The sequence below is a fragment of the Martes martes genome (genome assembly GCF_963455335.1).
Source record: "Martes martes genome assembly, chromosome: 13".
NCBI classification, from domain to species: Eukaryota; Metazoa; Chordata; class Mammalia; order Carnivora; family Mustelidae; genus Martes; species Martes martes.
This window is the reverse complement of record NC_137901.1, coordinates 83,970,059-84,078,655: the sequence shown is the minus strand read 5'-3', so window position 1 is coordinate 84,078,655 and position 108,597 is coordinate 83,970,059. Positions and strand designations below refer to the sequence as shown.

General features: G+C 42.5%; 4 protein-coding genes across 6 annotated transcripts; all 4 read left to right on the top strand.

Moving 5' to 3' along the window:
- The first annotated feature begins 19,120 nt into the window (after window positions 1-19,120).
- Window positions 19,121-56,892, top strand: MAPKAPK5 (MAPK activated protein kinase 5). 3 transcript variants are annotated; one of them, XM_080822288.1, is made up of 14 exons: window positions 19,121-19,847; window positions 33,421-33,494; window positions 34,199-34,274; window positions 34,834-34,931; window positions 36,453-36,561; window positions 38,154-38,243; window positions 39,001-39,096; window positions 46,011-46,091; window positions 48,070-48,257; window positions 50,320-50,440; window positions 53,744-53,874; window positions 54,156-54,271; window positions 55,272-55,376; window positions 55,717-56,175. In XM_080822288.1, the coding sequence occupies exons 1-14, from the start codon at window positions 19,812-19,814 to the stop codon at window positions 55,809-55,811; spliced, it is 1,416 nt and encodes a 471-aa protein (XP_080678414.1). In that variant the 5' UTR covers window positions 19,121-19,811; the 3' UTR covers window positions 55,812-56,175. The 3 variants fall into 3 exon arrangements, with proteins under 3 accessions (XP_080678414.1, XP_080678413.1, XP_080678415.1); XM_080822287.1 differs by having other exon boundaries at window positions 19,276-19,847; window positions 54,156-54,277; window positions 55,717-56,892; XM_080822289.1 differs by lacking the exon at window positions 34,834-34,931 and having other exon boundaries at window positions 19,685-19,847; window positions 38,158-38,243; window positions 54,156-54,277; window positions 55,717-56,892.
- A 4,157-nt stretch (window positions 56,893-61,049) lies between these two features.
- LOC308354308 (disintegrin and metalloproteinase domain-containing protein 1a-like) lies at window positions 61,050-63,770 on the top strand (the record flags this gene model as incomplete). The annotated part of the gene is made up of 1 exon (XM_080821637.1): window positions 61,050-63,770. The coding sequence occupies one exon, from the start codon at window positions 61,050-61,052 to the stop codon at window positions 63,768-63,770; it is 2,721 nt and encodes a 906-aa protein (XP_080677763.1).
- Window positions 63,771-77,307: 13,537 nt separating this feature from the next.
- LOC308354307 (disintegrin and metalloproteinase domain-containing protein 1a-like) lies at window positions 77,308-79,437 on the top strand (the record flags this gene model as incomplete). Its single annotated transcript, XM_080821636.1, has 1 exon — window positions 77,308-79,437. One exon carries the CDS (start codon window positions 77,308-77,310, stop codon window positions 79,435-79,437), a length of 2,130 nt encoding a protein of 709 aa, XP_080677762.1.
- Window positions 79,438-87,361: 7,924 nt separating this feature from the next.
- On the top strand, window positions 87,362-102,630 carry LOC308354306 (disintegrin and metalloproteinase domain-containing protein 1a-like; the record flags this gene model as incomplete). The annotated part of the gene is made up of 3 exons (XM_080821635.1): window positions 87,362-87,531; window positions 89,249-89,373; window positions 100,139-102,630. 3 exons carry the CDS (start codon window positions 87,362-87,364, stop codon window positions 102,628-102,630), a joined length of 2,787 nt encoding a protein of 928 aa, XP_080677761.1.
- Window positions 102,631-108,597: the final 5,967 nt, after the last annotated feature.

Here is a 108,597-nt window from a genome sequence, read left to right as displayed (position 1 = left end):
ATCAAGGCAATGCCTTCTTTTCAATATTCTCTAAGCTAAAGAAAATTCCTTTTTAGAGTGATACCTCCTGGTACCTAACCTTACCACCAACTTACTCCCAATCTCATGGTGTAGGGTAAGATTACTTCTGGGAAGGTTTTTCTATACAGTGTACCATTTAACAATATTTTAGCCGCCAGTGTCAGAAAACCAAATTCCAACTAGTGTAAAAAATATTCAAAAATCCTGGAATTATGGCTTTGCCATGGCTTGATTTAGAAGTTTTAAAAGTTTCCACCTCTTGGGCTCCACCTCTGCTACGTGGGCTTCATTTTCAGACCATTTACCCATTTTAGTTCTGGTGGGTCTGGACCCTTAGAAGAGCCAAGTGCCCTCAAGAACTCCAGCCTCACACCCTGCCAGCTCAAATTCAATGGCTAGGAGAAAGCCCGATTGTGCTAGCTCCTGCAGGGACCCGAGGTTCATGCTGATTGGTTCCCTTGATGTGATATCCCATGTCCCCCCTGACCAATCACTATGGCCAGGGGGATGCGATGTGGTGATTCACTTAGACCTGAGTCATAATAGTCCACCCTTGTAGCCAAGAGTGTCCAACTCCAGCGCAACCTGCCTAAGAATGAGAGGGGGGAGATCCCCAAAAGAACACAGAGACTGGAACGTTCCCTTCCGAGTTATCATTAAACTTTTAGTACTCCAAACAATTTTGCCAAGAACCCCTTTAGGAATGTGTTGGAAAAAAAGAGAACTGTAAAGTTTCTTGCCCCTGGGGTCCTGTGAATCAAATTTACTGTAAATTTGAGAACATCCACTCTTTAAACCAATGAAAAACACGGAAATGCTAGCTAGGAAGACGTCTATAACGAAGAGGGAGCAAAAGGCAAGCTGAGGAAAAAACATGAGCTAAAATCCCATAACCGTCTCCCCCACTTTGGGTGGGACATGAGTTGACATTTCTTAGGCAATCCTGGCTGTCCTAAAGCTAAGGGAAGGAAAAACAAAGGGTTAATTTATAGAGATTATAGTCCTGTAAGACACAAATCTCCCTCGGTTTACAAGATCTTAGTGATTTACAAGAAAAAAGCCTTCTTGGGGCGCCTGGGTTGGCTCAGTGGGTTGAGCCTCTGTCTTCAGCTCCGGTCATGGTCTTGGGGTCCTGGAATAGTGTAAAGGCCTATTTAGCCAGAGCGGCCCCACCTCGGTTGGACAGCCATTTTGTTGTTTATGCAGTAAAACTTACATTGACACTGCCCCCCCCCACCAGGGGAACTTATTTAAAAGCAAGTCCGGGAAACCAGTCCCCGGTAAAAAAGCCCAAACACAAGGGTAGGTCAGGTCAGGTAGAGCTAACAGCCCGAATGCAGGGATGAGTCCGGTCAGGTGGAGACATCCAATCAGTAAAGCGTGCATACTGTCTCCGTAGCTACCAAGGAGTATGGGCCCTGCCCTTGGGGTGCCTTTTTGACTAAGGTGATAGGCTAATTCAAATAGCTACTATGGGGTGAACTGTAGTACAATTCAAGAATTCAAGTAGACCCGTGAATTGTAGTACAATTCAAGTAGACCCGTGTGTGACCCAGCATGACTGTGCAGCTTTCTCTGTGTGCTGCAATCTCATTGGCCACCTGCGTGTGGTCAGGCTCAACCACATGGCCTTTGCTCTATAAAAAAGTTAGTCTCTGAAGCAGGGAGGGGTAGCGCTCTCTGTAAGAGGCATGGCCCTGGCCTGCAGATTTGATTCTCTATGCTTGGCGTGAAATAAAGCTTTGCTTGACCTTCGCTTTGTATCAGTCTCGCTCCTTTAATCATGGACCCATTATTGGGGGACCCAACATAGGGGACCCAACAATAGAGCCAAGCGTGGGGCTCTCCGCTCTGCGGGGAGCCTGCTTCCCCCTCCCCCTCTGCCTGCCTCTCTGCCTACTTGTGATGTCTCTCTGTCAAATAAATAAAAAAAAGTTAAAAAAAAGAAAAAAGCCTTCTTATCAATAACTTAACTTCCAGAAGGAAATGTAGGTAAGATTAAATGCCTTTGGGGCACCTGGGTAGCTCAGTCAGTTAAGGGTCTGCCTTGGGCTCAGGTCATGATCCCAGGGTCCTGGGATTGAGCTCTGTGCTTGGTGGGGAGCCTGCTTCTCCCTCTTCTGCCGCTCTCCCTGCTTGTCCATGCTCTCTTGGTGACAATAAATAAAATCTTTTAAAAAGTAAATGCCCTTATAATCTGCAGTCCATTGACAAATCCTTGAGGGAGGCAGAGTATAATATTCCTCCAGGAAGCTCACAACTGTCTTAATGTTAATGCCTTGCTGGAGGGAAAAACAACCTTAACTTGACAATGGTGAGGCCTCCAGTGTCTTGTAAATCCTCTTAAGCACATGCAAGTTCTTTTGAAAATCTCCCTTTTCCTTACCTCCCTCAACTCCCAAGTACAGAATCAGTCACTCCTCAAAATCCTTGGGCAGCAGCTCTTTCCGTCCAGGGGGTCCTGTCCCGGTGCTTTAAGAAAACCTCATTTTTGCTTCAAAGAATTCTTTCTTGATTGTCGTCTCTGGACCTCACTCTGTCAAATCTTACCTAGATTCCAAAACTAAATCATATAATGTTGACTTAGACATCCTAGACAGTTACTAATCTCCTCGTGTTTTCAGGGACAGGAACCAATTAGATCCCCTAAGTAGCTGTCTGACGAAAAACAAAGTTCTCAGGTTATGAACAACCTAATCTCTCTGGGTATTTCTATATGGGTCAGTCACAGGAGTATTGGGTGTAAAGCTGCTGTTTCTGCCTTTGGTCTTGCTGAGTATCCAAGAGGAAACGCTTGGCTTCTGGTTGAATAAAGGACACAAAGAACTTTCCTGGTAGCCTGGAGAACTGGCTTGGCCAGGCAGGTTTTTAAAAATTTGTTTTGTTTTAAGTGTCAGCGCCACCTCGTGGGCAATAGGTACAACTACAGCGCCATCTTCTCCAAGAGCTGACAGAGCGACTTGGTGGGGTCTTTCAAAGACCGTGTTAGGACACAGTGTGCGCTAGTTATGTCTGGCAGGCAATGCAATGAGGTAATCAAGAAGCCAGGGTCACATACCCCAAATAACTGAACAGAGAGACTCCAGCAAAAACTTATACATGAATGTTCACAGCAGTACTACTGGCAGTAGCCAAAGGGTGGAAAACAATCCAAATGTCCATCACCAGATAAAGGGATAAACAGAATGTGGTCTATTCACATAATGGAATATATTCAACCATGAAAAGGAGTGGAAGCACTGACACATGATGCAACATGGACGAACCGCAAAGATATGAGGCTTAGAGAAAGAAGCCAGACACAGAAGGCCACATAGTGTAGGATTCCATGTATATGAAAAGTCCAGAATAGACAAGTCCATAGAGATGGAGAGTAGCTGGTGGTTACAGAGGCTGGAGGTTGGGGAGTGACTACTTAATGGGTGTGGGTTTCCTTTTGGGATGATGAAAATGTTTTGGAACTGTAATGTTTAAAAACCTAGTTGCATATCACTGTGAATGTAACAAATGACAAAGAATTGTTTACCTTAAATGGCCAATGTTATGTTATGAATTTCCCCTCAAATAAAAAAAATAAAGCAGCCAGAGTCACAGAGCTGTCTGGGGTAACTCTGGCAAGCTGCGTAACCCCTATGGTCACTTCCAGCTCTCATTCAGCAATTTTGTGAAGGATAAAAGGGGACTGATATTTATTGATATTTATTGATTCATACTGATTTTATTAACCTTTTTTCTTTTTTTAATTTTTTATTTTATTTTTTTTTTAAGATTTTATTTATTTATTTGACAGACAGAGATCACAAGTAGGCAGAGGAGCAGGCAGAGAGAGAGGAGGAAGCAGGCTCCCCGCTGAGCAGAGAGCCCGATGCGGAGCTCGATCCCAGGACCCTGGGATCATGACCTGAGCCGAAGGCAGAGGCTTTAACCCACTGAGCCCCCCAGGCGCCCCCTATTAACCTTTTTTCAAAAGTAAATACACATGGTAAGAAAAAAATCAGTGAAATATAAATCTGGCTCCCAATCTTGTGGCCCCAAGAAATATTTAAGGTGTACCTACTAAGTGCCAGGTGATGCTGCTACCGCTGGTCTGGGGGCCGCACTCAATAAAAGAGGGACCAGAACTTCCTTCAGAAAGATTGGTGTTTGCTTCCTTTTTTCTTTTTTCCTTACTTTCTTTCCTTTTCTTTTTCTTTCCTTTTTTTTTTTTAAAAGATTTTACTTATTTATTTTCTAGAGAAAGAGGGAGAGAACAAGCAGGGGGAGAAGCAGAGGGAGAGGGAGAGGGAGAAGACTCCTCTCTTTAATCCCATTGCCAGGGTGGCGGAAAGGATGTCACTTCTGTACATTATCCGGTGATGGTAGATGATGATGATGATGATGGTGGTGGTGTAAAAATGGAGAGTCTGACAGTTTATTTTTAAGCTACATCGAAGTGTCATATGCCTGTATATTTGAGTAACCTCTGTGTCTTGTTTCTCAGCTGGAAAGTGGAAATCACGACTGTCAAGTGAGGTATTACAATTCTTTAGTAAGTGTGCCTTTTCCAAATCCACTTTTCCATTTGGGCTTCAAGAGGCTACCAAGTGGGGGCACCTGGGTGGCTCAGTGGGTTAAGCCACTGCCTTCAGCTCAGGTCAGGATCCCAGGGTCCTGGGATCGAGCCCCACATCGGGCTTTCTGCTCAGCAGGAAGTCTGCTTTCCTTCCTCTCTCTGCCTGCCTCTCTGCCTACTTGTGATCTCTGTCTGTCAAATAAATAAATAAAAAAAAATCTTAAAAAAAAAAAAAAAAAGAGGCTACCAAGTGAAGCTGTTGTTTAATAAGTACAGAGTTGCAGTTTTGTGGGATGAGAAAGCTGTGGAGACTGATTGTACACCAATGCGAATATACTTAGATCCCCTCAACTATACACTTAGAAATGGTTATGATGGCAAATTTTACCTTATATGTTTTTGTTTTTGTTTTTTATCACAATGCTACCAAGTGAGACATATGAAAAGCTGACCCAGGAGAGCGATGGTGTTTCTGTGGCTCCCAAAGGAGAGACCTGGGCCATTGGCAAACAGTGGGGGAAGCCAGCGGCAGAAAAGACTGTGTGTGAGATGGTTCAGACCGGGTCAAGGGAAGTGTTCCAAAGCAGGGATGCTGAGGAAATGCAGGACGGGATTGCTAGGGTTCCTTCCAACTCTGAGAAGCTGAAGGACTGGAGCCAAGTCAAGTTCAGCAAATGCTTAAATTTTCCACTCACAGACTGTAAGATCTTATTATGGTATATTTGAAGAACAGAAGTTTAGGTGAAAAAACAAACACCACCACCACCAGCGTGTGCTCTCCTGCTATGGGAGAATATAACCTAGTACGACCTTTCCACTTTCCACTTTCACACTGGACAAGTGTGAAAAGCATGTCACTGCTATTTCTACTAGCAGAAAAATCAAACAACTTAAATGCCCATTAAAAAAAAAAACAGTGGCCATTTGATGGCATTTGGAGGGACGAGGTGCCACTCTAAGCAAAAGGGAGATGTTTGGAGAAGGCTGTGGGACAGGAAGTGCAGTGAGCCGGGAATACTGTTCCTTTCTGCTTCTCTCCACAGCCTTCTCCTTTCTCCGCAGAAGAGCTTTCACCACTTTAATATTCATGGGACAGACAATGACTGCCTCAGCCTGGACACCATGACCTCTGACTGGCTTAACGTTTAAGTCTCAATTCCCAGGAGCTTCCTATGGGCCCGGCTTGGGTCAGATGCCCATTCCTGAGCCAGTCAGCTGTGGCTGGAGGATGGGATCATACATCTAGGCAGGGGCTGTTGAGTGACGGGCACTGTGGAGGGGTCTACACTAGCTCACCAGAGCCACCTAGGACCACGTGGAAGCAACTGCATCACCAGGCAGCTTGGAAGCAATGCAGAACCCCAGGTTCCACCCCCATACCTAGGAATCATTTTAACAAGGTCCTCAGTGGTTGGTATGTCTATTAAAGTTTGACAGACACTGGTTTATCACAAGAAAGGAAGGTTGGCTCCCCTTTGTTTCCTTCCTTCCTCCCATCTTTCCTTCCCTCCCTTCCTCCATCCCTTACTTGAACAATTTTATTGCTGTATATCATACATACCATACAATTCAACTATTTAAAGCACATCATTCAAATTTTTAGTACGTTCACATCATCACAGCCAATTGTAGAACATTTTCATCATCCAAAAAAGAAACCCATACTCCTTGGCTTTCATCTCCCAACTGCCCCCTTTCCCATTCCCCCAATTACCCTCCTCCCTGGCAATCAATAATTTACTTTGTGTCTAGAGATCTGCCTGTCGTGGACATTTCATATAAGTAGAGTCATACAGTATATGGCCTCTTCTGTCTGCCTTCTTTCACTTAGTGGAATGTTTTCAAGATTCATGCACAGTGTAGCCTGCATCAGCACTTCTTGCCTTTGAATGGCCCAATACTATTTCAGCATAGGGACAGGTCACATTTTGTCTGTCCATTCACCTTCTGTTTTCACTTTTTGGCTATTATGAATCATGCTGCTAGGGACATTCACGCACAAGTGTTTGGGTGGACATATTTTCATTTCTCTTGGGTTAGACTTCCATTTTTGCAGGGGAAAAAAAAATCACATAACAAACTCAGATGTGACTGGGCCCTGCTGGGCAGCTTCTGGTATCACCCAGTGCTAATCTTGAAACAGGACTCAGAACTGTGTAGATCTGCTCCAAAGCAAAAATATGCCTGAAAGTAAAACTTACTGAAGCTTTTTGGAGGAACAAGGGGAAGTGACACATCACACGGGGTTCGAACTATCAGTCCAGTCCTTTCCTACCCCAACACGCATCCTCTCCCTTCCCCCTAGCCCAGGGGTTTCCTTTTTTCTTGTTCTTCACTCTCTATGGCCCCTCCTCTTCCTCTCTCCCAGCATTCCCCTGACTCATCCTTTTCCACCACACAGCAAACCAGCTAGGCACACTCTGCTCCCCTTCACTCACCTCCAAACTTGTTCAGCAAATCAACTGATTTATCAGTTACCACTATTCTCCTTTCCTGGAGAATAGTGGTAACTGATAAATCAACCACCTGCCACAAATAATTGTACTTCCTGCTGGTCTGCACATGCCTGACTATCTCACGACAAACACATATTTACAAGTGCATATAAAAACATCTGAAGTACAGAAAACTGTGTGTGTGTCAATACCAAACCTTTGTGTGTGTGTCAATAATAAACCTTTTATACAATCCTTCATTATTCTTATGAGAAGCATTGCCTTTATCTCGAACGCTTAGTATCTTACTGCTTTTCGCTTTTTCTACTATGAACATCTTTCATTTCGGTGCATATAATAGGCCTCTTGTCCAATGGCTACCCTGTTACTTAATGCGTAAGTGTTTATAAGCTATCGAACGAGCCCCTACTAATGAATATTCAGGTAATATTACTTTTATAACCAGCAAACACAATAGGGAGAATTTAATTTAGAAAAATCACAGTTAAAAAAAGGAAGACACCACCACAACAGAAAACCAGTGTTCCAGTCGGTTTCTCCTGTTGATTTCCAGTTTTTTACTGGAACTTTCATGTCACTTGGAGAAAGAGCCCCCCTGGGGTGTGATGATTAGTGTGCCTCTGGGCACAGTATTTCTGTAAAATTGAGCAAAGCATTTCTGTTCTGATGATCAGCTGTTCACCAGGCTCTAACTGCTCGGAAGGATTGTACGACTTGTCCAAGCTGGAACAGAATTTGACTGCACTGGAGCACCAACTATCCTTGGATCTGATAACCCCACAACTCTTGAGCACTGAGTCCTGGAGCTTCTCATTCATTAGACTTGCCCTGGCAAACATGCTGCTGGTCCCTTCACTCTCACTACAATGTCTTAAATCATCAGTGCCAGTCCCCACCCCATGTCTTCTCTGGAATGGTACTCAACTCACTTCCTTCAGGACCTGGTATTTCCTCCAGCCCCAAGCGCACTTTGTACTTAGCCCAGACTTCCACGTGTTGCCTCTATTATCTTTTACTTGATCTGTTTCCTTCATTATTTTTTTTAAAGACTTTATCTATTTATTTGACACAGAGAGAGAGAGCACAAGTAGGCAGAGAGGCAGGCAGAGGGAGAGGGAGAAGCAGGCTTCCCGCCAAGCAGGGAGCCTGATGTGGGGCTCCGTCCCAGGACCCGGGGATCATGACCTGAGCAGAAGGCAGCCACTTAACAGACTAAGCCACCCAGGCGCTGCCTCCTGTTTCCTTCTTTAGACCCTGAATTCTCTGATGGTAGAGACCAACTTGTATCCCTAGAGTAGGTGCTCAGTGAATGTGTGTTACAATGCCTGAAGTGATATATTACAAAACTGAACTGGGGTGCCACTCAAGGACTGCATTATTCTGAACTCAGGAACATGGGCCTGGGACATGGAGGCATGGAAAATGGCCTCTCAAGGTTGAAGATGGTGGCTAAGGGAGCACTGGAACCCTGCTAGGTGAAGAATGGGTCATAAATTAGCAGCATTGACATCACCTGGGTACTTGTGAGAAATACAGACTCTCAGGCCCCAGTTCAGGCAGAGTGAACCCAAGCATGCGTACATTTGAGTAAGATCCCCGTGGGATGTGTCTGCACCTTAAGGTTTTGGAAGTCCTGTGCTAGAAGAGGTGTTGCTAGGCCTTCAGACCAACTAATTTATTCTTGTCTTGAGTAGGTGGGAAGACTTCTGGGCAAGGTGCAGTAAGGAGCACACTGCAGTAACCCTTGCCTCAGCTACATTGATGGTGCTTGGGTTGGAAAATGGGGCTATGGCACCAGAGTCAGGTCTGTTCTCGGTTCCAGGATGAGCTGCCACCTAACAGCTGGGTGATCCAGTTCATTGCTGGACACACAGTAGGTTGTCAATAAACATTTTTGGATCAATTACTGAAGATTGGTTAAGCCTAGTTAACCTTGATTAGTCTTATTTCTTCATCTATAAAACAGGGATGACAACAGTCATCTGTCTGTCTGCACCCACCTCCCAGGGCTGCTAGGAGGTTAAATGAGATAAGGTAGGTGAAGATTATCTTAGAGGTATTAGTTCCTACCACAGAATAAAGCTTGGGTTTCTGCAGAGTTTCTGGAAAGGAGGTAAGCTGTGTTTCCACAAAAGCCAGCTGCCATTACAGGTGTTATGCTAGGGGCAGGTAAGTGCAAACCTGGTTTCAGAGAAGGGCAGCAGGAAAGAGTTAACAAAGGCTGCCTCTGGTAGTGAGTTCATAGATTTCCACTGTTTGAATTAACTGCTATACTGTTCAACTCTTTTTTTTTTTTAAGATTTTATTTATTTATTTGACAGAGAGAGCACAAGCAGATGGAGCTGCAGAGAGAGAAAGAGAGAGAGGGAGAAGCAGGCTCCCTGCAGCCGAACATGGGGCTTGAGCCCAGGACCCTGGGATCACGACCTGAGCTGAAGGCAGATATTTAACCAGCTGAGCCTCCCAGGCGTCCCTATACTTAATCAGCTCTTAAAAACTGATGACATACACAATGCTTCTGAAATTGGAAAAGAAACTCCAACTAGAGGGAAAACATAGGGGGAAAGGGAGAAAGGCTATATGGTTTTCAACTGCTTCCTTATCTCAAATCTTCAAAGGCCCCACTTGGAATGAGAGCTATACCAAGCCACCAAAGGAAAAGAAAGTGAACATACTTCCCTGGCAATTACTCAAGCAGATTATCCAGTAAGTGACTGACTAAACACGTCAGACTCACAAGTTCACCACCCTTGTTCCAAGCACTTAGAAAATTCACCTAGTAGCCTGGGTCTGTTAATACTTTAACTGGCATTTTAACTCTGTTATGAAATAATTCAGTTTAAAAAGTAAAGATCCTTTTGAGAATAATGGGGCTAATTGTCATATTGGTTTTTTAAATTAAGGTCAAATTCACAGGACATAAAATTGACCACTATTTTAAACTGTACAATTCAGTGGCACTCAGCACATTCTCAATGCTGTACAACCACCACCTCTATCTAATTTCCAAAAAAAATTTTCATCACCCTAAAAGGGAATTCTCTATCAATGAAACGGTTACTCCCAATTCCCTTCTTCACCCAGGCCTTGGCAACCACTGGTCTGGTTTTTGTCTCTATGGGTTTGCCTGTTCTGGAAATGTCATATGAACGAAATCATACAATATGTAACCTTTTGTTCTGGCTTCTCTTGTTCTGCATCATGTCTTTGAGGTTTAGTAGCAGGAATCAGGGCTTCTTTCCTTTTTATGACTGAATAATATTCCATCATGTGGATATACTACACTTTGTTAATCTGCTCATGTGTTGAAAGACATCTGGGATGTTTCCATCTCCAGCCGTTGTGAATGGTGCTGCTATGAACATTTGTTTACAAGTATTTGCTTGAATACCTATTTTTGGTTCTTTGGGGTATATATCTAGGATAGAATTGCTGAAACACATGGGAATTCTATGGTTAGCTTTCAGAGGAGCTGCCAAACTGTTTTCCACAGCTGTAAATCATCTTATACACTAACCAGTATAAAACGTGTGAGAGTTTATGAGGGTTCCAGGTTCCTCATATCCTCACCAACCCTTGCCAAGCAGGGTCACTCTTCTGAAACTGATGAAGGGCACTTGTGCATCAGAGAAAATGACATGTGGTGTCATTTGGCTGCAGGTTCTCATCCACCCACCCTTACATTTCACTCATTGAGCCCCTACAAGTACTTCTTTACCCCCAGCAAGTTTGCTCTTAGGAAGTCACCCCTACCCACTGGGAGCTTGTGCCCTGGGATAACCTAGGCATGACCCTTGCCACTGCCTTCCCCTGCATCCTCCACATCCAGTACATTACCAGCTCCTGCCAAATCCATGCACAAAATACATCTCAGATCTGTTCACTTCTCCCTGAGGTCTGCTGCTATCATCTCAGTCCAGGTCACTGTGACCTCTCACCTGCATGCCTCTTCTTCTTTTTAACCACTTGTATCAGTTATCTATTGCTATGGAACAGATGACTACAAATGTGGCAGCTTAAAACCCACAATGCTTTTTTCTTTAGTAATCTCTACACCCAGCATGGGGCTTGGACTCATAACCTCACAACGATCAAGGTGTTGGCTGGGGCTGCAGTCATCCTATGGCTCAAATGGTGGAGGATCCACTTCCCAGCTCACTTACATGGCTCTTGGTGGGGCTCAGGGCCCAGGATCCACTTCCCAGCTCACTTACATGGCTCTTGGTTGGGCTCAGGGCCTTGCCATGTGCACTCCTCTATAAGGCAGCCCACAACATGGCAGCTGACTTCCTTCAGAGCTAATGAGCAAAAAAGTGAGAAGGAGCCCAAGACAGACATCACAGTGTGTTTGTAAACTAATACTAGAAGAGATATTCCATCACTTTGCTATATTCTGTTAATTAAAAGCAAATCACCGAGTTCAGGCCACCTTCAAGTGGGGGGGCGGTTACTACACAAAGGTATCACCAGGCACCATCCTAGAGGCTACCCTCTCTAAAACCTGCCTGGTAGCCAGTGATTCATGTCTTTTGCATATGGAAAAATATGAAAAATCTCCCTCTGAAGGGCCTCAAAAGCCTCATCCCACTATAGCATCAGCAGGAAGTCCAGAATCTCAAAAATAAATCAAGTCTCGGTGTAAATTAATCCCTTAAGTATAGTTCCTTAAGTACATTTCCTCAACATATAGATTTTTTCAATCTGTAGACTTATGAAAATAAGGAGGCAAATTATTTGTCTCCCCAGCATACTACAGTGGGACCAGCCTAGGACAACAGTGATGGACATTCTTCTGAGAGGCACGAAGGAGTCACTGGCCCACAGTAAGTCTGAAATCCAGCTGGGCAAATGTTGGCAACTCCCTCAGGAGTTCTCAGAGCCTGAGAATGATTATCCATGGCTCTTGGCTCCACTCTGAGTCATCCTATTTCATAAAGAGTAGCACATATGTGCAGCTGAGCAGCTCAGTTGGCTTTCTGCCAGAATCCTGGAGGTCTGAGGGCCTCTTTTCAGTCTGTGCTGTCCCTTTCTCCTTCAATCCAAGAGTCCAAATATGACTCTTTCAAGAACTCCTGGGCTTCCTGGAACCTTAATGGGTGTTCACACCATTAAACTAAAGCCACACCCACAAATCTCCCTGAACAAAGTCCTCCTCTACCTTCAGTTTCTGCTGTGACTGCTGCAGAACAATGACCTCAAGCATCCTAGAGGCCTTATGTTTGACAGGATCTGGGAGAAGCACCCCGAGTGTCTCTAGAGGACCTTTTCCATGACTGAACAGGCTTCTGAGGTACCATTTTTGATTGTCTGAAGTCTTTACAAACTATTATATAGTCACACCTTCTACTTTACCTTTAGGCCACATTATGGTCCCCACCAAATTCATATGTTGAGGCTCCAACCCCTACTGTGATGTTATTTGGAGGTAGGGCCTTTGGGTCGTCATCACGTTTGGAGGAGGTCATGAGGATGATGGGATTAGTGTCCTTACAAGAAAAGGAAGAGACTCGAGGTGGCTTTCTCTCCACCATGTGAGGTACACATCAAGAAGGTGGTCATCCGCAAGCCAGGAATAGGATCTTGCCAGGAGTCAAATCTGCCCACACCTTCATCTTGGACTTCCCAGCCTCCAGAACTGTAAGGAATAAATGCCTATTTTTAAGATGCTCGGTCTATGGTATTTTGTTATAGTAGCCCAAGCTGACGAAGACAGATTTTGGTACTGAGAAGTGAGGGTGCTGCTGTGACAAATACCTAAAAATGTGGAAGTGACTTTAGAACTGGGTAATGGGGAGAGGCTGGAAGAGTCAAGAGGTGCGTGCTAGAAATGTGGATGGGAAAGTCCATTTTGGTGAGGCCTTAGAGGAAAATGGGGAGCATGTTGTTGGACAATGGAGAAAGGGTAATCCTTATTGCAAAATGGAAAAGAACTTGGTTGAACTGTGTCCTAGTGCTTTTGAAGGCAGAACTTGAGAGCAATGAAACTGGATACTTAACAGAGATTTCTTTTTTTTTTTTTTAGAGAAAGTTCTTTTTTTTTTTTTTTTGTTAAAGATTTTATTTATTTATCCGACAGACAGATCACAAGTAGGCAGAGAGGCAGGCAGAGAGAGAAGGGAGAGAGAGAAGGGAGGAAGCAGGCTCCCCGCTGAGCAGAGAGCCCGATGCAGGGCTCAATCCCAGGACGCTGGGATCATGACCTGAGCCGAAGGCAGTGGCCTTAACCCACTGACCACCCAGGCGCCCCTTAACAGAGATTTCTAAGACATGTTTGAAGGCAGCTTGATTCCTCCTCCTCCTAATAAAACATGAAAGGAAAGAGATGAGCCTAAGAAAGAATTGTTAAACCAAACGGAACTAGAACCTAAAGATTTAGAAAATCCTCAGCCTGTCCATATTCCAAAAAATTAGAAATTGTGTTTGAAAGAGAACACCGGAGGATGTGGTTGGACCATCACATGATAGACATTATCATGAGTAGAGATTATACATTATACATCTAAACTTGTTAGTAGAGACTAACATGATAGAGATTATAAGAGCAGAAACAATGCTTGTTTGAACTGAAGGGAACCAAGACAGGAAGATATGAAGGAAGGCTTCTGGACTTCTTAGATTCTACAAAACAGGGCAACAAAGTTAAGTGGCTGTGAATGTGCACTATTCTTCATGAAAAGAGAAAGATGATCCCGAAGGCAATTCAGAATTATCAGGGCCAACGCCTTGGTTTTGACAGGCCAGAGAGGATTCATCTGAGGCCTGGGGGCAGGACCGGACCACCTAGCAGAGCCATGTGAGTGGGACCTCAGTCTAGCAAAGCTGTAGGGGTAGGACTGCAACCCCAAAGGGTCCAGAGGGCAGAGTCTCAAACTAGAGAGGATTATTCTCCAGCCTTAAAATAAAAATCTAATGGTATTTGCCTTACTAGGTTTTGGACTTGCTTGGCACCCATCACCCCTTTCCTTCTTCTGATTTCTCCCTTTTGGAATGGGAATGGCTAGCCTGCACAGGTCTTATCACTGTATTTTGGAAGCACGTAACTTATCTGATTTCACAGAGGAATTTCATTTCAAGATGAATTATACCTACAGTGTCACCCACATGTGATTTAGATGATATTTAGGTTCTTTGGACATTGGAGCTGAGGTAGGAGAGTTAATTTTTGAGGCTGTTGAAATGGAATGAATGTATTTTGGATGCAAAGCCATGAATTTTGGGGCCAGGTATTTTCTAACAACAGACCTAAGACAGACACATTTCCTTGCAGTAATCTCGTTTTAATCCTTGCTTGAAAGTCACTGCTAAATTCTAGCACTGGCTGCCATCTAGAGAGACTAAAATCTCAAAACTGTCAAGTCCTGGTTCCTTCCTGTTTAATAAAAACCAGGCAGTACCTTTTACTTAGAAACTGCCTTATTAGATCACCCACTTCATTGGGAACATTCCCCCTTTCCACATAATAGCTGAAGACACTGTTTCTAAACCTTGTGTTACTTTATATCCAGGATCCCCTTTCCTCCAGTTTCCAGTAACACATTCCTTACTTCCTTTTGAGCCCTCACTGACAGTATCTTCAATGTCCAGATTTTTAAAAATTATTTTATTTGAGAGAGAGAGAGAGCACACGGGGTGAGGGGCAGAGGGAGAAGAAAGCTCTCCACTGAGCAGGGAGCTGGATGCAGGGCTCCATCCCAGGACTCTGGGATCAAGACCCAAGCCAAAGGCAGACACTTAACCAACTGAGCCACTCAGGTGCCCCCAAAGCCTTTATTTCTAATAAGTTTCTTCAAGATAGGCTTTCTCTAATGCACTCCTAAAAATCATTCCAGCCTCTGTTCACTGCCTGGTTTTTTCTTTTTTTAAAAGACTTTATTTATTTGAGAGAGAGAAAGAGAGATCACAAGTAGGCAGAGAGGCAGGCGGCAGGGGTGGGGAGCAGGTTCCCTGCTGAGCAGAGAGCCCGATGTGGGTATTGATCCCAGGACCCTGAGACCATGACCTGAGCCGAAGGCAGAGGCTTAACCCACTGAGCCACCCAGGCGCCCCATCACTGCTTGGTTCTAAGCCACTCCCACATTTTAGGTAGTTGTTATGGCAGCATTCCACTTCCAGGCACCAAAATCTGTATTAGTTTATCTATGCTGCATGAAAAATTACTTCCAAATTCAGTGTCCTAAAAGCATTTGTTATCTCAGTTTCTGTGGGTCAGGAATTTGGGCACAATTTAGCTGGGTGCTTCCTCTTGGCACAGAAGGCTGCAATCATCTCAAGGCTCAACTGGGGGAGGATCCATTCTAAGGCCATTTATGTGGCCTTTGGCAGGTCTCAGGTTCTCATTGACAGTTGACATTAGTTCCTTGACATGTGGGCCCCTCTACTAGGCAACTACAGTGGGCTGATTAGTATCTTCCCCTCCAAATTCATGTCCACATGGAACCTCAGAATGTGACCTTATTTAGAAACAGCATCTTTGCGGATGTAATTAAGACAAAATCATACTGGATTAGGGTGGGCCCTAAATGCAATGATAGTGTTTTCATAAGAGAAGAGGACACAGAGAAGAATGCCACGTGAAGACAAGAGACTGGAGTAATGCACTCCTTTTGCCCAAGGAATGCTGAGGACTGCTGCAAGCCACCAGAAGCTTAAAGAGGTAAGGAAGGATTCTCCCCTAGAGACTTCATAGGGAGCACAGCTCTGCTAACACATAGAATTCAGACTTTTGGCTTACAGAACAGTGAGAAAATAAAATTTCTGTTATTTTAAATCACCCAATTTATGGTAATTTATTATGGCAGCCCCCAGGAAACTAATAAAGAACCTCACATTTGAGCTGGCTTCTTTCAGAGCAAATGAGGAAGAGAGTAAAAGAGGGTGCCCAAGATGGAAGATAAAGTCTTTTTGTAATGTAATCTGAGACATGACATCTCATCATTAGAAGCAAATCCCCAGGGCGCCTGGGAGTCTCAGTTGGTTAAGTGACTGCCTTCGGCTTAGGTCGTGATTCTGGAGTGCTGGGATTGAGTCCCACATCCGGCTCCTGGGTCCTCGGGGAGTTTGCTTCTCCCTCTCACCTTCTCCCCTCTCATGCTCTCTTTCTTTAAAAAAACAAACGAACAAAAAAACTTAGGAAAAAAAAAGAGCAGTATGATCTCTTAAAAAAAAAAAGAAGAAGAAGAAGCAAGTCCCCAGATCAGCCCATAAGCAGGGTTAGGGGATTACACGAGATCGTGAATACCTAGAGATGGGCATCATTGATGGCTACATTAGAAGTTGCCTACCACAGCCACCTCCCCAGCAAAAAATGGAGGAAACTTCTTTTTCCTCTGGGCTCTGCCTTCTCCATTCACTGATTCCTTCAGCAAATATTTATTAAACACCTGCAGTGGGTTAAGTTTTTGAGGATGTGGTCAATAGTACAGGTAAGATTCTTTCTCTTGAGATCATTTACAGCCTAGTTGGGGAAAGAACACTAAAGAATAACAAACAAATAAACACATAAATAAAAACTGTGGTAAGTACAAGAAAGTAAGTTATGAGACAATAAGAAAATCTGACTTAGATTGGGGATAAGAATTAGACATGTCGGGGCGCCTGGGTGGCTCAGTGGGTTAAAGCCTCTGCCTTTGGCTCGGGTCATGATCTCATGGTCCTGGGATCGAGCCCCCCATCGGGCTCTCAGCTCAGCAGGGAGCCTGCATCCCCCCACCCCCCCGCCTGCCTCTCTGCCTACTTGTGGTCTCCGCCTGTCAAATAAATAAATAAAATCTTAAAAAAAAAAAAAAAGAATTAGACAGGTATTTCTGATAAAAAATTTTGTTTTTTTAGATTTTATTTTTATTTATTTGAGAGAGAGCGTGAACTAGATGGAGAGAGAATCTCAATCAGACTCTGTGCTGAGCCCAAAGCCTAACACGGGGTTCCATCCCATGACCCTAAGATCGTCACCTGAGCTGAAACCGACTGAGCCACCCTGGTGCTCCTAAAATGGTATTTGGAATGTGGTTGAAGAACACGTAGAGTAATAGTCAATGAGTTGAGTTGCCAGACTCAGTGTATGAGCTTTTCATCTCTGCATTTCTATATGTAACACAGTGCCTGACACAGCAAGGCACCTGATAAATTATTATGGAAGCAACAAATGAATAAATCCAAGCACTTTTTATTTCCTGTTATGGATAATGTCAATTCATCTAGAAATTTCCTCCCGAAGTTCGCTGCTGGACCACTGCTCTAATTTATATTAGATAGCACAGGCAAAGCTTCTATTACAAAAAGACTCAAATACATAAAAGCTCAAAACAATAAAGGTTTATTTTTTTCCCATATAACAGTCCTGGGTGGATATATAAGTCAATGGAGCAGAGGTTCTCCTCTACTCAGGAATCTTCCATCTTGAAGCCTTGCCTTCTCCAGAACCTTTTCATCATCGTCTAGCTGGCAGCGTAAGTAAGAGCACCTGTTGACAAATTTTCTGGACCCAGCCCGACAACGGTGCACATTTCTCCTATTCACTTTTCATTGGGGAGAGCATAACACTGTTTGCTACTTAAAAGGGGCTGAGAAATGCACTGCAGGCGTATGGCCAACAAAGAGGACAATGACATCCGCACCACAACATATATCCAATTACTTGAGTTATCCTCTGCTATATCACACAAAATCCTCAAATTATCCTCGACAGAAAAAGACTGTGGATTCCCCACCCTCACCAGCATCAAGTCCTTCTATCACTGAACAGCACCATCATCCCTCCAGTTGCTGAAGCCAGACTTAGGATAAGTTACTCTTGTTTCATTTCTTATTCTTACCTTTCATATTGAATCCTTCAGGAAATACTGTCAACTCTATCCCAAAATATACCATAAATCCAGCTACCCCATCTTTGCTGTCACTGTCTGAGTTCAAGCATCAAAATAATCTCTCATCTGGCTTATTCCAGTAGCCTCTTAATAGCTCTCCATGTCTCCACTCTTGCTTGCCCCTATTTCTCTATTTAGCAGAAAGATCTTTCAAAACATAACTAACTTTGACCACATCATTCTTTGGTTAAAAACCTTCCAGTGACATAGAATAAAATCTAAAGTCATTACCATGACCCTAGGGTGTATGATACAGCCCCTGCCCACCTCTCCAACCTCATTCTTTGTCATTTTCTCCTTCTACTTGCTCTGCTCCAGCTTCGATGAACATTCCGCTGCTCCTTGAACATATTCAGCTTATTTGCACTTTAAGATTTTTGCACCTACTGTTCCACCCGCCCAGAACTCTCCTCCTCAGATTTCCAACGGTCAGCTCCTTCTCGTTTCTCAGAGGTCTCAGCTTAAATGTTACCTCCTAGGAACCCTTCCCTGATCATCAACTAGGAAAAGTCCCCACATCCAGTTATCCTCTTACCTCAGCATCCTGTTACTTTCTTCTTAGTATCTACAAACTCTGTGTCTCCCTCTGTTTATTTGCTGCTTAGCTTTCCTGAAAGTAAGATTCACTGAGGAGGTACCTACTCTTGTTTCTGTTGTTTCCCAAGTGCTGGGTAGGGCTGGTACACGGTGGTGCTCAGTACGTAACTGAACGAATGAAGACCCACCAAGAGGCGATCTGCCAACAGCTCGTACAAGGTCCTGGGACAGGTAGTTGGTGTAGTGGAAGGGGCACAAACGTGGGTTCCAATTCTGACTTGACCACTTCTCAGCTACGTAAGCTGTAAACGCGGGGATAAGAACATACTTACCTCGCAGCACCAAATGCCTCCTTTGTAAAGCAGAAAGAACCTGGTGGGGGAAGAGAGCCTCACGTAAAATTAGCCCTCCGAACACATAACTACGACTGCTATTATTATACACAGTTCTGTTCTCTTACCGCTGGACCCGTCCAGGACCTCCGTTTCCTCTTCTTCATCCCGAGTTGAAATATCCCGCCCTGGCTCCTTCGCGAAGGCTGTTTCTGACGGAACGAACCTCTTTCTCCGCCGGGAAGAGGAAACAAGGAGCGCGAACGCCACTCCAGTCAGGCTGCGTTCTCCAGTGGCTCCGCCCCCGTCTTACGCCATCAACGCGACGCCAGCGCTGCGGAGGGCCCCGGGGCCTGTCTTGAGAATGGCGCAGCTTGAGGGGGCCCTGGCAGACGCCTGCAAATCAACCTCGTGATTTGGGGGCGCTCGGAAACCCCCGCGGACGGCGGCGAGGAGCGCGTGCAGCCGTGGGGGAAAGGAGTCGGGCGGCAGGAGGGGCGGCCCGTAGCTCAGGCGGGACACAGAGCCGGCAGGCGGGTGGCCGGCCGGCGGGGCTGCCCGGCGCGGGTGTCCCGGCGATGTGTGGCGCTGAAGCGGCATCGGGAGCAGCAGCGGCGGCGGCGGCCTCGGCTTCGGCTTCGCAGCGGTGCCGGCGGCGGAGACGGAGGCGCAGGTTCCTCATTAGGACCTGGCGAGCCCAGGCCTAATCGGCGGCCCCGCGAGGCCTCTGCATCGCGCCCCGGACGGGGGCCCTCCCCGCCTCGCCCTGCCCCGGGAGCTTGCCTCCCCGGCCGGGGATGAAGCCGGGAGGCGGCCGCGCGGGGCCCAGCACAAAGGCTTGTCCCCGGGGGCCGCCGCCGCCAGCCTAGAGCCGCCCACCGAAGCGGAACCGGCGCCGGGGCCCTCATCCCCGCCGGTCCCTGGGGGCGGCTGCTGCCGGTCTCCCCGAGGCCCAGGGGCCCGAACGCCGAGCCCCGTGCTTCCTCGGCTACGGTGGGACCGGGCAGCTGCGCAGTCTCCGCCGCTCCCGGCCGTAGAGGCCCCACGGAGCATGTCCGAGGAGAGCGACATGGAGAAAGCCATCAAGGTAAGGGGGAGATGCCCCCCTTCCTCCCCGCTTTGTCCCTGTGGCATTCCTCTCGGCTCAGCCTCAGAAAGCGGAGAGAACTTGGAGTGAGAGATGCCAGCGACTCCGGGTTTCTGTCTTTCCAGATTCCGTGGACTGCGTTTTACAGCCCTGGGGCGAATGGTTTGTGTATATATAGGGAGGGATGTCCGACTCCCTCTGACTTCCTGATTAAAGTAGGGATGTGATTTGTACTCATCTAAATCGCAAGGTGAGTGGAGTGGAGATACTTGATATGAGTGGGAAGGAGAGGGCCCTACTACTCCACTTTCGATCACTCTCCAAGTGCCGCCAGTATTTGTTTCCGGATGATCTACAACAGTATTTGGAGAGTTGGACTTTACCCATCGCTCTCCATTTGTTTGAAACCAGCCTCCTCAAAACCTGCAGTTTCAGAAGGGGTGGCTCGCCTTCTTACAAAAATCTGTCTTTTGGTACATACTGTTCTTACTTTTGCGTATGTTCCCTCACCTTTTCCTCTTTCCTCCTCTCCTCCTAGGGAGCATTTAATTTATTGAGGAAGAGCTCATGGTGTTCTGTGACTTACTGCTCTGTTAACAACCACAACAAAGCAAATATGTGTGTTCTAAAATGACCCAAATAAAGTGAAAAGTTTTTAAAAATGTGCTTTTTACTCTCTTTTTTAATAGGCAAACTTTGAGGTATTAATAGTCAGAAAGTCATCTAGCTGTAGCTAGGAAATTAGAATCTTTTGTAAATTGAGCCCGAAGTTCGATATGTATCATTTACTTATTTTGCAGTGTTAAATAAGTGTATTTAAGAATTTCATTTTCCCTTGAAGGACAGGCATCCATTGGCAACTTAGGGTTATTTTCCCCCTTCAATACACAGTTAAATAGTCACACTTGTAATATTTTTTTGTATAGCAAAGCTTACAGAAGTCATCTGTCTTTCCAAAGAAACTTCACCTTTTAAAGGAGGCATGGAAATATACACATACACATTAAGGAAGATCAAATCTTAAATAATAGAAATAAAGGTTCTAAAAGACTGCATTTTTTTCTTTTGGTTTGGATTTTATTGGTACAGGGTCATGAATTGATACCTAAAGTTATATGATTGGGTTGTGACTCAAAACATATATGGCGGATTTTTAAATTCAGGTTTTGTCTGTTTTTTGCCAAGTGCTGTCTTAGGCACTGGTGGTACAAAGCTACACTCCCAGATGGCCCTGCTCTCATGGAGCTTATATTCTAGATGGTGGAGTTAGGTAATAAACATTGTGAGGTGCTTATAATTATGAGAAGGGTGGGGGGTATTATTTTAGGAAGAGTAATCCTCTCTGAGGAGGTCACATTTGTGTAGAGGTCTGAAGGGAATGAGGAAGCAATCCTCCACTGTCTCAGAGAAGAGTATGACAGGCAGTAGGAACAGCAGATACAAAGGCTCTGAGGTAGGTATAAGTCTTGCGTGATCCAGGAACAGCAAAGTGAATGCAGTGGGTCAGTGCTTGTGTTTTAGGGAGGTGATAGAAAGCTAGAGCATATAGGGACTTGTAGACCATTGTAGGGACTTTGGCTTTGACCTTGAATACAGAGGAACACTAGGGAATTTTGAACAGAAGAGGGACACAATTGTAATGGATAAATATATAAATGGGGAGGCAGTGTTATATAGTGGTTACCACTGTTTCTCTAGGTAAACTCATGGGTTAAAATCTCAGCCTTGCCATTCATTAGCTGTGTCCTTGAGTAAGTCCCTTCACTTCTCTGTCCCTTAGTTTCCCCACTCATAGAAAGGAGATAAAACACTCCACAGCTCATAGGGTTTTTTGAGTATTTAATGAACAAATATATCTAAACGTGCTTACAATAATCCCTAACATTTAGTAGGAACTTAATGAATGTTAGCTCATAGCAACTAAAGAGTATTTTAAGAAAGTCTTAATTTCTTCCCTTGGTCACTATTGCCCAGTCTGACTTTCTTAAAGTTTTTTAGCTTTTCTTCATGTACTTGACAGTCATTGGTGAGTCTGCCTACTAGTTTGAGTGTGTCCAACCAATACAAGTAAGTGGAGTTGAAAATACCGGATCTGACAACCAGTACTGACTAGGATATACTCCCTTGCAAGCAAGCCAGCATCACATCAAATAAAACTTCTCTGTGGCATTATATTGTATTCATTGTTTTGCTTTCTTGAGAATGTCCCTCAGTGGTGAAGTCTAAGACCAGTGTAGTTAGCTGGAAAAGCTGTTTTCCTGGGCTCTAATCAGACCATTTAAACTTCTGCTTCCTGGAATACCTGGGTGGCTTGGTTGGTTAAGCATCTGCCTTTGGCTCCGGTCATGATCCCATGGTCCTGGGATGGGCTCCTTGCTCAGCAGGGAGCCTGCTTCTCCCTCTGCCTGTTGCTCCCTATGCTTGCTCAGTCTCTCTTTCTCTCTCTGACAAATAAATAAAATCTTAAAACAACAACAACAACAAAAACTGCTGCTGCCTGACTACCTAAGAGTAGTCTGATTAACATCTCATCCTATTACTCTTCAAAATAATTAGGATATGGCCAAGGCAACAACCTTAGGCTCTGTCTTCTCATTTCTGTCTCTTCTCCCCTAGCCCCATGACTTCACTATTCCTAAGGCACTTAGCTAAACCTGGAGAAAGCATTTTAGAATTAGGGATTGCTTACATATTTGCCTTCTCTGGTATATGGCTGAGTTATTTTTTTTTTTATTTTAAGATTTTATTTATTTATTTGACAGAGACACAGCAAGAGAGGGAACACAAGCAAGTTGAGTGGGAAAGGGAGAAGCAGGCTTCCGGCTGACCAGGGAGTCTGATGCCGGGCTGGATCCTAGGACCCTGGGGTCATGACCTGAGCCGAAGGCAGACGCTTAACCAACTGAGCTACCTAGGCACCCTGTATATGACAGAGTTACTAATACTTGATGAACTTAGTGAAAATTCATTTCCTTAGTTTTAGAAATATTTTCAAAATTGCAGTATAATTTATATACCATAAAATTCACTCAATGTAAGTGTGTAGTTGAAGACTTTTTAGTAAGTTTACAGAGTTTGCAACTATCATCACAACCATCACAATCCAGTTTTAGAATATTTCCATCCCAGGGCAACTGGCTGGTTCAGTGTGTTGGGTGTCTGACTTGGTTTTGGCTCAGGTTATGATCTTGCTTATGAGATCAAGCCCTGCGTTGGTCTCCGTGTGGTTGGTCTCTACACTCCGCTAGGTGTAGAGCCTGCTTGGGATTCTCTCCCTCTCTCTCTCTGCCCCACCCCTCCTCACCCCAAGCCCCTCCCCCCCCCCAACACTGCATTCTCTCTCTCAAATAAATGGATAAAATCTTTAAAAGAAATAAATAATATTTCCATCCCCCTAGAAAGTTCCTTTTGCCTCCTTGTAGTCAGCCTTAACTCCCACTCCCCACTGCAGACAATCACTGATCTACCTTCTGCCACTAGTTTTGTCTCTAGAAATTCCAAATTAATGGAATTGTAGAATATGTAGTCTTATGTATTTGGCTTCTTTTACTTACAATACTTTTTAGTGCATATATTAGGAGTTTATTTCTTTTTTATTGTTGAGTAATCTTTATTGTTTATTCATCTCCAGTTGATAGACATTTAGATTCTAGTTTCCAGGTTTAGCTAATATGAACAAAGGATAAATAAAACTTGCCCATACAAGTTTTTGTCTAAACATTTGTTTTAATTACTTTTTAAAAATATTTTATTTGATAGAGAGAGATCACAAGTAGGCAGAGAGGCAGGCGGGTGGGGGGCGAGGGGGGAAAGCAGGCTCCCTGCTGAGCAGAGAGCCTGATGCAGGGCTCAGTCCCAGGACCCTGAGATCATGACCTGAGCTGAAAGCAGAGGCTTAACCCACTGAGCCACCCAGGCGCCCCTTGTTTTAATTTCTTCTGGGTAAATACCTAGGTATGGAATTACTGGGTAGTACAGTAAGTTTATGCTTAACTTTTTAAGAAACTGCAAAACTTTTTTGGAGTAGCTTTACCATTATTCATTCCTACCAGTAGTGTTTGAGGGGCCTTTTTTGTTCTTTGTTTCTGTCTTTGTTTTTATTTTTGTTTCCCTCCTGACAAATATTTGGTATTGTTAGTCTTTCCATTTTAGCTATCCTAGTGGTTGTATAGTTGTTCTGATTGTGGTTTTAATGTGCATTTCACTAATGATTGTTTCCATAGTATAGTGGTTATCACGTTCGCCTGACACTAATGATAATATTGCTGGTCAGCTTTTCATGTGCTTATTTGCCATTTGTGTATCTTTTCTGGTGAAATGTCTATTCAAATCATTTGCCCATATTTAAATTGGGTTATTTGTCTGTCGTCTTATTGAGTTTTAAGAGTTCTTTACATACCCTGAGTAAAAACTAATTATAATGCTATTGAGCATCTTTTCATATGTTTGGCATTCACGTATTTTTTTCTTGGTATTTAACTGTATTAAAATCTTTTACTCATTTTTAAATTGAGTTGTTTTTCTTACTATTGAGTTAGAAGAGTTCTCTCTAAACTGAATAAAAGTGATTTATCAGACATATAATCTGCAAATATTTTTCTCAGTCTGTGGCTTATCTTTTCACTTTTAATGGTTTTAATTTTGATGAAGTCCAGTTTATCTTTTTTTCTTTTTCTTTTATGGATTGTGCTTATGGTGTCATAACTAAGAAATCTTTGCCTAGTCTCAGGTTACAAGACTTTTCAACTATATTTTCTTCTAGAAATTTTGCAGTTTTTAGTTGTTTATTTAGGCCTAATATCCACTTGGAATTAACTGTTGTGTGTGGTGTTACATAAAGGTCTAAGGTTTTGTTTGTTTGTCTTTAATATGGATATCCAGTTGTTCCAGGACAGTTTGTTCAAAACACTGTCTTTTGCCTATAGAATTACTGTGTGTTACCTTTTTCAAGAATCAGTTGGTCATAAGTGTATGAGTTTATTTCTGGATTCTCTGTTCTGTTCTCTTGATCGATATGACTATCCTTATGTTAGTAGCATACTTAATTTGATTACTGAAGCTTTATAGTAAATTTTTCAAAATTGGGTAGTCTGAGAACAAACTTGGTTTCTCTTTTTCAAAATTAAGTTGCCTCTTCAGGTTCTTTGTATTTCCAAACAAATTTTAGAATCAGCTTGTCTGTTTCTACAAAAAAGAGTGCTGGGATTTTGATGGGGGTTCCATTGAATCTGTAGGTCAGTTTGGGGACAGTTGCCATCTTAACATGTTCTAATCCATGAACATGGTATAGCTCTCCATTTCATTAGGGCTTTTCCTGTTTCTCTTAGCAATGTTTTTGTAGTTTTCAGTGTATGGATCTTACACTCTTTAATAAATTTATTCCCAATATTTTGTTCTTTATGATGCTATGAAGAATTGTTTAATTTCATTCGGATTGTATGTCACTAGTGTATAGAAATACAGTTCATTTCTGTATTTTGATAATGTGTTTTGCATCCTTTTCACATTTGCTAAGTTCTAGATTTTTTTGTTGTTTTGTAGGTTCTTTAGGATTTTCTGCATATAAAAATCATGTCTTCAGCGAATAAATACCATTTTACTTCTTCCTTTACAGGATGTATATGCTCTTAATTTTGTTTTCTTGCCTTATGCCATGGGTAGAACCTCAGGTACAATGTTGAATGAAAGTGGCAAAAGTGGACATCTTGCCTTGTTCCTGATCTCAGGGGGAAAGCATTAAAGACTTATCACTAAGTAAGTGGTTTTGTAGATGTCCTTTGTTCAGTTGAGGAGTTTCCTTCTGTTCTTGTTTGCTGAGAGTTTTTATCAGGAATAGGTATTGAATTTTTGTTAAATGCTTTTTCTTCACCTGTTGAGTTGATCATGCAGTTTTTGTTCTTTACTCTTAATGTGGTATATAGTAACATTGATTGATTTTCAGATATTAAACCAATCTTTCATTCTTTGTATAAACCATACTTAGTCTGACGTAAAATTCTTAAAAGTTTCTGTATTCAGTTTGTTAATAATTTTACTGAGGATTTTTGTATCTGTATTCATGAGAGATACAGGTTTCTAATTTTCTTGTGATGCCTTTGTCTAGCTTTGGTATGAGGGTAATACGTGCCACAGAATGAGTTGGGAAGTATACCCTTCTTTATTTTCTGGAAGAATTTTGTGGAGGTTTGGTATTATTTCATCAAATCAATAGTTCTCAATAGGGGGCAATTTTTGTCCCTCATAAGACATTTGGCAGTGTCTGGAGACATGATTATTCAGTGCAGGTGAGGGATGCTTTTGGTATCTAGCAGGTAGAGGCCAGGAATGCTCCTGAACATCTTAATAATGCACAGGACAATCTCACAACAAAGAAACATCTGTTTCAAAATGTCAGTGATGCTGAGATAAGAAACTGTACTTTAAATGATTTGGTAGAATTTACCACCAAAACTGTGGGTCAAGTCTTTGCTTTGTGGGAAGATTTTTGTTGTTGTTATTAATTCATTTTCTTGTTATAGATTTATTCAGATTTTCTATTTCTTCCTGAGTGAGTTTTAGTAACTTATGTCTTTCTAGAATTTGTCCATTTCATCTAGTGGTCTAATTTCTTGGCATAAAATTGTTAATGGTGATCCTTTATAATGCTTTGATTCCTGTAAAGTCAATTGTGATGCCCCCTCTTTCATTTCTAATATTAATAACTTGTGGTTTTGTTTTTTTTTTTCCAGTCTAGCTGAAGGTTTGTTAATTCTGTCATCTTGAAGAATCAACTTTTGGTTTTAAATTTTCAGTCTTCTGTTTTATTGATTTCTGCCCTAGTTTTTATTATTTGTTTGCTTTGAATGTATTAGGTAGAAGCTTAGGTTATTGATTTGTGATCTTTTTGTTTGTTTGTTTTAAAAGGTTTTATTTATTTATTTGACACAGGAAGAGAGATCACAAGTAGGCAGAGAGGCAGGCAGAGATAGAAGGGAAAGCAGGCTTCCTGCTGAGCAGAGAGCCCGATGCGGGGCTTGATCCCAGGACCCTGAGATCATGACCTGAGCCAAAGGCAGAGGCTTAACCCACTGAGCCACTCAGGCACCCCAGATTTGTGATCTTTTTAATGTAGGGATTTAGAGCTGTAAATTTACACTAAACACCACTTTACCTGCACATCATAAATTTTAGCATATAGTCCCCTTATAGCCGTGGTTTTGCTTTCCATGGTTTTGGTTACCTATGGTCAACCATGGTCTGGAAGCAGACAGTTCTCCTCCTGAGTCATCAGAAGGTCATTAGTAGTCTAGTGCCTTGTCACATACGTCATTCACCTCACTTCATCTCATCACATAGGCACTTTGTTATCTCACACCATCACAAGAAGAGAAAGGGTGAGTGTGGTACAAAAAGATATTTGTGTGTGAGAGAGAGATCACATTCACATAAATTTTATTACAGATTACTGTTATAGTTATTCTGTTTTATTATTAATTATTGTTAGCCTCTTACCATGCCTAATTTCTAAATTACATTTTATAATATTAAATTATATAAACTTTAAATTATTAAACTTTATCATAGATATGTATGATAGAAAAAACATAATATATATATGGGATTTGGCACCAGCTTTGATTTCAGGCATTCCCTGGGAGTCTTGGAATGAACCCCCCACAGACAAAGGTGGACTACTGTATTGTGTTTTTATTTTCATTCAGATCAAAATGGTTTTTTTTTTTAAAGATTTTATTTTTTTATTTGACAGAGAGAGACAACTAGAGAGGAAACACAAGCAGGAGGAGTGGGAGAGGGAGAAGCAGGCTCCTGGCAACATGGGGCTCCATCCCAGGGTCATGGGATCATGACCTGGGCTGAAGCCAGACGCTCAACGACTGAGCCGCCCAGGTGCCCCAAGATCAAAATATTTTCTAATTTCTCTGTTTCTTTTTTGACTCATTGATTATTTAGTAGTATTATATAATTTTAAAAATTTTGTTGATTTCTAGTTTAATTGATTTATAGCTTAATTCTATCATGGTTGAAGAACTTTATATATTTTAAGTTTGTAAAAATTTATTGAGACTATGGTCCAGTGTATGATTTATCCTGAAGATTCCATGTATACTTGGGAAGAATGTATATTCTCCTGTTGTTGGATGCAGTGTTCTATAGATGTCAAGTCAGAAGTCAGGACAGATGTCATCTTGCTGATTTTCTGTTTAGCTTTTCTATTATTGAAAGTGGTGGTATTGGAATCTCCAACAATTATTTTTGAATTGTCTATTTTCCTCCTATATTCTCTCAATTTTTGCTTGATATATTTTTGGACTCTGTTGTTAGGTGCTTGCATAAATGTTTATAATCGTCATATCTTCCTGTTGAATTGACCTTTTCGTCCTTATAAAAAGTGCCTATTAACATTTTTTGTTTTAAAGTCTATTTTGTTTATTGTCTGTATAGCTACTTCAGTTCTCTTATGGTTATTTATATCTTTTTCCATCCTTTTACTTTTTTCTCCATTAAAAAGTTGTAATAAAGGGGTGCCTGGCAGTCGGTTAAGCATCTGCCTTCGGCTCAGGTCATGATCCCAGGGTTCTGGGGTCGAGTCCCACATCGGGGTCCTTGCTCAGCGGGGAGCCTGCTTCTCCCTCTGCCTGCTGTTCCCCCTGCTTGTGCGTGCTCTCTCTCTGTCAAATAAATAAATAAAATCTTTTTAAAAAATTGTAATAAAATTACTCATAACATAAAATTTATCATCTTAACCATTTTTAAATGTACGCTTCACTAGTATTAAATATATTTATAATGTGCAACCATCACCACCATCCATCCATATAATTCTTTTGATCTTGTAAAGCTGAAACTCTGTACCTATTAAATAGTAACTCCTCTGCCTCCTTCCCCCAGTGTCTACCAACCACCATTCTACTTTCTTTTTTTTTTTTAATTTTTATTTTTTTTTTTTTTATTTTTTTTTTTTTTAAAGATTTTATTTATTTGTCAGAGAGAGAGAGAGAGAGAGAGAGAGAGCGAGCACAGGCAGACAGAGTGGCAGAGGGAGAAGCAGGCTCCCTGCGGAGCAAGGAGCCCGACGTGGGACTCGATCCCAGGACGCTGGGATCATGACCTGAGCCGAAGGCAGCCGCTTAACCAGCTGAGCCACCCAGGCGTCCCTTAATTTTTATTTTTTTAAAAATATTTTATTTATTTATTTGACAGAGATCACAAGCAGGCAGAGAGGCAGGCAGAGAGAGAGGAGGAAGCAGGCTCCCTGCGGAGCAGAGAGCCCGATGCGGGGCTCGATCCCAGGACTCTGGGATCATGACCTGAGCCGAAGGCAGAGGCTTTAACCCACTGAGCCACCCAGGCGCCCCCACCATTCTACTTTCTATCTCTATAATATTGACTACTCTAAGCACCTCAGAAAAGTGGAATCATACAGTATTTGTCTTTTTGTGACTGGCTTATTTCACTTAGCGTAATATTCTCATGGTACATCCATATTGTAGCATATTTGTGAATTTCCTTACTTTTTAAGGCCGAGTGATATTCCGTCATATGTATATGGACATTTAGGTCCTTTCCATGTTTTAGCTCTTATGAATAGTTGTTATGAACATGGATATACAGATATCTCTTGAAGACCCTTTTTTTAGTTCTTTGGGGTATATACCCAGAAGTGGAATTGTTGGATCACATGGTAATTAATTCTGTTTTTAATTTTTTGTGAGGAACTGTTGTTCTGTTTTTCATGACATTGGAAATGTACCATTGTACATTCCCACCAGCAGTGCACAAGGGTTCCAATTTCTCCATATCTTCACCAATACTTGTTATTTTCTGTTTGTTTTTTAAGTAGTCTCCACACTCACCATGGAGCTTGAACTCAAAACCCTGAGATTAAGACCTGAGCTGGGATCAGGAGTCTGACTCTTAGCCAACAGAGCCACTCAGGCACCTCTATTTCTTTGTTTTTTGATAGTAGCTATCCTAACGGGTGTGAGGTTGTAACTCACTGGAGTTTTTATTTGTATTTCTTCATGATTAGTGATGCTGAGCATCTTTTCCTGTGTTTATTGGCCACCTGTGTATCTTTGGGAAAATGTCTACTCAAGTTTTCAGCCCATTTTTTGAATCAGGTTTTTTTTTTTTTTTAAATATTTTATTTATTTATTTGACAGATAGAGACCACAAGTAGGCAGAGAGGCAGGCAGAGAGAGAGAGGGGGAAGCAGGCTCCCCGCAGAGCAGAGAGCCCGATGTGGGGCTCGATCCCAGGACCCCGGGATCATGACCCGAGCCGAAGGCAGAGGCTTTAATCCACTGAGCCACCCAGGCACCCCATGAATCAGGTTGTTTTTGAGTTTTAGGAATTCTTGTATATTCTGGATATTAATCCCTTATCAGATACTTGATCTTTAATATTTTCTTCCACTATGTGTGTTGCCTTTTTTACTCTGTTAATAGTGTTTAATGATGCATAAAATTTTTAAGTTTTCATGTTCATCTTGTCTAGTTTTCCTTTTGTTGCCTGTTCCTTTGGTGTCTTATCCAAGAAATCATTGCCAAATACAATGTTACAAAACTCGAGTCCTATGTTTTTTCTTAAGAATTTTATTGTTTTAGGTCTTATATTAAGGTCTTTGATCCATTTTGAGCTTTTGTGTATGGGGTTGTTTCCAACTTTGTTCTTTTGCTTGTATGTAGGTACTCAGTCTACTCAGCATAATCTTTTAAATCCTTTTATTTTTAACTTGTTTGCTTCTCTGATCCCAAAGTATATCTCTTATAGACAGCTATGGTTGGATCTTTTTTTTTAAATCCAGTAAATGTTAACTTTTTTACTATATCATTATTTTTATATCTGTCACAAATATATTTTGTTTCTTATTTACAAAAACAGACAATGGATAGATTTGCCTCTGGATTGTGGTTTCCTGACCCTTGGTCTAGAAGGATTCTGAAGAATTACTTCATTCTATGTATCTATATCCTTGTTAACTTAAGGAAATATATATATTTATAAATATAAATATAAATATATATATTTATTTATTTATTTTATTTATTGTTATTGATGCCTTTGAAGTAGTCCATAATTTACTTCAGTGAAGGGTTTTAATTGACCCATGCCTTCCTGTATTCTCCTTGTCATTAAAATATGTGAGAAAATAGGCCATCTACACATAGAAGAGTTGACAGATGAGAGAGTGTTGCTTCTCCTCCCTAGCCAGGCTTCTTGAGGGCTTAGACTGGTTAGTATTTATGGCACCGTCAACAGAGATGCAGGAACGAAACCTGCCAAAGAGGACAAGAGGTGTCAGGAAAACAGAGTTCAGAAATCAGGGCTGTAGAGAGGCCTGGTAGTGCCTTTCTTACCTTCTGTAATGTCAAGTGCTAAGCCTCCTGTCAGAGCCTCATCAGAGCCTCTACAAGTTGAACAGTTTTGCTGTGTATCAGGCAGAGTACCATCTGAATAAGCACCAGCACAGTGAAGAATTTGGTCTAATGTTATTTCTTAGCAACTGGGTGAATGAACAGTCCTTTGAACAGTATGATAATTCCATGGAACAAATCTCTTTTCCATGAATCTCCTCTGAGTGTATGTTTTCATTAGAGTTGAGGAAAAGGAGGGGTATAGCAAATGGTTTTATTCCACCATGAAGCTTAGACTATGCTCTCAACTCCCTCGTTCCCAATCCTGTATTCCTCCCTGTCTTCTCAAACACTTCTAAAGTCCATGCGGTGGAAACATGAAGGAGATAGGCAAGTTAAATGGGTAGGTTTGAATTCTGTTTAGGAGGTGGTGACTGGAAACAGAGCCTGGGACCTCCCTGATTGGGCAAGATCTGTCCCTAATCTTCAGTATAAGGCAGTTAACTTTGATAGCTGGAATGAAGCTAGGGAACAGGCCAAAGCCATAGATTCTAGTCTTATTCGTCCCTGTAACTCACTGTGTCACCTTGACAAGCTCCTTAACCCCAAAGTTTTTTAGAACGGAGGTTGTGTAATGATCTAACTGATCTTTCCCAAATCAGTATCCCTCTATCATCCAGCTTTAGTCTACCTTTTTAGTCTCATATTACACAGTTATTGAGCATTTACTATATGATGAGAACCTTTATCAAGAACTGGACAGCAGAAAAGTGGAGATGACTATTATAAGCTTATTTTTTTTTCAAGATTTTATTTATTTATTTGACAGAGAGAGATCACAAGCAGGCAGAGAGGCAGGCAAAGAGAGGGGGGAAGCAGGCTCCCCGCTGAGCAGAGAGCCCGATGCGGGGCTCGATCCCAGGACCCTGAGATCATGACCTGAGCGGAAGCAGAGCCTTAACCCACTGAGCCACCCAGGCGCCCTTGTAAGCTTATTTTGTAGACTTGCATATTAATTGGGCGGAAGCTCTGTTTTTCTGTCTCTGAACTTAGCCTCGTGTCTGGCACACACACCACCTGCTCAACGAGTGTGTGTTATATGGACAGATATCCTGTTCCCGTATACTGGGAATCGGGATTCTATTAGATTCTCATTGCAACAAAACAGTTTGAAAATCTTATGAGTTACAGCCTAATTTCTCAAGGTCTCCGTTGGTTTCCTTTTCTTCCTGTGGAACCCTGAAAAATGAATTTTAGCCTGCCATAACAAATATATGGCTTTCATGCCTGAAAGCCTATGGCAACGGAAGCTCAACATATAGTGATTAGACAGGAATTCCATAAAAACTGTCACTAAATCATAGAGGCTGTATTGGGAACTATTGAAAGCTATTAAAACTAAATAAAACAACTGAAAAAAGTAGTAGTAGTAGTAGAAAAAAGTAGTTACACAGTGAATATGACAATATTTTTGTACTCAAGATGATGCTTTTAAAAATTAGATAAACTTACTATTATAGTCACTACTACCTTATTTGAACTTTTAAAAGTCTCAATTTATTTAGTTATTTCAACAATTTGATCAACTTCTTCAAGGATATAGGCCTTCTATATCATAGAAGCCTGTATCAGAGCAGTCTTTCTGGAACTTCAGAAAATTCACTGACCATTTCATTTTAGCAATTGAATATTCAGCAGTGAAGCATTTTGAAAGAATATCTTCCTCTCACACTCCCCCAACCCCTGAAAAACATTGAGTATCTTGTGGGTGAGCTGAGGAATTTCTTCTTACCCAAAAGTGTTTGTTTTCTCTTTTGCTGGAAAACAGTGCCTGACTTAGTCATTTAGAAGAAATACTTAATTATAAAGCCAAAAGAATGCAAAGCACCGCTTATCAGTTTCTCTTAGAAAATGAGATACTGGGACGCCTGGGTGGCTCAGTGGGTTAAGCCTCTGCCTTTGGCTCAGGTCCTGATCTCAGGATCCTGGGATTAAGCCCCGCATCGGGCTCTCTGCTCAGTGGGGAGCCTGCTTCCTCCTCCCTCTCCACCTGCCTCTCTGCCTTCTTGTGATCTGTCAAATAAATAAATCCTTTAAAAAAAAAAAAGAAAGAAAATGAGATCCTGAGTGATAAGGTTCCCTGTTCCACCCTACTCAATTATGCAGCTTTTTAATTGGAGAATCATTGTCTGCCCCTCCCTTTTCTATTTTAATAGGAAACCTCCATTTTAGAGGAATACAGTATCAATTGGACTCAGAAGCTGGGAGCTGGAATTAGTGGTCCAGTTAGGTAAGAGACCCACGCGCTAACTATGGCAGAATTACTCTGCAAAGGGCCTTTTGACATTCATCACGCTTTAGAAGAAACAGGTGTGTCAGATTTGTGAACTAGCTTTAATTTAACAAGTGGAGGTATTTATGTAAGGCTTTTCCTCATCCGTTTAGAAATATATTTAAATGACTGATTCATATGATCTGTAACATAGAATCATTTATGGTATGAGACTGGGGCACCTGGGCGACTTAGTTGGTTAAGTGTTTGACTCTTGATTTTGGCTCAGGTCGTGATCTCAGGGTTGTGAGATCGAGCCCTGTGTTGGGGTCACCCTAGGTGTGGAGCCTGCTTAAGATTCTCTCCTTCTCCCTCTGCCCCAACCGCTCATTCTCTCTCTCTCTCTCTCTCTCAAAAAGAAAGAGAAGGATATTAAGACTATGGAGCTACCGTGAGAGTTTCCTTTAGCTGGCAGAGGCCATCCTTGGCCATTCCTTCCTTGGCCGTCCTCAGTTTGCTTCCACATGGCTCAGAAGCTGAGGCCTGTGCCAGGAGGGTGAAATGGCTTTTCTGCCTCTCCACCTGCTAGCCCTCAGGGCAAGTTTGGATGCACCCAGATATATTCTTAATTAGAAGTACAATTCTAAAAGAACAAACTTGTTAAATTAGTTTTCAGTGTAACATAGATGATTTCTGATTGGATTTTTTTCCTCCAAATCTAGAGTCTGTGTAAAGAAATCTACTCAAGAACGGTTTGCACTGAAAATTCTTTTTGATCGTCCAAAAGCTAGAAATGAGGTACGACCCTTTATTGCCTTGATTTGCTTAAATATTTGAAGTGCCTATGAAGTATTCTTTTTACAAGTAAGGCAGCTTCCTGGAGGGAATACAGAGATGCACAAAGAATTTTATATCCACATTTACCCCTTTTTCCTATTCCTGTTATCATTACAAAGTGGTCCCAAAGGCTGTCAGTCTTAGCTTCTTTGAACCACCTCTTGTTCTTTTTCAATTAATGTGGTTCTTATACCCTGAAGTATTCAGGTTTACCTCAGCTTGTACTTATTGGACAAAATCCTTGAAGAGTGGAGAATGGCGACTAGTGTCTTGTAAGTGTGCTGCAGGAGGGCTGTGAGGATGTGTTTCGAGTTCTAAAAAATACACATTTGTTTTAAGTCGTCTGGGTGTGGTGAAGGCATATTAGTAACATGTGCAGTGGAGGATGTATTCTTTTGCTTAGAGATACATGAATGATTTCTGAAACAAGTTATTTGCCAGATTTTTCATTTGCTAATGAATGGGGCAGCAGAAAGTAAATCTGTTGGTGAGGTGGTATGTTTCCTCTGTTCTCTTTAAGGTACGTCTGCACATGATGTGTGCCACACACCCAAATATAGTTCAAATTATTGAAGTGTTTGCTAACAGTGTACAGTTTCCTCATGAGTCCAGCCCCAGGTAAGACCGCATGGAGGTGATCACCACATGTTGTCCTCTTTACATGTAGGCCAAGGTGTAGTGGGGTTTTCTTCTCTTTTGTGCTGTTTTTTTCTGCCCTCCCCTTTCTCTCCATCCCTCCTTCCCTCCCTGCCTGCCTGCTTCCCTCCCTCTTTCTCTCTTCTCTTCTTTTTATTTTAGAAATCTTCAAACATTTGTGAAAGCAGACAGAATTATATAATGAATCCCCAGGTAGCCATCACCCAGCTTCAGCAGTTGCCAACTCACTGCCAGTCTTGTTTCATCTCTGCCCCATCCACTCTCTGGTACCCCCTGATTATTGTGATTACTTCCTCTTAAAAAAAAAAAAGTATGTAGTGTGGAATTAAAACAGATTCTATTTCAAATTAGTGAAAGGGGACCAGATAATACTAGGCACTGGCTTAGAGTTGCTATGGCAACAAGCCCTTATTGCTTAGTCTGACATTCCTTTTAAAGGAAGAAATCAACATTATTCTTTTAGCTGCCAAATGTTTGGCAAGCCCACTGGGTGGCATTCTAAATGTCTTCAGGGAATTCAAAGTTAAATAAGGTATGATTTCTACTGGGGACTGAGATGTAAACCTATCATCATAGCAATGTGATAGGCACCAAGAAGAGGCCTCCATAAGATATTTTGAGCTTATAAAGGAGAAGAGAGCTGCTGACCATAGGCTGGGGAGGTGAGGTGTCTCACAGAGTGCTTATGTCGTGGCTAGGACTTGAAGGGGGTGGGTAGGAGTCTTCCAGGTGGAGAAAGAAGATGGATTTTTAAAAAGAAATGGGAAATTATGACTATGTCTCACAACTGTGCTCTGTTGGTGAAAGCATTTGGATAGAAGCTGGAAGCATTTATATCAAAGAATGAATGGTAACCAGAGTTCCGATTTTTATTTATTTATTTATTTTTACAACATGAGAATTTTTGCTTTTCTTAGTACCTGTGTAACCCTGTCCAGCAGCTGTCTTGCTGGATATGCTGTGGGTCACATGGAAAACTAGCATAGTGGGGAGAAGGAGTGTAGAGAGACACACATAGACAGAGACACAGACACAGACACAGAATGAGAGTGAATAACCAGGGTAGCCCAACACCAGCCAAGTTGAAATTCATGTCCTACACAAAGTTGTATTCTATTTTCAATATACTTTCCATCTAGGTGCCCTAAATACGATATAAAAACATGTCACTTAAAGGATCACTCCCCCCTCCCCTTAATATCTAGTAATAACAAGTTAAGTACATTATCTTCAAAAGGATCATTGTCTTCAGAACTTAATGATTTTACTCTCATTTTAGCTTCTTAGAAAATTTTAGGTGAAGGATATTCCTTATCTGTAGTGTCTGGTTGATAGTGACAAGGGGTCCAACTCCAAGGGGCATGGTAGGGCTAGACTTAGAAAGTAGTTGCACACTTTGTAGATGAGGTATCTTTAGGTTAGCTATTTGATGTTTCAGTTTTTTTTTTTTTTAACTTAACAAAATCAAATGCTTTCAAACAGGGCTCGACTCTTAATTGTAATGGAGATGATGGAAGGGGGAGAGCTATTTCACAGAATCAGCCAGCACCGGCACTTTACAGAGAAGCAAGCCAGCCAAGTAACAAAGCAGGCAAGTTAACCCCGGGTACCAATCAAACTGCCAACAGCGTTGGTTAACAAGCACAATTTCATTGGGGGGCATAAAAGAAAGCTTGAAGAAAAGCTCTATTTGATCTCTCATTGCCTGCTTTGTTATGTAATCAGAAAAGATGCTTTGACAGGAGAAATGTGACCCCTTATATGCTTTGGTGGGGGGGGACTGTATTTTTAAGTGGTTGTCAATTGCTTGCCTATTATAAAACTTAAATAAACTCTGAAAGGAAGGTAATCTTTTAATTCCTGTGTAGACTGTATATATCTTTGAGTACATAGTGTCCAAGCACTGTTGGACTTTGAGATAAATTGCTACTGATAACACCTGAAAGATTGGGATAAAAATATCTTCTGGGACAACTGTATACAAGATTTTTTTTTGCTTATGAGTCACCTCATCAGATTTTAATAGAATTCTAAGGTCTTTGTAATTCTGGGTTATTCCTGATTATAGTCTATTTTGACATCACATTTTATTGCTAGAAAAATGACTTATGTCACAAATGGTACTAGGAATTTAACTGGAAATAACCCCTGGAGGAGGTGAAAAGCTACCTGCACAAGGGTTATCTTCAGGCTAAGCAAGCAAGGCAAAAAGAAGAAATCAGAGCTCAATTTATTCTAAATACAAAATTCTTCCAAATTTTCCATGAGCCTCAAGCATTTTTCTCTCCTTTAAAGCAAGAATTCCTATTAAAGTCTGCTCACTGGGCAGGAGCCCCTTGTGGTGTTAGTGGAGGACTTGCCCTTCAGGTAGCCCACTGGCTGTGAGCCCTGGCAGTGTGCAGGAGCCTCAGGCATTTTTTTGACAATTCCTTTCTGGTAGGAAGGAGCTGATACTTGGAATGCCAAGACAATTCCATACCATACTGAGAGTTGAAGAACAGGTAGAATTTGTTCTATTTAATTTTAACAGTTACATCTTGTATTTTTCAAAGTTTCAAGTATTAGGATGTACTCTGAGAATCTTGTATAAAACAAAAACCCTTCCAACCCACCTAAACAGGTGACATTTCATTTCAGCAAATGAGATGAGCAAACTGGACCATCAGGTGGGAAAATACGCAGTTAGCAGCTTTCCATTTTTCTTGAAGGCAGAGCCTGGAGTTGAGCCCCCCGGACAGTGCGGTTCTCTCCGGAGCCAGGTGTTAGTGCCCGCTGCCTCGCTGGGGGAGCCCAGGCCTGCTGAAGACTGCCCGGTACAGAGTTTACTCTGCCGTGCTGGTTGCATCTCAGAGGAGTGGAATTGGAAGCATTTCATCCTTCCCATTTCGTACAGGATTTAATCATCAGTTTACTTGGACAAAGAAGTGTTTTACTATTTTATTTATTTACTTATTTTGTTTAATGAAATACAGGTTGCAGCTAAACTAAGCTGAATTCATTTCTATTTCTTGGTACCCAAAGTCTTACTTAATTTCTGCTGTAAAATTGAAAACCAACCACAGTCTGAATGGACTTAATTAAGGATTTTTTTTTTTTTTTTTAAATATCCTGAGTTCTCTAAGCCAGGGGTATTAAAGAGCTATCTTTTCTAAGATACGGTTGCTCCATTATGTCCTTTTCCAGATAGCTTTGGCTCTACGGCACTGTCACTTGTTAAACATTGCTCACAGAGACCTCAAGCCTGAAAATCTGCTCTTCAAGGATAACTCGTTGGTGAGATGACTTATTTTTCTGCATTTTAGCGCTGCCACTCTCAACACAGTTCGGGAATGGGTGGGTAGGTGTAGATTCAGAGTTCTCTGAATCCATGGTGAAGAGGCTTTAAGCCAAAGTGCTTCCAGCAGCTTACTTTCCCCACTCGTTTCCTTGCTAGAGGCTCAGAGACATTCTGCTGTACCCCTGGCATTGATGATGTTGGATGGTAGTGATATGCATTTGTAAGACTTTAAGTTTTAGATATGATTTGGAGCTGCTTTGGAGAGGGGCAGGAGTCTGTAAGATGTTAAATATTACCTTGAAGTGTAACAGTTGTATTTGCTGTTTGTTAATGCTGATAAGGTGTTTTTTTCTCTCCAGTCTCACTCCCTGCCCCGTGTATCATGTTCCAACAAATAAGTTGCTCTGGCAGTCTTGAAGTTGATGCTAAAAGTGAAATCGCACCCTGGATGGGAGACGATGGGCCAGTAGATAGTCAGGGGACAGTTGGCTAAGATCTTGATTTTAGTACTGCATATACCAGTCATGAAAGAAGGCCAGCTGTGAGCGGGGAGAAATTCTTTACCTCTGTGATAGTAAGAAAAATTCCTCAGTATGAATCATTTCTTCAGCTGTGAGGACATGCTATTCATAGGCTTGAGTGTCAGCCAGAAACCTGTGAAAGAGAGCTCAAGGTAACCTGTCTTGCACCTGGATTTTCCGCTAGTGTTTACTGAGGACTCTGGAAAAATGACTCACATTTATTTTATTTCAGGATGCCCCAGTGAAGTTGTGTGACTTTGGATTTGCCAAAATTGACCAAGGTGACTTGATGACACCCCAATTCACCCCTTATTATGTTGCACCTCAGGTAAGCATTTGCTGTTTCTGCCACAGGATATATCACTGGGCTGTCTGTAGGCATGTTCTTCTCTTTGACAGCATGAGCGGGCATGTGTTACCAATGGGAAGGGGAGGGCTCAGTTTCAGAAACCAACAGTCTGCTTAATTAGGTGCAGGCATTTATTTTAAAATCAGCTTCTTTTAAAAACAAGGTAAAATTTGTGTACAATAAAATACTCCTACTTTAAGTGTAGTTTGGTAACTTTTTGACGAACAGATACTCTTGCATGGTCACCACCATGTTCAAGGTACGAAACATTTCCATCATGTTAGGAGCTCTTATGTATCTTTGTAGTCAGTCTGCCCCAGGTGACCACTGATCTACTTTCTGTCCTTATGGGTTAGTTTTGCCTATTGTAGAAATTGATATGAATGGAACTCATGTACCTATTGTATTTTGTTTTTTTTTTTTTTAGAGATTTTATTTATTTATTCGACAGAGAGAGAGAGATCACAAGCAGGCAGAGGCAGGCAGAGAGAGAGGGGAAAGCAGGCTCCGTGCTGAGCAGAGACTCAATCCCAGGACCCTGAGATCATGACCTGAGCCGAAGGCAGAGGCTTAACCCACTGAGCCACGCAGGCGCCCTTACCTATTGTGTTTTACTTCTTTTGCTCAACATGTGTTTGAAATTCATCCACGTTGCTGCATATATCACCAGTTCTTTTTTGTTGTTAAGTAGTGTTCTATTACAGAGGACTAAACCATGTTTGTTTATCCATTCATTGACTGATGGCCATTTTGGGTTTTCTGGTTTTGGCTGTTATGAATAAAGCTGCTAGGAACATTCATTTACAAGTTTTGGGGGACATCTTTTACAAAATGGTTGTACCATTTTACCTATTCCCCAGTAATATATAAGAGTTCCAGTTTCTTCATGTTCTTACCATCAACTCATGTTTGTTAGTATATATAATCTTAGTCCTTCTGGTAAGTCCATAGTATTATTTCATTATGGATTTAATTATAACGTTTTCTTAATGGTTACTGTTCTGTATTTTTTCATGTGTTTATTAGATATTCTACTGTGAAATATGGGTACAACATTTTCTACAACAACCCGTGAAGTACGGATATAAATCTTACATGCCCATTTTTGGTTTTATAATTGTGAGGTATAAGAAGTTATTATTTTCTAGATACAAGTTCTTTGTTGTGTTTATGTATTACTTTTTATTGCTATTGTGATGAATTGCCACAAACTTAGTGCCTTAAGGAACACATTTATTTCTTCACAGTTTCGGAGGTTAGAAGTCTGAAACGATTCAAGGTCTTGTCAGGACTGTGTTCTTCTGAAATCTCTGGGGGAGAATACATTCTCTTGCCTTTTCCAGCTTCAAGAGGCAGTTGCATTCTTTGGTTGGTGGCCTCCTTCTCCATTTCCTTATTTTCTTGGAAGATTTTATTTATTTATTTGTCAGGGAGAGAGCACAAACAGGGGGAGTGGCAGGCAGAGCGGCAAATCAAAATTGGATTTTGATCAAATCCAGTTCATCCTTTTTTTTTTTTTTGAGAGGGAGAGGGAGAGGGAGCCAAAGACAGATGCTTAACTGACGGCCATGCAGGTGTCCCATCTTTCTCCATTTTCAAAGACAGTTATATAGCATCTCCCGGTCTCTCTGACTCTGACCCTCTTGCTTCCCTTTCATAACTGTGTTTACATTAGATGCACCCAGATAATCCAGGATACTTCCCCATCTCAAGATCCTCCATTTAATAAAATCTGCAAAGTCCCTTTTGCTGTGTAGGGTAACATATTCATAGATTCCAGGGATTAGAACATGGACATCTTTAGGAAGCCATTATTCTGCTCACCACGTACATGTTATGAATATTTCTCTCAGACTGTGGCTTGCTTTGCAGAATAGCAGCAGTTTTTTAATTTTAAAATTTTAAATTTTTGTTAAAGTTTATTTATCTATTTAAGTAATCTCCACCCCCAGCATGGGGCTTGAACTCACAATCAGAGATCAAGAGTCTCATGCTCCACTGACAGAGGCAGCCAGGTACCCTGGTTTTTTATTTTGATCAAATCCAGTTCATCCTTTTTTTTTGAGAGGGATGGGGAGAGAGAGAGCGGGAAAGAGGAGAGGATGAGAGGGAGAGGGAGAATCCCAAGCAGGCTCCGTGTCCAGCATGGAGCTTGACATAGGGCTTGATCTCACAACCCTGAAATCATGACCTGAGCTGAAAATAAGAGTTGGATGCTTAACCGACTGAGCCACCCAGGCACCCCTCACCCATTTTTTTTTAAATGGTTGGTGATTTTGTTCCTAAGAGGTCTTTCCATACCCATGTACATGCAGAATTTTCTCATGGCTTCTTATTAAAGGTTATTGTTTTCGCTTTTTTAAAAAATTAGGTTTATTTATTTTACTTATTTTTTAAAAGATTTTATTTATTTATTTGACGAGAGAGAGGGAGAGAGATCACAAGTAGTCAGAGAGGCAGGCAGAGAGAGAGGGGAAAGCAGGCTCCTTGCTGACAAGGAGCCTGATGTAGGGCTTGATCCCAGGACCCTGAGATCATGACCTGAGCTGAAGGCAGAGGCTTAACCCACTGAGCCACCCAGGTGCCCCTATTTATTTATTTTAGAGAGAGTGTGAGTAAGCAGGGGAAGAGGCAGAGGGAGAGGGAGAGAAGCAGACTCCCCAATGAGCATGGAGCCTGAGTTAGGGCTTGATCCGGAGCCTGAGTTAGGGCTTGATCCCATGACCCTGAGATTGTGACCTGAGCAAAATCAAGAGTTGGATACTTAACCAACTGAGCCACGCAGGTGCCTCCTCACCCCCTTTTTTAAGTCCATGCTGGGCACAGAGCCCAACATAGGACTTGAACTCATGACCCTGAGCTGAGATCAGGATGCTTAACCTGCTTAACCAGTTGAGCCTCCCAGGTACCCCTATAGTTTTAGCCTTTACCTTTTGGACTGTAATTCATTTGAGGGGTGGGGTGTGTGTGTGTGTGTGTAAAATAAGGGTCAAGATTTCTTTTCCTTACAGGTGTCACGTTTCCACATCATTTGTTGAAAAGAATAACCTTGTATCATTGAATTACCTTATAGTTTTGTTGAACTAAATTATCTTGAAGTTTTGTCAGAAACCAGTTGACCAGGGGCATCTGGGTGGCTTAGTCCATTAAGTATCCCACTCTTGATTTTGGCTTAGGTCATGATCTCAGGGTTATGGGATTGAGCCCCATATCAGACTCCATGTGGAATCTTCTTGAGATTCTCTCTCTCCCTCTCCTTCTGCCCCTCCCCACCTCAAATAAATAAATAAATAAATACATCTTTTTTTTTTTTTTTTTAAGATTTTATTTATTTATTTGTCAGAGAGAGAGAGAGCACAAGCAGGGGGGTGGCAGACAGAGGGAGATGGGGAAGCAGGTTCCCTGCTGAGCAAGGAGCCCAATGTGGGACTCCATCCCAGGACCTCAGGATCATGACCTGAGCCAAAGGCAGACGCTTAACCAACTGAGCCACCCAGGCATCCCAATAAATAAAAACCTTTTTTTTTTTTTTTTTAAAGATTTTACTTATATGACACAGAGAGAGAGAGATCACAAGTAGGCAGAGAGAGGGGGAAGCAGGCTCTGTGCTGAGCAGAGAGCCTGATGCGGGGCCCGATCCCAGGACCCTGATATTATGACCTGAGCTGAAGGCAGAGGCTTAACCCACTGAGCCACCCAGGCACCCCCCAATAAATAAAAATCTTAAAAAAAAAAAATCAATTGACCATATAGTTGTTAGTCTGTTCTATTCTGCTTATTGGCCTATCCTTACAGCTATATCATATGGGATTACTGTAGCTTTCTATCAAGTCTTGACCTTAGATATCAGATAGTGTAAGAAGTCCTTCAATTTTTTTCTTTTTCAAAATTGTTTTGATTATTCTGAACCCTTTGCATTTTTGTATAAATTTTAGACTTCACTTCTCTATAACAGAAAAATTCTCCTGGGATTATGATTTGAATTGTATTTAATCTGCTGATGAATTTGGAGAGTGTTGATGTCTTAACATTATTAAGACTTTCAATCAGTGAACATGGTAGATCTCTCTATTAGGTCTTTAATTTTTTTCAGAAATTTTTATATTTCTTAGTGCACAGGTTTTATACATACTTTCTTAAGTTTATTCCTATATTTCATGTTATTGGATGCTGTTGGAAATTATATTTTTAACAATTTCATTTTCCAGTTGTTGATTTGTAGAGGTACAAATGACTTTTGATTCCTTTTATCTTGATAAATTCACTTATCAATTATAGTAGATTTTTTGTAGATTTGTTAAAATTTTCTATGTATATAAAGTCATGTTGTCTATGAATAATGACAGTTTTACTTTGCTCCTTCCAGTATGTTTGCCTTTTATTTCTTTTCCTTGTCTTATGTACTGGCTGGGACCACTAGCTGAATATAAGGGATTAGAACAGACATCCTTGCCTCATTCCTGATCTTAGAAAAAAATGCTCAATCTTTTACCATTAACCATATTAACTGTTACATTTTTGTAGATGCCCTTTTTCGGGCTGAGGAAGTTTCTGTCTATTTCTAGTTTATTGAAAGGGAATGTGTTAAATTCTGTCCGGTGCTTTTTCTGCATCTGTTGGGCTGATAATATATTTTTCTTCTTTATTTTATTAATATGATGAATTAATTGATTTTTTAAAAGATTTTTATTTTTAAAGATTTTATTTATTTATTTGTCAGAGGGAGAGAGAGAGAGAGAGAGAGCAAGCACGAGCAGGGGGAGAAGCAGGCTCCCCACTGAGCAAGGAGCCTGATGTGGGACTCGATCCTAGGACCCTGGAATCATGACCTGAGCTGAAGGCAGACGCTTAACCGACTGAGCCACCCTGGTGCCCCACAATTTTTCAATTTTTAAAAATATTTTATGGACTCAGCTTTTGGTTTCCTATGTAAAAAATCTTTGTCTCACCCAAGATCACCAAGATTTCCTCCTCCAAGTTTTATAGTTTTAGGTTTTACATGTATATGCATGATCCATTTTGATTTAATTTTTTTTAAAGATTTTATTTATTTATTTGACACAGAGAGAGAGAGATCACAAGTAGGCAGAGAGGCAGGCAGAGAGAGAGGAGGAAGCAGGCCCCCCTCTGAGCACAGAGCCCGATGTGGGGCTCGATCCCAGGACACTGGGTTCATGACTCGAGCCGAAGGCAGAGACCTAACCACTGAGCCACCCAGGTGCCCCACTGATTTAATTTTTATATAATACATGACTATGGATCTAAGTTCTTTTTTTTAGCATTCGGATATCCAGTTCTAGTACCGTTTGTTGAAAAGGCTGTCTTTTCGCCATTGTATTGCTTTTGAGTCTCGTCAAAGATCAATTGAATGTGTGTTAATTTTGGATTTTCTGTTCTGTTCCAGTGATTTCTTTGTCTGTCTTTACACCAGTACTGTACTGTCTTGATTACTGTGACTTTATAATAACTATTGAGATAAGGTAGAGTTAGCCCTTTAACTTAGTTCTTTTTCGTAGTTGTTTTGGCTATTCTAATTTCTTTGCATTTCCGTATAGAATTTTTTTAAAAAAAGATTTTAATTATTTATTAGAGAGAGAGACAGAGAGAGTGACAGAGAGCACAGGTGGGGAGGAGAGGGAGAAGTAGGCTTCGTGCTGAGCAGGAAGCCCGATATGGGGCTCAATCTCAGGACCCTGAGATCATGACCTTAGCTGAAGGCAGATTCTTAACCAACTGAGCCACTCAGGCACCCCCTTATAAACTTTATAATCAGCTGTTAATTTCTACAAAGGAGTCTGTTGGGATTTTGACTGGGGTTGTTTTAGAGGTATGGTTCAATATGGGGACACTGACATCTGGACAATACTGAGCCTTCTAGCCCATGAGCAAGCTGTATTTCTCCATTTATTTTTGCCTGTAGTTTTTTCTCAGCAATATTTGTGTGGTTTTTAGTGTACGGGTGTTTCCCATCTTTGTTAGATTTATTCTGTGGTCCTATTATAAATGGTATTTTCTTTTTCAGGTTTAATTAATTCGCTTTACTCTTCTTGTATAAAAACACTATGTGGTGGCCATAGCTGGAGCCTGGGTCCTCCGCATGGAGACTCTGATGGGGGTCTTTACAAGATGGTCAGTGAATTCCTGACAGGGAGACTTGGTGAACACAGTCTCTTTCCAGAGTGTTGGGGTAAGGCAGCTATAGGTCTTGGAGATGGCAAAGTTGCCCCAGGTGACATTGCAGCCCCTGGCTGAGGTGTGGCAGTTGTCAACATCTGCCATCAGCAGCTTTGTGGGCACGGGGCTAAGACCATAGCATGGGTCTGGGTGCGAGGAGGATGCAGACCAGTGCAGAGTTGCAGCATTCTTGTAGTTGCAAGGAATCTGTGGGGTACACCAGTATTGTTCCCCTAGGGTTCTCAGTCAGAGGACAATGGAGAACTTGGCCAGGATCATGGCCCCATGGATGGCAGTGGTCACCTCCTTGAATACTTAATACCCAGAACAACGTGACTGTTATAGTCCTTGATGGCAACAAGTACCTTGAACCTGATCCACTGGCCAGCACTGGTCTGCTTTTATACAGGTGTAAGGGATGTCTGTGTCTCCAGGAAAAAGTCCATGACCTTGGATGCCTTGATGGGCAGGAAGAAGAGTTAAATCTCTTCCAAGGACTTGATCTTCATGCCCTTGACCTGGGCAAAAACTGATAAATTGCTGGTTTTAAGAGGTTTTTGAAAGTTTGTGTATTCTGGAGGGTCTTTTTTTTTTTTTTTTAATTGTCAAAATTGCCAGTGTCTACTCTCTTTCAGCATTCTTTTTCAACATTCTTTCTCAAGTTATAGGTCATTGGTGTGGTCTTCAGTAAATTGTCCCCTTTGGTCTGACTCTGACAGGTACTGGAGGCACAGAGAAGGCACCAGAAGGAGAAATCTGGCATCATACCTACCTCGCCAACGCCCTACACTTACAACAAGGTAGGGGAAGAGATACTTTCCTGCACCCTTCAGGTATAGCCCCTTTTCTCCTGTGTAGTGTTTGTGGTTCTCTGAGAATGAATTCTTTGGAATTCAAAACAGGCCCAAAAGGCCGACAGCAGCCGTCCATGCAGAAAATTCCTTGGAATTCAGGTTTTTTGTCTGATGAAGTAGGAAATAACGTTCTTAACAGTTGAGGTTTTGAAGCAGGAACCAAGGGCAATGATCACCTGTATAGGTTATCTGGATAGTTGTAGTCCACTGACCACATCTAAAAGACATGGTTATCTTGTTTTTTTTTGAGGTGGAGGCCATTTCTGAGAACATTCCATGGCCATTTATGGTACCATTCTTCCCATAAAATACCCAATTTAGAACGTGTCTACAGCACACAGCAAATGTTCCTGGTCCTATAGTTCTCAGTCTGTAGCCTATACATCAAGTATCTCTGTTCTAAAACACAAGAGGATTAGGGCCTCTTAAAAGCAGGTCCTAGAGTCGCTGAGTAGATGCTTCTTGGGGACTCATGGCTGAATACAGGTGACAGAGAAGGACCTGAGAGTGGTAAAAAGCAGTAGGTTGGCTCTTCTTGGGTCCCACACTTAGAGGGCCTCACATATTCCTATAGTGTGTGCACACATATACACACAATCATACATAAGAAAGAACACACAGGCTCCTCTGCCACTCAGGGCCCTGTGCTCCACCCTGTCACTGGGACAGTGTGACCAAAACCCCTATACATCTGCTTTCATCAGTAACTCTGGTCAGTCCCCAGGAAATCACTGCTCCACACCTTCTTGCCCTACAAACCCAAAACCATAGTTAGCTCTACCCTTATGTAGTGAAGGTTTGAGGGCTGTGCTGATTACGGCATCGGAGTCAGAAACTGCTTCCTGCTTCTTGATGCATGCAGGAAGTGAGTGGTAGAATGACTTAGATGACATTTAATTTACTTGCTAAAATTTGCTCAGCATGCATGCAATGGATTCTCGTGTTATATATTATTTTCCAGTAGTATTTTTGTCTTCTTTTCCTGTTCCATTTTGTGAGCCTAGTGGTGCTCATGAATTAGCATGGCGTTCATAAAAATTACACACTGCAGATGAGTAGCATGCTGGATTAATAAACAGCTCATATTACTTTTGAATGTGTATATATGTTAGTTAAGAGATAGTCCTCTTTATATTGGCAACTAAATGAAAACTGAGTGCTATATTTGCAAATAATTTTTTAACAAATATGTAATCGGATATAATTAAATTTTTAGAAACTAAATAACTATATCAATCTTAATTTTAAAAAAAGTAGTATCAGTTTCTTCATGTGGAAAGTGAGGGATTTGAACTATTTTTTTAAAGATTTTATTTATTTATTAGAGAGCTAGCGAGCACAAGTAAGTAGAGCGACAGGCAGAGGGAGAGGGAGAAGCAGGCTCCCCACTGAGCAAGAAGCCTGATGTGGGGCTCAATCCCAGGACTCTGGGCTCATAACCAGAACCAAAGACAGATTCTTAATTGACTGAGCCACCGAGTTGCCCCAGTTTGAACTGTTTTTAAGATTCCTTTCACCTCTATAATTTTTTAAGATTTATTTACTTGAGAGAGACCATGAGCAGGGTGAGGGTGCAGAGGGATAAGCAGACTCCCTGCTGAGCAGGACCCTGGGATCATGACCTGAACCGAAGGCAGACACTTAACCAGCTGAGCCACCCAGGCACCTCACCTCTATAATTTTGTAATTATGTTCTGTAGCATGGGTTGCATCACCTACCAATATCCATTAGTATTAGGCAAAAACATGGGTTAGAGTATCTATGGTAGAGAGAAAGGTCGCTTCCCTTAAGACTTGAAACTTTTCTATTCTTTGTTAATTGATTTTTGGAGATAGCAGCCTGTGTAAAGGGCTGTTTCTGGGCTGGTCCTTTATTTTGGGGCTGTGACTCTGCTGTAAGTGACTATTTTAATTTTCTTTTCAGAGCTGTGACTTGTGGTCCCTAGGGGTGATTATCTACGTGATGTTGTGCGGATACCCTCCTTTTTACTCCAAACACCACAGCCGGACTATCCCAAAGGATATGCGGAGAAAGATCATGACAGGCAGTTTTGAGTTCCCAGAAGAAGAGTGGAGCCAGATTTCAGAGATGGCCAAAGATGTTGTGAGGAAGTGAGTACCCAGGCTGTGGGGCACGGAGGCCAAGGAGACCTCAAAGTGGTGGATCACAAGGGAAAAGTCATTGGTTTCCCAGGCATGCTCCTTCCCCTTGGTGCGTCATAGAAATCTTATCCCTGGAGTCTGAGTTGAGAGCTCTTCATGTCCACACCTTGGTGAAAATGGGAGCTTTGCTCCCTCTTGTTGCATTCTTAGAGTTCGTCCCCAGGCTGTGAATCAGATCCCTTGGAGCATTAATTTAGGATCTTAAATGGTAAGCCCCATGGTGTGCCCTTCCTGAATGTTAGCCAGTCATGTGGAACAGACATTGCGTCAGGAACTGAACTTGGGCTAAGATGACAATGACATTTTGTCTTTTCATTCCTTAGCTGCTGTGGGGAGGAGGTGGCTGATTGTGTGGGCCTCTAGACTCTCCACTGCTAAGATAAATTTAGAAGATTCAGTGCTAGTGAGTGGTTAAGGGAGAGTTGACAGAGTACTTTTGATACTGATGTTTTGGTTAAGTAGCTGAGAATACAGTATGGAAACTGCATGGGAAGACAAGTGATGCTTTAAACATTGCTCCACCGTCCTAAAAACTTTTCCTTGTATATTTTAGAAACTAGTCTGTCTTTATATACATAGATTTTCAACCAATAGGACAAGCTTTCTATTGAAAAGGAGTAATCTCCAGAGAGAAATGGTTATACTGTCAGGAGAAACCTCCCAGGCACTCCCCCTTTAATGCTTTTCTTCATCGTATTACAAGTGAAGAAACTGAAACCAAAAGAGGAAAAATTACTCAGTGAACACCAAGCAGTAGGAATACAAGAAGAATACCAAATACCAAATCCCAGGCAGCTGAGCCTCCCACACAGGTGGGCAGGAAAAGAAAATATACATCAAATTTAGGTCTTAGGCAGACACTTAACCAGCTGAGCCACCCAGGCGCCTCACCTCTATAATTTTGTAATTATGTTCTGTAGCATGGGTTGCATCATCTACCAATATCCATTAGTATTAGGCAAAAACGGGTTAGAGTATCTATGGTAGAGAGAAAGGTCGCTTCCCTTAAGACTTGAAACTTTTCTATTCTTTGTTAATTGATTTTTGGAGATAGCAGCCTGTGTAAAGGGCTATTTCTAGGCTGGTCCTTTATTTTGGGGCTGTGACTCTGCTGTAAGTGAGATACATCAGTATCCTCTAAGTGGTTCTTTGTCAGTTCTATAGAATATATTTCCTGTCCGTAGAGCAGTATTATCTTCTTTCAGCTTTGGGATTCTTTTCTAAATAATCGTTTCTTCAGAATCTGAAGCTGTTTGTTCAGAATGATCTAGAAGGTTGCAGAGAACCTGAAAGAGCAAGTATGCATGTTGTCCTGACTGACATTTACAATGTGAGGATGTGTAGTTGGAAGGAGGGGCTAAAAAGCCCAGGGAACATGCTGAGGTGGGCCAAGAATTGCATCAGCATGAATGGACAAGATGTGAAGAAGTAGGATCAAAAAGCAGATGGTACAGAGCAATACATTCAGCTTAGAAGGAAATGCCATCCCCTTATCAGAGACAGATTTTTGGCCTTTGAATATTTCTGGAATAGAGTGTTCACGTCCTGTCATATGGTGACATCTAACAGTTTTATCACAAGTAGCAACCTGGATTTTCATAACCACATGACCCCTCAACTAATTTTGTAGCCACTGTTACCCAAAAGAGCACTTTGAGTCCCTTTAGGAAATTGGAACCCACTGTCCTAAAAACATAGAGGTGGGAGATTCAAGTCTCAGGAACTATAAGCTGTATGTAGGCTTACTGAATCTAGAACTCAGTCTGCAGTATCGTTGGATTAAGCCTTATCCTACAATTTTTATCTCACTCTCCCTAGTGTAGAAAGGACTTACCAAAGGACACAGTGCCTTTACCATTAGGGGTTAGGTACTAGATCCCCACCCCTGCCAACAGATGGAAAGCCTAGGCTTGTAGGAGTTGGTAGAAAGGCAAAAGTTGGAGCTGGTTAGAACCAGACCCAGGAACTTCCTGGCCTTCTGAAAGCAACTCTGTTGGCCTTTTCTCCACAGGCTCTTGAAGGTCAAACCGGAGGAAAGACTCACCATTGAGGGAGTATTGGACCACCCGTGGCTCAACTCGACCGAGGCCTTGGATAATGTGTTACCATCTGCTCAACTGATGATGGATAAGGTTTCGAATGTGCTTACTTTGTTCACCAAAAAGGCTGTGTTGAGAAGGAATGCTGGGACAAGGCTCAGGGAGGGGTCAAAGGCAGAGCAATGCAGAGAACTCAGTCTTTCCCAGAGAGACATCCCTGCTTTTCTGAAAATCAGGATCTGAAATAAAAGCTTCTTTGCATTAAAGACCAGATCAAGGCCCGGTAAATATACACTAACTGAAAACTCAAATCCTCCATATTTGTGCCTTGGGGTTGGTTGGGGCACAGAGTACTATGAGACGACTTCCTTTCCTCCAAGGGGCTTGAACAAGACTGGGAAGACCAATTTATGTGAAATAAGGAGGGAACATTTCAGATATCAGAGGTTTACATGCTGCATTTTCTACGAATGCTGTGGGAATTCAGAAAAAGAACATCTTTGAAGGGCTGTAATTAGGGAAGGGTTCCTAAAGAGAAAGCAAAACCCCTCATATTTATTAATTACTGCATGGCAGTTTTTAACCTATTCACATTAGTTTAGACATGAGCTGCCTTTAAAATTTTGAGTAGAGAACATACGTGGCCAAATGAGCCACAGGAGCACATGGAGCCACAGTGAGCTCCAGCGGGAGCAAACAAGTACAGACCGAAGTGCGTCCGTGGGGAAAACCACCTGGCTTCATTAATGGGAAGTCAGTGAAATATATGTGGCAGGGTCAGGCTTTGAAAGCACACAGAGGGATTTAAGTCTTAGTAGCACATAACTGAGAGGCCACTGTCAATTTTGGGGATAGACTTGCCACAGGGAAGGTATTTAGGGATGGTCAGCCAGACTTGCAGACTTGCAAACCCAAGACTTCTGCAGCCATCAGCAAGCCCGGGAGCAGATCTGGGAGCAGAGAAGTAGAGACAAGGGAATATGCTCAATATTTTCAAAGACAAATTTCTACAATTTGGGGTAACTTACTAGATAATAAGGGGACAATGGGTGTCATATCTGGTGATCTCATTGACAAATAGAGGGAAATCAGGATCGAGGCTCGTTTAGGTCAAGGGAAATCTCTTAGGTTTTAGATATTGGTTAGATGGACACGCAGATGAATGACATGTGTTGTGTGGGACCATAGTGTGGTTGAGAGGTAAAGGCAGAGAAACAGGCATACGTCTTACCCTGAAGTGTGAGAAAGAGTAAGGGGATAGGAAAAAAGAATTATTTTTTTTCCTAAAGATTTTATTTATTTGTTTGAGAGAGAGCAGGAGCCAAGGGGCAGGGAGGGACAGAGGGAGAGGGAGAAGGACAAGTAGACTCCCCACTGAGTGGGGAGCCTGCCATGGGGCTCAATCCTAGGACCCTAAGATCGTGATCTGAGCTAAAGTCAGATGCTTAACCAACTGGACCACCCAGACGCCCAGGAAAAAAGAATCCTAAGACCTCCCTTAGTTTTGCTATAGTATGGGAAAGAAAGAACTGGAAAGAGCAGAGTTCTCTGCCATCTCTGATTTGTGTATGGTTCTCTTTCTGGTTTAAATATGCCTAGTAGGGCACCTGGGTGACTTAGTGGGTTAAGCCTCTGCCTTCAGCTCAGGTCATGATCTCAGGGTCCTGGGATCGAGCATCGGACTCTCTGCTCAGCAGGGAGCCTGCTTCCCCCTTTCTCTCTGCCTGCCTCTCTGCCTACTTGTGATCTCTGTGTGCCAAATAAATAAATAAAATAAAATAAAAATAAGTAAGTAAGTAAATAAATAAATAAATAAGCCTAGTAGCCCAGAATTGGTTTGATCAATCCAAAATCCTAAGGGATTGCTTAGATCAGCACGTGGGGGTTATAGTGTGGCTTTTCTCAAAATCTTGAAATTGAAGAAATAAGATTGCTTTCTGGAGTTACTGTAGAATTAGTATATAATGAAGCCAAATATGGGTGTGCAGAATCTTTTAAGAGTGGCCCCTAGGCCTATAAGGTGGAACTGCAAGGTGACAGTATATCCCCATTTGTAAAAGAATTATGGGGTCATGATGTGAGTTGAAGTGTAGAAAACTAAATGTGAAGTGTAGAAAAATGGCCACGTATGCAGATGTTAAATAGTGTCCATCTAAGCCTGCCTAGGAGGTGGAGCCTGAGCTCACAAACCTGAGCTATTCTCATCTCTCCAGTTGGGCCATCACTGATAAGGGTGATGTGAGGATCCAGTAAAGTATAGCCAGAGCCAGCTATTATAGTTCCTTTAAATGAGTTCAAATTCTACCTGCTCTAACTGCATGCTTAAGAGGGAACTAACTACTTTTTAAAATTGTCAAATTTTATTGTTGAAATTAAAGTAATACAGAGGTGTATCTTTTTAAAAAGCATAAATTCCTTTTCATTCCACTGCCTCAATCTCATCCCTCAGAGATGAGGTCATCTCTGGCTTAGTGTATCCTTCCTCATCTTTTTCTGGGGAGACACACATCTACTCAGTTTGTCCTTTTTTTGTTTTTTTTTTAATTATTATTATTTTTTATTATTTTTTAAATATTTTATTTATTTATTTGAGAGAGAATGAATGAGAGAGAGCATGAGAGAGGAGAAGGTCAGAGGGAGAAGCAGACTCCCCAAGGAGCCAGGAGCCCAATGTGGGACTCGATCCCGGAAGTCCGGGATCATGACCCGAGCCGAAGGCAGTCGCTCAACCAACTGAGCCACCCAGGCGCCCCAGTTTGTCCTTTTTTTAAATATAAACATGGAATCATCTTGTTCTTAGAAAGCTTTCTTCTGATTATTTACCTTCCTTAATTGGTATGCCCATAGTAAGAGCCTGAACTGGTCATAAAGACACAGGCTTCAAAAGCTCTAGACTCCGTGACAGTTATTTCTCATTGTAAATTAATTGACTGACTTGTAGATGAGTTCCTGAGGATCTACTTGCTTATCATATGAAGTGGTTGGGGTTCTGAGCCATCGGGGCTGAAGTGACTGTCCACACTGTGGGGGCAGTGAGTAAATGCCACTGTGGGAGGCACAGCTTACCACCCTTTCCCTGATGTACACGAATGCCTCTCTTTACACTTGCTCTTGCCAATGACTGTGAACATGAGTCTGTTAGTATTTCTTACTTGCATTAATGTCCCTGTGGTGGGAGGAGGGGCTAGCTGTTGTAAGGCCCTTGGTTTGCCTGGTATTCCCTGGGCTCGCTAGTCCATGGAGAAGAATGGTCTGGCTTATCAAAATGTGTATACTGTCAGCATAACAGTGAAATTGCCTTTTTAGTTCTCGGAGCTTCTCCTTCACAGTTTCTTAGATTAGCTTTTTAGGTGCCCTGAAGTGAGCATGAAAACTGATGACAGTGTTTATATTCAGGCGGTGGTTGCAGGAATCCAGCAGGCTCACGCAGAACAGTTGGCCAACATGAGAATCCAGGATCTGAAAGTCAGCCTCAAACCCCTGCACTCTGTGAACAACCCCATTCTGAGGAAGAGGAAATTACTCGGGTAACTGATTATTCCGTGGATTCTCCTTCATGGCTGGTGTGACTGAGTGCAGGGTTCTGGAAGGTCAGCCAGGGGTTTGCCCTTTTGCTACCTCTTATGAGGGTGGAAAGGATAAGCCCATTAAATAGCATCAGAAGTTGGAGACACTCTGTAGTTAATTATTTATCTGAAAAATGTGCTGCCTTATGTTTAGAGTTAACTTTGTGTTTAGAGTTAACCAAGCCTAGAGAGTTGGTTTTTGAGGTTTCACCTTGTTATTCCCTCTCTTCCAAACTTTAAAGCACCAAGCCAAAGGACGGTGTTTATATCCACGACCGTGAGAATGGAGCCGAGGATTCAAACGTTGCCTTGGAAAAGCTCCGAGACGTGATTGCTCAGTGTATTCTCCCCCAGGCTGGTAAAGGTCACGCCATTTATGAATGTTCCGCGTACGTGGGTGCACATGCTAGAAGGAGCAGTTTAATTTGAGGTTGTCTTCCTCATCTTTGTGTTCTAAGAGAATAAGTACATTATATAAATTATTCCATATCCACTAAAAAGAGACGGCAGTGGGAACTCAGAAAGGTGGTAAGTTCTGCCCCTCCTTTGGTTTTCTGTGAAACTGCTAGTTGAGGTTTAATTACCAGTGTTTGGTGCAGCATGCAGTTTTATGTTTTCTTGGTTTGTTAATGAGGGCACAGGACAGAAAATGAAGAACAGAAAATGTGGACAGGGTCTGGATCAGCTTGTGAAGGTCAGGAAACATTTCTAGAGCCTTTAGAGTGCAAGACTGTCATTAACTCGTGAATATAAAGAGAGTACCTCCCAGAAGTTCAGAAGTGCCCCTTGCTGCTACGTGTATCATGGCCAGACTGTGACTTGTACATGTCTCCTTTTGAGTGAGAGCTTTCTTTTAGTGTAGTCTCTCCATTCAGTGGGGTATAATGGGCTCTTCTCGGCAGATGAATGAGATGCCTCAAGTAGGCACCCAGAAAACTGTCTAAATTCCTTGGGTTTTCAGAGAATTCACATAGTGTACTTAGATAGCTTCCAAAGTAAGAAAAGAGCTTAGGAGAAAGAAGGTGGTCCACTCAGCCTTGTTCTCCCTTCTCCTGGTTTCTTAGATTAACCATGTGTTTTTGCTCAGCAGCAGAGTCTGATTCTGCCTACTCCCCATACCCTAGTGCTAAGACCCTGGGGACATCAGAAGATTTGTGTGAGGCTGTCAGAGTAGAAGAATGCAAAGCCCAGAAGTGGCCTACATGTAATGTAGGGACTGGTAGTAACAACAGTGTCAAAAGTTTGCGCCTTTACTCATCACTTCTCAACAAGTTGCAGATTGTGTCCTTCCATCTCTGACACTTAAAATCCCATGTTGTCACTGGAAAACACAACTACTTCTTCATCTTTATCAATAGGAGAGAATGAAGATGAAAAGTTGAATGAAGTAATGCAGGAGGCTTGGAAGTATAACCGGGAATGCAAACTTCTAAGAGATACTCTGCAGAGCTTCAGCTGGAATGGTAAGAAAATCCTTCTTCCTTTCTTCATTGATGCAGAGAAGTGACTATGTGTAGAACATCAAGGATCTTTGGGGGCTGAGCTGGGGCTGTTTTGAGGTGAAGTGAGGTTAGAGAGTGAGAGGGGTATTTGTGGGATGGTGGTTAGTCCTACATTAACTGCATAGGCATATCTGGGTGTCTGGCCCTTCCACTGGTTTTACAGAATTCAGATAAACAGTGTGCTGCAGAGTCAACCCTGCAGAGCCCCTGTCGTACACCACATTGGTACCTTATTGGGCCCCTGTCTAGAATCTCAGCTCCACACGTTTGGAGACTGACTGTTTTCTTTTTTACATTTCAGGTCGTGGATTCACAGATAAAGTAGATCGACTAAAACTGGCAGAAATTGTGAAGCAGGTGATAGAAGAGCAAACCATGTCCCACGAATCCCAATAATGACAGCTTCAGACTTTGTTTTTTTAACAATTTGAAAAATCCTTCTTTAATGTATAAAGTAATTTTTATGTAAATTAATAAATCATAATTTCATTTCCACATTATCTAAAGACGCTGTATAAATTTAGATACAGGACTTATTCATAGTATAGTTCATTTGTTTGTTTTTAAGAAAAGTTCAGTTCCTAGAGATAAACTCTTACTCTAGGACTGCTTCTCATATGTTTGTAAGATGACAGGCGGTATCGTCAAACAAGATTATTTTATTTGTAATAAAGTGTACAAAAACCATTTGCCGGTGGTAGACAAAGGACTGACTATACTGACCTGTCTCTTTAGTAAACAGTTGAATCAAGTACCGTGGAATCTGGTTTCACTTGCCCTGTGTATTTGCTTTCTGCACTATTGGTAAATTACCTCTGGTGCCAAAAAATTTTTGTGGATCCATACTGTAGACGGCCTGCTGGAACCCACAGGATACCAACTCCCATGACGGACGAGGCAGGAAGCAGAGTCCTCATTTTTCTTGTCCCTAATTATTTCAAGAAAAGTGGTAACATTTCTTTTTTATTATATCTTTCAAAAGGTATCGGTGTACTTCTTAAATCTTAACGGGATTTTGAGTGTATTCTTTTCACGCAGAACCAGAGATTCCTTCTGTTCATCTGAGATCCCGCTCAGTCTTCTCCCCTTCCTCAGGGGCCTCACCGAGCTCTGTTGCTTTTTCTTCCTTTTCTCTGTTCTCTTGGCTCTTTTTATTGGATGATTTTTCTGAGAAAGTTACATACCATGTAAACTGAACTATTGGGTTAGCACCTAAGAAGAGAAAAAACCTGATTCTGCCTACTCCCCATAACCCAGTGCTAAGACCAGGTTTTTTCTCTCAAACGTGCCATTTTACTGTCGAATGCTTTGGCCTGTGCTTCACGTGGGCATGCCTGGGCTGTATTTATTTGTTCCGTACTGTCAGTTTCAGGAAGGGTAGTTCTGGCCCAGAGATCAGCTGTTTGAACAGAAAGCAAGGCCAGATGTTTTTATTGTTTTCTGTTGTGCTCATGGACTTCCATAAACCCTTTTTATTTATTTGTTTGTTTATTGTAGTCTTTGGTGGGTGCCTGTGTTGGTAAATAGAAGGCCTAGCAGGCAAATTGCATTATAGGGCAGAGGAAGATGATCTGTAGGCAAGTTCTTCGCTTTCATCCCATCACATTCTCTTCGACCAAAATTGATCTCACAGAGCTCACTTACTTTTACAACTCTTCCACTTGGCTATGGCTTCAGGATGACATTTGGTTCGTTTGCCCCATATGTATGTGACTGACCAGAAATGTAGGATAAAAACACAAAGTATTTTGTAAGAATTACCTTATTACATTGGGTAATAGATATTTTTTGAGGTAAGGCTCCCTAATCTTAGGTGATGAATAACTGTTGTGAATGGATACCATGTAAGGAGAATTCAGGAATTTTTTTAATGATTTTATTTATTTGTTTGAGGGTGGGGGGGGAGCATGAGCAGGGGGAGGGGCAGAGGGAGAAGCAGACTCCCCGCTGAGTAGGGAGCCTGGAATCATGACCTGAGTGAAGGCAGACGCTTAACCAACTGAACCACCCAGGCGCCCTGAGAATTCAATACTTTTAAACATGGCAAAATCTAAGAGTTAGGCAGCAGAGGAAAACAAAAGGTTTTATTTACTGACTTGAAGACTTAGCTGAGAGTTGAATTAAGTGCTGAATCAAATTATTGTTTTTTAATGAAATACAGTCTTACAGATCACTGTAGTCAGGAAAACTCTACTTATTTCTAGAACAACTGAATGTTCACTTGTTTTTCTCAGGGTAGAGGTATTGGCTGGAGAGAGGAAGGCCATAGTTAGCTTTGTTACTCTTCAGAGGAAACTTCTGGTATGCCCTATCTACCATTCCCTTCTCAATTTTTTACTTGGGTGGCTTCCAAAGGCTCAGGATAACTTTTTTCCAGTAGTGTGTGGTGAATTTAGGCATGAGCTAGGACATCCAAAATAGTACTTCTTTTTACTCAGAGAGCAGCAGTTGCCCATGTCTTAGTCTTACCAGGCTGAATTAATCTGGCCCCCAAAATAAATGCTACGTCCAGACATGTCCACACGAGAGTACCATGCTGGAAGTTTATGAATGCCCTGGAGGATGATCCAGTTGTTGTAATATAAAAGTGGGTCCTACTTGGGACTCTTGACAAAACAGTAGTCCTCAAAGGACTCTGCACTGTTTGATCTTCCAAGTGGAGTTTTATTTGTGGAGTTGTAGGCTAGCAGCAAATCCTGCTTTATGTCAGGTTGACTAATAAGGCAAATTTCACATGTAACTGGTAGTGAAACAGAATTGTCCTCATCTCTTCCAGCCTCTAAATGCTTATACCTGCAGGGCGCCTGGGTGGCTCAAGTCAGTTAAACGTCTGCCTTCGGGTCATGATCCTAGGGTCGTAGGATCGATCCCTGCATTGGCTCCCTGCTCAGCAGGAAGCCTGCTTCTCCCTCTTCCACTGCCCTTGCTTGTGTTCCCTCTCTCACTGACTCTCTGTGTCAAATAAATAAATAAAATCTTTAAATGCTCATACCTGTAGGAAGGCATATCGTAAGAACAACTTTTGTAGGCAGGAGGTTAGCATATTCAAGTTTTCCCACATGATTTGCTAACCCTCTGTTTAACTAAAACCATTACTTATCACTCAGATGCCTATGGACTTCACCATAGTTATAGATCTGCTTGATGTAAAACAGTTTGTGTATCTTCCTGGTTAATATATTGTATGAACATAGGAGAATACCTTTCAGAAATTTACCTTTTGAAACATAAGAGGATAGCTTTTTAGCTTTTTAACTTTTTTTTTTTTTTTAAGATTTATTTATTTGAGGGGCGCCTGGGTGGCTCAGTGGGTTGGGGCCTCTGCCTTCGGCTCAGGTCGTGGTCTCGAGGTCCTGGGATCGAGCCCTGCGTCGGGCTCTCGCTCGGTGGGGAGCCTGCTTCCTCCTCTCTCTGCCTGCCTCTCTGCCTATTTGTGATCTGTCTGTCAAATAAATAAATAAAAAATCTTAAAAAAAAAAAGATTTATTTATTTGAGAGGGAAATAGAGTGCAGGAAGGGAGAGGAACAGAGGGAGCAGGACAACTAGACTTCATGCTGAGCCCAAGAGCTAGATCTCATGACCCTGAGATCAGGACCTGAGCAGAAATCAAGAGTTAGATGCTTAACCAACTGAGTCAGCCAGGCACCCTGCTTTTTAGCTCTTCAAAGCTAAAAATGGATATAGTTTTTAGGGGAGCCTGGCTGGCTCAGTTGGTGGAGCCTGCAACTCTTGATCTCAGGGTTATGAGTTTGAACCCCACAATAGGCATAGAGCTTACATAAGAAAGAAAAAGAAAATTAAAAAGATTAAAAAAAAAGAAAATTAAAAAGATAGCTTTTTAAAAAGAGCTTGTATTAATGTGAGAAAGAACAAATTGAAGGAATTATTGGTTAAAGAATGCAAGTGATCTAAGTCAGATCTTGTGTGCAAATGCTTATGTGCATGTGTATTTTTTGAAGAAAATGTGTTTCAATTTGAGAATTAGAAAATTGGATATGCTTAGTTACAATTTTTATTTAAAAAATAGAAGTGTTCTTTCATTATTGATTTGATTATTTTATCCTACAAAATGACTTTACCTAATTTGCCCTGCCTGTTTGTGGTTCAAATAAGGGAAATACCTTAAGTCTGATAATTTCCAAATTATATAATTTTGAGAGGATTTCTCCTCTTATATAAAATAAAAGAAGTCCAACTAGAAATCATTTTACCTTTTTCCTATAGATTTTTTAGTGGATTTATGATATAACAGTGCAAGTTCTATTGCCAAATCCTAATGATAAATTTCAAAATCTGTATTAGGAATTAAATATTATTGAGTTGATCTGCTCCCCTGCTCGTATCTGAGATCTTGGGGTATTGAGCCATTCCTTTTCTTAAATTTGATAGAGCAAGCATGAGTTGGGGGAGGGCCAGAAGCAGAGGGAGAAAGAGAATCTCAAGCAGTCTCCTCGCTGAGCAGAGCCTGATGCAGGGCTCCATCTCATGACCCTGAGAGGAGTCAGGATGCTCAACGGACTGAGCCATGTAGGTGACCCTGTACCATTCCTTTTTGAATTGGGGCATATCCCCATTTTTTAGTGCTACTAGTAGTCACAACCTTTATTTTAAAGGTTTTATATTGTAAATATTTGACTTGATATAGAATTATTTTTATGCAGGGTAACAGATATTACAGTCTTATATTAGTTTATCAGAGAATGTACTGGAGAGTAACTGCAAGAAAAGTAAATAGATAGGGCTTCCCCCCCCCCTTTTAAAATTACTGCTAAATACACCAGGAAATTGACACAAAACCAAATCGAAGGACTTATATAGACATTACAGTTCAATTTTAGTTATAAGTGAAAAAATATTTTAAAAATTCTTAACACAGTCCATTTTTTATTTTCTTGATGAAATGGTAACTGGATATCTAATCAGAGTTTGTTTTTATGTTGGGGCAGTTAGGAGGAATTGAATGTTGATCCTAGTTACTTGTATACTTCCATGGTAAAACTAGCTTTAGTTCATTTATCACTTATGTGTATTAGGAAAACTTATTGTAGGGAAGAATTTGTTTACATACAGATACAAAAAGTTTAAACTCATGTCTTATGAACATAGGCTGATGAAGGAGGGTTGGGATGAGAAACGATATCCTGATAACTACAGAAATGAGGAAAGGAGGCAGTGGGTACAGAGAACTTTGTCCTGCTCAGAGATCCCCAAAGAATCCCTGTCCCCTCCCCCTACCTCCTGCCAGAATGTTGGGTTTCAAAGAATGAGCAGATTAACGGATATCAGGAGTAGTGTGGCCTGGGCTGAGAATAAGGATAATTTAGGCAAATTACGAGTTAATAGTACTGTCTGAATCATTACAGTCTGCCTACATGGCATATCTGTGAAGGTAAAGGGAACAAACTCAAGGAACATTAGAGCTTCTGCTGTTGGAAGGAAGTCATAGGGTAAGGGAACTACCAAAGGCCAAGACCAAATAGAAATCCAGCCCCAAAGTCTCAGCAGCCACCCCTGAGGGAGCCAGCCTAGACGTGGAGCTGATGTCTGACTCTCCAGGTCTCAGCATGCCTGGGAGAGCTGTTGCTGTGGGACATAGGCCACACAGCATCAACTGACTCTCAATAGCATTGTCAATGCTAGCCTCTTTGAGAAACTCTTCCTCTATATTGCCTTCACTATGGAAGAACCAAAGGGCCTTGAAAGAGGGTAAGATGAAGTTTCAGACTTGGGCTCAGCAAAAGAGGGACTTCAGGCTGGGACCAGTGCCAAAAACTTCATGTTTTACGTTGGGGATTGTGTTGCTGTTGGTGATTTTCCTGCCAGGCTTGTACTGTGACCCTGGATCTGTATATTACTCTTCTTATGAAACAGTCATCCCCAAGAGTCTGACAGTCAAGGGAAGGGAAGACCCAGGGGAAAAGGCATCCTATACACTAGTAATGCAGGGCCAGAAGCAGGTGATTCAACTGAAGGTGAAGAGAGACTATTTTGTGAATAACTTGCCAGTCTTCAGCTACCACAATGGGGTCCTGGGGCAAGAAGTGCCTTTCATCTCGCATGACTGTCACTACGAAGGCTACATAGAAGGAGTCCCGGGTTCTTTTGTGTCCCTCAACACCTGTTCAGGCCTCAGGGGCATCCTGATTAAGGAGGGGAAGCCCTATGGCATTGAGCCCATGGACACCTCAAAACAGTTTGAACATGTGTTGTACACCATGGCACCCCAAGCTCGAGTGTCCTGCAGCGTCACTTCCAAAGGCAGCCAAGTGGTGTCCACCAGCCGGCAACAAGGGAGCAGGAAGCCTCGCAGTCTACAGGCACTGCCGTCCTTTTGGTCACACACCAAGTACGTGGAGATGTTCGTCGTGGTCAGCAACCAGCGCTTCCAGATGTGGGGCAGTAACGTCGATGAGACAGTCCAGAGAGTAATGGACATCACTGCTCTGGCCAACATCTTCACTCGGGGAATAAACACCCAGGTGGTGCTGGCTGGAATGGAGATCTGGACCGAGGGGGACCTCATAGAAGTCCCAGCGGACTTGCGAGTTACACTGAGGAATTTCAATAGCTGGAGACAGGAGCAGCTCTTCCCCCGGGTGAAGCACGATGTTGCCCACATGATCGTGGGACATCATCCTGAAGACGGTGCGGGACAGGCATTCCTCAATGGTGCCTGTTCAAGAGGCTTTGCAGCCGCTGTTGAATCCTTCCACCACGAAGATGGCCTCCTGTTTGCGGCGCTCATGGCCCATGAGCTTGGGCACAACTTGGGTATTCAGCACGACCACTCGGCCTGCACTTGTAAAGATAAACGCTTCTGCCTCATGCATGAAAACATCACTAAAGAAAGTGGCTTCAGCAACTGCAGCTCTGACCACTTCTACCAGTTCCTCCGGGAGCACAAAGGAGCCTGCCTATTTAACAAGCCCCGGCCCAAAGGTCGCCTGCGTAGGCAAGCCACGTGTGGAAACGGTGTGTTGGAGGTGAATGAGGAGTGTGACTGTGGACCTGACTGTGGTAATAATCCATGCTGTGACCAAACATGTAGGCTGAATGAGCATGCACAGTGTAGTGATGGACTATGCTGTTTTAATTGCCAGTGGAGACGTAAGGGTTTCATGTGTCGTTCTGCTCTTGGAGAGTGTGACCTCCCAGAGTATTGTGATGGTACTTCTGGAGAATGTCCCAGGGACCACTATAAGCAAGATGGTACATCGTGTGATATAATTCACTATTGTTTTATGGGCCGGTGCAGGAACCCTGATACTCAGTGCATGGATATATATGGGTCACCTGCAAGGTCAGCCCCAGAAGACTGTTACATTTCCATGAACATGAAAGGGAACCGGTTTGGAAACTGTGGCTTTGGGGCTTCAACTAGTCCAAAATATGTTAAGTGCTCTGATAAGAATATATTTTGTGGGAAACTTGTATGTACAAATATTAGAAAGATACCAGCAGTGAAACACCAGCATACATTAATCCAGGTCCCTCATCAAAAAGACTTCTGCTGGAGCATGGATGCCTTTAATGATACTGATATCCCTGATGATGGAGATGTGGACACTGGCACCCTTTGTGGCCCACACAAAGTCTGTGTGAATTACTCCTGTAGTGATCGTGCTGTGCTCAAATACGACTGTGAACCAAAAGAAATGTGTAATGGGAAAGGAGTTTGCAACAATTTAAGGCACTGCCATTGTGAGGCTGGCTACGCACCCCCTGACTGCAAAGCTCCAGGAAATGGGGGTAGTGTGGACAGTGGTCCCCCTGGCAAATCACCTGATGAAAATCTAAGTGTAGGAGGAAGTGGCATTCCTACTAAACGGAAGAATGAAATGAATGTTCTTGACAAGGTGATTTTCATACTCCCCGCATTTCTTTTGCTAGTATTGTTGATTTTAGTATTTTCCATTAGCTTTAAGGCTGGAATTGAGTCAACAGAGACGCCAGGAAGCTCCTCAGAGGAGACCACAGAGACTACTGAGGACACAGAGGTCTTACCACAGGACTTAGGAAAGAAACCCGTGGATATTTCAGAGATGGGTCCAGAGGGGGCTCCAAAGGAAGCCCCACCACCAGAGGAGGCACTCCCACCGCAGGAGGGCGCCCTACCACAGGAGGGCCCCCCGCCACAAGAGGAGCCCCCGCCACAGGAGGCGCCCCCTTCCCAGGAGGAGCCCCCACCCCAGGAGGTCCCCCAACAACCGGATTCCCCACCCCCGGAGGGCCCTTCGCCCCCAGAGGCCCCACCCCCGGAGGTCTCTCCACCCCCGGAGGCCCCACCACCTCCAGAGGCCCCACCGCCCCCGCAGGCCCCACCTCCAGAAGTCCCAGGAGGGTCTGCACCATAAGAGGTAGCAGGTGAAGGACAGGTATAACCGAAGGTATAAAAATAGTGAAGGAAGAAGCCAAATACATCAAATATCTCAAGCACTGAGGGGGGATGAGAGGCTCATAGAGGCAAAGGTGAAGTGAGAACTGATGGTTCCAGTGCTCTAACTGGACTATATAGTCTAGAGAAACATAGTAATCTGGGAGGAGGAACCCAGCTTTCAATATTTACTTTAGCAATTCGGTTATACATTGATACATGAAATCATATACAAAATATTCTGTAGTATTGCCTTATCCCATTTCATGAAACAATATATTTAAGCGTTTCTCATAGATCATTGTATCAATACCTTGTATCATTTGGCTCAATTTCTGAGCTAAAATTACTTTTCAGGGCATACCATCTTCCATCTACATTGTTTGACACAATTGTATTATCTGTAACTATCCCGGGATTATTCACCCAAGTCACATCAATGTATTATTTTAGGAACATTATCTACTGAGGACTCTAATTTACTATGACAGTTTTTATTCATGAAATACTGGTAATTTAAAATAAATAAAGGCAATTTTTGGATGAAGCATCACTTCAGACTCCATGCAGCCTAGCAACTGGGGTTTATAAAATTGGGGCTCTCTGGAAGGAGCTGCACCTGATTCAGGGATCCAGGTGAATAGGGCAGGGTAGACAATGGAGGCCAGGGGACATACACATAAACAGTGTTGGATTCATTTGCGTTTTGTTTGTTCTCTTGATTTCTTAGTTGATATTTTACCTATTGACAATTCATGGGAACCTCTAAAATTACAGGTAACAACACATGAACTTTGCGGTAACTGATGCGTCATGGTTTAAGAAAAGCCTACAGACAGGAAACTATAAAACTGTTGGAACAAAATGGTACCAATACATCAGATCCCCCAACTAATCAGAGTCCTGTAAATACTGCAGTATTTACATTTTATGTAACAATGCGCCAAAAAAAAGAGAAAGAAACCGTTCCTTTTATTCATGATTTTTATTCTAAAACAGATATAATTTTAATCATATTTATTGTCACGTTAGTTGTTTTTATGACCCATGTCAATATCTAGTGGGTGTTTTACAAAAAAACTCAAGCATAAGAGAAAAGAGTAGGCTATCTTTCCTAAGCACCCTGAGAGCTCTTTTCTTCTCCTTGGATGCTAAGAGCATGAAAGCTGTGTAAGCTTGGCGTCTTGTGTTCTCCTAGCCTAACAAATCCAACCAGAAAAAGAGAACCTTTCTTCTGATTAAGGGGGCTTTCATCTTCCCTGTCCCTAAATCCCAGGTGTTACTCTCTGGCTGGTTGGTCTTAGACACCAAACTTCACTTCCTCAGGCCTAGGTTTCTGCCTCAGTAAGATGGCCACACAAAGGACTCCGCTCACAAACTGGCTGAGAGATTAAGTTGGGTGACCTGTGTGCCAGTATGGAGTGCACTGCTTGGCATACAGTGGGTACGCAGATCAACACTGATTTTAGGAGATCTAAAATCAACTGTGTCGATGGATGTAAGATTGTATGAATTGTACGTTGTTCAGCTATGGTAAGATCTACCACTACCGAGTCACAGTACTGAATTTCCCTTGTACCTATGGCATTCTGACCTATCACATACATGATCATTTGCAAACACATTCTACTTCTCCTCCTAAGTGGAAAATCTCTGGGGGCGGGGAGGAGTAAGATTTGGCTGATGTGGCAATTGCTGCCTTGGGCCCAGTTACAGGTAAGCCTGATAAGGACTTTCTTCCTTTCCTTAGAGGCCCCCTTTCAAGACCATGGTGGCATTAAAAGCAACCTGCTGCTTGGATCCTAAGTCAAAGATTCCAGCTATCTCCCTCTTGACTGCATCCTTAGTCCTTAACATGCAAATGGCTCAGGACAGGCCAACGTGCACATTCGCGGCTTGCTGTCCAACCTCGGTGCTTTTTACGGAAGTCTAATTGGACTGTGAAGCTGACACGTCACCTCTCCTCATTCATTCATTCATTCAACCATTGCTGAGTCCTTACCTATGAACTGTTGTACTAGTACTAGGGACATGGTAGAAAATAAGACAAAGCCTCTGATCCCATGAAAATGGAAAAAAAAAAAAAAAGACTGCAAACCTGGCACCAACAAAAAGATAACTCCATGATGCGTCAGGCTGTAATATATGCAACGGAGCAGAATGAAGCTGTGCAAGGGGAACAAGAGTGATGTGAAGGTGGAATTCTATTTCAAGCCAATGGTCAGAGAAGGGGAAGAGCCAATCAGGGAGAGGGAAGTCTAAGTGGAAGGGTCCTGAGATGGGAGCATGCTTGGCATGTTTGAAGAGCAGCAAGGAGGTCAGCATTATCTGGACAGAGTGGGCATGGTGGAGTAGCAGTTGAGGGCTGTGGATGGAGACAGATCACATGAAGACTTGGTAAGGACCGGTAAGGACTTACGTTTCTATTTCAGTGGAGATGGGAAGCACAGAAGGCCTTTGGCAAAGGAGTGACCAGAGCTGAGAAGTACTGAAGGATCACTCCATCTGCTACATGATCAAAGAACAGGCAGGGGTGGGGCGATGGGCCATTGCATAAGCAGAAAATCCTTAGAGACCCTGTGATATGCCAAGCAGGAGATGTTGGAAGCTTTTAGGAGGGTGGCTGAAGTGGTAGTGGTGAGAAGAGGCTAGAATCTGCATATACGGTGAGGTAGAGCTCAAAGGATTTGGTGACAGAGCACATGTAGAGTGTTAGAGAAAGGGCACATAAAAGATGCTCAACATCACTCATCATGAAGGAAACGCAAACCAAAACTGCAATGAGATACCACCTCCCATCCATGAGGATGGCTACTATCCAAAAAACAGAAAATAAGACGTCCTGTGTTGGCGAGGGCGTGGATGAAATTGGAACCCATGCGTGCCGCCAGTGAAAATGTAAAATGGTACAGAGGCTGTACAGGAATACAGTGTCACGGTTCCTCAAAAGATCACAAATAGACTTGCCATACGAACCAGCAATTCCACTCCTGGGTATACGCCCCAAAGAACTGAAAGCAGGGTCTTGAAGAGCTCTTGGTATGTCCATGTTCACAGCAGCACTATTCACAATAGCTAAAACACAGAAGCAACCTAAGTGTCCATCGATGGATGACCAATGGATAAGCAAAATGTGGTGTATACTTACAATGAAACACTATCCATCCTCAGAAAGAAAAGAAATCCTGACGCGTGCCGCAACAACAGATGACCTTCAAGGACATTATGCCAAGTGAAATAATCCAGTTCCCAAAACACGAGTCTTGTATGATTCCACTCATAGGAGGCACCCAGAGTAGTCACAATCCTAGAGACAGGAAGTAGAATGGTGGTGGCTAGGGGATGGAAGCAAATAGGCAATGGAGATTTACATTTTAATGACTACGGAGTTTCAGTTATAGGTTATAAGATGAAAAGGAGTCCTGGAAAACAATAGTGGTGAAAAAAAGATTGGAAGGAGAAATGGAATACTTCTCCACTCTGAGAAAAACACAGCACTGAGAAAGTGAAAAGACGGCCCACAGGATGGGAGAAAATATTAGCGGATCATATATCTGATGGGGACCAGTACCCAGAAAAGATAAGAACTCTTACCAAAAAAAGACGTCCAATTTTAAAAGGGCACAGGCTGTGAACAGACATTTCTTCAAAGAAGAAACAAAGATCAATAAGAATGTGAAAGGATGTGCAATATCATGAATTATCACAAAAGTGCACATCAAAACTACAATGAGAAGCCATTTTACATCCACTGGGATGGCTAAAACCAAAAAGACAGGCAGTGTCGAATGTCGGTGAGTCCTGGAGAAACTGGAATCCTCATTCACGGCTGGCAAGATTGTAATAGTATGTAGCTGCTTTAGAGAAGAGTTGGGCCGTTCCTCAAAACGCTAAACACAAAGTTAACGCATGACTGAACAACTCCACTCCCAAGCACCTACCCAAGGAAAATGAAAACATACGTCCAAGCAAAAACTTATACTCCCATGTCCACAGCAGTATTATTCACGATAGCCAAAAAGTGGAAACCACCAAAATGGTCATCCACTGATGGGTCCTAAATAAATTAAAAAAAAAAATGTGGCCTATTCCTTTACTCAAAAGGAATCTACTATTTGGCCCAAAGGAAATGAAGTACTGACACATGCTACAACATGGCTCATCCTTGAAAACAGGCGAGGTGAAATAAGTCCATCACAGAAGATGACAACTTGTAGGAGTCTGTTGCTATGAAATGCCCGGAACAGACAAAGTCCCAGAAAGCACGCTAGTGGTGGCTGGGGGCTCAGGGAAGGGGGGATATGAAGAGGGGCTGCTAATGAATGGGAGAGTTTTCTTTAGAGGGTGAGGAAAATGTTCTAAAATCGACTGCGGTGATGGTTGCACAATTTTCTGAACATACTACAAACCACTGAACTGGACTCTATTTTTTTATTACTTTTTGAAGACTTTATTTATTTATTTGACAGAGAGACAGAGAGAGAGTACAAACAGGGGGAGCGGCAGGGAGAGGAAGAAGCAGGCTCTCTGCTCAGCGGGGCTTGATCCCAGGACACTGGGATGACGACCTGACCTGAAGGCAGACGCTTAACTGACTGAGCCACCCAGGTGCCCCTGAACTGGACTCTTTATTTATTTATTTTCATATTATGTTATGTTAGTCACCACGCAGTACATCGTCGGTGTTGATGTAGGGTCCGTGATTCACTGTTTGCATATAACACCCAGTGCTCCCTGCAATACGTGCCCTCCTCAATACCCATCACCGGGCCAACCCATTCCCCACCCCCTCCCCTCTAAGACTCTCAGTTGGTTTCTCGGAGTCCACAGTCTCTCATGGTTCATCTCCCCCTCTGATTCCCATCCCTTCATTTTTCCTTTCCTTCTCTTAATGTCCTCCGTGCTATTCCTTATGTTCCACAAGTAAGTGAAACCATAGGAAAATCGACTTTCTCTGCTGACTTATTTGAACTGGACTCCTTAAACAAAAACGATCATGGCATGTGAACTGTATCTCAATAAACGTGTTATTAAAAGACAAGTAAATTACACAGTTATACTGGGATGCATATTTGGGAAGCAAAACAATTTTTTTTAAGGAGAAAGTAGTTACCATAATTATCTCTGATGCAGGAGGATCTGTGATTGGCAATGGCACATGGGTGATTTCTATGGAGCTAAAACTGTTGATTACATCATTCAGGTCGTACCTACACAGCAGTCTCCCTCCCTCAGTAAAATAAACATCACATAAAATTAACCGTCTTTACCATTTTTTAAGTGTACAGTTTGGTGGCATTAAGTACATTCACACTGCTGGACAGCCTTCACCACCATCCATCTCCAGAGCCTGTCATTGTCCCAAACTGAAACCCTGTACCCATCAGACAACAATAACTCCCTGTCACTCTTTTCCCCAGCTCCTGGTCAACTCTATTCTACTTTCTCTATGAACTTGACCTTTTGAGGAACCTCATCTAAAGGAAATCACAGAGGAGAAGTTAAGATGGCAGAGGAGTAGGGGACCCTAATTTCGCCTGGTGCCTGGAATTCAGTTACATAGTTACCAAATCATTCTGAACACCCGCAAAATTAATCGCAGATCTGAGAAGAGAATTGCTGCAATTCTACAAATAGAAAAGAGACCACCTTTTGGAGGGTAGGAGGCATGGAGACATGAATCCGGGGCAATAGATGAGTAGATAGGGCGGAGGGGAGGAAGTCTGCTCAAGGAAGCTCCCTCAAAGTTTTATAAGCAGGGGAGCACAAAATCAGAACTTTCAGAAATCTGCTAGAGTTGGGGGACGTCCCTGGCTTGAAGATGCTCAGGTGGCGAAGTGGGGTGGAATCCCACGTCGGATAGCGTGGCCCTGGGATCCCCAAGGTCACAAGAAGAATGTGGGGTGCCAGAGTGTGGCAGGATTTTCAGGGATCTGAGCCGGGAAGCCAGGTGAAAACAGCAAGCCTAGCAGCCAGCTTTCTGCTCTGTGTTGCCATAAACTGTGAATTGCTTCATGGTGGTAGGACTGCTCTCCGGGCAGGGGACAGCAACAGGCAGAAGTACAGCGAGGCCCGCACCCCCTTTCCTGGGAAAAATGGCATGTGTTTGCAATGCAAGAGTCTGTCAAGTTTGGAGATTCAGAGCTGGGTGGGTGCCTGAGATAAAAGTGCTCGGTCACAGGCCGGGTGAACAAAGAGGTCTGTCGGGAACCAGGGAGACAAGAGGTGATTCACTGCACCTGTCAGGGCTCCCTGAAGAGTGCGGGGGGGGGGGGGAGGGAGTTATGGCTAGAGATCAGGCACGGCCATTTCCATACCCCCAACCCCATCGGTGCTGAAGGCCTTCAGAGAACAAAACGGTGCACAACACAGTGCAATCTGGAGCTGCTTGCACTGAGCCCTGCCCCCTAGTAATAGAAGTGCAATTCCACCAAGCAAGGATACCTGAGAATCCCCCCAACAGACCCCTCTGCCGGAAGACGAGCTGGAACAACTCGCTAGCACCAAGTTTTCCCATTATAGGGAACTGCAAAACTTCAGCTTTTGGGAAAGACAGTATATAGCATTCACAGCTTTTTAAAAATACTTATTATTCATTAGTCTTTCAGTTTTATTCTTTTCAGGTATCTTCTTATTTTTTTAAATTCTTTTTTGGTTCTTACTAAGTTTGTAATATATACTTTATTTATGTTTCCTTCTGTTGTATTTTATTGTATTTTTATTATATATAATGTTACATATGTTATATTATATTACATTTACATGTAAGTTTTGTTATTTCTATATAAATACATGTTTATATATAATCTTATATATTTATATATAAATTGATATTATACTTATTATACATATTTATATATAAAATTTTTTTATTCTTTCCTACTTGAGATCTACACATACACATTGAGATATATATACACACACAGATACACAAAAATATATATATAAGTTTTCCTTTCTTTCCTGCTTTTGAGATCTAGTGTCTTTTAACAAACAAACCAAAATACACTCAGGATTTAGTTTATTGTTTTGTTGTTTTACTTGTTGTTTGACTTCTTACTTTTGTTTGTTTCTTATTTCTTCTGGTTAGTTTTGTTTGTATTTTTCTGGTGTTATTGTTGTTATTTTTGTCTTTTCTCTCTTTCTTCTCTTCTTTTCTGGAAATAATGATGAGATGGAGGAACTCACCACAAAAGAAAGAACAGGAGGAAGAGGATGACAGGGAGAAGGTCAGAGGGAGAAGGAGACTCCCTGCTGAGCGCGGAGCCCGATGTGGGACTCCATCCCAGGACTCCAGGATGATGACCTGAGCCAAAGGCAGTCGCTTAGCCAAGCTACCTGGGTGTCCTCTGCAAAAAATATTAAAGGGGATCCTTTGAGTGCAGAGAGAGCCCAAAAGCAACAGGGATCACGAGAACAGAGACAATCTACAAAACCAGCAACTTAACAGGTAATACAATGGCACTAAATATCTTTCAGTAATTACTCTGAATATAAATGGACTGAATGCTCCAATCAGTAGACACACGGTATCAGATTGGATTTTTTAAAAAGGCCCTATTGATATGCTCTCTACAAGAGACACATTTTAGACCCAGAAGCACCGCTAGATTGAAAGTGAGGGGATGGAGAACCATGTTTCATGCTAATGGACATTGATAAAAACTATAAGTAGCAATCTTTATATCAGACAAACTAGATTTTAAACCAAAGGCTGTAATAAGAGATGCAGAAGGACACTATGTCATAATAAAAGGGTCTATCCCACTAGAAGATCCAACCATTATAAGTATGTATGCCCCTAACTTGGGAGCAGCCGACTGTATAAACCAATTAATAACAAAATTAAAGAAACACATTGATAATAGTACAATAACAGTAGGGGATGTTAACACCTTACTCACAGCAATGGACAGATCACCTAAGCAGAAGATCGACCAAGAAACAACAGCTTTGAATGAATGACACACTGCACCAGATGGCCTTCGCAGACATATTCAGAGCGTTTCATCCTAAAGCAACAAAATTCACATTCTTCTCAAGTGCCCATGGAACATTCTCCAGAATAGGTCACACAATGGGTCACAAATCAGGTCTCAACTGGTACAAAAAGACTGAGATCATACCATGCATGTTTTCAGACCACAAGGCTTTAAAACGTGAACTCAGTCACAAGAGGAAAGTTGGAAGGCACACAAATACATGGAGGCTGAAGAGCATCCTACTAAAGAATGAATGGGTCAACCAGGAAATTAAAGAAGAATTTAAAAAATACATGGAAACACATGAACATGAAAACAGAAAGGTTCAGCGCCTTTGGGATGCACCAAAGGCACTTATATTGTATATAAGAATTCAAGCCTTTCTCAAGAAACAAGAAAAGTCTCAAACACACAATCTAACCTTACACCTACAGGAGCTGGAGAAAGAACAGCAAACAAAGCCTAAATCCAGCAGGAGAAGAGCACTAATAAAGATCAGAGCAGAAATCAAAGATACAGAAATTAAAAACAACAACAACAACAATAACAGTACAACAGATCACAAGGGAACTAGGAGCTGGTTCTCTGGAAGAATTCACAAGATCAAGAAACCCCTGGCCAGATTTACCAAAAAGGAAAGAGAAAGGACCCAAACAAACAAAATCATGAATGAAAGAGGAGAAATCACAGCCAACACTGAAGAAATACAATTACAAGTGAATATTAGAAGCAATTATATGGTACCAAATTGGACAATCTTGGAAGAAACGGACACATTCCTAGAGACATATAAACAACCAAAACTGAAACAAAAAGAAATAGAAAACCCGGACCACCTGAGTGGCTCAGTCGGTTCAGCATCTGCCTTCAGCTCAGGTCATGATCCCAGGGTCATGGGATGGAGCCCTACATCGGGCTCCTTGTTCAGCAGGAAGCCTGCTTCTCCTCTGCCTGCCTCTCCCCTTGCTTGTGCTTGTGCTCTCTCGGACAAATAAGTAAAACCTTTTTTTTTTTTTTAAAGTAATAGAAAACTTAAACACACCCATAACCAGCAAACAAATTGAAGCAGTAATCAAAAACTTCCCTAAAAACCAGAACCAGGGCCAGATGGCCTCCCAATGGAATTCTACTAAACATTTGAAGAAGAATTAATTCCTAGTCTTCTGAAGCTGTTTGAAAACATCAAAATGGAAGGAAAACTTCCAAGCTCATTCTATGAGGCCAGCATTAGCTTGATTCCAAAGCCAGACCAAGACCCCACCAAAAAGGAGAATTACAGAGCAATATTCCTGATGAACATGGATGCAAAAATTCGCTCCAAGACACTAGCTAATAGGATCTAAGAGTACATTAAAAGGATTATTCACCATGACCAAGTTGGATTTACTCCTGGGTTGCAGGGTGGTTCAATACATCTTGACTTTCAACAACAGCTTTATTGATACATAACTCATACTGGACAGCCACATTGCAGAAGAATGAAATCAGACCTCTTTCTCAAACCATACACACAAATAAGCTCGAAACAGATGACAGACCTAAATGTGAGACAGGACTCCATCAAAATACTAGTGACCACAGGCGCAACCTCTTTGACCTCAGCTGCAGCAACTTCTTGTTTGACACGCCTTCAACGCGAAGGGAAACAGAAGCAAAAATGAACTACTGGGGGGCGCCTGGGTGGCTCAGTGGGTTAGAGCCTCCGCCTTCGGCTCAGGTCATGATCCCAGGGTCTTGGGATCGAGCCCCACATCGGGCTCTCTGCTTAGCAGGGAGCCTGCTTCCTCCTCTCTCTCTGCCTGCCTCTCTGTGATCTCCATCTGTCAAATAAATAAATAAAATCTTAAAAAAAAAAAAAAGGAACTACTGGGACTTCATCAAGACAAAAAGTTTTGCACAGCAAAGAAAACAGTCAACAAAACTAAAAGGTAGGGGCTCTTGGGTGGCTCAGTCGGTTGGGTGGATGCCTTCGACTCGGGTCGTGATCCCAGGGTCCCGGGATCAAACCCCAATCAGGCTGCCTGCTCGGCGGGAAGCCTGCTTCTCCCTCTCCCACTTCCCCTGCTTGTGTCCCCTCTGTGTGTCTCTCTCTATCAAATGAGTAAATAAAATCTTAAAAAAAAGAACAAAACATAAACTAAAAGGCAACCTACAGAATGGGAGAAAATATTTACAAATGACATATCATAAAAAGAAAATATTTACAAATGACATACCAGAAAAGTGACATACTAGTATCCAAAATCTATAAAGAACTTCTCAAACTTAACACCCAAAAAACCAAAAAAATCCAGTCAAGAAATAGGCAGAAGACATGAATAGGCATTCCTCCAAAGAAGACATAGGAATGGCTACCAGACACAAATGCTCAATATCGCTCAGCATCAGGGAAATACAAACCAATATCACGATGAGGTACCACCTCACACAGGTCAGCATGGCTAAAATTAACAACTCAGGGAACAACAGATGTTGGCAAAGATGTGGAGGAAAGGGAACCCTCTAACACTCTTGGTAGGAATGCAAACTGGTACAGGCACTCTGGGAAACTCTATGGAGGTTCCTCAAATAGTGAAACATAGAGCTACCCTATGACCCAGCAATTGCACTACTAGGTATTTATTCAAAGGACACAAATGTAGTGATCTCAAGGGGCACACGTACGCCAATGTTTACAGCACTGATGGCCACAATCACCAAAATATGGAAAGAGCCTAGATGTCCATCAACAGGTGAATGGATAAAGAAAATGTGGGGTGTGTATGTGTGTGCGTGTGTGTGTTTGCGCGCGTGTGCGCATATGTGTATATGCAATGAAATATTACTCAACCATCACAGATAATGAGATCCTGGGGCGCCTGGGTGGCTCCATGGGTTAAAGCCTCTGCCCTTGGCTCAGGTCACGATCCCAGGGTCCTGGGATCGAGCCACGCATCATGTGCTTTCCTTGGCGGGGAGCCTGCTTCCCTCCCCCTCTCTCTGCCTGCCTCTCTGCCTACTTGTGATCTCTGTCTGTCAAATAAATATACAAAATCTTCAAAAAAAAAAAAAAAGAATGAAATCCTGCCATCTGCAGTGACTTGGATGCAACTAGAGGGTATTATGCTAAATGAAATAAGACAGAGGAAGAGAAATATCATGATTTCACTCACATAAGGGATCAAAGAAACAAAACAGATAAACACAGTGGAAGGGAACAAAAAATTAAATCAGACATAAACAGAGAGGGAGACAAACCATAAGAGACTCTTAACCATGGGAATCAAACTGAGGGTTTCTGGAGTGGAAATAGGCGGGGGTGGGGGAAATAGGGTATCTGGGTGATGGCCACTAAGGAGAGCACTCGATGGAATGAACAGTGGGTGTTACATGTAACTGATGAATCCCTAGATTCTAGATCTGAAGCTAATAATACACCATATATTAACTGAATTGCATTTAAATAAAAAAAATTTAAAAATATATGAAATCATAGAATATTTGTCCTTTTGTGTCTGGCTCAGCTGTTCTCCTTTTAATAATTGAGTGTAAAACACTTCTCTGTCTTATGCATGTCATGTGTTTGTGGAATCATACCATAACTTGGTATGATTCCAAGTTAAGCATTTCAGAAAAGAAAAAAGTAGTGATGCAAACTGGAACAAGAGTGTTTATACACTCTGTCAAAGGGCTTCACTATGAAACAGAAGAGAAACTGGATGTGACTGGAGAGTGACATGGGCTGAGAAGGATAGTTTCATAAAGGTGAGATATTACAGCATATAATGAGACTGGATCTAACGGACAAATAGATGTTTAAGATGGAAAAGGGAGAAGGGATAACTGGAAAAGCAAAGTCCACGAGAAATTAAAAAGGGTAGGAGACTCCGCATACAAGCAGAGGGACCGGCCTTCGATTGGAGCATGGACAGCTTATCCTCCGTAGTAGGAGGAAGATCTAGACACAGGGGGGCTCACCCGGCACCGACACGTGGAAGCACTCTTTGGACTGCTTCTATTTTTCTCAGCCAAAGGTGAGGCTAGAAGTAGTCAGGAGAGTGACCTGCTGGCTGAATGTAGGAAGAGGTACATATTGAGATCACAAATGTGCCGTTAGTCAGCATGGTTGTGGGTTTTCCTGAAGACATTTTTAGCCGTTCAGGACAGGCATCGAGCAAGTACAAACAAATAACACACAACAGATGAGACATCACAGCACTCATAACCTGGGAGTCATTTATTCACTTGATAAATAATCCTCGTTTGTCTACTTTTGGACAAGCACTCTCCTAGTCCTGAGGGTATAATAAAGATGAACAGACAGAACTGGTCACTGAACACACGGAGGCCGTATTCTAACACAGGAGAGACTTTCAGGATACCTAGTTTACAACCGGCATAGTATTAGCATACCAGGATGTCAGGGCCATCCTATGAAGAGTGTGGGCCTGGACTCACCCACCAATGGGCCCATGATACTCACCCAGAAGTGGAGGCCGCTCTACTGGCATCCCCACACACACGTTTGGACAGTGTTATAAACAGAACTTGAGAAACCAAACTCTGACGATGTTAAAACACAGGGGTATTGACCCTTGTCCCAAGAGTCACTGGCCTACTCGGGTCTATCTTGTGGCACAGGGCTGCCACTCCACTTGCCTTTTCTAACAGACCGGCCTGTGAGATGACGCATATCCCTATAATGCCATCCAGGGATAAAGAACAATCTGAGTTATGATGTCCATGTGTTACAGAGCAAGAGTTTAAAGGAGGGGAAGTGAGCAACAGAGTGTGCCTCCAAAGATGTCTAAGCCCCCTGGTCTGGAACACTTGGAGTTAGCCAAGCAACGGACGACAGGAGGGGCGGGGGTGGGGCATTCCGTGCGGCACAGTTGAGAAGGCATGGAGGTTTTGTTTCCACTCTCCAGGCAGGGTCTTGCATTTTAGCATCTGCACTCCTTCATGATTACGTCAGTCCACGATGTCAAAAGGACCTTAGCCAGGGAGCACTGAAGTTGATGCTGGGGAAGAAGTCACATAGAAAGGACACTACCTGAAGGATAACAGATCGGAAAAACTAGAAAGGACACAGCCAAAGGCTATGCTTCTCACGGGTAGGCGGTAGCCATCCTTTATGCACCAGCATAGATCTGGAGCTAACGCCTGAGGCTCTCTGTGTCAGGGACAGCCGCTACTGACGGACACAGGTCACACACCATCAACCGATTCCCAACGGCCACGTCAGTGGCAGCTTCTTTGAGACAGTCTGCCTCCTCCTCGTCTTCTCTACAGAAATACCAAGTGGCTGCCTATGAGGCTGGCAGAGTGCTTCCGGTTTGGGCTCCACAAATGAAGGGCTGGAGGCGGGCACCAGTAGTGCCAGGACCTTCGTGTGTCAGGTTGGGGATCATGCTAGTGTTGGTACTGATTTTCCTGCCAGGCTTGAACTGTGACCCTGGATCTGTATATTACTCTTCTTATGAAACAGTCATCCCCAAGAGTCTGACAGTCAAGGGAAGGGAAGACCCAGGGGAAAAGGCATCCTATACACTAGTAATGCAGGGCCAGAAGCAGGTGATTCAACTGAAGGTGAAGAGAGACTATTTTGTGAATAACTTGCCAGTCTTCAGCTACCACAATGGGGTCCTGGGGCAAGAAGTGCCTTTCATCTCGCATGACTGTCACTACGAAGGCTACATAGAAGGAGTCCCGGGTTCTTTTGTGTCCCTCAACACCTGTTCAGGCCTCAGGGGCATCCTGATTAAGGAGGGGAAGCCCTATGGCATTGAGCCCATGGACACCTCAAAACAGTTTGAACATGTGTTGTACACCATGGCACCCCAAGCTCGAGTGTCCTGCAGCGTCACTTCCAAAGGCAGCCAAGTGGTGTCCACCAGCCGGCAACAAGGGAGCAGGAAGCCTCGCAGTCTACAGGCACTGCCGTCCTTTTGGTCACACACCAAGTACGTGGAGATGTTCGTCGTGGTCAGCAACCAGCGCTTCCAGATGTGGGGCAGTAACGTCGATGAGACAGTCCAGAGAGTAATGGACATCACTGCTCTGGCCAACATCTTCACTCGGGGAATAAACACCCAGGTGGTGCTGGCTGGAATGGAGATCTGGACCGAGGGGGACCTCATAGAAGTCCCAGCGGACTTGCGAGTTACACTGAGGAATTTCAATAGCTGGAGACAGGAGCAGCTCTTCCCCCGGGTGAAGCACGATGTTGCCCACATGATCGTGGGACATCATCCTGAAGACGGTGCGGGACAGGCATTCCTCAATGGTGCCTGTTCAAGAGGCTTTGCAGCCGCTGTTGAATCCTTCCACCACGAAGATGGCCTCCTGTTTGCGGCGCTCATGGCCCATGAGCTTGGGCACAACTTGGGTATTCAGCACGACCACTCGGCCTGCACTTGTAAAGATAAACGCTTCTGCCTCATGCATGAAAACATCACTAAAGAAAGTGGCTTCAGCAACTGCAGCTCTGACCACTTCTACCAGTTCCTCTGGGAGCACAAAGGGGCCTGCCTATTTAACAAGCCCCGGCCCAAAGGTCGCCTGCGTAGGCAAGCCACGTGTGGAAACGGTGTGTTGGAGGTGAATGAGGAGTGTGACTGTGGACCTGACTGTGGTAATAATCCATGCTGTGACCAAACATGTAGGCTGAATGAGCATGCACAGTGTAGTGATGGACTATGCTGTTTTAATTGCCAGTGGAGACGTAAGGGTTTCATGTGTCGTTCTGCTCTTGGAGAGTGTGACCTCCCAGAGTATTGTGATGGTACTTCTGGAGAATGTCCCAGGGACCACTATAAGCAAGATGGTACATCGTGTGATATAATTCACTATTGTTTTATGGGCCGGTGCAGGAACCCTGATACTCAGTGCATGGATATATATGGGTCACCTGCAAGGTCAGCCCCAGAAGACTGTTACATTTCCATGAACACGAAAGGGAACCGGTTTGGAAACTGTGGCTGTCCTACTGCTGCTGTCCCTAGATACGTTAAGTGCACTGATGAGAATATATTTTGTGGGAAACTTATATGTACAAATATTACACGGGTACCACCAATCAAACCCCACCATACTCTGATTCAAGTAGCTCACAATGATGACTGGTGCTGGAGCATGGATGTCTATAACATTACTGATATCCCTGATGATGGATATGTGGACACTGGCACCCTTTGTGGCCCACACAAAGTCTGTGTGAATTACTCCTGCATTGATCGTGCTGTGCTCAAGTACGACTGTGAACCTCAAGAAATGTGTAATGGGAGAGGAGTCTGCAACAATTTAAGGCACTGCCATTGTGAGGAGGGCTATGCACCCCCCGACTGCAAAGTTTCAGGAAATGGGGGTAGTGTGGACAGTGGTCCCCCCGGCAAGCCAGATGATGGAAATGTAAGTGAAGATGAAACTAGACGTCCTAGTTTTCATCGTGGTAATTTTGGCAGAGGCAGTGAGAATAAATTTGAAAGCAAAAGCCTTGGCAATCTATTGTACATATTTCCCTTATTTCTTGTGGCAATATTTTTAAGTCTGATTATTGGTGCCAGTGTTGGGGCTGGAAAGGAGATATCACAGTGCTCACAAGGGGCTCTAGAAGATACTGAAGAAGCTGTACAAGAAAAGGAAGGAGGCCAAGTAGAGGAAGAAGTAGAGGGAAGAAATAAGTAGTGATAGGAAGAAGTCTAATATAGCCAATACCCAAACACTAGCTGGAATGGAGGTTCAGTGGAGCAAATATGAAGTGCACACTGATGGCAGCAGTGGCCCTAATAGGGACTCTACAGTCTTATGAAATGTACAACTGTGCAAGGAAGGGCTTTTCTTCTTCAATGTACTCATTGATTATGTATACATAGATGAAATCATTTATAAAAATATTTTAATATTTCATTATCATATTTTATGAAACATTTATTTAAATTAAGATTCTCTCATGAAACTTTCAGCTCAACATTTTGTCTTCAGTAGGTCCAGTTTTGAGTTAAGTTTTTTAGGGAATGTCATCTTGCATCGACTGTGTTGGATATACAGTAGTAAATGTTTATATCTATTAGGGTCCAGGTTTTTCACCCCACTTATAACTACACATTACGTTAGGAAAGTAAGTTTCTATGTTTGTTGTTCTAATTGCTCTGTGAAGTGTATCCATGAAATGAAAAGATTTAAATTAAAAAGTAAATAAATACCTGTTTTCAAACAAATATCACTTTGGGCTTTATGTGGACTATTACCTGGGTCTCCTTCCATTTTGTGGTTCTCCATTCAATTCATGGCAGTATGATCACCCTGGTTCTGGGTTACAGGGGTGGGCAACCTGGCCAAGAGGTGATCTTGACTAGTGTTCATTTTACTTTCTTCTATTTTCTAGTTTTTTTTTTTAAGATTTTATTTATTTATTTGACAGACAGAGATCACAAGCAGGCAGAGAGGCAGGCAGAGAGAGAGGAGGAAGCAGGCTCCCTGCCGAGCAGAGAGCCCGATTGCGGGGCTCGATCTCAGGACGCTGGGATCATGACCCGAGCTGAAGGCAGAGGCTTTAACCCACTAAGCCACCCAGGCGCCCCTATTTTCAACTTTTTTGATTCTGTTTAATTCTCAATTCTTTTAAGTTAATATACTGTTGAGTGACTCTAAAGGACCAGAGCTTTGGAGGGTAGTTAATTATAAAGACAGCAGAAGTACCTATATAAAAACATGACCCATTCAGAACGAGACACTGTGCTAAACACTTTACATTTGTTGTTTTAATTTTATCATACCTCTCTTCCTATGAGACCTCCCACCTTCTGCATGAGGAAACAGACCCCGAAGATTTCTATTCTAGACCTAGCAACCTTTGTTCCGCCCAACATCCAACTGAATCTACATTCCCCACTGTCTCATGAGCCCTTCCTTTAGTACAAAAAAGTGACCAGAAAGACAGTCAATATGTCCTTTAAGTGCCCAGGTAATGGTTTCTTCCACAGTTACTCTAATGAAACAAAAGCCTTACAGAGGGATGCCTTACTGCTATCATGAACCTACCACACTGTGTAATCATTACCGATGGAAGTGCCTTTTCCCCTATTATACCTTGACATCATAGAGTGGCAGGCTTATTTTATTCAGCTCTGAGGTCCCAGCTCATTGTGGGTGCTCAGTAAATGTTGACCAAATGAAGGACTTAACCAGAGGGAACCTTAAAATAGGAGGGTAACTTCTATGGATGCCACTTGCCAAGACCTTGCTTGGGTGCAGTGTTGCTACAGGTTGAGTGTTCTGAGTCTCAGGGGCGTTCCTGAGCATCAGTCCCTGACAATACATTTGCTGAATTCCTTTTCTAACTGCCTGACCTACATGAGCAGAAAAGAACAGAAAAAAGACTGGTAAGACCCAGGCGCCTGGGTGGCTCAGTGGGTTAAGCCTCCGCCTTCAGCTCACGTCATGATCTCAGGGTCCTGGGATCAAGTCCCACATTGGGCTCTCTGCTCGGCAGGGAGCTTGCTTCCTCCTCTCTCTCTGCCTGCCTCTCTGCCTACTTCTGATCTCTCTCTGTCAAATAAATAATAATAATAATAAAAGAATGGTAAGACCAGACTTCTGCCTTAAAGAAGCTTATATTAATTACTTTTACTGGAACAAAACTAAACTTAAGGGCAAAAATCCAAACTCAGGACTTCGGTTATGTAAGATTCCAGGTCACAAGAGTTATCGGTAGCCAAATCTCAAAGTGTTTTATGCCAGAAGGTCAGGATGCATGGTGAAAACACCCCTAGACCACCATCTAATTAGAACATTAAATGGAGGTCAGCCAAGAGCTGTGATGGTAAGGGTAAAACTGGGTAAGTTTACCCACATGTAAACCTCTGCTTAGAGACTTTGAAAAAGATGTGGAGGACTTCTAGTGAGAAGTACTTCAGTGGCGAACAGAAGGGGTGACCTTCCTAACTGCACATGTGATGGGGACTATGCCAAAAGCTGAAAAGCATCACATAGTTTTACTAGCTTCTCAAGTATAAGAGAATCATGATTTAGGTAGGGGGTAATTATGCTTAGCTATTTAATAGCATTCTTTAAAGACCAAAAGTCAGATAGATAACTGGAATCAATCATTAAAACTTATCTAAAACTGCACAACAAGGGGCACCTGGGTGGCTCAGTCAGTTAAGCATCTGCCTTTGGCACAGGTCATGATCTTGGGGTCCTGAGATAAAGCCCCATGTCAGACTCCCTGCTCAGTGGGGAGTCTGCTTCTGCCTCTCCCTCTTCCTCTCTGCCCCCCACCCTGCACTCATGCTCTCTCTCAAATAAGTAAACAAAATCTTTAAAACAAAAACTTCACAATATTTCACTACAAAATTTACAAAAATTTAGCAAATATGCAGGTTGGAAGTTGAATAGACATTTTTAATTTTTAGTTGCTGTCCTTATGATTGCATTGAAAGCAGGAAACAAAGGTCAGGACAGGTTATTTGAATGAACTTCCTCTGAAAAAGTGATAGAAAATTGGACATACTTATCAACTCTTAGGTAAATCTTAAAATGTATGGAAACTCCAAATCCCAGGGATTGGTTGAAGTTGTTTAGCATATGTTATAGAAAGGAGGGGACCAATTTTAATGTGGGCAAAATAGAGGAAGTAGGGTAAGTCGGCATCAAGGTTCAGTGTTCAGTATTTGTGTGATTCCTTCTACAAAGCATACTCTTATCACTTAATTCCTTACCCCCATTATGTTTGGGGGATTCTGAGGTGTGTTTGCTTACATGTACCAGTCATTTGCGTGGGTAGTCACTCATGACCCAGCTGGTTGCAGCCCCAAGAGACAATGACTCCTTGCCATCCCTTACCCACTTCTCTGGGTGGCTACTGTCCTCTCTGTGCTCCCTAAGGCTGGTGGAGACTGAAGCCCTTTCCTTGCTTCCCCAAAGCACAGCCAAATCCAGGCTCTAGACTTTTATCCAGACTTAGAGGGAACAAAGAGAAACTACAATGTGAAAAAGAATGCATTTGGATGTGGCCCATGTTAATGTTCCTGGAGTCCAGAGGTCATGCCCCTACCTAGGAGACTTGGATACGTCCTCTCTTTCCTTGGATGTCCCCAACCTGACATCTTTCCTTGTTCATGTAGGAGTACTTTGGGAATGTCCTCAAAACTTGGAGCCAGACACCAAGCTCCCCTCTGGGGCTCAGTTGAAGGAAAAATTAAACACAGGTGACATTATCAATTTCACAGAGATACAACTCTGCACTAACTAAAGTTCTGCACTTGTCTGCAAAATTTCTTGACATGGTATTAAAAATTAAAATAAAAACTTTCAGTGTTGAGAAACTTAACCTCAGAACAGAATTTTGGTGTTTCCTTTGGGCAAACATGCTCACTGAAATGTTTTCTCAAAACCAAGAGCAGACTTCCTCCAAGAATGTTTGCAAAATGCTGACTCTTTAAAATGAATATTCTCCCTGCTTCTGAACATTAAGCTGTAAAACTTTTTGGACCAGGGAAGAAGGTCGGGGGGGAAGTTCCAATATGGCTTTTGTTATTTAATAATATCATGGCAGTCTTACCTAAGAAGGTCACGCTGCAATGAAATGTATGAGGATAACAAAGGCATTGGATTAATTTGTGAAGGACAAACCCACGCAACTTCTCAGTTAGAAAACAATTTTCTAAATATTTACAAAGGAAACTGGAGGTGGAATCATGACTGATCAAGTGTTTGCAAACCAATGCCCGTTTTACTGCTGAAAACTACCTAACCAGGCTCTCTAATGACCTTCCCAATGTTGTTTGGACACTAATCTTGTCACCACAGACTGGAGTTCAGGAATGTCGACTGCACTCTCATTATCTAGAGCAGATGACATAAACTTGGTGTGGCTTTAAAGGACTCTGACAACCGGGTCCTCCTGTCCACTTCCAGCCATTGTCTCCTGTGACTTGAAAACAAGCATGTCCTCATTCCTTGTATCAGTTTGTCTGACAGGAAGGACCTGTGTCTTCACTACATGCCATGGCCACTTTCCGCTCTGGGCTTTTGATTCCATCAAATGACCTTACTCTTCCCTACCCTTACTTGGTTCAACCTTTGCCCCTCCAGGGAGGCTCTTGAAACTGCTCCAGCATACCTCTCTCTACTTTTCTCAAGGAAACATGGATTCTCTTTGAGGATACTCATGGAAATTCCTATAGGGCAGTCAGTCTGAAACAGACCATCAAGTGATTGCTTTCTATAGAATAGGGGAGGATCCATCCATCCTTGTCCTTGAGTGAAATCTCCAGTTAGGACTTTGTGAGAAACGTGTTTACTCACACGACATATTCTCAGAATCGCAAATTCTAGAGCTACTCATGTATTAGTGGAGAAATGGAAAGAAAGCCTTGCAAGACACAAAAGGAAAGAACTCAAAAGCCACAACATTTCTCTTAGTAATGCATTTTCAGTCACCTAATAATCACAAGCTGAATGTGAGTGCAGACAATTTCCCACCATGAAAAACAGAAATAAAAAAGGCACAGTGTAAGTGCCACACCATCCACTGACCCCTTATCCAACCAGGGCCTTCCTCTATGGTTTCACAGGTTAAGTTAGGTCATCAGAAAAATACAGAAATGTAAACAAGATGCCAAATAAAGCAAAGGCTACCAATTAGTTCTATGCTTTGTAAAAATCAGACTGGGCCCCAACTTTGAGATAACTGATGTGTCATGGTTTAAGGAAAGCCTACAACCAGGAATCTCTTTATAAAACTGCTGCAACAAAGTACCAGTACATCAGATCCCCCAACTATTCAGAGTCTCTGTTGCAGTACTTACATTTTATGTAACAATGCACCTAAAAAAAGGAAAATATTCGTTTTATGCAGTCTCTCTTTCCAAAACAAATACAATTTTTAATCATCTTTATTGTCACGTTAGCTGTTTTTATGACCCATGTCAACATTAGTGGTGTTTTACAAAACAACTCAAGCATAAGAGACAATAATAGACTACCTTTCCTAAGCACCATGAGAGCTCTTTTCTTTTTTCTTTTTCTTTTTTTAATTAACATATAATGTATTACTAGCCCCAGTGGTACAGGTCTGTGAATTGCCAGATTTACACACTTCACAGCACTCACCATAGCACACACCCTCCCCAATGTCCATAACCCAACCACCCTCTCCCTACCTCCCTCCCCTCAGCAACCCTCAGTTTGTTTTGTGAGATTAAGAGTCTCTTATGGTTTCTCTCCCTCCTGATCCCATCTAGTTTCATTTTTTCCTTCCTTATCCCCCAAACTTCCCATGTTGCCTCTCAAATTCTTCATATCAGGGAGAACATATGATAATTGTCTTTCTATGATTGACTTATTTCGCTCAGCATAATACCCTCTAGTTCCATCCACGTCGTGGCAAATGGCAAGATTTCATTTCTTTTGATGACTGCATAGTATTCCACTGTATATATATACCACATCTTCTTAATCCATTCATCTGTTGATGGACATCTAGGTTCTTTCCATAGTTTGGCTATTGTGGACATTGCTGCTATAAACATTCGGGTGCACGTGCCCCTTTGGAACACTACATTTGTATCTTTGGGGAAAATAGCCAGTAGTGGGATTGCTGGGTCGTAGGGTAGGAGAGCTCTTTTCTTCTTCTCCTTGGATGCTAAGAGCATGAGAGCTGTGTAAGCTTGGAGTCTTGCGTTCTCCTAGCCTAACAAATCCAACCAGAAAGGATATTGAGAGTAAAGAATAACCTTTTTAAAAAGAAGAGAGTCAGGGTACCTGGGTGGCTCAGTCATTAGGCCACTGCCTTCGGCTCAGGTCATGATCAAAAGTCCTGGGATCAAGCCCTACATCAGGCTCCTTGCTCAGCGGGGAGCCTGCGTCTCCCTCTCCCACTCCCCTTGCTGTGTTCCCTCTCTTGCTATCTCTTTCTGTGTCAAATAAATAAACAAATAACATCTTAAAAAAAAAAAGAGAGAGAATCACCTTTCTTCTGATTCATCTTCCCTCTTTCTAAACCCAGGTGTTACTCTCTGGCTGGTTGGTCTTAGACACCAAACTTCACTTCCTCAGGCTTAGGTTTCTGCCTCAGTAAGATGGCCACACAAAGGACTCCGCTCACAAACTGGCTGAGAGATTAAGTTGGGTGACCTGTGTGCCAGTATGGAGTGCATTGCTTGGCATACAGTGGGTACGCAGATCAACACTGATTTTAGGAGATCTAAAATCAACTGTGTCGATGGATGTAAGATTGTATGAATTGTACGTTGTTCAGCTATGGTAAGATCTACCACTACCGAGTCACAGTACTGAATTTCCCTTGTACCTATGGCATTCTGACCTATCACATACATGATCATTTGCAAACACATTCTACTTCTCCTCCTAAGTGGAAAATCTCTGGGGGCGGGGAGGAGTAAGATTTGGCTGATGTGGCAATTGCTGCCTTGGGCCCAGTTACAGGTAAGCCTGGTCAGGACTTTCCTTCCTTTCCTTAGAGGCCCCCTTTCAAGACCATGGTGGCATTAAAAGCAACCTGCTGCTTGGATCCTAAGTCAAAGATTCCAGCTATCTCCCTCTTATGACCGCATCCTTAGTCCTTAACATGCAAATGGCTCAGGACAGGCCAACGTGCACATTCGCGGCTTGCTGTCCAACCTCGGTGCTTTTTACGGAAGTCTAATTGGACCGTGAAGCTGACACGTCACCTCTCCTCATTCATTCATTCATTCATTCATTCAACCATTGCTGAGTCCTTACCTATGAACTGTTGTACTAGTACTAGGGACATGGTAGAAAATAAGACAAAGCCTCTGATCCCATGAAAATGGAAAAAAAAAAAAAAAGACTGCAAACCTGGCACCAACAAAAAGATAACTCCATGATGCATCAGGCTGTAATATATGCAACGGAGCAGAATGAAGCTGTGCAAGGGGAACAAGAGTGATGTGAAGGTGGAATTCTATTTCAAGCCAATGGTCAGAGAAGGGGAAGAGCCAATCAGGGAGAGGGAAGTCTAAGTGGAAGGGTCCTGAGATGGGAGCATGCTTGGCATGTTTGAAGAGCAGCAAGGAGGTCAGCATTATCTGGACAGAGTGGGCATGGTGGAGTAGCAGTTGAGGGCTGTGGATGGAGACAGATCACATGAAGACTTGGTAAGGACCGGTAAGGACTTACGTTTCTATTTCAGTGGAGATGGGAAGCACAGAAGGCCTTTGGCAAAGGAGTGACCAGAGCTGAGAAGTACTGAAGGATCACTCCATCTGCTACATGATCAAAGAACAGGCAGGGGTGGGGCGATGGGCCATTGCATAAGCAGAAAATCCTTAGAGACCCTGTGATATGCCAAGCAGGAGATGTTGGAAGCTTTTAGGAGGGTGGCTGAAGTGGTAGTGGTGAGAAGAAGCTAGTATCTGCATATACCGTGAGGTAGAGCTCAAAGGATTTGGTGACAGAGCACATGTAGAGTGTTAGAGAAAGGTGGCAAAGGAGGAGGACTCTACTGGCTCTGCCCTGAGCAACGGCAAGAACAGAGTTGCCATTCACTGAGGTGCAGATGAGTGTGGAAAAAGCAGGCATTGGACGTGTTTAGCTTGAGATGCCTCTTAAACACCCAGGCGCCATGGCAGCTAAGCAGCAAGATGACTGGGTCTGGAACTCAGGAGGAAAGTCAGCCACAGATGTCTATTTGAGAGTCGCCAGTCCGGAGATGATATCCAAGCCACGGGACTGGTTGCCACTGTCCAGGGAGCAGAGCCAGCAGATAGAGAAAGGAACAGATCCTAGGACTGGGTGAGGGCTTAGCTCCAGGGTGTTCCATGTGTAGGTGTTGACAAAATGAGGACTCAGGAAAGAAGTGGGGGGAGAAGGAGTGGCTGGTATGGTAGGGGTACCACTAGGAGAGAGTGTGTCCTGAAAACCAAGAAAGAAAGTGTTTCTAGAAGAGCCTTACACTACAAGGCCAGTCCATCTGCAAATTCTCGTGGCTCTACCTTCAACATATATCCAGAATGAGACCTCTTACCACCACTGCCACTGACCCCCACTCTCCAGCACACTGCAAGCCATCATCAACTCCCTCTTCCCTTCTCCAACCCCGGAAGTCTCTAACTGGTCTCTCCGCTTCCACTCTGGCTCTCCCAGCAGCCTGTTTTCCAACCAGTGGGCAGAGTGATTCTTTTCAAAGATAAGTCAGAATATTCCGATCATCTTTTAAGTGTTGCCAGTAGGTCCAAGGTGAGGACCAAACGCTGATCATTTGATTTGACAATGGAGAGTAATTCATTGGTATCCTGGAACAGAACAGTTTGGATGGATGGGTGGGAATGAAAGCTTATTCTACTGGAGTCAAAATGTCAAGGGTGAGCCAAACAAACATCTGTGAGGGTGTTCAACTGTCGTCGATATTCAGAGAAACACAGATCATAGCCACAAAGAGATGTTGCTATACACCCACAAGACTGGCTATATGAAACTAAAAATTCCAAGTATTGCTGTGGAACACAGAAGCTCTCAAAAACTGCCTCAGAAACACAAAGTAGCATGACACTTTGAAATAGCACTTTCAATTTTCTAGTTAAATTTATTTTCTCAAGTACTCTATAACTTAGCTCTTTTACTCTTTGGCAAATGCCTTAGAAATTTCTGCTTAGGGGCGCCTGGGTGGCTCAGTGGGTTAAAGCCTCTGCCTTCAGCTTGGGTCATGATCTCGGGGTCCTGGGATCGAGTCCTGCGTCGGGCTCCTTGCTCAGCGGGGAGCCTGCTTCCCCCTCCCTCTCTCTCTGCCTGCCTCTCTGCCTACTTGTGATCTCTCTGTCAGATAAATAAATAAAATCTTTAAAAAAAAAGAAATTTCTGCTTATTTGCATCATGTTACTAGACAATAATGGTCATAAGAAGGACTCTGCATAATATTCCAAAAGAAAAGAGCCCTGTGTTCACAGATAATACAATGAATGTTGTGATGGATCCACACACAGAAATACAAGGATAGAACAATGTGGCAGTGAATGAACTATGGTGGCACCGAACAGGGTAAATAAGTGTAAACTTAAATACCACGTGGAACAGAAGAGGTCACACTGCATTCCTACGGATTGGCAGGAAGTTAAGAGGTAAAACGGGAAGCACTCCCAAAAGGTTAAAATAAGGTCCTCCAGAAATCCCCTCCTCCATAAAAACAGTTACAACACAGGCAAAAAGAGTCAAGACCCACCTTTTGGAGGTGTGGGTATTAATGCAAGACACTGAAACAATAAAGCTTGTTTGTTCAAAAATGGGTATAAAATGGCTGAATCTTGGTAAGAGCACTGAGCTATGTCAAGTTTTAATTGCCTTAGTCCTATATCCCTCTCCCTCAGGTTCCCACTAGACTTGAAAAACTGTATCACAGCAATCAGGGTAGCTGTGAAAACAGGAAGCCTAGCACCCAGTGGAATGGGCAGGACAGTTCAGAACCCCCTCAAAAGCACCATGGCCATAGAACTGTTACTAATTTTACGCCTGGCAGTTCCCCAGAAAATCCCCCTTCACAGGAATTGCCTTGCTATAAACTCTTAGAAGAAAACATAAGGAAACCTTTCATGGCACTCGATTTGGCCAAGATCCCTCTGAGGCATGACACCAAAGGCACAGGTAACAACAACAACAAAAAACAAACAAAATGGACTTAACGAAACTTTAAAACTTTTGCACATTAAAAACCACTCCTGACACAGGAAAAAGGCTACCCACAGAATGGGAGAAAATATTTGCAAATCAAGTGTCTGTCTGATAAGGGAATAATATCCAAAATATACAGAGACAGTCCTACAACTCAACACCACGAACAACAAAAGGAACGACCTGATTCAAAAAATGGGCAAGGACTCGAAGAGACATTTCTGCAAAGAAGATACACAAATGGCCTACAGGCACATAAAAAGATGCTCAACATCACTCATCATGAAGGAAACGCAAACCAAAACTGCAGTGAGATACCACCTCCCACCCATGAGGATGGCTACTGTCAAAAAAACAGAAAATAAGATGTCTTGTGTTGGCGAGGACGTGGAGGAAATTGGAACCCATGCATGCTGCTGGTGAAAATGTAAAATGTTTCCTCAAAAGATCACAAATAGGCTTGCCATACGAACCAGCAATTCCACTCCTGGGTATACGCCCCAAAGAACTGAAAGCAGGGTCTTGAAGAGCTCTTGGTATGTCCATGTTCACAGCAGCACTATTCACAATAGCTAAAACACAGAAGCAACCTAAGTGTCCATCGATGGATGACCAACAGATAAGCAAAATGTGGTGTATACTTACAATGAAACACTATCCATCCTCAGAAAGAAAAGAAATCCTGATGTGTGCCACAACAACAGATGACCCTCAAGGACATTATGCCAAGGGAAATAAACTAGTTCCCAAGAGACAAGTTTTGTATGATTCCACTCATAGGAGGCACCCAGAGTAGTCAAAATCCTAGAGACAGGAAATAGAATGGTGGTGGCTAGGGGCTGGAAGCAAGCAGGCAATAGGGATTTACAGTTTAATGCCTATAGAGTTTCAGTTATAGGTTATAAGATGAAAAGGAGTCCTGGAAATCGATAGTGGTGACGGTGGCACAACATTATGAATGTATCTAATACCACTGAAGTGTGCACTTATAAATGGTTACGATGGTAAATTTTATGCAACGTGTGTTTTAGCTGAATAAAAAAGATTGGAAGGAGAAATGGAATACTTCTCCACTCTGAGAGAAACACAGCACTGAGAAAGTGAAAAGACGGCCCACAGGATGGGAGAAAATATTAGCGGATCATATATCTGATAGGGACCAGTACCCAGAAAAGATAAGAACTCTTACCAAAAAAAGACGTCCAATTTTAAAAGGGCACAGGCTGTGAACAGACATTTCTTCAAAGAAGAAACAAAGATCAATAAGAATGTGAAAGGATGTGCAATATCATGAATTATCACAAAAGTGCACATCAAAACTACAATGAGAAGCCATTTTACATCCACTGGGATGGCTAAAACCAAAAAGACAGGCAGTGTCGAATGTCGGTGAGTCCTGGAGAAACTGGAATCCTCATTCACGGCTGGCAAGATTGTAATAGTATGTAGCTGCTTTAGAGAAGAGTTGGGCAGTTCCTCAAAACGCTAAACACAAAGTTAACGCATGACTGAACAACTCCACTCCCAAGCACCTACCCAAGGAAAATGAAAACATACGTCCAAGCAAAAACTTATACTCCCATGTCCACAGCAGTATTATTCACGATAGCCAAAAAGTGGAAACCACCAAAATGGTCATCCACTGATGGGTCCTAAATAAATTAAAAAAAAAAATGTGGCCTATTCCTTTACTCAAAAGGAATCTACTATTTGGCCCAAAGGAAATGAAGTACTGACACATGCTACAACATGGCTCATCCTTGAAAACAGGCGAGGTGAAATAAGTCCATCACAGAAGATGACAACTTGTAGGAGTCTGTTGCTATGAAATGCCCGGAACAGACAAAGTCCCAGAAAGCACGCTAGTGGTGGCTGGGGGCTCAGGGAAGGGGGGATATGAAGAGGGGCTGCTAATGAATGGGAGAGTTTTCTTTAGAGGGTGAGGAAAATGTTCTAAAATCGACTGCGGTGATGGTTGCACAATTTTCTGAACATACTACAAACCACTGAACTGGACTCTATTTTTTTATTACTTTTTGAAGACTTTATTTATTTATTTGACAGAGAGACAGAGAGAGAGTACAAACAGGGGGAGCGGCAGGGAGAGGAAGAAGCAGGCTCTCTGCTCAGCGGGGCTTGATCCCAGGACACTGGGATGACGACCTGACCTGAAGGCAGACGCTTAACTGACTGAGCCACCCAGGTGCCCCTGAACTGGACTCTTTATTTATTTATTTTCATATTATGTTATGTTAGTCACCACGCAGTACATCGTCGGTGTTGATGTAGGGTCCGTGATTCACTGTTTGCATATAACACCCAGTGCTCCCTGCAATACGTGCCCTCCTCAATACCCATCACCGGGCCAACCCATTCCCCACCCCCTCCCCTCTAAGACTCTCAGTTGGTTTCTCGGAGTCCACAGTCTCTCATGGTTCATCTCCCCCTCTGATTCCCATCCCTTCATTTTTCCTTTCCTTCTCTTAATGTCCTCCGTGCTATTCCTTATGTTCCACAAGTAAGTGAAACCATAGGAAAATCGACTTTCTCTGCTTGACTTATTTGAACTGGACTCCTTAAACAAAAACGATCATGGCATGTGAACTGTATCTCAATAAACGTGTTATTAAAAGACAAGTAAATTACACAGTTATACTGGGATGCATATTTGGGAAGCAACACAATTTTTTTTAAGGAGAAAGTAGTTACCATAATTATCTCTGATGCAGGAGGATCTGTGATTGGCAATGGCACATGGGTGATTTCTATGGAGCTAAAACTGTTGATTACATCATTCAGGTCGTACCTACACAGCAGTCTCCCTCCCTCAGTAAAATAAACATCACATAAAATTAACCGTCTTTACCATTTTTTAAGTGTACAGTTTGGTGGCATTAAGTACATTCACACTGCTGGACAGCCTTCACCACCATCCATCTCCAGAGCCTGTCATTGTCCCAAACTGAAACCCTGTACCCATCAGACAACAATAACTCCCTGTCACTCTTTTCCCCAGCTCCTGGTCAACTCTATTCTACTTTCTCTATGAACTTGACCTTTTGAGGAACCTCATCTAAAGGAAATCACAGAGGAGAAGTTAAGATGGCAGAGGAGTAGGGGACCCTAATTTCGCCTGGTGCCTGGAATTCAGTTACATAGTTACCAAATCATTCTGAACACCCGCAAAATTAATCGCAGATCTGAGAAGAGAATTGCTGCAATTCTACAAATAGAAAAGAGACCACCTTTTGGAGGGTAGGAGGCATGGAGACATGAATCCGGGGCAATAGATGAGTAGATAGGGCGGAGGGGAGGAAGTCTGCTCAAGGAAGCTCCCTCAAAGTTTTATAAGCAGGGGAGCACAAAATCAGAACTTTCAGAAATCTGCTAGAGTTGGGGGACGTCCCTGGCTTGAAGATGCTCAGGTGGCGAAGTGGGGTGGAATCCCACGTCGGATAGCGTGGCCCTGGGATCCCCAAGGTCACAAGAAGAATGTGGGGTGCCAGAGTGTGGCAGGATTTTCAGGGATCTGAGCCGGGAAGCCAGGTGAAAACAGCAAGCCTAGCAGCCAGCTTTCTGCTCTGTGTTGCCATAAACTGTGAATTGCTTCATGGTGGTAGGACTGCTCTCCGGGCAGGGGACAGCAACAGGCAGAAGTACAGCGAGGCCCGCACCCCCTTTCCTGGGAAAAATGGCATGTGTTTGCAATGCAAGAGTCTGTCAAGTTTGGAGATTCAGAGCTGGGTGGGTGCCTGAGATAAAAGTGCTCGGTCACAGGCCGGGTGAACAAAGAGGTTGTCGGGAACCAGGGAGACAAGAGGTGATTCACTGCACCTGTCAGGGCTCCCTGAAGAGTGCGGGGGGGGGGGGAGGGAGTTATGGCTAGAGATCAGGCACGGCCATTTCCATACCCCCAACCCCATCGGTGCTGAAGGCCTTCAGAGAACAAAACGGTGCACAACACAGTGCAATCTGGAGCTGCTTGCACTGAGCCCTGCCCCCTAGTAATAGAAGTGCAATTCCACCAAGCAAGGATACCTGAGAATCCCCCCAACAGACCCCTCTGCCGGAAGACGAGCTGGAACAACTCGCTAGCACCAAGTTTTCCCATTATAGGGAACTGCAAAACTTCAGCTTTTGGGAAAGACAGTATATAGCATTCACAGCTTTTTAAAAATACTTATTATTCATTAGTCTTTCAGTTTTATTCTTTTCAGGTATCTTCTTATTTTTTTAAATTCTTTTTTGGTTCTTACTAAGTTTGTAATATATACTTTATTTATGTTTCCTTCTGTTGTATTTTATTGTATTTTTATTATATATAATGTTACATATGTTATATTATATTACATTTACATGTAAGTTTTGTTATTTCTATATAAATACATGTTTATATATAATCTTATATATTTATATATAAATTGATATTATACTTATTATACATATTTATATATAAAATTTTTTTATTCTTTCCTACTTGAGATCTACACATACACATTGAGATATATATACACACACAGATACACAAAAATATATATATAAGTTTTCCTTTCTTTCCTGCTTTTGAGATCTAGTGTCTTTTAACAAACAAACCAAAATACACTCAGGATTTAGTTTATTGTTTTGTTGTTTTACTTGTTGTTTGACTTCTTACTTTTGTTTGTTTCTTATTTCTTCTGGTTAGTTTTGTTTGTATTTTTCTGGTGTTATTGTTGTTATTTTTGTCTTTTCTCTCTTTCTTCTCTTCTTTTCTGGAAATAATGATGAGATGGAGGAACTCACCACAAAAGAAAGAACAGGAGGAAGAGGATGACAGGGAGAAGGTCAGAGGGAGAAGGAGACTCCCTGCTGAGCGCGGAGCCCGATGTGGGACTCCATCCCAGGACTCCAGGATGATGACCTGAGCCAAAGGCAGTCGCTTAGCCAAGCTACCTGGGTGTCCTCTGCAAAAAATATTAAAGGGGATCCTTTGAGTGCAGAGAGAGCCCAAAAGCAACAGGGATCACGAGAACAGAGACAATCTACAAAACCAGCAACTTAACAGGTAATACAATGGCACTAAATATCTTTCAGTAATTACTCTGAATATAAATGGACTGAATGCTCCAATCAGTAGACACACGGTATCAGATTGGATTTTTTAAAAAGGCCCTATTGATATGCTCTCTACAAGAGACACATTTTAGACCCAGAAGCACCGCTAGATTGAAAGTGAGGGGATGGAGAACCATGTTTCATGCTAATGGACATTGATAAAAACTATAAGTAGCAATCTTTATATCAGACAAACTAGATTTTAAACCAAAGGCTGTAATAAGAGATGCAGAAGGACACTATGTCATAATAAAAGGGTCTATCCCACTAGAAGATCCAACCATTATAAGTATGTATGCCCCTAACTTGGGAGCAGCCGACTGTATAAACCAATTAATAACAAAATTAAAGAAACACATTGATAATAGTACAATAACAGTAGGGGATGTTAACACCTTACTCACAGCAATGGACAGATCACCTAAGCAGAAGATCGACCAAGAAACAACAGCTTTGAATGAATGACACACTGCACCAGATGGCCTTCGCAGACATATTCAGAGCGTTTCATCCTAAAGCAACAAAATTCACATTCTTCTCAAGTGCCCATGGAACATTCTCCAGAATAGGTCACACAATGGGTCACAAATCAGGTCTCAACTGGTACAAAAAGACTGAGATCATACCATGCATGTTTTCAGACCACAAGGCTTTAAAACGTGAACTCAGTCACAAGAGGAAAGTTGGAAGGCACACAAATACATGGAGGCTGAAGAGCATCCTACTAAAGAATGAATGGGTCAACCAGGAAATTAAAGAAGAATTTAAAAAATACATGGAAACACATGAACATGAAAACAGAAAGGTTCAGCGCCTTTGGGATGCACCAAAGGCACTTATATTGTATATAAGAATTCAAGCCTTTCTCAAGAAACAAGAAAAGTCTCAAACACACAATCTAACCTTACACCTACAGGAGCTGGAGAAAGAACAGCAAACAAAGCCTAAATCCAGCAGGAGAAGAGCACTAATAAAGATCAGAGCAGAAATCAAAGATACAGAAATTAAAAACAACAACAACAACAATAACAGTACAACAGATCACAAGGGAACTAGGAGCTGGTTCTCTGGAAGAATTCACAAGATCAAGAAACCCCTGGCCAGATTTACCAAAAAGGAAAGAGAAAGGACCCAAACAAACAAAATCATGAATGAAAGAGGAGAAATCACAGCCAACACTGAAGAAATACAATTACAAGTGAATATTAGAAGCAATTATATGGTACCAAATTGGACAATCTTGGAAGAAACGGACACATTCCTAGAGACATATAAACAACCAAAACTGAAACAAAAAGAAATAGAAAACCCGGACCACCTGAGCGGCTCAGTCGGTTCAGCATCTGCCTTCAGCTCAGGTCATGATCCCAGGGTCATGGGATGGAGCCCTACATCGGGCTCCTTGTTCAGCAGGAAGCCTGCTTCTCCTCTGCCTGCCTCTCCCCTTGCTTGTGCTTGTGCTCTCTCGGACAAATAAGTAAAACCTTTTTTTTTTTTTTAAAGTAATAGAAAACTTAAACACACCCATAACCAGCAAACAAATTGAAGCAGTAATCAAAAACTTCCCTAAAAACCAGAACCAGGGCCAGATGGCCTCCCAATGGAATTCTACTAAACATTTGAAGAAGAATTAATTCCTAGTCTTCTGAAGCTGTTTGAAAACATCAAAATGGAAGGAAAACTTCCAAGCTCATTCTATGAGGCCAGCATTAGCTTGATTCCAAAGCCAGACCAAGACCCCACCAAAAAGGAGAATTACAGAGCAATATTCCTGATGAACATGGATGCAAAAATTCGCTCCAAGACACTAGCTAATAGGATCTAAGAGTACATTAAAAGGATTATTCACCATGACCAAGTTGGATTTACTCCTGGGTTGCAGGGTGGTTCAATACATCTTGACTTTCAACAACAGCTTTATTGATACATAACTCATACTGGACAGCCACATTGCAGAAGAATGAAATCAGACCTCTTTCTCAAACCATACACACAAATAAGCTCGAAACAGATGACAGACCTAAATGTGAGACAGGACTCCATCAAAATACTAGTGACCACAGGCGCAACCTCTTTGACCTCAGCTGCAGCAACTTCTTGTTTGACACGCCTTCAACGCGAAGGGAAACAGAAGCAAAAATGAACTACTGGGGGGCGCCTGGGTGGCTCAGTGGGTTAGAGCCTCCGCCTTCGGCTCAGGTCATGATCCCAGGGTCCTGGGATCGAGCCCCACATCGGGCTCTCTGCTTAGCAGGGAGCCTGCTTCCTCCTCTCTCTCTGCCTGCCTCTCTGTGATCTCCATCTGTCAAATAAATAAATAAAATCTTAAAAAAAAAAAAAAAGGAACTACTGGGACTTCATCAAGACAAAAAGTTTTGCACAGCAAAGAAAACAGTCAACAAAACTAAAAGGTAGGGGCTCTTGGGTGGCTCAGTCGGTTGGGTGGATGCCTTCGACTCGGGTCGTGATCCCAGGGTCCCGGGATCAAACCTCAATCAGGCTGCCTGCTCGGCGGGAAGCCTGCTTCTCCCTCTCCCACTTCCCCTGCTTGTGTCCCCTCTGTGTGTCTCTCTCTATCAAATGAGTAAATAAAATCTTAAAAAAAAGAACAAAACATAAACTAAAAGGCAACCTACAGAATGGGAGAAAATATTTACAAATGACATATCATAAAAAGAAAATATTTACAAATGACATACCAGAAAAGTGACATACTAGTATCCAAAATCTATAAAGAACTTCTCAAACTTAACACCCAAAAAACCAAAAAAATCCAGTCAAGAAATAGGCAGAAGACATGAATAGGCATTCCTCCAAAGAAGACATAGGAATGGCTACCAGACACAAATGCTCAATATCGCTCAGCATCAGGGAAATACAAACCAATATCACGATGAGGTACCACCTCACACAGGTCAGCATGGCTAAAATTAACAACTCAGGGAACAACAGATGTTGGCAAAGATGTGGAGGAAAGGGAACCCTCTAACACTCTTGGTAGGAATGCAAACTGGTACAGGCACTCTGGGAAACTCTATGGAGGTTCCTCAAATAGTGAAACATAGAGCTACCCTATGACCCAGCAATTGCACTACTAGGTATTTATTCAAAGGACACAAATGTAGTGATCTCAAGGGGCACACGTACGCCAATGTTTACAGCACTGATGGCCACAATCACCAAAATATGGAAAGAGCCTAGATGTCCATCAACAGGTGAATGGATAAAGAAAATGTGGGGTGTGTATGTGTGTGCGTGTGTGTGTTTGCGCGCGTGTGCGCATATGTGTATATGCAATGAAATATTACTCAACCATCACAGATAATGAGATCCTGGGGCGCCTGGGTGGCTCCATGGGTTAAAGCCTCTGCCCTTGGCTCAGGTCACGATCCCAGGGTCCTGGGATCGAGCCACGCATCATGTGCTTTCCTTGGCGGGGAGCCTGCTTCCCTCCCCCTCTCTCTGCCTGCCTCTCTGCCTACTTGTGATCTCTGTCTGTCAAATAAATATACAAAATCTTCAAAAAAAAAAAAAAAGAATGAAATCCTGCCATCTGCAGTGACTTGGATGCAACTAGAGGGTATTATGCTAAATGAAATAAGACAGAGGAAGAGAAATATCATGATTTCACTCACATAAGGGATCAAAGAAACAAAACAGATAAACACAGTGGAAGGGAACAAAAAATTAAATCAGACATAAACAGAGAGGGAGACAAACCATAAGAGACTCTTAACCATGGGAATCAAACTGAGGGTTTCTGGAGTGGAAATAGGCGGGGGTGGGGGAAATAGGGTATCTGGGTGATGGCCACTAAGGAGAGCACTCGATGGAATGAACAGTGGGTGTTACATGTAACTGATGAATCCCTAGATTCTAGATCTGAAGCTAATAATACACCATATATTAACTGAATTGCATTTAAATAAAAAAAATTTAAAAATATATGAAATCATAGAATATTTGTCCTTTTGTGTCTGGCTCAGCTGTTCTCCTTTTAATAATTGAGTGTAAAACACTTCTCTGTCTTATGCATGTCATGTGTTTGTGGAATCATACCATAACTTGGTATGATTCCAAGTTAAGCATTTCAGAAAAGAAAAAAGTAGTGATGCAAACTGGAACAAGAGTGTTTATACACTCTGTCAAAGGGCTTCACTATGAAACAGAAGAGAAACTGGATGTGACTGGAGAGTGACATGGGCTGAGAAGGATAGTTTCATAAAGGTGAGATATTACAGCATATAATGAGACTGGATCTAACGGACAAATAGATGTTTAAGATGGAAAAGGGAGAAGGGATAACTGGAAAAGCAAAGTCCACGAGAAATTAAAAAGGGTAGGAGACTCCGCATACAAGCAGAGGGACCGGCCTTCGATTGGAGCATGGACAGCTTATCCTCCGTAGTAGGAGGAAGATCTAGACACAGGGGGGCTCACCCGGCACCGACACGTGGAAGCACTCTTTGGACTGCTTCTATTTTTCTCAGCCAAAGGTGAGGCTAGAAGTAGTCAGGAGAGTGACCTGCTGGCTGAATGTAGGAAGAGGTACATATTGAGATCACAAATGTGCCGTTAGTCAGCATGGTTGTGGGTTTTCCTGAAGACATTTTTAGCCGTTCAGGACAGGCATCGAGCAAGTACAAACAAATAACACACAACAGATGAGACATCACAGCACTCATAACCTGGGAGTCATTTATTCACTTGATAAATAATCCTCGTTTGTCTACTTTTGGACAAGCACTCTCCTAGTCCTGAGGGTATAATAAAGATGAACAGACAGAACTGGTCACTGAACACACGGAGGCCGTATTCTAACACAGGAGAGACTTTCAGGATACCTAGTTTACAACCGGCATAGTATTAGCATACCAGGATGTCAGGGCCATCCTATGAAGAGTGTGGGCCTGGACTCACCCACCAATGGGCCCATGATACTCACCCAGAAGTGGAGGCCGCTCTACTGGCATCCCCACACACACGTTTGGACAGTGTTATAAACAGAACTTGAGAAACCAAACTCTGACGATGTTAAAACACAGGGGTATTGACCCTTGTCCCAAGAGTCACTGGCCTACTCGGGTCTATCTTGTGGCACAGGGCTGCCACTCCACTTGCCTTTTCTAACAGACCGGCCTGTGAGATGACGCATATCCCTATAATGCCATCCAGGGATAAAGAACAATCTGAGTTATGATGTCCATGTGTTACAGAGCAAGAGTTTAAAGGAGGGGAAGTGAGCAACAGAGTGTGCCTCCAAAGATGTCTAAGCCCCCTGGTCTGGAACACTTGGAGTTAGCCAAGCAACGGACGACAGGAGGGGCGGGGGTGGGGCATTCCGTGCGGCACAGTTGAGAAGGCATGGAGGTTTTGTTTCCACTCTCCAGGCAGGGTCTTGCATTTTAGCATCTGCACTCCTTCATGATTACGTCAGTCCACGATGTCAAAAGGACCTTAGCCAGGGAGCACTGAAGTTGATGCTGGGGAAGAAGTCACATAGAAAGGACACTACCTGAAGGATAACAGATCGGAAAAACTAGAAAGGACACAGCCAAAGGCTATGCTTCTCACGGGTAGGCGGTAGCCATCCTTTATGCACCAGCATAGATCTGGAGCTAACGCCTGAGGCTCTCTGTGTCAGGGACAGCCGCTACTGACGGACACAGGTCACACACCATCAACCGATTCCCAACGGCCACGTCAGTGGCAGCTTCTTTGAGACAGTCTGCCTCCTCCTCGTCTTCTCTACAGAAATACCAAGTGGCTGCCTATGAGGCTGGCAGAGTGCTTCCGGTTTGGGCTCCACAAATGAAGGGCTGGAGGCGGGCACCAGTAGTGCCAGGACCTTCGTGTGTCAGGTTGGGGATCATGCTAGTGTTGGTACTGATTTTCCTGCCAGGCTTGTACTGTAACCCTGGATCTGTATATTACTCTTCTTATGAAACAGTCATCCCCAGGAGTCTGACAGTCAAGGGAAGGGAAGACCTAGGGGAAAAGGCATCCTATACACTAGTAATGCAGGGCCAGAAGCAGGTGATTCAACTGAAGGTGAAGAGAGACTATTTTGTGAATAACTTGCCAGTCTTCAGCTACCACAATGGGGTCCTGGGGCAAGAAGTGCCTTTCATCTCGCATGACTGTCATTACGAAGGCTACATAGAAGGAGTCCCGGGTTCTTTTGTGTCCCTCAACACCTGTTCAGGCCTCAGGGGCATCCTGATTAAGGAGGGGAAGCCCTATGGCATTGAGCCCATGGACACCTCAAAACAGTTTGAACATGTGTTGTACACCATGGCACCCCAAGCTCGAGTGTCCTGCAGCGTCACTTCCAAAGGCAGCCAAGTGGTGTCCACCAGCCGGCAACAAGGGAGCAGGAAGCCTCGCAGTCTACAGGCACTGCCGTCCTTTTGGTCACACACCAAGTACGTGGAGATGTTCGTCGTGGTCAGCAACCAGCGCTTCCAGATGTGGGGCAGTAACGTCGATGAGACAGTCCAGAGAGTAATGGACATCACTGCTCTGGCCAACATCTTCACTCGGGGAATAAACACCCAGGTGGTGCTGGCTGGAATGGAGATCTGGACCGAGGGGGACCTCATAGAAGTCCCAGCGGACTTGCGAGTTACACTGAGGAATTTCAATAGCTGGAGACAGGAGCAGCTCTTCCCCCGGGTGAAGCACGATGTTGCCCACATGATCGTGGGACATCATCCTGAAGACGGTGCGGGACAGGCATTCCTCAATGGTGCCTGTTCAAGAGGCTTTGCAGCCGCTGTTGAATCCTTCCACCACGAAGATGGCCTCCTGTTTGCGGCGCTCATGGCCCATGAGCTTGGGCACAACTTGGGTATTCAGCACGACCACTCGGCCTGCACTTGTAAAGATAAACGCTTCTGCCTCATGCATGAAAACATCACTAAAGAAAGTGGCTTCAGCAACTGCAGCTCTGACCACTTCTACCAGTTCCTCCGGGAGCACAAAGGGGCCTGCCTATTTAACAAGCCCCGGCCCAAAGGTCGCCTGCGTAGGCAAGCCTCGTGTGGAAACGGTGTGTTGGAGATGTATGAGGAGTGTGACTGTGGACCTGACTGTGGTAATAACCTGTGCTGTGATGAAACATGTAGGCTGAAGGCAACAGCATTGTGTAGTTCTGGACCCTGTTGTAATGAAACGTGTGGATATCTAGAAAAGGGAATCATGTGCCGTTCTCCTTTTGGAGAGTGTGACCTCCCAGAGTACTGTGATGGTAATTCTGACAAATGCCCCACCAACACATACAAGCAAGATGGAACACCTTGTCAACGAGTTCACTATTGCATTGAAGGTCTGTGCAAGACTGCTGATTTTCAATGTGTAAATGTTTTTGGATACCCTGCAAGGTCTGCCCCAGAAGACTGTTATATTTCCATGAACACTAAAGGGGACCGGTTTGGAAACTGTGGCCTTCCCACTTCAGATAACCAAGAATATGTAAAGTGTACAGCTGAAAATATATACTGTGGGAAAATTATATGTACAAATGTTAAACGTGTACCAGTGGTCAAACCCATGCAAACAATGATCCAGGTACCTCATATGGATGACTGGTGCTGGAGCATGGATGCCTATAATAATACTGACATCCCTGATGATGGAGATGTGCATGCTGGCACACGTTGTGCTCCAGAAAAAATCTGTCTGAATTACTCCTGCGTTGATCATGCTGTGCTGAACTACGACTGTGAACCACGACAAATGTGTAATGGGAGAGGAGTTTGCAACAATTTAAAGCACTGCCATTGTGAGGCTGGCTATGCCCCTCCTGACTGCACAACTATAGGAACTGGGGGTAGTGTGGACAGTGGCTCTCCTGTTGTAGAACAGGAATCTGAAAACGCTTTCAATGTTGCCAAACATGAACATGAGTTCGTAGACAATATGATCATAATATTTCTCATACTTTTTTTCCTACTATTAATATTTGTAACTGCTTTTATCACCCTTTTGTGTAAACATTCAAGAAAAGCTCCTTCAGAGCCCAAAGAAAAGGGTCCAGAAGAGGCAGCAGAAGAGGTTCAGCCAGAAGGAGAGGAAGAGGAGAAAGAAGAGGAAGAGGAGGAAGAAGAGGAAGAAGAGGAAGAATCAGAGCCATAAGAGAAGTAGTGAGAGGAAGAAGCTAAATATATCAAACATCTCAACATCTCAAGCACTGAGTGGGAATGAGGCTCAGGGAAGTACAAGTGAAGTGGGAATTGATGGCTCGGGAATGGGATCTGAATAAAAATATACCATCTATAAAAATATACTAATGTAGGAGGAGGGATTCATCCACTTTTGGAACTCATTTTAGTAATTAAGCTTTTATTTATTTAATATACTAAATATTTTACTTTTTCTTTTCCACATTTCATTTGAACTCTTCACATGCATCTGTAGACATCAATGTATTTCTCTTGGGCCAATTTTTCCATTCACCAGAAACTTTTTTAGTACATGCCATCTCTCATCTAAGTTGTTTGACATGTACTACTGCATTTGCCTGCATTTATTACTTTCACTTTGTAACTAACCACTACCTATTATGAGGGTAGTTGTTTGTGTGATCATTTTAATTTGCCTTATAAATGTATATTCATTAAATGAAGAGTGTTTAAGCATAAAAATAAATAAAACCCTATTCAGATTGTACATATCTTCAGATTCCACTCGGCATAGTTATTGAGTCCATTTTGTTCTGGGACTCTGTGGGAGGTATTATACCTAGGAAGCCAGAAGACCCTGATTGTCCCAAGGTCAAGGGGCAAGTGTTAAAATCATCCACCTTTTCAAATCAGGCAGGTGTTTAACATGATGTATGTATATCCAGTTTACTTCCCAGCATTTCCAAGAATTTCATAGAGCCATATTCCCTTTCACCTGAAAGGTTTCATTTACTTTTGTTCTAGAGCAGATTTCATAAACTTTACTCATTACTAATCTTTATGGGATGAATTTCAGACCTCTAAATGTCTCATGTCTGATGAGTATCACCTAGACTAAAAAAACTAAACTTATTTTGTAACAGTATACACACCCCAACATACCATAGTGCTAAGTATATGTATAAAACTAAAATTTTGTCTTTTCTGTTTTTTTAAATTTATTGAAATTAATAACTTGCTGACTCACATCAGAAGGAATCTCTCCAATTATAGGCAAAGGAGCTTAGAGGTGGTAGATACTTCTCTATGAAGAAGCACAAAGCAATTATAATATTGGTATTCATCCTGTGGTAGGAACTGTGTTAAATACTTTGCATTCATTTTCTCAATTTAATCCTCCCAACTTTCCTATAAAATCTCCATCTTGTTCGTGAGGAAGCAAAGAAAATTTGCTCCAGAACTGGTCAGTGGTGGAACCTGTATCACTCCTCAGGTATGACTCCATCTCCATTCTCCACTCCCTCATGGGCTTTTTCCTGTGGTAAAAATGATGGAGAAAGCATTCAATATGTCCCTAATTGACCTCTATTATGAGTTCTCAAATTGTGTCATTATTATTGATGAAAATGTCTTTTCTCCTATTACATCCTGACATCATGGAAGAGCATGTTGTCTTCCTATTCAGTGCTTGGACTCAGCATATTGTAAATGCTTAGTAAATGTCTATCACGTGAGTAATTAACTGGAGCTAACCTTAAAATACAGGGCCAGATTCATTCCCTTTGCAGAACGCCTCTTGCTACTCCTTAACACAACCAAAATCTTAGTAAGATGCAATATTGATACTAAACTTTAAAAATTTACTCATATTAGAGAGGGAGGAAGGGAAGAGGGGGAGAGAGAATCCTAAGCAGACTCTTCACTGAGCTTGGAGTCTGACAGGGCGCTTGATCCCAGGACCCTGAGATCACAACCTGAGCTGAAACCAAGAGTCAGATGCTTAGCCAACTGTGCCACCCTGGCGCCCTGATTGCTAAACATTTATAAATTGTCAAGTAAATAATAAAAAGTTTATCAAATCTTGAATTCCAGGAAATGAATTTTACCCACATTAGGGTAGACTATGGTAGGGCAGGAGGCCAGTTTTAATGTGGGCAGGAAAAAAGTTAGATGTAACTTGGGTTGTGAAATCTCCACATTCAAGGGTCAGTTTCTTATAAAGTTCAGGTGACAACAGTTCTGCATTATGTCTGACTGCCTCTAGGAAGTATACCTCTTCATCTGATTCCTCTCCTCATTACATCTGGGGGATTCTGATGAATGCTTGCATGTTCCAATCATGTGTCAGGAATCACCAGCCACCTGCTCCCCTAATGGTGACTTACTGCTATCTTTTACCTGTCTTCCCTGTGTAGCTATTGTCCCTTCTGTGCTGCCTCAGGCCAGCAGAGACCCAGGCCCTTAATTCCTCAAAGCACAGCCGCATCCAGGCTCTACAATTTTATCCAGATTTTGGAGCAAAGGGAAATTGCAATGTGGAAAAGAAAAATGTGGGTGCTGAAGATACGTATTAGTGCTCCTGGAGTCCAGGGGTTATGCCTTAATAGTAGACTTGGAGAGGCCATTTCTCTCCTCGGACCTGACCCAACAACCTCTCTTATTCCTGCAGGACTGCTTGTGAGAATATCCTTGTTGCCTGGAATAAGACTCCACCACATTCTCTGGGGCCCAGTGAAAGGCGAAAGAAACTTTAAAAAAATTGTAAGATTTTATTTATTTACTTGACAGAGAGAGAGACACACACACTGAGAGGGAGCACAAGCAGGGGGAGAGGGAGAAGCAGGCTTCCCACTGAGCAGGGAGCCCGATGTGGGGCCTAATCCCAGGACCCTGGGATCATGACCCGAGCTGAAAACAGACACTTAACAACTGAGCCACCCAGGGGTCCCAAAAAACTTTTTAAAAAAATAATTTATTGAAAACCCAGATCACATCTTCATAACCTCACATGAATGTAATTATGCCCACAACAAAGATGTATGTTAGTTTGATAAAAATTCAGCTTTTTGTATGTTCAAACTTCATTTTTAAGCTTATTTTTATTGAAATATAATTGTCATATAACATATTAGTTTCAGATGTACAACATGATTTGTATTTGCAAATACTGTGAAATGGTTACCATAGTAATTCTAGTTAACATCTGTCACCACCCAGTTATAATTTTTCTTATGATGAGAACTTTTAAGTTGTACTCTCTTAGCAATTTTCAAATACACAATACAGTACTAATTAGTCATCATGCTGTATATTATATCCTTAGGTCTTATTTATTCTAACTGAAAGTCTGTACTCTTTGGTTACCTTCACCCATTTCACCAACCCTCTCATGCCCTCCCTCTGGCAACTTATTCTCTGTATCTATGAGATAGTTTTGCTTTTTGCTCATTTTTAGATTCCACATACAGTTGAGATCATATGGTATTGGTCTTTCTCTAGTGACTTATTTTACTTATCAGAATTCTCTCAAGATCCACTCATATTGTTATAAATGGCAAGATTTCTTTCTTTTTTATTGCTCAATAATATTGTATATATATTACATATACCATTCCCTTATATATATAAGTATATATTAGATATTTTATATGTATATATAAATATATATATTTCTTTATCCATTCATCCAATAATAAACACATAGGTTGCTTCCATAGATGTCTTGGTTATTGTAAATAATACTCCACAAATATGGAGGTAGAGATCTTTTCAATTTAGTGTTTTCATTTCCTTTGGATAGCCAGTAGTGGAATTACTAAATCATATCATAGTTCTCTTTATAATTTTTTGAGGAACCTCCATAGTGTTTTTCATAGTGGCTGCACCAATTTATACTTCCCCCAACAGTGCACAAGGGTTCCCTTTTGTCCACATCCTCACCAACTCTGTTATTCCAAGTCTTTGATAATAACCATTCTAACATGTGTAGTGTGATGTCTCATTGTAGCTTTCATTTGCATTTCCCTGATGATTAGTGGTCCTGGGTTCCTTTTTATGGACCTGCTTGCCATCTGGTATGTCTTCTCTGCAAAATGTCTATTCAGATGCTCTGCCCATTTATTATTTGGATTGTTTTATTGCTATTTAGTTCTTGGAGTTCTTTACATATTTTGGATATTAACCCCTTATTAAATACATGATTTGCAAATACTTTCTTCTATTCAGTAGCTGCATTTTCATTTTATTGATGGTTTCCTTTACTGTGGAAGCCTTTATTTTTTATTTTAGATTTTATTTAAATTCAAGTTGGTTAACATATGTGTAATACTAGTTTCAGGGATAGAATTTAGTGGTTCATCACTTGCATATAACATCCAGTGCTCATTTCATCAAGTGCCCTCCTTAATGTCCATCACCCATTTTACTCAATGTCCCCACTCACCTCCCCTCCAAAAACTCAGTTTATTCCCTATTTTTTAAAAAAGATTTTATCTATTTATTTGAGAGATAGAGAGCAAGAGAGAACATGAGCCAAGCAGGGGAATGGGGAGGGTCAGAGGGAGAGGAGGAGGGAGAAGCAAACTCGCTGCAGAGCAGGGAGTCCAGTGTGGGGCTCCATCCCATCAGCTCATGACCTGAGCTGAAGGCAGACACTTAAGTGACTGAGTCCACGCAGGTGTCCAGTTTGTTCCCTATTGCTAAGAGTCTTTTATGCTTTGCTTCCTTCTCTGTTTTTAGCTTACCTTATTTTTCCTTCTCTTCCCCTATGTTCATCAGTTTTGTTTCTTAAGTTCCACATACGAAATCGTATGATATTTGTCTTTCTTTGACTGACTTATTTCGCTTAGCATAATACCCTCTAGTTCCATCCATGTTGTTGCAAATGGCAAGATTTCATTCTTTTTTGGTGGCTGAGTAATATTCCATGTGTATATATACCACATCTTCTTTGTCCATACATCAGTTGATGGACATGTTGGGCTCTTTCCATATTTTGACTACTGTGGATACTGATGCTTATAAATAATGGGGGGCATGTGCCATCCCATCCATCTTTTTCGAAGAAATGGAACAAATAATCCTAAAATTTGTATGGAACCAGAAAAGACCTCGAATAGCCAAAGGAATATTGAAAAAGAAAGCCAAAGTTGGTGACATCACAATTCTGGACTTCAAGCTCTATTACAAAGCTGTCATCATCAAGACAGTATGGTACTGGCACAAAAACAGACACATAGATCAATGGAACAGAACAGAGAGCCCACAAATAAACCCTCAACTCTATGGTCAACTAATCTTTGACAAAGCAGGAAAGAATGTCCAACGGAAAAAAGACAGCCTCTTCAACAAATGGTGTTGGGAAAATTGGACAGCCACATGCAGAAAAATGAAATCGGATCATTTCCTTACACCACACACGAAAATAGACTCAAAATGGATGAAGGACCTCAATGTGAGAAAGGAATCCATAAAAATCCTTGAGGAGAACACAGGCAGCAACCTCTTTGACCTCAGCCGCAGCAACTTCTTCCTGGGAACATTGCCAAAGGCAAGGGAAGCAAGGGCAAAAATGAACTATCGGGATTTCATCAAGCTCAAAAGCTTTTGCACAGCAAAGGAAACAGTTAACAAAACCAAAAGACAACTGACAGAATGGGAGAAGATATTTGTAAACGACATATCAGATAAAGGGCTAGTATCCAAAATCTATAAAGAGCTTAGCAAACTCAACACCCAAAGAACAAATAATCCAATCAAGAAATGGGCAGAGGACATGAACAGACATTTCTGCAAAGACATCCAGATGGCCAACAGACACATGAAAAAGTGCTCCACATCACTCGGCATCAGAGAAATACAAATCAAAACCACAATGAGATACCACCTCACACCAGTCAGAATGGCTAAAATTAACAAGTCAGGAAATGACAGATGCTGGCAAGGATGCGGAGAAAGGCGAACCCTCCTACAGTGTTGGTGGGAATGCAAGCTGGTGCAACCACTCTGGAAAACAGCATGGAGGTTCCTCAAAAAGTTGAAAATAGACCAGCAATTGTACTACTGACCCAGCAATTGTACTACTGGGTATTTACCCTAAAGATACAAACATAGTGATCCGAAGGGGCACGTGCACCCGAATGTTTATAGCAGCAATGTCCACAATAGCCAAACTATGGAAGGAACCTAGATGTCCATCAAC

What these genes read in the sequence shown, in the direction of transcription:
- MAPKAPK5 (XM_080822287.1), top strand. Translation starts at nt 19,812, where the DNA reads ATGTCCGAGGAGAGCGACATGGAGAAAGCCATCAAG. An exon ending in ACATGGAGAAAGCCATCAAG is followed by an intron (nt 19,848 to 33,420) that starts GTAAGGGGGAGA and finishes CTATTTTAATAG; the next exon opens with GAAACCTCCATTTTAGAGGA. An exon ending in TCTCCCCCAGGCTGGTAAAG is followed by an intron (nt 54,278 to 55,271) that starts GTCACGCCATTT and finishes CTTTATCAATAG; the next exon opens with GAGAGAATGAAGATGAAAAG.